At 37.4% G+C, this 144,179-nt stretch overlaps 1 protein-coding gene across 1 annotated transcript; it reads right to left on the bottom strand.

Moving 5' to 3' along the window:
• Nucleotides 1-24,950: 24,950 nt before the first annotated feature.
• CDH7 (cadherin 7) lies at nucleotides 24,951-135,142 on the bottom strand (the record flags this gene model as incomplete). The annotated part of the gene is made up of 11 exons (XM_081252485.1): nucleotides 24,951-25,444; nucleotides 41,734-41,985; nucleotides 45,976-46,093; nucleotides 47,005-47,126; nucleotides 48,387-48,523; nucleotides 60,863-61,116; nucleotides 77,943-78,130; nucleotides 80,828-80,995; nucleotides 87,532-87,651; nucleotides 91,645-91,939; nucleotides 134,933-135,142. 11 exons carry the CDS (start codon nucleotides 135,140-135,142, stop codon nucleotides 24,951-24,953), a joined length of 2,358 nt encoding a protein of 785 aa, XP_081108611.1.
• Between the last annotated feature and the right edge of the window lie 9,037 nt (nucleotides 135,143-144,179).

The raw sequence follows: 144,179 nt of genomic DNA, 5'->3' as shown, positions 1-144,179 counted from the left end.
AGGTCCACGTCTGGTGGTGTGTTTTGGGGTGCCTATGGCCTTATTATGTTTTTAGGTAGCCTCTCTGCTAATGGGTGGGGTTGTGTTCCTGCCTTGCTAGTTGCTTGGCATAGGGTGACCTGCACTGTAGCTTGCTGGTCGTTGACTGAAGCTGGGTGCTGGTGTTGGGATGGAGATCTCTGGGAGATTTTCGCTGCTTGATATTATGTGGAGCTGGGAGGTCTCTTGTGGACCCGTGTCCTGAAGTTGGCTCTCCCACTTCAGAGGCACAGCACTGGCTCCTGGCTGCAGCACCAAGAGCCTTTCATCCACCCGGCTCAGAGTAACAGGGAGAAAAAGTAGAAAGAAAGAATTAGTAGAAGAAAGAAAGAGAGAGGGAAAGAAAGGAAGAAGGGAAGAAAGGAAGGAAGGAAGGAAGGAAGAAAGGAGGGAGGGAGGGAGGAAGGATGGAAAGAAAGAAGGAAAGAAAGGAGGGAGGGAGGGAGGAAGGAAAGGAAGAAAGACAGGAGGGAGGGAGGAAGGAAAGAAAAAGAAAGTGGAAAGAAGAAGGGTGGGAGGGAGGAAAGAAAAAGAAAGAAGGAAAGGAGGAGCGGAGGGAGGGAGGGAGGAAGGGAGAGTAGGAAAAAAAGAAAGAGCAGGTAAAGTAAAATAGAATAAAGTATGAAATATAGTAGCGTTATTAAAATTAGAAAGTAATTATTGAAAAAAAAAAAAAAAAAACCGGACCGATAGAACCCTGAGACATATGGTGGAAGCAAAGCTATACAGAGAGAATCTTACACAGAAGATTACACATACACATTCACAAAAAGAGAGCAGGGGGAAAAATCAAAAATCTTGCTCTCCAAGTCCACCTCCTCAATTTGGGATAATTCGTTGTAAAAAGAGGAAAAGGGCGAGAAGTCTGAAATCTTGCTCTCTAAGTCCACCTCCTTAATTTGGAATAATTCGTTGTAAAAAGAGGAAAAGGGGGGAAAGTCTTAAATCTTGTCCTCAAAGTCCACTTCCTCAATTTGGGATGATTCGCTGTCCATTCATGCACTCCACAGACGCAGGGCACATCAAATGGACCGTGGAGCTTTAATCCGCTGCCTCCGAGGCTGCACAGAGAGATTTCCCTGCCTCTGCTCTCACAGCTCCCGGGTCTCAGCCTTGGACCTGGCCCCGCCTCTGCGCGTAGGTCGCCGGAGGGCGTCCGTTCTTCGCTCAGACAGGACGGGTTTAAAGGAGCCGCTGATTCGGGGGCTCTGGCTCACTCAGGCAGAGGGGAGGGAGGGGCGCGCAGTGTGGGGCGGGCCTGCGGCGGCAGAGGCCGGCGTGACGTTGCAGCAGCCCGTGGCGCTCCGTGCGCTTTCCCGGGAAAGCCGTCCCCGGGTCTCGGGGACCCCGGCAGTGGCGGGGTGCACAGGCCCCCCGGAAGGCGGGGCGGACAGTGACCCGCGCTCGCACACAGGCCCCGCGAGGGCGGCGGCAGCGGCGGCGGCGGGCCGCGGCGGGCGGCGGTGGCGGCGGCGGCGGCGGCGGGCGGCGGCGGCGGGCGGCGGCGGCGGCGGCCCACGCCCGTCTCCGAGGTCCGTGCCTTACCCGCGGCTCGTGCCTGTCTCCGGCGCTTCCCCAAGCAGCCCTCTTAATGCCCTCTCCTCGCGCACCAGGAAACAAAAGGGAAAAAAGTCTCTTGCCTCTTCAGCAGCTCCAGACCCTTTCCCCGGACTCCCTCCGGGCTAGCCGTGGTGCACTAACCCCTTCAGGCTCTCTTCCTGCCGCCAGCCCCAGTCCTCTCCCTGCGCTCCGACTGAAAGCCGATACCCGAGCCTCAGCTCCCAGCCCCGCCCGCCACGGCGGCCGAGCAGACAAGCCTCTCGGGCTGGTGTGTGCCTGAGGGCACCGGTCCTCTGTGCCAGAATCTCTCCGCTTTGCCCTCCGCACCCCTGTTGCTGTGCTCTCCTCCGCTACTCCGAAGCTTTCCCCCTCCGCCACCTACAGTCTCCGCCCGCGAAGGGGCTTGTAGTGTGTAGAAACCTTCCCCCCTTCACGGCTCCCTCCCACTGGTGCAGGTCCCGTCCCTATCCTATTGTCTCTGTTTATTCTTTTTTTCTTTTGCCCTACCCAGGTATGTGGGGAGCTTCTTGCCTTTTGGGGGGTCTGAGGTCTTCTGTCAGCGTTCAGTAGGTGTTCTGTAGGAGTTGTTCCACGTGTAGATGAATTTCTGATGTATCTGTGGGGAGGAAGGTGATCTCCGCGTCTTACTCTTCCGCCATCTTCCTCCGGGGTCCTATCTTGTGGCTTTGATTTGTATTTCCCTGGTAGTTAATGATGTTGAGCATTTTTTGTGCACCTGTTGACCATCTCTATATCTTCTTTGGAAAAATGTCTATTCAGATCTTCTGCCCATTTTTAATTGATCTTTTTTTTCTTTTGCTATTGAGTTGTATGAGTTCTTTATACATTTTGGATGTTATATAGGCTTTGAAAGTGTAAAAACATTCCTGGGTAAAACAGAATTGGTGACAGATTTGATAAAGAGGTAAAGTAAAATAAGGAGTTACAGGCAAAGTAAAGGATTTCGTCTTTGACTGCATGAATGGATGATATTGTTATTAAATGAGTTATGAAAAATGGGAATAACAAGTTTAGGGCATAAACTATGATGAAGGTAATATAGTTTTCAACAGACATTTTGAATCTGAGGTGTATTGAGGCATCTGGTTTTAGATGATGGGTTGGAAGAGTGGGTTAAGATCTTAAGATAGAGAATGAGATGGAGACAAATTTGAAACCTTAGTGTAAGTGTAAAAATAAGATACTCCAATGAAGAAAAAAAGTGATTGCTGAAGGAATATTGAAGAGTACATTATTTAAAGAGGCAAGGCAGAAGGAGAGAGCTAGAAACACAGTGAAGTAAAAAAAGAGGTTGAGATGGCAAATAAGTCTATGAAAAGATGCTCCAAAGCATATGTCATCAGGGAGCTGCAAATTAAAACAATGAGATACAACTACACACATATTAGAATGGGTAAAATCCAGAATAGTAACACCACCAAGTGCTGACGAGAATGTTTTTGATTGTTATGCTTTCTTGATCAGTTGATTGTTTTACTATTATGAAAAGTCTCCCTAACTCTGGTAAGACTTATTACTTTGAAGTCTGCATTTGCTGATACTGATATCAATGTACAAGCCTTGTAAGCAGAAAACTTACGTGATACATATTTTTCTATATTTTTCATCCTATATCTATTTTTATAGTGTGCATTGTTATTCACATCAAATAGTTTCTTGCTTTTTCAAAATCTGGTATGAAACCCCCTGCCTCTTATTGGATTGTTTTTGCTGTTTATATTTAATGTAATTTTTATGATATCTGGTTTGTCAACTACCTGTATACTTATTTTCCATTTATCACTTCCTTTTTCTTTTTGTTCCTCTTGTTATTCCTCTTTCACTTTTCCCTGGCTTAATTGACAGTTTTTAGCATTCTATTCCTTTCATCTTTATGCTTTTTAGTCACATCTACTATTTTACTATTAACTTTCAGTGCTTTCACTAGTTTGACAATATTCAATTTTATCAGATTTCTTAATTTCAAATTTTAATTACTTCACACTTTACTCAGTGTGGTCCTTTTCTTTCAACAGCCAAATTCTCTCTAGTTTCATTTACTTGTTTGTATCTTCAAGTGATGACTTTTCATGTATTTCTGGCCTGTGTAACTGTTATTGGCAGGAAGATTTTTTTGATATAAATTACTCCACTATTATCAGAAATGGAAGTCCTCATTTAGTGTTATACACATTATAACATGGATTAGAATCTTAAGACTACCTAACAAAACAGCATTATCAAATATTTCTAGCATGTTATTAGAACTACTCCACAGATTTCATGTGTAATTAAACGTGTGTATTTATATGTTGTTATGTTAGATCTGGAATTCCCTGCTTTGATACTCATGATTGAATGAATCTTTAATCACTCAGAATGTTTATTCAAATTATGTTAGTAGCCTTGCCTCTTTCTCTGTTGGGTTGCTTGTTCAAAACAATAAACTTCAGGTATATGTTTCATGCAGCTCAGAAGCATGTCTTCATGTTTATTTAGTGGAAGAGATTACAAAGTAGGGCATCTTCTCTTTCCTGAAGAAATTTGCCATGTAGCTGAGAACATCAAATATATTAAGCCAGTTTCAGATTTTTTAACTCAAATAAAATGTACAAGGAGAGTGCAAATTTATTTGTCATAAGGTTTAGTAAAGGGTACAATTTCTATTTTAAATATATATTCTATCTTTTTTTTTTTTTTTACTCTAAATCAAAGTAGTTTTTAAGCTAGGACTTCTGAAGATCACTCACTAGTTAGAATTTCTATAAAGTAATTTAGGATCCATGCAAGAGACATATTGAAAAAGTCTTTTTAAGTTGAAATGAGGACTTCATCTCTTTCAAATGCATTCATAGAAAATTTTCAAGACCACTGAATTGGAAGTTCATATTTTGGCATATTCTGCTGTTTCTGTGCTCCATGGGTATACGTGGATTTGTTTATATGTGTGTATTTGTGTGTGGAAAGAATGTGATATAACCTATGACCTCTATGGTTTTTTCTGTTAATCTTCCGCTACAATTATCTTGATTAAAAAAAAAACTCAGTACATTTACTATGCATTTACCTTTTGCACTATATCTAGATATTTAAACATTATTACATGGTGATTATCAGAGAGCTAAATCATTTGCATGGACAAATGCATTTTAAAGTATTCTATCCAAAATTGAAATATACTTGGTGGGTAGAGCCGTAATCTATAAAACGCAGTTTTCCACTCTAAATAATGGACTGTCTGGGTACTTCTGAACTATTCTTTGTACAGAATTTGCCATTATTCTTCAGGTTGATGTGAATTTCTTCTACATGATTATCTGATTTGTTTATAATGCTGCACCATCAAAATGCAAGCACAGTTTCAGAATACAGTTTGCCTCATGCATCAAACTCCATTGCTCTTTTACACATTTTGTAGCATGAATATCAAACTTATTTCAAATTAATTCAGCTCTTCACTGACTGGAGTGTGAAAATCTCATATAAAAGGTGAAAAAGCACAAGACAGAGCAAAAGAACGCTGGGTCATGTGAACCACCATATATTTTCCAGTTGCTAAGGGGACAGGCAGCCTTGTAAAACTAGTGATTGCCCTCGAAATTGTCTCTTTTCATCCCTCTGTGTATTTTATGCTTATTTTAGAGGCTAAAAAGAGCTGGATTTACTTGCTTGTAGAATACAATTTATATTTTAGTCTCCTGTGTTCAATTTTACATTTTCCAAAGCGTAAATTTAATAAATCTAAGTTAACACTTCTCCAATGAATACAGGCAACACAACATCCTATTTCTGAGCTGTTAAGAGGTTTTGGCACAAACTCTAGAATCATGACACTGGGGCTGTATAAACATATTATTCAAAATGTCTTTCTGTTGCTGGCAAATGATGTGCAATTAAAAATTAAATCATTTGGGCTTCCCTGGTGGTGCAGTGGTTGAGAGTCCGCCTGCCGATGCAGGGGACACGGGTTCGTGCCCCGGTCCAGGAAGATCCCACATGCCGCGGAGCGGCTGGGCCCGTGAGCCATGGCCACTGAGCCTGCGCATCTGGAGCCTGTGCTCCGCAATGGGAGAGGCCAGAGCAGTGAGAGGCCCGTGTACCAAAAAAAAAAAAAAAAAAAAAAAAAAATTAAATCATTTGATTTTTTTTGAGGTTTAAGTATAAAGCTCAAAAAAATACAAAACACATTTAGAAATTGAAGGTCAAAGACTCAGGATACCTGCAAAAGTACTCAAAGAAATACATTACTACATTTTGAGATAGCTCTATTCTATGAACCCCTGGATTACATCCTGTTTTTCTGCACAAAAATAATAGGTACTCTACTTGAAACAGTATGTACTTTATGTGGAACAGAAGTCTTTAAAAGGGACCCATAACCACAGCTTCAAAACAAACTTGAAAAACAAAAATAGAGGAGTTTCTTTTGTATTAATGTAGAGAAGTGCCTACAAAAACAAATATTCATGTAAGATCTTTTCAGTGTGGTGTGAAAGTTTATGCCTAAAAGTATCAAAATTCCATAATAAAAAAAGTTAATTTCATGAATGCCATTAGATAAATCTCTTTCCTAGGAATAAAAAATGGAAAGATATCTTTAGGGACTTTTTAACAACTATTATTTACATGGTACCCTTTATACTCATGTGACCCAATTCAGTAAGAAGGGGTGGGTTTGCTTTTTTTTTTTCTGAATTATAATTATCTTAGTAACTTGCAAAGGGGTGATAATCTTCCATCCTGTAAAATATTCCATTGCTTGCTATTCAAGACTTGACTCTTGGTCTCCAATTTGAGTATATAAGTATACATGGGCAATGTGTGCACATAAACAAGTACATACATACACATACACATACATACTAATTAGGAGATGAATATTTGGCATCTAGCTTCTCTTCTTTCACTAGTAATTCAGGCAGTGTTTAAAACCTTAAAAAAAAACTTTCTAAATCCCAGTAGTTTGCATAGTATAAGTAAAATAATGCATTGAATATTTCAGTATCTGCAGGGTGGAAAAATAAAACTAATTCTCAATATTTAATATTTGAAATAACTTCTTAAGTTTCCTTTTATTTCTTTGTTCAGGTGATATTTTCTATTTTTAATTCTTTTCTTAAAGGTAATTTCCTATAGTTCAGAAATTTTGTTTTCCTTGAAGACAATATCCCAAGCTCACATACTCTCAAAGGCTTCGAAGCAGTAAATACTTTTCTTTATCCCCACATTTCAACTTAGTTATCTAATTAATCCATATTTACTTTCCATATACAATAAAATGAATGAATGAGTATCAAGAAGTTTAAATTAATAATACCTTTACTATCATCTCTAACCTTGGCAGGGCAATAGGAAGAACAGAAATAGACATTGTTCAACCTATATTCTCAGAAGAAAAGGAATGTTTTAATTTTTATACAATTCACAAAGCCTTACAGTGTCCTTGACTCTAAAATGCAATGTAATATCACACAAAGTAACTTTTATTTCTCTGTGGGTATTGTCTGTAAAGCAAGGCAGAATTCTTTGAGAAGCAAAAGGAAAGCTTTGAATGGCACTTTTTCAAGTAAAAAGTAACTCCATCACTAATATTTCCCATCGAATGTATCTCCAAAGAGAGTAGAAGATGAGGGCAGTTAAATGCGCTGTTGTATTTTAATAAAAACTTATTTCTCTTGGGTGGATCTCAGCTCTTCCTTTGAAGCTTCCCAGCAGTTCTTAGGCTCTACTCTTTGTCTTCTGCTTTGCTTCTGAAATAGATGAACTCAGACAGCTTTAGATTATCACCATCCCTAAATACTTTATTAATAAATTTATCACACAGTGGTTTACTTCTTTCAAGAAGATGTATATATTTGGAATGTCAGGGTCAATAAAATCCCGAAGAGAAATCATTTCTTTTAGAAGTCTGATTGTTTGAGTTTTTATAGATTTGAGAAGAAAGAGTTGTCACTCAACAGATGGGGTCTTTTAAGAGTTCACAGAATCCGTGAACACAGATTTTTAAAACCTTTAGCCATACAAAACCAAATATTTAAGCACAAAAGGCATTAAATAAATATCTCAGCAATTTAAAATGTAATATTAAAACTGGAGTAGTCAGACAGTGATGAGTAGTCATTTAGGCTTTCACGCTGGGGCTGTCTTTTGATAACTCAACATAATCCTTAAAGACATGTCAGTGGACACATGCAAAATAATATATTCTCTTTGGGGCTTCGTTTTCGTGGTCGGTGTAAAGAGTTTTTGGACAGTACCATCCTAGGATCTTTGTCTCTTCCTTGCTGATAGAAATAAATGAGGCAAGAATGCAGTTTCTACTTTTATAATTGGCCAAATAAGTAATATATTAATAATTGCTTTATTATTGTCTGGAGCTGAAATTTCCTCCAGAATTTCAAAGGTGTTTCTATCAATACTTTTCTAGACATACTTTTAAAAAAATGTTGTAAGAATGCTTGGGCTAATGGAAAGAGTCTTTTCATTTGTAATGGCTTTAGAGTTAAATGATGTAGGTCACTCAAGGTGCTCACCATGATCCACCCCACAAGAACTGTCCCAAATGACCACCAGAAATAATCATGTTGTTAAATAAGCCATGAAGAGAGGTTACTTCCATTCGTTCACCCATTTGACTTCATTTTTTTCAAAGCAACTCAGGAAAAGTACGATTTCAGTTTGGTAAGATTTCTGTTTATTTAGCAAATGAAGTGCCAGCTACTGTTCTAAGTACTTTATAAGTATTAACATATTTAATTTCTTTTAGCATCCATATAAAACAGATTCTATTGTCATGCTTACTGCATAGATGAAAACCTTGAGCCATAGCAAGGCACATCTCTTGCCCAGAATCACTCAGATAATTGGCTCCCGACCCAGAAGCTGGTTCTAGTGGCTGTACCAAGCAGTACCATGCTGTCTCTCCTAAGGACTGCTTCTGAAAACTCCATCTCAAGGGGGGTGTGTGTACAGCTGGTGACCCTAGTAGATCAGGAATTAGAAGGTCGATGATACTCATCTTTTTTACAAAACTATATTGAGTGTGGTGGGATTTGGGAAGGTAGGGAAAGTTTTATTTGATTTCTGGTCATAATCAGTAAGTTCAAGGGTGCTGAGCCCTCACTGCTGCCAAAGTGCTTATTCCATTTCTCTAATCCTTCCACGTTTCCTTATCCCTAGAAATCGACTTCTTGCCTTTCTGCTCCTCAATCATCAAGATGTCTCTCCCCCTCCTCGTTTTCTGCTGATGACTTTGCTCTCTAGTTCTGCAAGAACGTCAACAATTAGATGAGAACTGCTACATGTTTCCACTAGACATCTATCAAGCTACCTCCCTTGGTAGCAATATGCCCTGTCTTCTTCCTTGTCTAAGGCCCAACCTTTATGCACTAGACCCGTTTTCCTCTCACCTCAGAGAGAGATATCACTTGAATTATCTCCCTTGCATCAGATTACAAAAATATTTCACTGTTGTCCCATCTTTGAAAAACTCTCCCTTGACCCTGCATTCTCTTCTGCTTCCTCATTTTTCCATCGCTGTCTGCAATATAACTACTGTTAAGCCCTCCAGCCAAAGACCACCAGTAATAGACCTTTAGTTCACCAAAGTTGGGTTTAATTACTCATTGCAAAGGAGAACAACCAATGCAGAGTTGTTGAGTCTCTCAGTAAGAGGATGTTAGAAAAGACATATTATTGGAGCTTGTGTGGGAAAAGTTCAAGAAACCAGGGCTTTCTATGAATTAGATGCTATCAGGAAGTGAGGATAATTCCCTGAGTGACTATCTTAATCTTATCTAAGACATAAGGAATAAAGGGAAGATAAAGCCATTGGGTACATTATGCCTACTGATAATATAATCAAGTGTTAAAGAGATAATTTAAACTTCAGGGAAAGATATTTAAACTTATTAATAGTATTAATTTCATATAAAATTATAATTACATCTTCTCTTTTGCCAGCCATTAAAACAGATAAAGTATGGGACCTCCCCCTGCCCCATATTATTGAATTTAGTTAGAGTGTACTTGTCAAATTTACCCTCTGATCATATATAATAATTTAAATTTCTTAATTATTTTAATATACAAAATGTTTCACTCACATACTCTGGCTCTATCAATTAGGAGAGTTGGTTTGTTTTTTTTTTTTACATCTTTGTTGGAGTATAATTGCTTACAATGGTGTGTTAGTTTCTGCTTTATAACAGAGTGAATCAGTTATACATATACATATGTTCCCATATCTCCTCCCTCTTGCGTCTCCCTCCCTCCCACCCTCCCTAACCCACCCCTCTAGGTGGTCACAAAGCACCGAGCTGATCTCCCTGTGCTATGTGGCTGCTTCCCACTAGCTATCTATTTTACGTTTGGTAGTATATATATGTCCATGCCACTCTCTCGCTTTGTCACAGCTTACACTTCCCCCTCCCCATATCCTCAAGTCCGTTCTCTAGTAGGTCTGTGTCTTTATTCCTGTCTGACTGCTAGGTTCTTCATGACATTTTTTTCCCCTTAAATTCCATATATATGTGTTAGCATATGGTATTTGTCTTTCTCTTTCTGACTTATTTCACTCTGTATGACAGACTCTAGGTCTATCCACCTCATTACAAATAGCTCAATTTCATTTCTTTTATGGCTGAGTAATATTCCATTGTATATATGTGCCACATCTTCTTTATCCATTCATCTGATGATGGACACTTAGGTTGTTTCCATGTCCTGGCTATTGTAAATAGAGCTGCAATTACAATGAACTTCTTGGGAGTTTCTGTGAACTGTCTCATTCACAGTGGTTTGTTCCTCTGTTTAGTGATTTTTAATCAATCATTCATATTTGATTGAAAATCATCCGGCAGCTAGGGGTACACATGGCCTCTAATGATGTTGGCCCAGCACTGGTTGACAGCTGCCCACAGGCCATCTTCAGTGTCCCTGTTTGTTTATCGATCACCTTCAAGGTATTTAGCTTTTTCTTTAAGCAATTTTTTTCTTTCTTTTTGCAAAGGTTTAGGTATTTTTGGAATTGTCCACAGTCTTGTGAGCCAACAATGCAGTAGAGGTATAGGAATCTGCAGAGTGTGACCCTCAGAAGATCTCGTCTGCCATACTGCTATGACATTGTCCATTCTTAGGACAATGAACCCCCTCAAAGAGATGATAGGCAATGGGGTGGAACATAGTGATGAAGTGCTAGATTATTGGTGATTAAAAACATTTGTTTTCTCATTACTTTGAAACAAAGAATTTAATGCCATTTTCCCAAGTAGGACTTTTTTTTTTTTAAAGAATAAAGAAGTCTCACACTCTTCGTAACTAAACTAAAGCCTAATTAAGATGAGAGAGTCTGATTGTGAAGTGAGTTTCAATTCTCTTCTTATCCTTCCAAACTAGAACACCATTTTTTTGAATGTCTTCTCTTTCATCTCTCCTACCTACTTCACGTTTCCTTTTGGATAAGTTACAGTTATTCTGGGCTTCAATTTTGCTTCATTAAATAAAAGGTATAACATTGCCTTTCTTGGGTAATTCACAGGTTTGTAAGAAACTTGAAATCACATATTGTGTTGGATTGTTCTGAAACGTAAAATGACATATCTATGGGACATTTTTATTAAGATAATGTTACATAAGAATCGGTCACTCAGAAAAAAACATCAAACTTGAATCACAGTAGGACTCATTTTCTGTACCAAGTTGTCAGAAGCTATAAATTGGAAGCCAAGTTGGCACTGACAGTCAGTTGAGAATGAAGACTATAGAAGTAGCCATTGTAGGGTCTCTCAGGTCTTTGGAGTTATCAGGATTTTGGGAAATTATTTTCTTCTATAATAACTTAATCTGCAATGTTTCTTAACTGTTTTAACACAACAAAGCACACATCAAGAAAACGTGCAACAAAGTGAGCACTTATCACTGCCTGGTCTCTCGACTTGATTCATATTCATTGTGCACTTTGTACACACATATATACCAGCATCCTTCTGAAATAGCTCTTTATTTCCTATATCAGCTGAAAAAAAATCTCAAATCCTTAATACTCTAGAAGATTGTCTGCCTGAAATGGAGTGCATGAGCTGAACAAAAACCATCTCTTCAGGTTCTGACATACATTCAAACCTCCAGTTTGTACTTAATGTCTCATTTCCAAGGCTAAGTGGAACTGGATTTTCAGGATCGATTTTGTGGTCAATCTAATTAGCCTTTTTGAAACTCTTTTATATCTGTTTATTCAAGTCACTCATATAAGCAGAAACGTTGTAGAAAAAATGGATTATTTTTAACATAATTATAATAGAACCTCAAAAATAAGCACTAATGGGCTTCCCTGGTGGCGCAGTTGTTGAGAGTCCACCTGCCGATGCAGGGGACATGGGTTCATGCCCTGGTCCAGGAAAGATTCCACATGCTGTGGAGCAGCTAGGCCCGTGAGCCATGGCTGCTGAGCCTGTGTGTCCGGAGCCTGTGCTCCGCAACAGGAGAGGCCACAACAGTGAGAGGCCTGCATACTGCAAAAAAAAAAAAAAAAAAGGCACTAATAGTTTCATTGAATTGTATTTTACTTAAGTGAATTTCTCATGTCTCTAAATTTTGAGAAAGAAATTCTGAAATCTGTGGTAGAGAACAGCTTTACAAATGTGCAGTATATTTTCAACATGCCCACATAATTTAATTGTAGATGTTGGATCTGATAGTCATAATTATCTTAAAAAATTAAAACAAAATGTTAAAAGCCATTAGCTTCACTTTTACATTTAGCTTCAAATTGTGTGTGTGTGTGTAATGTGCATGTGTGTATGCTCAGTATATATAATGCTCAATATATGTAATATATGCAATTTGAAGTCTAATATATATTAAACTTGTATAGTGAGTTCTTTTTCCTTCTTTTGGCCTTTAAAATTATTACAGGTAAAATGCAATTGCTATATAGTTATCTGATCTGTTTTAAAAAGTTGATTACTTTTGAAGTATTGGTCATATTTAACCTGCTATATACATACTCCAGATCTGGATAAACAAAAAACGTAGTGTTCATTAAAAAATACAGCAGTAAGGTAGTGAATCATATAATTTTTCCTGCTTATAAAAATATAAGCCATTAGCAGCATAATTTGATTAATTAATGCAGTGAAACTGTAAGAGTTAATTTTGTGATTGTATGTTGTATCAACATTCTCAGTAGTTACATAGCTACTAATGTATTTGTTTATAATGCTTGTTCATATGTGCTTTGAATGACCAGACAACCAATAGCTAAAGCTGAGGTATTCATTTTATGAGTAGACTATCACTGACAAATCAGTAGTAGTTGTGCATATTAATTTTTAATCTCTGACGGCTTCTTATAAAAAGCTAAGCTACTGGAAGATATTGAAAATGCTTTCGAGTCAGGAAAACAAGAGTACAGGATGGTTTTCATGTTAAGTAAATATTGTACTCTAATTCTTTTAAGTGTATAAATGGTTAATTACACATGTCATTCAGGACTGACAAAATTATTGAATTCTCTAGAACCTCACTTTATTTCTTCTGGATATCTGGAAGATCACCTAACCTACACTCATTGTTTCATTGTTGTCTTTGAATAACCTTCTCTATTCCAGTGTATCTCTGATCTGTAATAAGGCTGGGATCATGTGAAGTCATTCATCTTCCACTTAAGTCTTCCTTGTGAGTGGGAAAGAATTGTGATTTGTATTCCCTTGCCCATGCTGATATCCTTAATTCTTATTAATGATGGAATTAGTTTGATTTGGATCCCAACATTTAAAGACCTTACAAAATAACTGTTTTTGAGTAGTGGCTTCCATTAATCATACCAATTGTCTCTCTTCCCAACTTAGAATACTAATTGCATGTTTTTTCCCTTAATGCATATTTCCCAAAACAGAAATTATCCATGTTTACCATATAACAATAAATCTAATCAACCTTATTATATAATTTCCATAATAAAGCCTTACATTTTTACAGTGTTTTACAGTTTACACAGCATTTTCACTTAATCATCTCACAAGCCTCTGGAACAGACAGGATAGTAATTAACTCAATTTTAATCATGAAGATATAAAGGCTCAGGGAATTAGAATGGCATCCAGGGCACAGCAAAAATGTGCTGTAACTGGCTTCTGACCCAGATTTTATAACCACAGACTAGGGGTGCTTCCTCATACACCAGTGACACTCAAAAAGCCAAAGCCTGGTGACATTCCACAGTAAGTAATTCACACTCCATATTCTGTGCTAACAATGAGACAGCATCGGCGCAATTAAAATAACAGAGGGGGTGGAGTCAAGATGGTGGACTAGGAGGATGGTGAATTTGCGTCTCCTCACAACTAGGGCACCTACCAGGCACTGGTGGGAGATCACAGACACCTAAGGGGACGGGAGGAACCCCCAGTGACTGGGTAGGACGTGGGGCATGGGGGGAGTGAGTCGGGAGGAGAAGTGGAGGCGGAACGGGACTGGCACCCCTAAGGGGCGGCTGGGGGAGGGGAAGGGATTCCACGCCCAAAGGGGGAAATTGGGGGACCACTGGGAAGGCAGAGGATCAAAAGAGAGTGTGGCCAGGTTTCCCCTGCCCACTTGGGCCCCCAGGAACCCGCTGAGATCCAGGCCTGATCCTCTGCCCACCAGGCCCACTCCAGACACACGGGTCCTGAGGGAGTGGGAGGGAGGGAAGGGGGAGCAAAAGTAAAGGCCAGACCTCCGGGATGGCACCCCTGAGGGTCGGCTGGGGGAGGGGAGGAGTTCCTACACCCAGCGGGACCCACCCACTGTTAGGGGTCCAGCAGGGATGGGGGAGACCCCTGGAGAGATGGTAGGGGAGGGGCATGAAGGAACAGAAGGGAACGGGGCCAGTGCTTTCCCTATCCACTCAGGCACTGGGAAGCCTTTTGGGCTCCCGGGCCTAATCCTCTGCCCTCAGAATCTCCCTCCTGCTCAGAGCCCAAGCACCCCCCCTATACCCCCATCCAGGGCCTGACCTCTACACTCGGAGACCCCCTCTGAGATGCCCTCCAACCGTGCTGGGCCTAAACCCCACCTACACACCCTCACTCAGGGTCTTACCTCCAAACTCCAGAAGCCCACACTCCGGGCACTCCTTTCCACATGCTGCCTCTCCCCTTCTGGTAGGTCCTAAGCAGAGGCCCTGCCCCATGCTCAAACGTCACCACACCCCCAGCTGCTTAGGTCCTGCCCCACCCAAAACCCCACCCCTGCCTAAGTTCCACCCCCACCCCCACCTAAACTCCACCCCCATAGCCAAGGGCCTGAGCTCCTGTGGTGGAAGCTCAGAGTCCAAACTGCTGGACTAACAGAGAATCTCAGACCCCAGGGAATATTAATCAGACTGAGGCCTCCTGGAGGTCCTCATCTCACCACCAAGACCCAGCTCTATCCAAGTGCCTGCAAACTCCAGTGTTGGACGTCTCAGGCCAAACAACCAGTAAGACAGGAATACAGCACCACCCCTCAAAAAAAAAAAAGAAACAACAGAAAAATCTGTTACACACAAAGGAGCAAGGTAAAAACCTACAAGACCAGATAAATGAAGATGAAACAGGCAACCTACCTGAAAAAGAATGCAGGATAATGATAGTAAAGATGATCCAAAATCTCGGAAACAGAATGGAGAAAATACAAGAAACATTTAACAAGGATCTAGAAGAACTAAAGAGCAAACAAACAGTGATGAACAACACAATTAACTGAAATTAAAAATACTCTAAAAGGAATCAATAACAGAATAACTGAGGCAGAAGAACGGATAAGTGAGTTGGAAGATAAAATGGTGGAAATAACTGCCAGGGAGCATAATAAAGAAAAAGATTGAAAAGAATTGAGGGCAATCTCAGAGACATGTGGGACAACATTAAAAGCACCAACATTCAAATTAGAGGGGTCCCAGAAGAAGAAGAGAAAAAGAAAGTGTCTGAGAAAATATTTGAAGAGATTATAGTCGAAAACTTCCCTAACATGGGAAAAGAAATAGTCAATCAAGTCCAGGAAGCACAGAGAGTACCATACAGGATAAATCCAAAGAGAAACACGCTGTGACACATATTAATCAAACTGTCAAAAATTAAATATAAAGAAAAAGTATTAAAAGCAGCAAGGGAAAAACAACAAATATAAGGGAATCCCCATAAGGTTAACAGCTGCTCTTTCAGCAAAAACTCTGCAAGCCAGAAGGGAGTGGCAGGACATATTTAAAGTGATGAAAAGGGAAAAACCTACAATGAAGATTACTCTATCCAGCAAGGACCTCATTCAGATTCCACGGAGAAATTAAAACCTTTACAGATAAGCAAAACTAAAGCAAATCCTAAAGCACCACCAAACCAGTGTACCACTAAAGCACCACAAAACCAGCTTTACAGCAAATGCTAAAGGAACTTCTCTAGGCAGGAAACACAAGAGAAGGAAAAGACCTACAATAACAAACCCAAAACAATTAAGAAAATGGTGATAGGAACATACATATTGATAATTACCTAAAATGTAAATGGAATAAATGCTCCAACCAAAAGACATAGACTGGCTGAATGGATACAAAAACAAGACCAATACATATGCTGTCTACAAGAGATGCACTTCAAACTTAGGGACACATACAGACTGAAAGTGAGGGGATGGAAAAAGATATTCCATGCAAATGGAAATGAAAAGAAAGCGGGAGTAGCAATTCTCATATCAGACAAAATAGAGTTTAAAATAAAGACTATTACAAGAGACAAGGATACTACATAATGATCAAGGGATCAGTCCAAGAAGAATATATAACAATTGTAAATATTTATGCATCCAACATAAGAGCACCTCAATACATAAGGCAAATGCTAACAGCCATAAAAGGGGAAATTGACAGTAACACACTCATAATAGGGGACTTTAACACCCCACTTTCACCAATGGACAGATCATCCAAAATGAAAATAAATAAGGAAACATAAGCTTTAAATGACACATTAAACAAGGTGGACTTAATTGACATTTATAGGGCATTCCATCCAAAAACAACAGAATACACTTTCTTCTCAAGTGCTCATGGAAGATTCTCCAGGATAGACCATATCTTGGGTCACAAATCAAACCTTGGTAAATTTAAGAAAATTGAAATCATATCAAGTATCTTTTCTGACAGCAATGCTATGGGACTATATATCAATTACAGGAAAACTGTAAAAAAATACAAACACATGGAGGCTAAACCATACACTACTAAATAACCAAGAGATCACTGAAGAAATCAAAGAGGAAATCAAAAAATACCTAGAAACAAATGACAATGAAAACACAAAGACCCAAACCTGGGGGATGCAGCAAAAGCAGTTCTACGATGGAAGTTTATGGCAATACAATCCTACATCAAGAAACAAGAAAAATCTCAAATAAAAAACCTAACCTTACACCTAAAAGCAATTAGAGAAAGAAGAACAAACAACCCCAAAATTAGCAGAAGGAAATAAATCATAAAGATCAGATCAGAAATAAATGAAAAAGAAACAGTAGCAAAGATAAAGAAAACTAAAAGCTTGTTCTTTGAGAAGATAAACAAAATTGATAAACCACCAGCCAGACCCATCAGGAAGAAAAGGGAGAAGACTCAAATCAACAGAATTAGAAATGAAAAAGGAGAGGTAAAAACTGACACTGCAGAAATACAAAGGATCATGAGAGATTACTACAAGAAACTATATGCCAATAAAATGGACAACCTGGAAGAAAAGGACAAATTCTTAGAAAAGTACAACCTTCCAAGACTGAACCAGGAAAAAATAGAAAATATAAACAGACCAATCACAAGCACTGAAGTTGAAACTGTGATTAAAAATCTTCCAACAAAAAAAAGCCCAGGACCAGATGGCTTCACAGGTGAATTCTATCAAACATTTAGAGAAAAGCTAACACCTATCCTTCTCAAACTCTTCCAAAATATAGCAGAGGGAGGAATACTCCCAAACTCATTCTACTAGGCCACCATCACCCTGACACCATAAACCAGACAAAGATGTCACAAGAAAAAAACTTCAGGCCAGTATCTCTGATGAACATAGATGCAAAAATCCTCAACAAAATACTAGCAAACAGAAACCAACAGCACATTAAAAGGATCATACAACATAATCAAGTGGGGTTTATCCCAGGAATTCAAGGATTCCTCAATACACGCAAATCAATCAACGTGATACACCATATTAACATACTGAAGGATAAAAACCATATGATCATCTCAATAGATTCAGAAAAAGCTTTTGACAAAATTCAACACGTATTTATGATAAAAATCCTCCAGAAAGTAGGCATAGAGGGAACCTACCTCAACATAATAAAGGCCATATATGACAAACCCACAGCCAATATAGTTCTCAATGGTGAAAAACTGAAAGCATTTTTTCTAAGATCAGGAACAAGACAAGGCTGCCCACTCTCACCACTATTATTCAACATAGCTTTGGAAGTTGTAGCCACAGAAGTCAGAGATGAAAAAGAAAGAAAAGAATCCAAATCGGAAAAGAAGTAAAACTGTCACTGTTTGCAGATGACATGATGCTATACATAGAGAATCCTAAAGATACTACCAGAAAACTACTAGAGCTAATGAATGAATCTGGTAGAGTAGCAGGATACAAAATTAATGCATAGAAATCTCTTGCATTCTTATACACTAATGATGAAAAATCTGAAAGAGAAATTAAGAAACACTTCCATTTACCATTGCAACAAAAAGAATAAAATACCTAGGAATAAACCTACCCAAGGATACAAAATACCTGTATGAAGAAAACTATAAGACACTGATAAAAGAAATTAAAGATAACACAAACGGATGGAGAGATATACTATGTTTCTGGATTGGAAGAATCAAAATTGAGAAAATGACTACACTACCCAAAGCAATCTACACATTCAATGCAATCCCTATCAAACTATGAAGGGCATTTTTCACAGAACTAGAACCAAAAATTTCACAATTTGTATGGAAATACAAGACCCCGAATAGTTAAAGCAATCTTGAGAAAGAAAAACAGAGCTGGTGGAATCAGGCTCCCAGACTTCAGACTATACTACAAAGCTACAATAATCAAGACATTACGGGACTGGCACAAAAACAGAAATAAAGATTAATGGAACAGGATAGAAAGCCCAGAGAGAAACCCACACACATAAGGTCACCTTATCTTTGATAAAGGAGGCAAGAGTATACAATGGAGAAAAGACAGCCCCTTCAATAAGTGGTGCTGGGAAAACTGGACAGCTACATGTAAAAGAATGAAATTAGAACACTTCCTAACACCATACACAAAGATAAACTCAAAATGAATTAAAGACCTAAATGTAAGGCAAGACACTATCAAACTCTTAGAGGAAAACATAGGCAGAACACTGTATGACATAAATCACAGCAAGATCCTTTTTGACTAACCTCCTAGAGAAACGGAAATGAAAATAAAAATAAACTAATGGGACCTAATGAAACTTCAAAGCTTTTGCACAGCAAAGGAAACCATAAAGAAGATGAAAAGACAACCCTTAGAATGGCAGAAAATATTTGCAAATGAAGCAACTGACAAAGATTAATCTCCAAAATATACAAGCAGCTCATGCAGCTCAATATAAAAAAAACAACCCAATCCAAAAATGGGCAGAAGACCTAAATAGACATTTCTCAGAAGAAGATATACAGATGGCCAACAAACACATGAAAGGATGCTCAACATCACTAATCATTAGAGAAGTGCAAATCAAAACTACAATGAGGTATCACCTCACACCAGTCAGAATGGCCATCATCAAAATATGTACAAACAATAAATGCTGGAGAGGGTGTGGAGAAAAGGGAACCTTCTTGCACTGTTAGTGGGAATGTAAATTGTTACAACCACTATGGAGAACAGTATGGAGGTTCCTTAAAAACTAAAAATAGAACTACCGTATGACCCTGCTGTCCCACTACTGGGCATATACCCTGAGGAAACCAGAATTTAAAGAGAGTCATGTACCACAGTGTTCATTGCAGCTCTATTTACAATAGCCAGGACATGGAGGCTACCTAAGTGTCCATTGACAGATGAATGGATAAAGATGTGGTACATATATACAATGGAATATTAGCTATAAAAAGAAACAAAATTGAGTTATTTGTAGTGAGGTGGATGGACCTAGAATCTGTCATACAGAGTGAAGTAAGTCAGAGAAAAACAAATACTGTATACTAACATATATATATATGGAATCTAAAACAAAACAAAAAAATGGTTCTGAAGAATCTAGAGGCAGGCCAGATATAAAGATGCAGATGTAGAGAATGGACTTGAGGACACGGGGTGGGGGAAGGGGAAGCTGGGGCAAAGTGAGAGAGTGGCATGGACATATATACACTACCAAATGTAAAATAGATAGCTAGTGGGAAGCAGACACATAGCACAGGGAGATCAGCTCTGTGCTTTGTGACAACCTAGAGGGGTGGGATAGGGAGGGTGGGAGGGAGACGCAAGAGGGAGGGGATATGGGGATATACGTATGCATATAGCTGATTCACTTTGTTATACAGCAGAAAGTAACGCAATGCTGGAAAGCAATTATACTCCAATAAAGATGTTAAAAAAAAAAAAATGAGACAGTTATCCAGATAGCTCAGCTAAATGCTCTCCCCTTAGCACCCAAATCCTTTTCCTAATTTAGATTCTTAAAGCAAAGAAACTATTGCTCCCTTCAGTTTATCACACTTTCTAGTCTTATCGCCTAAAAGGCACTTGCCAAATAACAATACATTGGAATTAACAAGATAATATTAGACTACTTTTTAAAGGTTGCTTCAGTCATAATTTCCAATGTCCCCCCCTTCTCACACACACACACACACACACACACAGGCACCTGTTCTTTTCAGTTAAATTCTGAGCCAGTACAAGTTAGCATAACAATGAAAAAGTGTCAGAATGTCACACACACTGGCTGTCCTGTTTTTGCTTGAAAAAGTACTCCTGGAATTATACTTTACAGCGCCTGCCAAATCACAGCCTCAAATAACTTCCGTTTTTCATAAGGGCTAACCCCGTTCCTCTGAAACGATTTCAATTACACTCAAAATGTAAATGCTCTTATTCCTTTCTTGCTCTTTTGATTATGATGATGACGTGTCAGCTAACATTACTTCGTTAGCTTTTCTTGCCAAATTTGCATACACCATGGCATATACACGCAATATATATTAATAATTTAAAAATAACTGACTCTCTATTTAAGATCAAATAAACTATATAGACTAACAAAGTGAATTTCCTTATCTATTAACTGTAATATATATTTCATGTGTCCCCAGCCATCACTGACCAGAAAGAGTTAAGAGTTAAGTTGAAGCTTGCTTTTAATCAACTTTAATTAGATCAACTGTAAATAAACCTTCAAATAGTGACTTAGAAACAATTAGGGTAATTAAAAGTTTGTAAGTCAATAGATGTCAAAATAACATGGAAAATATTATGATTAATATTTATAAGTAGTGCTTAACGTCTTTAAAATATTTAAACAAGGTGCTTTTTGCCTCTTGCAATATATCTAACTTTATTTTAAGCTCTTCTAGATTTCATATTTGAATATAATGCTAACAGTCTGTTTGCATGTAAATTTCTTTGGGCCTGTGGGCCACACCACAAATACCACTCCTCCCTTGTATAACTACACCGTTTACATGAGAATTGCCAAAGACTGCTCATCATCCAGTGTAGTAAATGTAATTGTGCAAGAAGTTAAAGTAATTTAAAACATTCTCAGAGGGCAGAGTGAAAAGGCAGCTATCATTACCTAAACATTATTATTTCTTATCTGTGTCTAGTAGTTATCTAACCGCAACTGCAGTCAGCCTCAGCTGAGCTTCCTGTCAAGGGAAGAAGTTGACCAGCTTCCTCTAGGCCATTGCTTGTACAACGATCTACTCATGGCCTCCACATAGCATCTTTTCCTCTTGTCTGCTTCCTAATTTTGGTGTGCAGCTGACTTTGGAATATCGCTTTAATGTAGAGATTGTTTTGTGTATCCAGAATCATAAATTAGGCTTGATCTGCAAAAGTCCACTTTAAGATTTAGTTTTCATATTCTTTATGCTGACTTAAAATTATGCAAGGATAACAATGCAGAATAGAGGTCTGGGCGTATTTCCTTGACCTAGACAGTAACAAGTGAAATGCACATATTTTTTTAAGAAATTAAATTGTCCAAAAATGCATTACTTAATGTATACCTTGAGTTTCCAATGGTGCTCCCATAGGGACAAATGGAAAATATGTAAATTTACTGACTTCCCAAACTTGTCTGCACTTGGAATTATTAAGCTATTGCTTGCCATAACGAAGTGGGTCCCCTCCCTCTCTCCCTGTAGCTCCAAGGATCTGATACCAGGAAATCACTACCACATGAGTCTATATTTAGTAGTAGGATAGGACATAAATTCCTTTCATGTCATCATTATTTGATATTCTATTCACTCATACTATATTTACAACCATGAGGTTTCTTTTTATAAGTAAGCAGCAAAGTGTTGGTAAACATTTCACAACTAGTTCTACAGTGGAAAAAAACAAACAAAAAAACGTAGTGTTTGGTGACTTCCATGGTGGTCTAAATATTACCACCAAGGCTGACCTACCGAAATGATATCACTAGAAGAAGAGGTGGAAAGACATATGCATAATTGGTACTTAGGAGTTGGTTTGAGCTGGCTCCAGTCCACCACTGAATTTTAGTGACTAGATAATAGGTATTTATTTAAATGCTTTTGGAGAATCTTGTAACAAGCTTTAACATTGATTTTTGTTGATCAACTGTTCTAGTCTCTGGGTTTACAGCAGAGCCTATTTCTCAAGCCTTAGATTTCAAAAGGAAAAAGAAAACTAAAATAACAACAAATTCACCACCATTACAAATAAGCTTAGCTAGAGTACTTCATATAAATTCCATCTCTACTAGGGACATTCTTCCAGCCATCTCAAGATTTCTTTTAAATACCATTGAATCAAGTTCAATATTGTATTGTTATCATCTTCCACACGTAAAATAGCAACTGAATATATGCAAGAACTTCAAATCTTTATTTAAATCTGAACCTTTTTCCCCCAATCTATTACTGGCAGAAACGAAATTTAAAAATATATTTTATATATATATATATATATATATATATATATATATATATATATATAACATATATTTAAAAGGAGAGAAAGCAAGGTGAATGATGTGATGTTCCTTTTCTAAAATACATTCAAACTTACATTTATGCGACAATCAGCAGTTTTGATATCATAATCTAAAAATACTATTTTATCTTCTTGCAGACAAGGGGATTATTAAAAAACTGTATTCTCATCAGCTTGCTGATGTAACACCTATATAATTCCTGCACCACACTCTGATTTTATGAAATAGGGTAAGTGTACTATGCTTTACTTTTTTAATTTGAAAAACTTACACATGTGACTAAAAGTCATGAACAGTATCATTTACCATTATAAAATTGATTTTTCATATGTAAATACAGCAAGAAGCATATCTAGTCATGAAACAATGTCTATAAAACTTTATTCAAATGAAAGGACTGTTTGCAGATAATCATATTGATTGAATTATTTATTTTGATGGAGCTGAAGGCCACTTTCACATACTTCATTTCTAAAGATGGGCTGCAATTTTACAGAATCCTACAGAGTTTCTCCTCATGTAATCAAAAGATTGATATTCTTGTTCTAGTGTTCGTCTATTCAGAAAGAAGCACTTTTAGAAACAGTTTCCTATACAGTGTCCACTATCTGTAGATTTATTAGGAACCCAACAATAAACCCTTTTTTAAAAGGAGAAAAGAAAGAAAAAAATAAATTCATTCTTATGTGAATATATTCACATTAAACTAGTATTAATCTAGAAAATAATGTTAGGTAGAAATATTTTAGTCACAAAATTCTTCTTTCTCAAACACACGTGATCACTTAATTTCCCTCACTTTGGCACATCTAAACAGGTATAGAAAGTATACATTGCTTGGTTAATTCTTGAGGAACATATTTGCATCAGAATTTAATGGTGGGTTTTGAAATTTATAACATTACATTGTTTAAGATATATTCAAAAAATCTGTCCTTTACCCAGTATTTTTACAGCAAAAGCGGGTGGGGGGAAAAGAAATTCTTGAAAGTCTCTGAAGCATATAGAATTTGTGACCTTGAAAAATCAATCTTGCATCAAAGAAAATCTCAATTCTCTCTGAAATCTTCCTTCTATAGTACAAATACTTTCTTTCAAAAAAAGTTTTGTAAATTTTAATGGCTCTGACAAACAACTTATATGTCCTTGTAGCTCTGTTTCTCTCTGAGACGTGAACAGCATCCGGCCTCAATTGCTCTACTATTTTTTTTTTTTTCCATTTCCATGCTTCATTTCCTCCAAGTAGCTCAGACTGGAGAAAAAATCAGCATGTTCTGATGAGCTTAATATTCTGAGGCAGGAAGATGGACCTGAATTGAGTGGAGATTGGAGGTCCAAAATAAATATAACACCATGTGTCAAATAAAAAAGAAAAGATAGTCTCCTGTACAAATCAGAAGAGATAATAAAAAAATCAACGAATAGACAGCAACTTTTTTTCATACCTACACAAGCATCTCAAAACGACTGCCAACTTTAAGAATGATTTACCTTTTGCTTATTTGGAACATTTCAGAATTGATTTGCGAAACAATGGTTTATGTTGCCTTAAACCAAATTTTATTGGCTTGTATTGGAGGATTGGGGAGGATTTTCTAAGAATATTTATATTGCTAAATAAAATGTATTTGCTAACTGACAGCAATAAACTTCTGCTGGATGCTCTAATCTAGCAAGCTGAAAGCATCCCTGTAAATTAAATGTGTCCCAAGTTTTGATACGCAAGAAGTTCCAGGACTTTTCAATCCTGGTGTATCATGTTTTATTCCCCCCCCCCCGCCAGTACCGTGAAGGTATGTACAGGACACCCTGGGGACACTGACAACACAGGGCAGTACTTACAGAGGTTAGGTGCCTTTGCAGGTATCTGAGAGTTGCTATCTATTCACAAACCACCGAGCATTTCTTTTTATCAAAAAGCCTTCAAATGCTCAGAGTCTGTGGTCAGTGCAGTCCCTTGGATAAGTCTAATGAAGATATGCTTCACCAAGGCAGAACTCTAAACGGTTAAAAATGGAGAGAGATTTACAACCATTTCCTCTAGCAAGTGGAGTTCTTGTTTTCTGTATGTAGTGGTGTTTTGTTTTGTTTTTTGCTTTTACTTTTTCTTCAGTACATTTCAAACTAACGTTCCAGGGCTATGAGTACAGACTCTCCGGGCCAGTTCCGTACATGTCTGCGAGTCGTTTAAAACGCGGTCCCCAGTCACTAAGGTAGTCGTAATTCTGATCAGAGTTTGAGCTGATGGAATCTAGCGAGCTGAGCGATTCAGCCACCGAGCCATTTCCTTCGAAGGCGTATGTCTGCAAGGAATCATAAGGCGGGGCGCAGGGGTCAATGTCGGCTTCCTTCAGTCTTTCCCAAATAAATTCCCGGAAAATGACATTATCTGGGATGCTTTTAAAAGTCGGTCGACTCAAGAACTGAATTTCTGGAGTCACATCTCTCCGGGTCTTGGTGTCTCTGAGGACGTTGAGGTTTCTGAGTGCGGCCATGTCAAAGGCTTCTGTGTCTTCCTCCCCCCCACCCTCGTCATCATATCTAACGATGTTTTCTCTGATATCTCTCTCTTCGTCGAAAATAAGGGGCTCTTTTTTCCTTCTTCTCATCGTGACGATCAGGAGGATCAACACTGCAACAAAGAGACAGCAAAGGGAAAGTTTCAGTAAACTCGCCGGCCGCTCCCTCCCCCTGGTGAAATTAGGCCTCTGATGTTGATTTCAGATTTTTCTGCCCTTTAAAGGGAAATGAATGGGCCGCCTACTTCCATGGGAATTCACAGCAGTAAATGTGCTAAAATTGCTAAAACGCCTTTAAAATAGAACACTTTTTATACATCAAGAAACCCTTTTCCACACCTGTTCAGAATTGATGTCTCCCTCTTGAACGTAACCCCAAAGCATTTGACAGAGCAAATGGAAGGGCCAGGGGAGGATAAATAATTTCAAAGCCACGAAACACCAAGGGATTTTTTTTGAACTCCTTAATTGCTGGAAAGGCAAAGTGACATTCATAAATGTTTGGGGTCTAATTTAACAACTGCAATTTCAGAAGGAAATGGATTATAGCATTTGGCTGGATTCTTTGGAGAAATGCCTAGTACTTGTCTATGAAACTCAGCTGTTAAATAAAATCCAGCATGTTCAGACCATATACAAACATTAAAAGCTTCTTTATACTAGAGTCCCACTTTCAGTATGAAACACTGAACTTGGTTTTTATGTATTATACCTAGAGAGAGAGTACAGGTTGTGAGATTTTAGCAGTAGCCAAAGTTTGATTGAAGAAATCAATCATCCCTTTAACATTAGGATTTTTTTTTCCTTTTCAAAATTAATAAATGATAAAGCACATGTTTGTACTGGAAAGCAGAGAACAACTACACTGGCTACTCTTTAAACAAACTGAATACACTTTTGTGCCTTTTAATAAGTACAGTTGTCCCTCTGTATCCGCAGGTTCCACATCCAAAGATTCAAGCAACCCCAGACTGAAACTTTTTTTTTTTTTTCTAATTCCGGGAAGTTTCAAAAAGCAAAACTTGGATTTGCTTCACATAGGCTAGTATTTTATATAACATTTACATTGAAGTTACAACTATTTATATAGCATTTACATTGTACTGGGTATTATAAGTAACCTAGAGATGATTTAAAGCATAGGGGAGGATGTGCATAGGTTATATGCAAATACTATGCCACTTTATACAAAGGACTTGAGCATCCTTGGAGTTTGGTATATCGGAGTTCCTGGAACCAATGCCCTACAGATAGAGCTGGATGACTATACACTAATAAGAAGGTGACTGCTCTGCTTTATGAGTGACTGAATGCTTGCCGAATTGGGAACACATTAGATTTCATGGCCTGTTGAATCAAGTTAAAATGAAGTAGAAAGTATTCTTGAATTTTGGAATTCAAAAATATATAAATTAGTGAATTATCTTTAATGATCTGTCTACAAGTAAGTTACCTTTTTAATCATTTTTAATCACAATATTTTTTTTCCTGCAAGGTCTAAGAGGCCCAAAATATACACTAAGTGGATTATTGTTTGGGGTACGTTACTCTCAGCATAGTTTTAAAAAGGACTTTGAAATATTTATATTTAAAATACATTTTAAGGTATTTCTTTGGCATTAAGAATAATTTGAGAATAAAAATATAAAACTAAGACATCAAGGTAATTCAGAGTAATTAAATGCAATGACTAGGGGTGAAGCATATTTCAGCCTTCAACTCAATCTGCTTTAAAAAACCAAAACTCTTAAGGATTTATTTAAACAAAATGATTTTATTATCAATGAAAAGTATATGCTTTCTTAAGTATGTGTCTATTTGTTCTCTATCATCAACAGGAATATGACTGACAAAGATATTTGTATGGGAGATCTTTGGAAATACTGGGAAATCAATTGTTTACTGGGGCACTTTTTTATTTTCTTTCCTATTTGACCCTGGCCTGTTGCTCCCTGATAAGCTTTATCCACAGCCTACAATTTAGAAACTTAGATACATTTCTGAACCTTCTGGCCACCTTCTCATGTTGCTATGGCACATAAGTGCTTAATTCTCTTCTTTCTTGATATTATTTACTACATTTAAATGTTATGAACTGGCTTCATCAGAGTAGGAAACGTAGTTCAAAAGCCAATGGTTTTGAAATGAATGAAATACCATCCATTTCCTGTCTGTTCCCATAAATATTCTGCCATGCGTCTGCCCTCCCTGCTAAGTGGATTCCCAACCCTGTCCCTTTTGATCTTCTGAAAATTAGCATTTCTACCACCCCCAAAGCCTTTTAGTTTTCAAGCTCCATGCTAGAATGTTACAACAAAGACATGTTTACAAAAGATTAATATGTTTCTGTTGTAACATTCTGGTATGAAGCTTCAAAACTAATATTTAGCTTTGCTGTCAAGAAGGCCTTGGGTAAAAGTCCAGTCTTTCCAAATATTAGCTGTGTGATCTTGGGCAAGTAACTTGAACTGCACGTAGCCATATGTGACAATTATAGCCAAGTTTAGGGCTCACAGGGTGGATTAAAGAGAGAAAAGAGATTGGGGAGTAATGTCGGTAGAAGTAAACAGAATGCCAGGCACTTGCCAGTGTGCAACAGAGAGGTTTTCATTGTTATCCTCTGACCCCCCCCAAGAATGTTAACTCAAAATTCTGTGGGGCTTCCCTGGTGGCACAGTGCTTGAGAGTCCGCCTGCCGATGCAGGGGACACGGGTTCGTGCCCCAGTCCGGGAAGATCCCACATGCTGCGGAGCCGCTGGGCCCGTGAGCCATGGCCGTTGAGCCTGCGCGTCCGGAGCCTGTGCTCCGCAACGGGAGAGGCCACAACAGTGAGAGGCCCACATACCGCAAAAAAAAAAAAAAAATTTCTGTGAACACAGCAAGTGAAGACACTGTGTTTCTTCTTTGACCAAGGAAGAACAATGAACAAAGTTAGGTAACAAGCAAAGTAGAAGGTGTATGAAGTATGCATCAGGGCTCGTGCACTAAAGATTAAACTGGAGAGAGAGAGAGAAGGCAGTAAGGTGGAAAATGATGGTCTGTACACAGGACATATCATGTGACCCTCACAGCCGTTCTCTGGGGTAGGTAATATCCCATTCAATGGTTGTCTCAGACATGTGAAACAATCTGTCTGGGGTCAGTGTATTGATAGTAACTCGGGGTGAGGTGTACTGTCTGTCTTCAAAGCCTTTGCACTTTTTATCACACTGTGAGCTTAGACCTTCCACAGAAGGTAACTGAGATACAAGCTGAGAACTCAGGTGACAATTGCTAGCTTGGAGAAGGACACATCAGGAAATCTGAATAAAAGAATTTTAGATTTATATACTTTAGTTTCTGAAACTTTTTACATAGTCTCCCAGAAATAAGTGATTGCAACAGAAAGGTGGACCAAGAAAGACTTCTTGTTAAGAAATCAAACTGAGTAAGACATGGAATGGAGAGGTATCAGGGAGAATTGTGACTGGTGGGCAGGTGGAGGTAGGTGAAGATGAGAAATCTGTTACACATATTGGAGAGCAAAACTGAGGGGGAGCAAATGTCCAACTGAGTACAAAACACGGATGGAAGAAGTGAATGGGCACAAGAGTAATGAGGGTACGAAGAAGAGAAGAATTATGTAAGAATTAGATGCGCTTTTCATTTAAGTCAGTGTCTAAGAATGCAAAAATTTCCAAGTTCTCCATGTTCTTTCCTCCCTATAATTACAATGGATCTTGTCATAGATATCTGTATCTCACAATTGTTACATTCTATTGTAAGTGTATTTTCACATCACCAATAGTACATTTGCCTTTTGACCCTCAATTATAGTGTTTAGTAAAAGTGAAATGTTAGAACCCAGGGGTGCGTCATCCCATGGGTCCAATACCCATTAAGGATATTAATATCTTATGGAGTTTGTCTTATTTCCCAATCTTGCCTGAAGCTGAGAAAAAATGTGAAGTGTTTTAGAAGGTTAGACAATTTAACATTTCAATGACTTGGAAGAATATTAATTTCTAACTGCTTGAGCATGCTATAAAAATAAATTTTAACCTTTACATGGAACAAGTATTAACTTCTTCAGAGGTTATGGAGATAATCGCTGTATTAAAAGGAATATTCTGCCTAAGCAAGCACAAGATTATATATTTTAAGAGGTTTTATCATACATCTTTTCTATCATATGGACTATACTGCTCAGTGGAGACAGAAGGAAAGGTTTAGTTCTAGTTGAAGTCTAGACATGTACTTGAATCGTGCTGGTTTGTGAATTTATATATCTATTTCACCATTTTATGCATTTGGTATAGTGATACGATGGTGCACATAGCAGTAGACGTGAGACATTTCCTCATGGAACTTACAATTAAATGGGGTGGACAAATATTCATCACACAAGAGAACTGTATGTAAAAGTAGAACAGTAATAATTATTCCTAAAGAGGGAAGTATGATCTTTTAAGGCTATGTATTAGGGGAAACAGGTTAGAGGAGGCCTTAAGGCAGAGTAACCAAAGGCTGAGGGTGGAGATGTGATATGGAAGAATATTCTCAGCACAGTCAACCAGTGAGCAAAGGTGTGAGGCCAACGTGTGGGTGGAGAGCGAAGAAAGAAACAGGAGGGAAGCCAGGAGACACAGGCACCAGCCAGGCCCACGAGCCAACTAGCGTTAAGGAGGGCACAATATGATCAGGTGTATTTTTTGAAAAAAATCATTCTGATTAGACTAAGGAAGTAGGGAAGAGTAGATGTGAGAAAAGAACTTAGAATGCATAATCTTGACCTAATTTCTGATTTTAGAATCCAGTTTCCTAATATTCGATGCAACATTCTCCAAGCATTCCAGTATGTAGGAAATAAGTGCTGGGCGCTGACAAAATATAACAAGAGAGGTTCCCTGTATCCAAGTAGCTCACTGTGTAGGCTATATATACACAGATAAATAGATTGCAAGTCGTCATGCATGGGTGAAAGGAAGCATGCAGACCAGGAGAGCACCAGTCTCCCAAACCTGAGAGAAACAGAACGGAAGATGGAGAAAAATTTAGAAGTTGATACTATAAGTTAGTGAACTCCTTTATTCTAACCTTCACTGTGGTGTGTGTCAGACACATATCCAGACAGTTAACCTGGAACATGCTTTTTACTGAATCACCTTGGCAGTATTTTAGTCTTATTTTCCTAACCCACTTCCCAGCGGCTAACAGTAGAATTATTTACCCAGAACTTAATAGAATTCTGCAGATATAATCTGATCACCACAAAATGGTGCCAACTTCTAAATGAGGCTACTTACATTAAAGAACATATTTAATGTAATGTATTACATTGTATTAACGTATTTAGTACAATGTAATACATTGTATTAACATATGTATTATGTGTATTAACATATTTCAAATATTGTTAATTAATGTACTAATTAACATATTTCAAATATTGAGTCTGGGGTTCATTTTAAACCACTCAGTCATGTATACTACCATCAGGCCAGTTTTCCCCATCCTTAAAAATCTGTGAAAGGTTTTTGTTTTAATTTGCAAGACTATATGTAAACCTGTTAATCAGTTTCTTAAGATTAACCCATTGTTTATAGACTTCTTCCAAAAGGTTAGTGCCTGAATTTCATTTAATTCAACAGTATTTTTACTGAGCACAGACTTTCTAAAACTGTAAGCCCCATAAGGGCAGTGATCTTATTCTGCACAGATATATCTAGAGCACAAAAAACAGTATCTGATACTAAGATTTCAATAAATATTTGTTAAATTGACAAAGTATGGGCAAGCTACTATGGAGATATGCAGACAGCTCTTGCCACTAAGTTCAATATTTTATATAAGAAAAAAATCAATTATTATATAATGCAATTATATAGCATTATAATATACACTAAGAAAATATGTGTAGGAAGGTACAGCCAGGATGCTCAGAGAACGCAGACAAGATGACACTAAGGTAAGACTTGAAGGATGAGCCAGCCTTCACCAAGAAACACTATTTGCTCTGTGGTCTTTATAAACATTCAGAATTTCTTATTAGTCATAAACGACTTGTCTAAATCTTCACTATTCAACATGGTAGCCATGAGCCACAAGAGGCGAACAAGCATTTGAAACGTGGCTATTGCTATTTAAAATGTGAATTGAGATGTGCTCTAAGTGTAAAATGTCCATGTGATGTTGGAGACTTAATTTGTTAAGTAAAATATATTAATAATTTTATTGATACATGTTAAAACTATGATAGTTTATACTGCATTAAATTAAATATATTATTAGATTTTATTTCACATTTTAAAAATTTTTTCCTAATGAGGTTCCTTGAAAATTTTTAATTACATATGTGTTTCACACTTGTGAATCACGATGTATTTCTTTTGGACAGTTGATCTAAACAAAAGATTTGGGAATACTAGAAAACTCTTAACTGCATATGGTCTTAAGGTATACTACTCTTATAGTAGGAGATTTTATTACCAAATGACATATTGAATGGTGAAAATTATTATACTGCAATTATTATGTATTTATTAGGTGTAACTGAAAAATGACCTAAATGAAAAATTGCTAGCACAATCAGACTACAAGTTCAGTAATTTTTTATAATTATCCACATCAATGGGCAAGTAAACTTAGCTTTTAAATAACTTCTACTTCCCCCTGCCTGTTTCCTCCTCTCCAAAATGGAAATAGTACTTACTTCAAAGAAAATGTCTCATAGTAACTTTACAAAGATTAAGTGAGTTTATATTTGTATAGTACTTAAATAGTGCTACACATAGTGATTTTGTTAAAAATTTTTTCTAAATTTCTATAATAAATTCTTACACAGTTCAGTTCCTATCTTTGTAGTCTTGCTAAAATTTGAGTCATATAAGTGGTGCACAGAAAGAAACATACATTTTACCATTCACACACGTGTGATTTTGATAACCCTCAGTTAATTTAGTTAATGTGTTTGGTATCTACTCTTCCATTTATTGGGTGGTATAATAATGAATAATAGAGATACCAGGCCTATCATGAGGGGCTTAAAATATATAACAAAGGTAGTAAAATAAGCAGTAGAGTGTGATAAGTACTATTCACTGATTCCCCAAAATATTTTTCCTCCTAGGTACCCTATGCTAGGCCTTGAAAATATAATGGTTTTAGAAAGATAGTAAGGTCATTACTCTCAAGGTGCTTTTATATTTGAGCAAGGTAAACATTTACTAATTGTGATATGTGCTACAAAGGAAACACACAGGTTCATGATAAAGATTCATGGGCATGAGGAACACCTAATTTAATCGGTGGGTGAGGACGTTCCCTCTTTGAAGGTAATACTGAGCTGGGGCATAAAGAATAGTATGAGACCAACAGGTGAAGAGAAGCAGAAAGAAGGTTTCAGGAACATGGGGGCATGTTTGAATCTCATGGAAAAACAGGCCATGTGGCTCTTCCTACTGGGAGAGTGAAGGATCAGATAGCCTGATGCCATCAAGAGGTGAGCAGGTGTCAGAATGTGCCTTGCTTTGTGGGCTGTGAGGAACATTTGGATTTCATGTAAGTATATGTGACACTTCTGAAATGCTTCGAGCAAAGAAATGTTTTAAAAAGTGAAATGATAGGAAAAATACAGGGGTACTAGTGCATTTGTGCTGTGATCATAGATGGATGTCACTGGAAATGACATCTAAGCAAAAGATTTAAAGGATGAGAGAAGTCAATTTATCATTTTGTCTGGATTTATATGCTGTGTAATCAGATATATCAGATCCCCAGTAACAGAGGGCCAAACTTTGAATGTGCACTTATGAACCCACTCTATTATTTGTAGTCACAAAGAATAAAGATTTGTAAGTAATAAAACTCAAGTGTATGATTGAGATAAATTAGATATCAAATATAGCATTTTTAACTGAAATTTAAACTGAATTTTAAAGTATCCTTAGTCTCAACTGCAATAATTTTTCTCTCTTTAGACTCTAAAAATCATATATTCTTATCTTTTTTTTCTGAGCCCATGTATAACTCCAGGGCTATTAATCTGAAAATATAATCTAAATGCTTTTAACCTGTGCCGTATCAATTTTCCAGAAAAATTAGAGAAATAGGCTGGATCTCAAAGGGCCTAAAACTGTAGAATGTTATGAAATGGGAAAATTCAGGTCCAATGGAAATACTACTTATGGATAAATGACAAAATCTAATGTTCTTTTCTACTACTGAGTACATCTAAACATTCATGGATTCACTCAGTATGCATGTATCATAGGCCTTCTCTATTTCACATCAGCATTTTATGAGATGCTATGTATACAATGATGAAATAATGCTTGGTCATTGCCTCCAAAAGCAGGAGTCCACCAGAGGAGATAGACAAACCAATCAGCCCATGAAGGATGCTCTAAGACTGTTTTATACAAGGTGTTATGCAGCCCCTAGGAACAGTACCTAACTTGGACTCAGAAGCAAAGGAAGTAAGTCTTGACTACAAAAAAGGAGTTACTATTTGTGGATTCTGGGGAGAGGTGTTCCAGGAAGGAGGAGAAAGGCATATAAGAAGAGGTAAAACAAAGCAGGATGAGTCTGAGAAAGTGCAACTCTGCAATTTGACTGAAGTACACTGCGAGTGGAGAGACAAAAGGCTGAACTGGGAGGGAGTAGTTAGGTCATCGACAGAACGTAGGCTGTAGACAATGGCGAGACACAGAGAAGGTGATTCTAGTCTAGACAATGGCAAGACACAGAAATCTTATTTTAGGCTGGGCACGACGCAATCACATTTGCTTTTAAAAAGCTTACTCTCTCTGTGGTCCTGGATTGGAGCTGACAGAGACTGGGGAAGTTACCATAATTCAGGGGCGGAAAGATGGACCATGGACAAAATCAGGTGCAACATCAAGGGAGATAAAGACAGATTCAAGAACCAAAGTAAAATTAATAGCACTTAGGGACTGGTTGGCTATGGAGGATGGAACACACAGAAGAGTGAAGGCTGACTGATAACACTCAAAAAACACTTAAGTAGGCACTAAATCAAGATAAGAGATAGGAACGTAGGACGATTGTTCAGTGTATGATAATTTCAGATTTCTCGTGTCAGAACAATGACAGATCCAAACCAGAGATTTGCAAAACATCTGCATATATGAGATACTGTTTTTCATGTGTCAAGACAGGAAGAAGTTTAATTACAACTGAAATTGATCCTTCCTTTTCCCAGAACAAGTATCACAAAATTCCTCTCCATTAAATATGTGAGTTAGAATGATTTCATTTGAGGCTCATGTGAGACAGAAAAACTGACCTAAGTACAATGAATATTTTATGCCCAAAGGCAATCGGTATATTTTGGTTGTAATGAAGCATAATCTCATTATTTAACATACTCCCAACCTTGAGAGAACACGTTTAGAACTGTGTAAGTGGAGGACATTTTAAATTAGACACTCAGAGTTCACCAAAGACGTCCTAGAGCCACTATGTGAAACAAAGATGGAGTTGCCATATCCACAGATCTACAGGTGCTTCCAGAGACACACAGGTCTTTCAGATTAGAAAATACATAGGGGAGGGCTTCCCTGGTGGCGCAGTGGTTGAGAGTCCGCCTGCCGATGCAGGGGACACGGGTTCGTGCCCCTATCCCGGAAGATCCCACATGCCGCGGAGCGGCTGGGCCCGCGAGCCATGGCCGCGGAGCCTGTGTGTCCGGAGCCTGTGCTCCGCAACGGGAGAGGCCACAGCAGTGAGAGGCCCGCGTACAGCAAAAAAAAAAAAAAGAAAATACATAGGGGAAAAATACCTTATAAAGGACATCCGGAAGGCAGTCTGGGCTGTGTTTGGGTCCTGGGTCTGACACCTTATAACATTGTACATGTCTCATACAAAAAGTAGGAATAGCAATAACAATACTTAATAATACCTGCTTAGGAAATGAGAATTAAATTAGGCAACACTTGTAAAGCACTTAGTATGAACTTGTTCAGTGTAATTCATTGTTTACAATGCTTGCAGTTGTTAGTATGAACTTGTTCAGTGTAATTCATTGTTTAGAATGCTTGCACTTGTTTGAAAATAAACACATCTGCTATCATAAATTAGCAACTGTAGTCTGCCTGCTATTACCACTAGGCCCTGCTATGTCAAATATGTTCTTTCATTACAGATTATGACGGGGATTTATCTTTTACATATTGCCCTCATTTTTTCTCTGCAATTTAATATTTTTTGCTTAAGTAGCACTATCACTTAAAAAACCAGGAAAATAGTTTCCTGTTGAACCAAATCATGAATGGTCTCCACAGTTAAGAGCAGAGCAAATACCATTTAGGTCTTGGTAGATCAGGGAAGAAAAGCGAAAAGATGCATGACAGCTAAACATCCAGCTGGCTACCCTGGACACACTGGAAAAGCTTGAATTCCATGCAGTAGACAGTGGTTTCCACAAATGCCTTCTCAAACCTGGAGGTGGGCCAGTCTAAGTAATCCCCACTGTGTCTGAAGAGCTAGAGGGGATGTTACTTGGACCTAAAGGTTGAAATAGGGAGAGAACAAAACTTAATATATAGTCAATTCAGTGGCAGTTTTAGTGAACAGGAAAAAGCTCCTCTGTACAGACTAACAGAAAGAAACTAGCTGTAATATTCTCTGAATAGATGTGCAATATTTAACACCATACATTAAAACAAAACAACTGAAATAGTTTCCAGTTATTTCTGGAAAAACCACTGAAGTAATTATTTAAGGTCAGTCATCCATAGATTTTGGGTTTTATTTTTTAAGTGCTTTCAGCCTGGTAGGAAAAAAACTGGGTATATCAACAATTACAAATTTTACTATGACAGGACTTCCCTGGTGGTCCAGTGGTTATGACTCGATGTTTCCAATGCAGGAGACATGGGTTTGATCCCTGGTCAGGGAACTAAGATCCCATATGTTGTGAGGCATGGCTAAAAAACATAAATTTAAAAAATTAAAATTTAAGTATGTGAAAATGCATAATGAAATTTTTGTTGGAGTAAAATAGTTATTCAAGCCTTAGATTACTAAACTATCTTGCCATATATTGATGACATTTTTCTACATGAAAAGTAATTGAGGCACCTGCTTGATAATTTTATCATGAACTTTGAATATGAAAATAACATCTCCCATTCAAGTGTACTCAGTGTAAATAAAGGAAACCTCATGTTCTGATTTTTGGATCATCTCTGAGAGAATTCAGGTGCAAATAAATTAGAGAGGATGACAGCAGGAGTGAGAAGGAGAGAGAAATCAGAAAAGAATTCACCCATAAAGTTAGAAGAATACAAATACAGGTGAAGACCGACAAATCCAATTTCACTTCAAATCTTGAGAAAAAACAAAACTACATGTGAACAGCTTTTTAAAAAAATACTTTCAAGGTGTATTTTCTTTTAGTTTAATCCAAAAATAGTGATTGAGAAAAGGAGACCTAGAATCTGATGACTTACTTAACAGCCACTAAATTGTACCTCCTTTTCCTCCTCTGTAAAGGGCTGGAAATGATTTCTGTGATGCCTCCCAGGAATATTTTGAAACCTTCAGTACACCCCCTTCTATGTTACAAGTAGCTTTGTCACATCAGTGGAACACAAACTTGGCATGTAGTGAAGCATGCTTTTTTTAGGCGTCTAAAGTGCAGATGTGTCCCCAGTTTCACTCTTAAATTGAACTTGATCCTCAAATCTTCACCTTGCTTTTTTCTAACAATATTTGTTCGGAACCCTGAAAAGGAATGAGTTACAAACACTGATGCCTAGTGTCTAGAAATGAGGTGTTGTAAAAAATGAGTCATTTGTGCATCAGAAGTCAGGTTCATACCAGGCTGGGCATCCCATCTGCTCCCCTGAGTACTGGCTCTGGCACCTGTCATAAAAACCCAGAGGCTATAACAGAAGAGACAGAACGAAAAGACTAAAAGGTCCTGGTTATCTGCTCTGAAAAGTTAATCAGGTGCCAAGAGACTCCTTCTGAACTGAAATGCTAACATTTGAACATACAGATTACTAGGCAGAATCCTTACTGGGAAAAGGAAGCTGTAGACAGAAGCACCAGGTTCCAAACTGTATTTCAGTACAATAGGCTCTGTTTTGACTTGTTCTTGTAGACTTGCAGAAACTTTTAAAAAATGAATAAACTATGGAACATAAACATTTGATTTTTAGAAGTGCAAGAAGCATTCCTCAACTAGTGTATCTATAAGGAAAATGCTCAAATTTAACAAAAAGAGTAGTCATACTTAAAATCCCCCAAACCTAGGACTTTACCCTGAAATATATGCATGTACACACACACTCATATCTATCATATGCAAGAAGGAAGTCTATTACAACTATTTCACTTACTTTCAGTAACAGCTATGTAATTATTTTAAATGAATTAGAATCACCAAGAAATATAAATTGCAAGGAATGCCTAAATCACAGATGAAAGTATTTTCCAAAATGAAGTAGGCTTCATTAGAGAGACACCCTTTAAAAAAATGAAAAAAGTTAACTGCTGTGCATGATTAAATTCTAGGTAATACAATTTTATCTTACTCCTTTGAAGTAAGGTATAATCTAAACTGTCTGTGATAAGCTAGTCAAGTTCAAAAGGAGTCATCCACACATCATCTACCTATGTCCTCTTTGGACATAGGGCAGGTACCAGTCCCTCCCCCCAGGAAGTCTGCACAAGTCCCTGGACCACCCTCACCCACCAGGGGGCAGACACCAGAAGTAAAAGGAACTATTAATACAAACTTGCAGCCTGCGAAAAGGAGACCACAAACACATAAAACATTAAACACACCAACATTCACATTATAGAGGTCCCAGAAGTAGAAGAGGAAGGGCCTGAGAAAATATTTGAAGAGATTATAGCTGAAAACTTCCCTAATACGAGAAAGGAAACACTAAAGCTCAGGAAGCACAGAGAGTCCCATATGGGATAAACCCAAGGAGTAACATGCCAAGACACACATTAATCAAATTGACAAAAATTAAATACAAAGAAAAAATGTTAAAAGCAGCAAGGGAAAAGCAACATACAAAGGAATCCCTATAAGGTTATCAGTTGATTTCTCAGCAGAAACTCTGCAGGCCAGAAGGGAGAGGCATGATATATTTAAAGTGATGAAAGGGAAAAACCTACAATGAAGAATACTATATACCCAGCAAGGCTCTCATTCAGATGCAACAGAGAAATTGAAGTTTTTACAGACAAGCAAAAGCTAAGAGAATTCAACACCACCAAACCAGCTTTACAACAAACACTAAAAGAACTTCTCTAAGCAGGAAAGAAAAAAAAAATGTGCCCACAACTAGAAACAAGAAAATCACAAATGGGAAAGCTCACCACTAAAGGCAAATGTACAGTAAAAGTAGGAAATCATCTACACACAAATATGATACCAAGACCAGCAACCATGAGGAGAGTACAAATACAGGAAATGGGAAATGCATTTGAAATTAAGAGGCCAGAAACTTGAAACCTCCTCCCTCTCTCTCTCTATATATATATATATACACACACACAAACACACATACATATATATATATAGCTATATCAAAACCTCATAAAAACTGCAAACCAAAAAACAAGATACACATGAAAAAAAAAGGAATCCATACACAACACTAAAGATAGTCATCAAATCACAAAGAGAACAAAAGAAACAAAAAAATCCTAAAAAAAAATCCAAAACAATACATGGCAATAAGAACATACATATCAATAATTACCTTAAATGTAAATGGATTAAATATTCCAACCAAAAGACAGACTGGTTGAATGGATAGAAAAATAAGATCTGTATATATGCTGTCTACAAGAGACCCACTTCACATCTAGGAACACATACATACTGAAAATGAGGGTATGGAAAAAGGCATTTCATGCAAATGTAAATCAAAAGAAAGCTGGTATAGCAATACTCAAACAAAATAGACTTTAAAGACTGTTACAAGAGACAAGGAAGGACACTACATAATGATCAAGGGATCAATCCTAGATGAAGATATAACAATTGTAAATATATATGCACCCAACATAGGAGCACCTCAATATACAAGGCAAATTCTGACAGCCATAAAAGGGGAAACTGACAGTAACACAATAATGGTGGGGAAATTTAATACCCCACTTACACCAATGGACAGATGGTTCAGACAGAAAATCAGTAAGGAAACACAGGCCTTAAATGACACATTAGACCAGATGGACCTAATTGATATTTATAGGACATTCCATCGAAAAGCAGCAGAATACACTTTTTTCTCAAGATGGACCACATCTTGGGCCACAAATCAAGCCTCAGTAAATTTTAAGAAAACTGAAATCATATCAAGCATCTTTTCAAACAACAATGCTATGAGATTATAAATTTACAAGAAAAAAACCCTAAAAAACACAAACATGTGGAGGCTAAACAATATGTTACTAAACAACCAATGGATCACTGAAGAAATCAGGAAATAAAAAAAATACCTAGAGAGAAATGACAACAAAAACATGACGATATAAAACTTATGGAACACAGCAAAAGCAGTACTAAGAGGGAAGTTTATAGCAATAAAATCTTACCCTCAGGAAACAAGAAAAATCTCAAATCTAACCTTACACCTAAAGCAACTAGAGAAAGAACAAACAAAATCTAAAGTTAGTAGAAGGAAACAAATCATAAAGATCAGAGCAGCACAGGGAACTCAATATTCTGTAATAACCTTTATGGGAAAAGAATCAAAAAATGAAAAAAATATATATATCTCCATTCTTTTATATATATATAATAAAACAGATTCACTTTGCTGTACACCTGAAACTAACACAACATTGTAAATCAACTATATGCCAATAAAATTAAAAAACAAACAAACAGAAAAACACCACAAAGGAAAATCTCTATCTTCTCATCTAGGTTATCCAGCTACTATAAAATAAATACACAACTTACCTCTTATTCATATGTTTTGAAACCTGATAGAGAAATAATAAGCACTTTGCCATGGTTCCATATTTTTCAAAACTTACTTAGTCCCTTATACTCTAATTAGACTTTAATTGGGAATTATTTGCCATTTCTAATAAATTTCTAAAAGTTTTGGCGATCTATGTGAAGCTATATGAAAAAAAGTTTATTTCCTTCTAGATTTATTTGGTTAGCTGAAGTTTTAGAAGATAATAACTTCCATTTTTATGAGATCATTTACACAGTGTATTAGTGAGTATGTCTTAGCTTGGTTAATAGGTTGAGAACTTGCTCATTGATAACGCTTAAAATTTACTGAATGTTCACTAGATGGTTGGCACATGAATTATCTCATTTGATTTTCACAACAACATTATGAGTCTAGTTCTATTCTTTTCCCCTTTGAGATTGAGAAGCTAGCCTAAGAAGAAGTAATGTTCCCCTGGTGTACTAGTACATATTGGAGGCAGTCATAAAAGCTAGGTTTTATCGAACTCCATAAATCTTGTTTTTAAACATTATACAATTATGACTCCCATTGCTAAATTCTGCATTTACAAAAATATAAATGAATTTACAAATTATATTAAACCCCAGGAAAACACAGAGTACAGGCTCAGATGCAAAATTAAATGCTTATTGTCCTTGCTGTAGGAAGGTACACTTTGCCCTCACAGAATGTAAAGGAATAAACCCATTACCCAATGACCATGTTGGATACCTCCCAATTTTTAAAAGGATGCTGCATAATCTCTTATAAAACTGCAATTCTAATATGAGTTATAAATCTAACTTAACCACATAACAAAGTAATCATGGAAAAGTACAATTAAATGTAAATTCTTCTTGGAAAATTTTGCACTGCTGAAATTTCAAACCTTTTAAGATTCACAAATAATTATAAAACCCACCTTAAATCTTTTCTTAAGAGAGGTAGGATATAAAGCCATCATTTCTTTTTTTTTAAGCCCCCATATTCATTGCTCTTTTTTCATTATGTATTTCAAACACACAGGCAAGAATAGAGACTAATATAAAGAATGTTCATGTCTTAAGGAATTAAATATCATAGATTCTATCTAAGGCCATTATTTCTAAAATAAGCATATTATCAAAGCAACATAGAAAAAATTCTCTTTACTCTAATACAGTTCCCGGAATTCTAAAGCAAACAGCTGGGAGATATAGTAAATGTTTTAAAAATCTTGAAAAAATTCAATTTTAAACATAAGCCATTTATCTTCACTTTTTAAAAAAATGAAATTGATAATTTTTCTGAGTTATCACTGGAAAGTCTGGCCAACGATCATGGATTGCTCTGTGACCCAAATACCATGGATTAGAATATCTGCATATGTTCTCAAAAGGTATGAAGAGGAAAAGAAAAAAGTTCTGACCTATGGTGTTGTGACTGCTCTTACAAAGCAAGCACTGCAAACAGTACCTACCCAGTAACGTCAGGACACAGGCCAGTATTGCGATCAGGGCTCCGGTGCTAAGGCCAGCAGGGAGGACGTAGGCCTCGGCGTTGCAGGTCTGGGCTACCCCATCTGAATCACAGTCACAGACACGGATGGTGAGGGTGTTGGTGCTGCTAAGTGAAGGTGATCCACTGTCCACGATGAAGACTGGCAGATAATAAACAGATTGCTCCTGTCTCCGGAAGCCATTTCTCCTGGTGAGAATTGAGGCTGTGTTGTCTAGAGTAAAGAAAGCAAATGCATGGAACACAAGATTTCTGATGGGCTCTGTCCCACCAAACTTTAAGGACCTAAATGTAAGGCCAGACACTATAAAACTCTTAGAGGAAAACATAGGCAGAACACTTTGTGACATAAATCGCAGCAAGATCCTTCTTGACCCTCCTCCTAGAGAAATGGAAATAAAAACAAAAATAAACAAATGGGACCTAATGAAACTTAAAAACTTTTGCACAGCAAAGGAAACCATAAACAAGATGAAAAGACAACTCTCAGAATGGGAGAAAATATTTGCAAATGAAGCAACTGACAAAGGATTAATCTCCAAAATTTACAAGCAGCTCATGCAGCTCAGTATCAAAAAACAAACAACCCAATCCAAAAATGGGCAGAAGACCTAAATAGACATTCTCCAAAGAAGATATACAGATTGCCAACAAACACATGAAAGGATGCTCAACATCACTAATCATTAGAGAAATGCAAATCAAAACTACAATGAGATATCATCTCACACCAGTCAGAATGGCCATCATCAAAAAATCTACAAACAATGCTGGAGAGGGTGTGGAGAAAAGGGAACCCTCTTGCACTGTTGGTCGGAATGTAAACTGTTACAGCCACTATGGAGAACAGTATGGAGGTTCCTTAAAAAATAAAAATAGAACTACCATATGACCCAGCAATCCCACTACTGGGCATATACCCTGAGGAAACCAGAATTCAAAAAGAATCATGTACCAAAATGTTCATTGCAGCACTATTTACAATAGCCAGGAAATGGAAGCAACCTAAGTGTCCATTGACAGATGAATGGATAAAGATGTGGCACATATATACAATGGAATATTACTCAGCCATAAAAAGAAACGAAACTGAGTTATTTGTAGTGAGGTGGATGGACCGAGAGACTGGCATACAGACTGAAGTAAGTCAGAAAGAGAAAAACAAATACCATATGCTAACACGTATATACGGAATCTAAAAAAAAAAAAGGTACTGAAGAACCTAGGGCCAGGACAGGAATAAAGACACAGATGTAGAGATGGACTTGACACAGGGAGGGAGAAGGGTAAGTTGGGACGAAGTGAGAGTGGCATGGACATATATACACTACCAAACGTAAGGTAGATAGCTAGTGGGAAGCAGCTGCTTAGCACAGGGAGATCAGCTCGGTGCTTTGTGACCACCTAGAGGGATGGGACAGGGAGGGTGGGAGGGAGACACAAGAGGGAGGGGATATGGGGATATATGTTATGTATAGCTGATTCACTTTGTTATACAGCAGAAACTAACACACCATTGTAAAGCAATTATACTCCAATGAAGATGTTAAAAAAATAAATTAATTAATCTAAAAAATCTTTACCTGACTTAAGTCACTCTCCTTAGCTTCTTTTGACAGAGAGCCCTATTTCCAAATATCGGTTCATGTGAATACGTTTTAATATATTTATGTCATGCTATATGGTTATATCCAAAGAAACAGTTATAAAGTAAAACTGAATGGGAAAATGTTTATACATCATTTATTACATTACCTGCAACTTTGTAAAAATTACATATACCTTTTTACTAATCTTAACATTTCAAACCATATGCTTATAGAGAAGATAATAAAAATTAACAGGTTAAGTATTTTTGCATCATCATCAGATAGAATAGGTGAAATTTCCAATCCATCTTTTCTTGACAAGTTCCAAGCCCAATATAGAAAGAAGTAAAATAAGCCACTCTAGTTTTAATTAAAATGAGTATGCATAGATATTCAAAAGAGGAATTATTGTGTAATTTTTAAAAATTCATACTGGTACACAGGGTTACCAAAACACCATGTATATAAACATTTTGTCAGTGATAAAATAGGTCATTTGTGTTTAATTTATAATATATTCAATATTCTGTTTCATCTAACCTATTATGGTAATTATGAAACTTTTAATGGTGATCAGTAAGTCTGTATGACACAACTGTGATTTCTATATCAGAAATAGATTTTTTAATCTGCTAACAATTTGTTCAGTTAACTTGTCTTAATTAGTTAATAATGGAATTTATGTGATTTTAAAATTTAGAGCAACGAAAATATAATGGAAAAGAAGGAACACCAGGACCATAGTTTTACCCAGTGTGCTTTATCCAATGACATGAAAGAATGAACAATACTCTAATGAAAGAACAAGATGAAATCTGTTATGTCTCAAACAGCACAGAACAGCAAGCACACGAGACTGGAATTATAAAATGTAGTAGGAAGAAAAGTGTTTGGTTTTCAGATTCCAGCTGGTAGGTTTTTATGTAAACAAATCTTTTATTTTAAAATGTACGAATTCAAGAGTGTTCATTAAAAAACTACACATGGAGTTGTTGAAGCATATTGTCTTGAGTATGTTTCTGTACCCTTGACACACACACCCCTTGTCTTTGCCTTCCAACCATTCAGATGTTATACATATTTATGATTTGACACACAAAGTTTTCTCAGAGTTGTTGATTTGTAATCTAACATGCCTGACATCAAATCACACACACACTGACGTTCTTTCTTCCTATTCCTTATGTTTTCCTCCAAGATTCCCACAGATGAGGGAGCTCTAGGCTTGCCCTTGGGGAAATCTTTCAATTGTGTGGCTGTGTCAATGTCCTGGAAATCCAGCCATTTTAGTGCCTGTGCTGTCCTACAATCATGGTGGTACTGGATGATAACAAATGGGGGAAACGTTCAGACCCTTCTTGGAAAAATCATAAACTCCCCTCTCTGCATTTGTGCTGGATGACTGCAAATGCTGAGAATTGTCCTTTCCAACTATGATTAAGTCAGAGAGTTTGGGATTACCCACACAGAGAATGTGCTTCCTTTTATATTACTACGGGGAAAAGACAGTATTCTCCTTTAGCAGAGAGCGGGATCAGAAACATGTATTATTTTCAGATTGAATTTCTGAGGCCAAAGTTGAATTTCCTGCAGTAAAATAAGTGGTGACTTCAGGCAAAAGCACTTATAATGTCCATCTTCTGAAAGCAAATATTTTTAGATAAGCCAGACTTAACTAACAAATTTATTTCTACATTTTGTTTATCTGAAAGCTCAGTAACATATTCAAACTGGAAGAACTACATTTCCTATATTGTTGGGGTATACTCCTTTCTCTATACAGAGAGAGAGAGAGAGAGAGAGAGAGAGAGAGAGAGAGAGAGAGAGAGAGAGAGAGAAGAGTATTCAAAATTAGACAATAGATAGCAAGCTCTCATGCTTCCTTTGAAAGTTTTTACAATTGTCTATATACTATCTCTATGTCTAGAAGTATATATATATATATATATATGTATGTTTATATAATTGAGCAAAACCAGAACCTACCTATAGGTATTTGTAAAAATGACATTTATAAAACTGATTAAGAGTGTTTATCTTTGAAGCAGAGAAACGGCATTTGGGATGATAGGGAATTCTTTGTTCTTTTTTAATTTTATATTTCTCTCCATAAAGAGTATATTTGTTATTTGCAAGGATTACTTTTATTTTTATGTTAAAAATAAAACAACTGATGTTGGCATTGAAATATTAAGTCAAAGTTGATTTAGGTTGAAATGTGTTAAGTCCAATTATTTTCCTAAACTTTCAGGTTATGCCTAGGTAGTATAATCCTTGTTAAGGCATTTAGCTGGTCCTCAACTGATTAGATACTCTGGATGAAGAGTTTGGTATACAAGTAAGGAAACAAATGTCTAGAAGTAAAGATAGAGAGAGATGGATCTGGCTTCCCCCCTTCTTTGGATTTAGGCCTAAAATGATTTAAGTAGCAGTTTCTTCTTCATGACAGCAAATCCATAGATAAAAATTACTTAAGGGGCTCACTGCCCTTTAATTATGTCCTCGCTGGTATGAAGAAAAAAAAATTACATAATCAGCATTCCTGAGTGAGAAAAAGTACTTGCTTAGAAAGCTTCTACCTGTTGCCTCCTCTGACGAAAAAAATTATACCTTACCTTTGTTATCTTTCAATGAGAAGTTGTGGTTATTCGTTGCATCCACTGTTAAGCTGAAATAAAACTGGTGTCCATTGGATGGCTCATCTTTATCGACAGCACTGATTTTCTGGATGACCTAGGAATAGGGAATGTAAAACGTGAAAGCATGTTGGTGTGCTCGGCTGTTTTGTGAGGCAGGACAGAGCAACTTCACACGGATGATAAATACCATCTTCCTGACTGAGCCGTGTGAGGAGGGGGCAGGCGGCGGCGTCAGGTGTACTAATATGAACCCAATCTAAAAAGGGCTCTGGGGCTTCCCTGGTGGCGCAGTGGGCGGGAGTCCGCCTGCCGATGTGGGGGATACGGGTTCGTGCCCCGGTCCGGGAGGATCCCACATGCCGCAGAGTGGCTGGGCCCTTGAGCTATGGCCGCTGAGCCTGCGCGTCCGGAGCCTGTGCTCCGCAACGGGAGAGGCCACAACAGTGAGAGGTCCGCGTACCGCCAAAAAAAAAAAAAAAAATCAAAAAAAAAAAAGGGCTCTGAAAATCAAATCATGTCCTTTTCAAAATGCATATTTGAATTTACTTTTGTGAACCTCAGAAATAAGCTGTGCCAACTGATTATACCACGTCGGTAAACATCACAGGACACTGAGAATATGGATGAGTAGACCAAACCACAAGGAGATTACACTACACTTAATTCTTACAACTTCAAGGTACTTAAGCCCTGCAGTGTAATGTGGGAAGCGGCCCAATCGAGCTTAACATGCTATATTTCTCCTTAAAAAAGCCTAAGCCCTTAACCGTTTAGCACGGCTTTTACAACGTTTACCTTTTCTTCCAGAGGAATTTTCATCATCCCAATTAAACAGAATTTGAAAGTTCCTTTAATATTAGTTTATGCTACACATCAAAGCGTAAGTTTTGCTGAAACATGCTGATTATATTTTGTCTTAAAGCTGGCAGGATTTCAAAGGCAACCGCCGCTGGGCATCTTTAAAGGAATCACGAACAAGGAGCGTGGTATTCTGGAGACTCTCACCTGGCCTGGCTGGGCATTTTCACAAACGGTGGTCTCATAGTCCATGGCAAATTCAGGGGCATTGTCATTGATGTCAAGTATAGTGATGGCCACATAGCCTCTTCCTATTTGAGATGGATTCTCTAATAAACGGGAAAACATTTTATCATTTACAGGCACACCTCGTTCTATTGCACTTCACTTGAATGCGCTTTGCAGATACTGTGTGTTTTACAAATTGCAGGTTTTTGGCAACCCTTCATCGAGCAAGTCAATGGGTCCCATTTTTCCAATAACAGTTGCTCACCTTGTGTCTCTGTCACATTTTGGTAATTCTCATAATATTTCAGACTTTATTATTATTATTATATGTGTTACGGTGATCTGTGATCAGTGATCTTTGACGTTCCTAATGTTCCTTCTATAACTTGCTGAAGGATCACATGACAGTTAGCATTTTTTGGCAATAGAGTATTTTTTAAACAAAGTGTAACTTTTTAGACAAAATGCTATTTATTATATACTTAACCAATTACAGTATAGTATAAACACAACTTTCATATGCACTGAGAAACCAAAACATCTGTGTGACCCCTTCATTGTGATATTCACTTTACTGTGGTGCCTGGAACCGAACCCACAATATCTCCACGGTCTGCTTGTGCTCAAAGTAAAGCTATTACTCCAACCCCATCTTACGTAGGAAACTCATATTTAAAACGATTAGAATCAAGCAAAAATGTTTGCCTCTCTAAAGTACAATCTAATAAGGAAATGACTAAGACTTGAATAAAATCTAGAACCACAACACTGTAGACTTTAAAGGGAGCAACGGAAACTCTGATCCAAATGTCATACACACACACACACACACAGTGACAAATAAGCCAGGAATTTCAATATTCTTTGATGCTAGAGCCGATTTTTGTATGAATATGTGTATATACTATGTACCTATTACATATGTATATAACATGAACACAGTATAATTATGCATTGTTCTCTCAATGTTTTTCTTATCAAGGACCAAAATTAGTTCAATATGAAAATGTAGAAATCTGGGCGTCTTGGTTAGAGATCAATTTACTATTTTTTTGTAAACTACGGGACCAACCCCATGTCAACATAAAGGCAGCACAAAGTATGACCACAAAACAAGCAGAAGCCCTCTGAAGGTAACTCAGGCCCATTATTTTATGGTAACCTCTTTTCACTAACTTTGTAAGTATTAGCAAATAAAGTTAGAGAATACAAATATTTTGCAGCTTGAAATTAGAAAATTTCAAAATTTTGCTGAATTCAAACACCTAGTAAAATTCAAGTCAAAACTGTAAACTCATGCCAACCCATTCTCCACTCTCAATGTCCTCCATCCTAATTTAATGTTAAACCTTACAACTTACGGCTCTCCATTGCAAGGACTGTGATATTATGAACAGCATTTGTCTCTCGATCCAGAGATTTGGCAGTTGTAATAACTCCACTGTTGGCATCAATATTGAAGTATCTCTCCAAGTCTGTGTTTCTGTCAATTGAATACCTAATTGAATGTTAAAAAAAACAATTCAATATTTGTTTGATTATAATTTGCTGAATTTATTTCATTAATTGCACAGCCAATCACCAAATTCTGCTGACTCCACAATCTGTCATACTAACATAAAATATGTCTAGTTTAAAACTTCACCAATGTTCCAGTTGATTCATAACCTGCTTGTCAGTAATCTCTGCTTTTCTGTCCAACAGTACAAAATAAAGACAGTAGTATAATTATCTTCACAGTGGATTTGAATATGCCGTTATAAACTCCACACTGTGGCTCCTAAAAAACATTCTCATCAGATTTAGTAGCCCTGGCCACGATGAGAGGTCCCTCTAAAATGAAACATATGTAGACATCTGACCCATTCCCATATACTTAGAAACATCTTTTGTCTTCATTACATCAGGTTGGTCTTAACCTTTCTGTTTTTATATTGCTCATTTGGGGGCCTTGACCAGGGTTCCACAGACATGTTTCAAAGCAGAACCCCTCAGTGTGGAGAAAAAGGAACCCTCCTACACTGTTGGTGGGAATGTAAATTGGTACAACCATTATGGAGAACAGTATTAAGGCTCCTTAAAAAATTAAATATAGAACTATCGTGTGATCCAACAATTCCACTCCTGGGCATATATCTAGAGAAAACCATAATTCGAAAAGATACATGCACCCCAATGTGCATAGCAGCACTAGTTACAATAGCCAAGACATGGAAACAGCCTAAATGTGCATCAACACAGGAATGGATAAAGAAGATGTGGTACATATATACAATGAAATATTACTCAGCCATTAAAAAGAATGAAATAATGCCATTTGTAGCAACATGGATGGACCTAGAGATTATCATACTAAGTGAAGTAAGTCAGACAGAAAAAGACGTATATCATATGATATCACTTATATGTGGAATCTAAAAAAAGTGATACGAATGAACTTGTTTACAAAACAGAAGCAGACTCACAGACTTTGAAAACAAACTTATGGTTACCAAAGAGGAAAGGTGGGGGGAGAGATAAATTAGTAGTTTGGGATTAACATATACGATATAATCAACAAGGACCTACTGTATAGCACAGGGAACTCTACTCAATATTCTGTAATAACCTATATAGGAAAAGAATCTGAAAAAGAATGGATATATGTATATGTATAACTGAATCACTTTGCTGTACACCTGAAACTAACACATTGTAAATCAACTATAATCCAATATAAAATAAAATTTTTTTTAAAAGTAGAACGCCTCAAATTACATAAATATTTTGGTGTGTAACGGATTTTCTCAAAATATCTCTATCTAAATATTAGTAAATAACTACCACTCTACTTGTATTCTTGTTCAATTATGCTATTTTTTGATTCATATACAAAATTCACCCTTCCCTCATTAATGACTATCTTCAAATGCCCTTGTCTTTCTAGGTGGGTGAAATAAGGACTCTCATTTAAAAGCAAATAATTACACAAATGAACAAACAGATAAACACACACCTGATTTCAGAAAGTATTCTCTGTTTCCATAGTAGTTCAACTACTATTATTAAATAGAATCATCTACTACTAGTCTGCTATATAACAAGATGCAAGAAACTTAAAAAGGAAAGAGAAGGCATAGGAAAATGTTACAAAAAAACTGACCACAGATCAACAAATATTATTGTCTTTGTGAAGCAACAGGTATTTGAGAATATTACAAAGTTATTTTTGATGGCTTCTGTTTTCTTGATGGCATAGGAGACAAGGTTGTCAACTAAGACAGGAGAAGAGAGGAGGTTTGAGGAGAAGAGAAAATTCCTTTTTTTGAGAAGAGACAAAAATGCACATACTAGGGAGAATATAATAGAATAGCTGAGCATCATGGATTGCCCCTTTGAGATTTATTTCCATTGACTTAATGTAAAACCAGTCATCCCATCTGTCTGTCTTGCTTTGTTCTCATCTATGTATTTGAAGATGCATTAAAAGGAGAGGGTTGGGTTTAACCAGTGATGGACAATGAGAGGAGACGAGGGTTAGGAGGATGAGGGTACCAACATGTGAGTGATGATAATGAAGGTCCATGGTCTCTAAGTTTGTAAGAGAGAACTGAGGAAATAAGGGAAGGCAGATTGACATTGAGAAGATTCTGGTAGCACCAATCGGTGGTGGGACTTTACCAGGATGCAGAATTGCTGGAGTGGGAAGTAGCTGACAGAGAATGAGATGCCTGAAGTTGATTTTCAACAGTAGTAGTGTATCTATGAGAGTTAGCAAGCCAAGGGTATGTTCATTAGAATCTATGACAAAACTGAGGCAGAGAAACAGATCACTAAAGTCAAGACGACCAAGAAAGTGAGAAGCCAAAAGTGACGGTGGGGAGAAATAAAATAATCTGTGTACTAAAATCCTCAACAAATCAGTGTGATTACTATATATTTGATGGTTGATAGCAACGTGAAAGATTTTGAGTAAAGTATGGTGATGCATTCTACAAAAGAGTTGAGAGTTTGAAAGGGAAAAGAAAATTAAATAGTTTGAAAATGGCAAAGGCAGTACAAAACGTACTCACCCTCACCTCCAGGATCTGTGCTACATGAGATATGAGAGGAAAAATAAATCTTGAGTTTCCCCATACCCTCTACTTACTATCCTTTTATTGTAGCTAAGTGTCTTTATTCAAATCAAAATCAAACCATTCTACTTGAGCTATCCATCCTATCTGCTGACCTCAAGAATGTTTTCCTGGGATTTGGATCCTTTTCCATCTATATAGCTTTATTTGAATCAAAAACGTGTGTTTTCTATTTTAAAAAACAAATTTCTTCCATTTGTGTCAAGTTCATCGTTGGCCTCCATATTGTCAAATCCATTGTTCACTTTTCTGTTCTTTTATTACTTTTATCTCATTTAAATTTACCTCAATTGACCACTGATGACTCTTCAAAACACATTCTCCTTCTGCCTTTATTAATACCACATATTCCCTGTTGTTCTCCTACCTCACTCTCTGCTCCTTTCAGTCACCTTGGCTGGTTTACCCTCCCCTTTGTGACCTCTGACTACTCGCACTCCCCCAAAAACCTTTCCCAGGGATTCCCTTCTCTTCTTGGATAAACACTTTTCCTTGCAACTTACAGGGTCCTATCGCTTAACTCACTTCTATATTTTTGATGACACCTACATTTATATAAAATCTCCTTGGCCAACCAAACTTACATACTGAATTACTTACTTAGTAGAACCACATAAATACCCAATGTGCACTGAAATGTAACGTGCCCAGACTGATGTTGTCTCCTAGCAACCCCCAAACCTCCTCCTCCCTCACGCGTTTCCACCTCAGCAAATGACACTACCAGTCACTTGCTTACTCAAACTAAAAACCTAGATTTGTTTTTCTTTCTTGTCCCTGCATCCAAGTTGTCAATAGTACTTGACAGTAGGTATCATTCCAAGCTACCGCCTACTTTAGCCTAGACTTTGTATCATTTTACTCCTTATCAACATACTTCAATTCTTATTGTCTACAATCTACTTCCCACACAACAGCCACGCAAACAAGAAATGAGTTTATTTAATGTTAAAAATAGACTTTAAATTTCAATTACATGGAAGACCTAGATTTTCTCCTCTGAAATGTTGCTTTAGTCAAAACATTATATGCCAATATTTCATAGTATTAACGTATTCTCTATGTATGCAACGATTATACAAATATAATTATTTAATTATATGTATATATATATATTTTATATATATATATACATAATCCAATGGTAATAGAATAATTAATATTAATGTTTGACATGAAGATTATAACTCAATACCCACGCACTCATGCATCAATCGAGACAATACTAAAAGCCTGAACTGTTCATTTTTTTTCAAACTACTATGGTAATGTTTGTATATTCAGGAAAAAACAGACTTTTAGATTCTTACAAAGCAAAAAGGCCTTGAACTTGGCATATATCTGTCTTAATGAGTTCATGTAATCCCCCACTGAGCTAAAGTCAATAACTAAAACATTTGCCTCTATTATCAATAGTCTCAAAACTCCCAGCATTCGAATAAAGGATATTAAACTTGAGAATTCATTTAATATGTTAAATATCTCCAACCTGCGTTCACCTCATAGAAAAACCCCTATATCTTGTGGGGATGTAGTTATCACCTATGCTTCTATCAATTTTGAGAAGAATGGACACCAAAGTTTCTATCATCCAAATATTATTTCTAAACCATAAACTCTGTAGCTTCCACTTATAACTTGAGTGTATCTTTATTTTTTATTTCTTTTAAATTTTTTTCTTCCAGTTTCATTGGGATATAATCGACATACAGCACTATATAAGTTTAAGGTTACAGCATGATGACTTGACTTACATACAACATGAAATGCTTACCACAATTCAGTGTATTTTAAAATATTTATAACTCTTGCTTAGCTTTCACTAAATAGCCTCATATATATGTATTTGGTATTTCGTGAATTATTCTGATATTCCTATGTCTCCCTTTCACTCATTCATACATTCAGCAATTAATCTGGAGGACCTGCATGCGTTGCTCTATCTCAGGAAATACAGTATATAAACAAAATATTTTGAAAGGTAGCAATCTATAATAAGTATTTAGGAGAAAACCAACAAATTGCTATTCTCAGTGAAGGAAACTGGGACAGGTGTGGGAAGAGACTGAGGAATTATCTTGAGAAGAGGTGGAAACCTGGGCAAGGACCAGGAGTAGACAAACCATGGAAAATAGTCACAGTGGTCATCATATTTCTTAATCACAAGGACTTGAGATACCCCCAGTATTAAAGGGGTTCCCTATCTTCTACCAGCCCCTCTGGACATGGAAAAAGCGAGAATTTATGTGTGAGACATTAGCTAATGATAAAGTTACCTGAAGGGGGAAAAAAAATCCTTAACCAAGAAAAATAAAGAAAATACGGGCACTTTTTAGAGTGAGTGGGGGAAATTGTCTCTGAATTAGAACCTGGGAGGGCTGAGTGAGCCCAAAGAGAGAAAGGGTTCTGAAGAAGCCGGGAGAAGCACACTCTTTGCAGCTCTGGATCTACTGGCTTAAGGACAGAGAAATACAGTTGCCTGAATCAATTAGAGGCTGAACAGGAAAGAAAAAGACTGGTGTTTCTCTAATCATGACCCAAAGTTATCTTTAAAGCAACTTCTGCTGCAGTTAGTGGTGTGCACGCTCACAATGACCCCTCTAGTTTCTATAAATTACAACCTAAAATACTTGACCTCTTTCACTGTAATGTTGGAGTGACCAATGAAAGAGATCACTTCCATATTTTTGCAGCACTAGCAGTTAAAGCTTCTGCCCTCTCCATTTCTTATGCAGACACCTCCAAATCTCAATAACCAGCCTCAATCCTTTTTCTGAGATTTCCTAAACTACTCCAGATACCAGCAATATGTTCAACTAAAGCTCAGAATATCCAAAAGCAGATTCATCAACCTGTCCCTCCCTCTAAATATACTGAGAATGTAAAACATATACATTTTTTTCCTAATCCTCAAACAGCTATGTAAGGTCATGTGTGACAGAGACTTTTACTTGCACACCTAATATCCACTTGCCCTTAGTTCTTATTAATAGATCCCTGCTTTTGTTGGAGGTAACCATGTGTCCAGCTGAAAAACTACACTTGCTAGCCTCCCTGTAGATGCAATGTCCTTACAGCTAAGGTTTAACAAATGAGATGCAAAAGAAAGTTGTGTTGAGCATCATTGAAAAACTCCCTCAGGATAGGACAGAGTTGCTAATTCAGCTGGCATTTGATTTTTGCCCCTTCCCCTCTATCTCATGTGGGACATGAACACAGTGGAAAGCAACCCAAAAGTCACCTTGTAAATATGAGGTGATGAGTGCCTGACAGAAGAAGCCAAGCCCATGATGACATTATCCTGCCAAATTGTCAGTCTTTGACTGCCTGGCTCCAGACTTCTCATTGGTAAGTCATTAGTGTTAACCTTTGTTTCAACCAGCCAAGCACAATTTCTAACTAAGGCAAGCAGGTACCATTATTGCTGTATGTCAGTATTGGACTTTTAAAGTCTCACAGCTGGTTGTTGATGGAACCAGGATTCAGAACCGTGTCTGTCTGAACCATCTTTCCAGTATATATCACATCGCACATAGAGGAGCTTTTAGTCTCTACTACCTACAACTCTAGAATTCAGCCTATTTTCATTTTTTTCCACTGCTCTATCTAAAACTCTAAGACAGTTACACTGATGTATTAATTGATTAAATGACAATATGGTGTGTATCTCCATTTAGGTGCCTTTCCTCATGTTGGCCCTTCTTTACTCCTATGTTTCCTCCTTCCAATTACTGTAGTCCTACAACTCCTTAAAGACAATCCTCTGCCTTGGTAAGGCACCAAGCCTTCCGACTTACTTCAGAAATTGAGCCTTTTTAAGAAAGCCTGCAGTATACGGGGCCCATGGACTTCACTACAAGCTCCCTGTGCTGCACCACCACGAACCACAGACTGGGCAATATTTATAGCCACAATCTTGCAGCAAACCTACCGTACTAATTTGGGCTTTTCATTCGCCATTTGTACTCTTCTGTTTCTTTATCTGCAAAATGAGAAAATTTTACAAGATGATTTCTCATTTCCAGATTTAACATTGGATTTTTTAAATAAGTTTTCACCTAAGATCTCTCCTCCAGCTAGATAACAAGTGGGTTGGGACCACATCTTATACATCTGAATATCCTCAGTGTTCTGTGCGTCTGAAACAAAATCAATCCCCTAATAAATGCCTGTAGTTACCAGTGCTGCTGTTCAATAAGCTGCGAAGATCGACTAAAATGGCCCTCTCCATATTCACAAGTAGTATTCGTATCACCCAGCTATGGATATACATGTTGATATTCACAAATAGAGTATGAAGGTGAGTGGGCTACATTAACACAAATGCTACTCCCTATATGGAAAGGTAACATAATAAACACCGACAAATCTGATCAATAGAAATAACTGAATCATTTGAGTTGAAACCTTAATCGCTTAAGAAATTTATGCACATGTGCATGCGTGTGTGTGTGTGTGTGTGTGTGTGTGTGTGTGTGTGTTGCTATGAGCAGTGTACAGGTTTTGATACCGAACTTGCTAAAATCCTAGAACCACATTTTCTAACTAGAGTCATGTTTATTTATAACAGCGGAATGTTAACGCTTGCCTTATAGGGATTTAATGAGAAATAAATTACTTCAAATAAGCTATTGAGTTCAGTACTTAGTGGTGCCACTGTCTGCAGCCTCACCCCCTTCTTCGGATAACGGCAACTCAATTTCCCCTTGTGGATTTCAAGCTTCCCGATCTCATGCAATCTTGATGGGACTCACCATGAAAATGCCCAGAACTTCCTGGGTAAGAGATGGACACGTGTCCTAAGACAGGACTAAAAAAACTTTCCAAGAAATGTGAACCTTAAACAGAGCCATGAGGACAACGAAGTTGCCGGTGGTCCATCCACTGCCACGTTCAGGAGAGACTCACTCTTGCTACTCGTATTTAAAGAGAAACCTTCCTCCTCTCTTTTCTGAAGACTGGCTGTTCAACCTTCCCTTTAATTCTGTGAGATAGTCACATAATTTAGATTAAAATAATATGTACAAATACATGCATGTATACAAGCCACTTAAAGTACACACTGACTTATTCGAACACCCCACGTGTGCTCAGACTAGTCACACTACAGAATGTAATATCCGATACTATTTTATCCCCTTTTTTCTGAGGACATACCATACCAGGAATGCCAAAAGAGCCTGCAGGTAAATATTATTATCATCCTTGTATCCTTGAACATAAATACAACTCTAGCTCTGTATTTGGATTGTTAGAAATGCTGAAAATGATCTCCATCACTTCTTAATCACCCTTCTTCAAATCTGATCTTACTTGTAATAATACGTTTCAATTCATTGGCTGTTTTAAGCACAGGGACTTTGGGCTTGCTGTGTTGCCTACAGAATAAATGTGCTGATTTCATAAGACAGCACTAGACTCTTAGGCTAGAACTACATAAAACATAAACAGACCTTAAGTAATTCTTTGGCTTGTCCAAATCCTGCCATCCCTCAAAGTCCAGCTTATGCTTACACTCCTTCAAATGAAGTCTCATGTCCAATGACCTTGGAGTGATTAGTATTTATCTCACAATTTGCCCTCTGACAGAGCTGGCACTTTTCCCCCTTGTATTGTTTAACTATTATGGAATCTCATTTCTTCAGCCAGATTGCAAGTTCCTTGAGGTGAGGGGAAATGTTTTATTCATCTTTGTTTTTCCTGTATTTTCCCAGTGTCGTGCACAAAGCAGGTTCTTAATCAATGTATGTTGATTCACTGATCAGCCTATGGATGCTGACATGAAGAAATAACAGTCCTCTGAACACTAGGCTGTTCTTATAGTTTTTACCATCTTACTGACGAGAAACACAGAAGCAAAGCTTTTACCATTCAGAAAAATGATCAGAATCAGCAGAACACAATCTGTCCTTCCAAGTTCAATAGATAGAGCCTGATATTTGGTAGTTGGGGCCACAATTTACATGAAGTGGTAGGCAACTACATAAAAAATAAAAAGCCAGAAACATGCTGGCCCTCAATTACCCACTTTTGCTTTCAGAAAAATCTCTTTTTTTCCTACATAATCTCAAGTATTACCTAATTTCCAGCTTTGGCTTCTAGTTTTCATATCAGGAAAGATGAAGGCAAAGTGTACATGAAATGGTGGGCCAGGTAAGCCCTCTGGATAGTGGGCAAGCCATAACGAGACATACCAATTCACAAAGGTGTTATATTCTGGCCAGCCACTGGGCTCCGGGTTCATTTAACCTTTCAATCTACTTTTACTATACTTCTAAACAGTCAAATGGAACCAAATGGTAAGGTTCCAACAGTAATGTAGATGCCCTCATCTTGTTTTGAGGAAAGGGCAGATGCAAAGAGCTTTTGGTTGGTACATTAATGGAATAGGTTAAAAAAGGAAAAAAACCTAGGCAAGGCATGGGTCATATGGGAAGAAGATCTCAATTTACCTTGCTGGAGGCAAGTACATGTATTTCTTTCTAGAATTCTAATCTCTTGCCCCATATATCAGAAAATATTCCAAATGTAAATGGCATATGCTAGATTTCAGTATTACGCTACAAAGAATGTCAATGAATTCAAACACTGATTATCCACCCTCCCGTACTCTTTTACAATTCAAATACTATTGGCCTAATTTTAAACAATTACGATGAAACAAATACTGCTTTTCCATTCCTCTAAGAACTACAATATTCCTAAAGGTGCAGAAGCACAAAGCTCACAACTGTAAGAGTCCTCAGCTTCCATCTCAGCCTGGAGATTCACTTTTCCTAGGACCTCGGCAGACTGTGTGATCTACTCCTGAACTGGCCTCTGTTGAAGAAGGCTTACATTTTGATAGTTACTTGAGTGCCCAATGCCAATACATGTTTATGTCCATTAAACGACTATGTAATATTTTCTACATTTTGGAAAATATGTGAATACTAACCAACGTTCAACACAGATTGCCAATACAGTTGCTTGTAAATGTCTCTCTTCATTGACTTTATTGACCTTGAAATAAAAATGCCATGAAAACAATAAACTATAATAATAGCGATGTACAATGACAGTACATCCTAATAGTTTAGTCATTATTGACAGTTTAAAAGCATCAGTTATTTTCCCTTTCTCACCTAATCTTCAAAAACCTTGGGACAAAGCAGGGATTAAGTGTTGGTTTTCCTTTTTACTGGGTTATATGGAAACTTAGGAGGCTAAGTGACATCCCCTAGGATACTCAGAAAACAGCAGTGCTGGGAAGAGAACCAGTCTTCTAGAGAATGTTACTGCTAGGAGTACCCATCAACTCACCAAACTACACCACGAGGAGGCTGGCCTCTTATAAGAGATCATAAATGGATAGGAAGAGAGAAATATGTGAGAGACAAATTCAGAAGCAAATAAGCTATGAGTGATTGTTCTGACCTTATGAAAAATAGTGCAAGGCAAAGAAACGTTGCAAGAATACAAGCATTAAGCCTAAGTCAAGAAATTCATTTTACAAAAGCAAAAGAAATATTCACACACACACAACATAACATGTCAGTTCACTCTGAACAAAATCTCTCCCTATGTGTGCAACTTAGAGATTAGAAAAGGATGTAAGAGGTACTAACCTGAACTTTCAAGGTCACCTTGATTAGTTTTAAGAAAATAAAAATGAGGTAAAAATACAGCACTGGCCAGCTGCTTTTTCACTGATGGAAGTCACAGAGATCTTCACCTCCAAGATTAGCAGAATGAAGCCATTGGCCCTTTCTCTGTGCCTCAGGGAGCAGACACAGAACTCACTTCACCTCTAACTCAAGTCACTACCCACTTGGTCCTACTCTCCCTTCTCCTTTCCCAAGTTATTATATAACATTGCACTTTTTCCAAGTAAAATATTATTAAAAGTGAGATATTTACACTGAAAGGCTTTAACAGGATAATACACAAGGAAATGGGTAAAGAAAAAAATTTAAAAATAAGATTAAAATATCAATAGAATAAATCAAAATTTTCTTAAATCCTCTCATTCACTGAAGTACTGAATTACGATACGTATTAGTGTGTCTCTTTATTTTTCCAGATCCTCAATTTTATGAAAGCATTCTCTCTTTCTCCCCAGTAAATTAAGTGATTTAAGCAGAAGTCAGACTACCCTGAGTAGCTGATCTATTACTACGATTGTACCGTGGTTGGTTGTTCTTGGGGGAAAGGAGACAAGTATGTCACTAGAGTTGCAATGCTATAACAAAACCCAAATTCAGATTTGTGCACATCAGTGGGACTTGGTAGATGGAGCTGAGCTTAAGTCAGGGAGTTGTTTGACAATGAAGCCTGGGCTATTACAGGGAGGAGGCAAAGGCTTATTCCATCTGAGTACATCTGTGACCCACAGATATTCGAGTGCACAGAAGGCTACATTCTTAGAAGTGGTTTATGACCACTTCATTAAGAGTAAGATAGCCTCCATATAGCCTGAATTTGTTGTAAAGACAGAGAAGCAATGAGTATGACTTCATTTTTGGAATAAAAATTGGTTTATACCCATTCTTTACTAGGCTATGATATTACTGTCAAATAAAAGAGAAGGAAAGGAGAGTACTAATTACATATACACACACATATATATGATTATTATTTACATGTAAGTAATAAAATGATATTTAATATTATTAAATGTGTGTAACTATTTATATAAGTAATAAGCCTAAATCGCTTATTATTTTAGGAGGAAAAAAGATTATGAGCTCTTCTTAACTAAAAGTCATTGTCTAATGTATAGATATTTTTCTTGATACTCTGGTAAGCCATGTCCAGACTTAGTTCAGAAGTTAGCTCAAAAGCACTTAGCATCATTAAATATCAGTTAAATCTAAAAGTTAAATCTGTTGTTAGCTTTTGTAATCAAAATCCAAATCATGACTCTGAAAAATATTACTTATGAACCCAAATTAAGACAGGAAACACAATGTAATTTCTGGTATGTTCTATATACTCATTTAAATATTATTAAATATTTACTTAAAAAGACATGCTTTATCATATACACACACACAAATACATGCATATACAAAAACATGCCTGTAGCTCTCAGATTGTAAAACTATAGTAAAAAGTGTGAACTGGAATGTTGTGATATTTTGAAACACTTACATATCATCATTCTGTTAGTGCTACAGAGTTGGTTATAACAATGTGCCTACTCTCTCTACAGGACTATTGAAAGGACATTTTTAAATAGTCCTTATATATAGATACGGTATTATTTTATTTTTTATAAGTGGAATTAAGAAACTAACAAACATATACTATCCATATAGACCAATATAAAAAAGAGTTGTTGAAAAATTAACCCCTAATTTAATTGTGTATAAAATTAGTTTTCTAACATCTGCATTTATCCTACAACAAGGACATGCATCACTTTCTCTCTGAACACAGTTTGTGTTGAAAGAGCTCAGGATAACTGGCTGAAGAGGCACATCAGCTCTGCTTGTGGATGACAATGGTGCCTAAAGATACTGCCACACAATAATGGCCTTGGATAATCAGGTGACACATGTTCGAATTACTAAAATGTTGCACTGTTCTGATGTTGTTTCACTTCTGCAGCTATGGCTCAATAGTATACAAAACTGGTTTTTCTTAGCTATGACCCCAAAGCATCATAACGTAGAGACATGAGTTGTGAATAAAGGCACATTGTTGCAAAATTACAGAAGAGGAGGGCAATGAGCTCTTACCTCACAGGGCTGTTGGAAGAATCTGGGTCGTGAGCTGCTACGGTCCCAATGATATTCCCAACTTGGGTAGCTTCTGACACCTCCATGGGGTACAGCGGTGAGGAAAATACAGGGGGCTCGTCCACATCTTCCACAATGATCTTCACGGTTGTCGTGTCGCTGAACGGTCCCAAGCTTAGAAAGCGAGGGTCAGCATCTCTGTTTGCAGCTTCTATCCGTAGCGTGTAACTTGTTTTGGCTTCAAAATCCAAGTCCTATAAAGAAAGTTGTTAGGAAAATTAAATTAAGGCAAAGCAGAGCCTTTTCATTCATGCACATGAATAAGCATAGTATGGACTCAGCCAGGAAAATGCACCATCAGCATTCAAAAGTAATAAATACTAATGCCAATCAGAATCCTTGCTGTTTTCTGGCTCATAGACAATGGTAAGTACCTTTGAGCTAACTTAATCCACTCTGCCACCGTACGCTGCATGGGCAAATGCAGGTCTTTAGAACATTCTTTGAATGACAACTGATATGATTTTAGAATCTTTTCCAAGAGGACCTCAAGGTAGTATTCTTCAAGCATGTAATTTAACTGCAGTATCCAGGGGTGCACATTAAAAAGGAAGAAAAATATAACTTTCCATTGAATTTCTCATTTACAAGGTCATTTTCATTGATTTGGGGGACTCCTTTACAATCCTTAACTTTCAAGTGTTCCAAATGCAGCTGTAGCAGAAGAGGTGGCATATCGAGGTTATACAGCCTGAACACATAGTTGATTCTTCTTGATGAAGCACCCACTGTTTCTCTCTTCAGTATTCCGCCATCAGTATACACTGTATCTCTATTTGTATTAGAGGGTTGACAGTTATATTCTAGAATCACCATTCTGCAACTTTTCAACAGGATTAACATGCTAACACTTTTCTCAAAAAGAGTGACCCAAGTCAAACTATATGGTAGCTTAAAAAATTGTAAGGGCAATTAAATGTTGTACTAATGAAGCACCATCTGTGAAAAAAAGAATTCTATGCCCAACAGGTAGAACTTGTCTGTGACAATCACATGCTTCTCTTTCTTCAGGGGGTACAGAAAGTCCCAGCTTGTTGTGACTTTGAATCTCAATCTCACCACTAAAAAACTGTCCCAAAATATTTGTTACATTTAATGATATAAAAACAAAAACTTTAGAAACCAGTAGAAATACTAGCACATATAAAGCATAATTTACTTGTCATTTTTACGTGTTATTTAATAAAAAAGCATTAAGAAAAATGGGCTAAAATGTACTGCTGAGAATTGTAATCTAAATTTATCCATCGTGTGTATGGGCATATGTGTGCTATATATGCAATATATATAACAAAAGGTACATACACTTATATAAAATATAACAACACATATATATAAAATATAAAAATATATACTATATGTGTGTTGTGTGTGTTTCCACATAAATAGGACATGAAGAGATTCCATGGCTCATCTCTTTTTTTTATATGAAAAATATGTAAACCAATACTCAGAACAGTTTCACAATATCTAGGCCAGAGAGAGCTTTACTCAAATGTTTATCTGCTTAACAGCTGTCTCATCTAGTAGATTGTAACCTCCAAACTGTTTTGTTCAGTACTAGCATTCCCAGAATTGCCTGTTCTGAATTTGGTACATTGAAAGAACTCAATACATTCTTAATGAATTAGGAAAAGCTAGAATGTAGCTATCCAGGCCTCAAGAGCCTCAAAACGGAACTACACCTTTGCCCCAGAGAATCCAGAGGGCTCGAGTGGGAGGTAGAGGAAGAAAGAACCAGGTATATTGTTTTTCTTGACTATAAAAAACTTCTTATAATTACTGTGGGAAAACCAAGTTTTAATGCTTATCTGAGGTCTCACATGAAAATCCTGGGGCACGTGCTACACAGCGCCATAAACAGCACCTTATTAATAAAATCAGTGATATTTTTATGAGGCTACCTTTTTTGTCTGTCTATTATCTAAAAATATTTCTACCCCAATGGTCTTCAACCAAAGGTAAGAATCAGAACCACTAAGGGGAACTTTCTAACACATTCCTGGCTCCTTCCAAGAAGATTTTGATTCAGCAGACCCAGGATGAGTCACAAGCATATGTATTTTGAAAAGGCTCTTCAAGTAATTGTGCTGCAAATCCTCTTCTAAGAAACTTGACCTCTTTGTTATAATTTTCTGGGGCCTATACATGTAATCCGATATTGAATTTGGGTTCTGCTAAAAATAAAACAAAGCATTCTTATTTACCTAAATGCATTTACTTAAGACACTCTAAACATACTCACACATAGCATGAATGTGAACCTATTCAGTTTGTAGTCTTTTTTATTTTTATTTTTCAGCCACACCATGCATCTTGCGGGATCTTAGTTCCCCGACCAGGGATTGAACCTGCGCCCTCGGCAGTGGAAGTGTGGAGTCCTAACCACTGGACCTCCAGGGAATCCCCTCAGTTTGTTCTTATAGTATTTATAAAATGGATAAATTAGGAGAGAAATATTACTTTTATATATTGTGTCTATGTAAGATAGACTATATTAAAAAAAACACCGTTTACCATCTTCTTTTCAATTGACTCAAAGCCACAACTTTTTTAAAAAATTTAATTAATTTATTTTTGGCTGTGTTGGGTCTTCGTTGCTGCGCACAGGCTTTCTCTAGTTGCGGTGAGCGGGGGCTACTCTTTGGTGCAGTGCGCAGACTTCTCATCGCGGTGGCTTCTCTTGTTGCGGAGCACGGGCTCTAGGCGCGTGGGCTTTGGTAGCTGTGGTGCGCGGGCTCAGCAGTTGTGGCTCGCGGGCTCTGGAGCGCAGGCTCAGTAGTTGTGGTGCACGGGCTTAGTTGCTCCGCAGCATGGGGGAATCTTCCCAGGCCAGGGATCAATCCCGTGTCCCCTGCATTGGCAGGCTGATTCTCAACCACTATGCTGCCAGGGAAGTCCAAAACCACAACTTTTAAGATATTCATTCAGGTTTACCAAAGGGACAGCTAGTCCTTCTGTATTCGAGTAAAAGTTTGACTGACTTATGAAAGAATAATTTACATTTACTGCACAAACGAATGCAATTATTTTATGGCAACTTGTTTTTTTAAATGTGTCTAAAAGGCAACAACATGCAGTAAAGACATCTGGATGCTGCCAAGTCATAAAGAAACACAGGATCATGCGTGATGATTGGTTGCCTAAAAGCTATTCTGAAAATCGAGCAATAAAAGAATTCATATGAAAGCCTATGAATCAAGATTCCAGACAGAAGGAAGTGCCACACAAAATGATTTTCAGAGCAAACCAGAATAAGCCAGACTAGTTTTCAAAGAAGGGTGTGGTGTGATGGATAGGATGGTTAAGCAAATTGAAGAAAAGGCTTTTGCAATAAAATGTTAATTCCTGTTTCTCTTTCTGATTGATTTCTACAAAAGCAATACAGTCCATAACTATTAGATTTAATGAGCAAGGTTATACTCGGGGAAAGAAAGTTAAAATAATAACTGGGGAAAGACAAAGAAGAAGGAAAGGGAAGGAGATAAAGGTAATGTCTAAACAGATTCTATTCAATACTTGAAACTACAGAGCATTGGAGACTAGATATATTTGGAAATTTGACCAAAACACAGTTCAAGCTGCAGCTCACAAGAAAATAAATATGTAGGATTATTAAGAACCTGAAACCAATTATTGTCACTTTGACCCAAACTAGCGATGCCACAGAGAAGTTCCTTTTTCATCTGTCAAGTGACATCTATGTCAGAGATGCTGAAAGAGAAAGCAGCTTGTTGGACATATTCTTTCCCTAAACTATCAAATAGGGTTGTTGAAATTTATTGCCATCAAAGGATGATGAACTTTAGGATAAAAACAATAAGCATTAGAACTAAGACAGTGGTCAGCAACATTTTCCTGTAAAGACCAGATAGTAAATATGTAGGCTTTGCAGGCACCATGTCCTCGGCCACAGGTAAATGGACTAGCTTGGCTGTGTGCCAGTAACACTTCGTTTACAGACAGGAAGTTTGAATTCTATTTAACTTTCACGTATCTTTTTTTTTTTTAATTTTTTTCAGTCACTTAAAAATGTAAAACCATCGTTAGCTCTTGAGCTGTCCAGAGACAGGCAGGCAGTTGTTTGCCAATCCGTGGTCTAAGGAGCCCCAAATAATAAGCTTCTCTTTCCAGATCAGAGGTTCACCCCTCTTCTTCTCACCTTTTTTTTTTTTTTTACTACAATTAAAATGAACTATTCACTATAAACATCATACTTTGTCCCTTCTAGTGTGTATCACCTGCTGCTCCCTCCTTCTCACATAACTTTGTCTGCCATTTTTCTTACTGAACTCTTTTGGAGACCAGCTATCTTCTTCTTTATGAGTGATCTCATAATCCCCTCACCTAAAAATAAAACTTCTTTATATTTGTAGAGAGCTAACTCCAAAAAAAAGTTTTACACACATTTTTAAGGTGCATTTTAAAAGACAGAAGAAGGTTGGTATTATTGAAACTAAGTAGCAAAGAGCTCCAGTGAAAGCCCAAAATTTTATGCGAACTTAGGGGCAGACACACTATGTGAATTCCAAGCCACATCTGTCCACCACCCATGCCGTTTCTGCTAGAACAAGCAGGCATTGTTCAAACTCTAAGAGCAATTAGGGCCTCATGCTGTATGGCATTATCACATCTAGGTATCTGCCTACCTCACCAAGTAAGTAGGATTGCTGTAAATTATTTATAAATTTAAAGCATCTGGAACAGTCATGGACACAGAGTAATTACTGTATAAGCATTTGCTATTACTACTATACTATTATTAGCGCCATGATTTCCAGCAGATTATGAGCAAATCAAATGGAAAGTAAAGATTATGTCTTTCTCTTCTGTTTCCCCCATGACACCTCGGCCTATATCTTTGGCAAAGTCAGTTTATAGTATTCATCTGTTACATTCAAAACAATTAAGTATCATAAACAGGGGAGACCCATCAGTTCCCCCCTGCCATTTTTAGCTTCCTCAATAGTAAAAACCTAAGTTAAAATATCATCTTGAATTCATTTAATAAAATCATTACACTGCATTTTTCTTTCTGCATATAGCTCGCCTTCTGGTCTATAGCCAAACACGCTCTTGTTAAGCTCAATGACCTCCTTTAGATCTTGTACTTTGGGCCAATGCTGTTGTTGATGTTTCAGGGACTGATCCAAGTTACATCGTTCAGGAAATTCTTCCTTCTGTTCCTGTAACCACGGCATGGTGCCATTGGGGCTGGGGTGTGAGTGTGTGTGTATGCACGTTGACACTGTCTATGTATATAGTGTCTTATGTTTAATACTGATTTTGTACAAAAGCACTGAGACCATTCATCATCTTTAAAAGCATTTCTTTCTCTGGAGCTTCCAGCTGTCTTTGGGATCAAAGCATATACTCCGTGGCTTTCAATATCCTCCCTACTTGATCAAATCAATACAAATCATTTTTCCTACATAAATGGGCTTAAATGAAACTGTACCAATGCAAAAGAACCCACAATCATAACTTTCCCTTTATGATTAATTTATTCTAAATAAATCTACTGCCCAGAACCTTAGAAGTAATCTACAACCTTGGACAAGGTATCTCAGCAAAGAACAATTTTGTACATTTAAATACAATAAGAATTCTAAAGTTTTTCCCTAAGTACTTTCCAAAAGCAAAAAAACGTCATTATTATGTACAACTGCACTACTGCTTTTATTTCCCCCCCGTCCCTGGGTTATGCCCAAGAAGGCCTTATTATCTCTGTCAGCTTGACTAAATGTAGACAGGCTTCTTCCTGACTCTAGGGCCCTGACCTACCTTTTCTTAGAACCAATCTTCAGCAAGAGTCTTGCTCCAAGTTACAAAACTACCTGCTATCATGAAAATACAAGAAAATTTACTTTTCCTTTGGGTAAAGCAAACACAGTGTCACCTACACCCCTGCCCTCATTACACACACACACACACACACACACGCACGCACACACACACACTCCAGCTTTTACAAAATTCTCCAGGCCTTTGTTTCACCTGAGTTGAGTTTACACTGAATTCTCATCTCTCTCTCCTAACTGCAATATCCTTGAGGTCTGTCTTACTTGTTTAACTCTGTCCAGTGACATTTTTGCTTTCACAACTACAAGTGATTTTATCAGCAGCATGCAGCTTTTACCTGTCTTGAAATTTGTGTGAATCACAAAACCTATATCCAGATTTGGGCAATAAGTTATTTTTTTATAGGGAAGAGGGAAGAGAAAGATATGTTCTAAATTGTTTTATATATATATACACACACACATATATATAATTGTTATATATATATATATATATATATATATATATATGTAATAATTATGTATATAATGGTCCACGTTGAAGCCCTCAGAGAGGCTCAGGTGTGAAGGGGAGAAGACCTCTGGAAGTTTCGCCAGCTCTGTGGGTGTCCTCTACAAGGGACTGACCCTTTCATGTCTGTCTCACTGTGCTAGGCTTTGAGATCTATGAGAGAAGCCAAATGTATAATCTTACAGAGGTAGGTAGGTAGGTTACCAGTTGTTACAAGTAGGTAACAACTGTCTTAGGACAGAGATTCACTGACTGCTGAGTGAAGAAAGAAAAAAGAAAAAAAAATCTAAGAATAAATTATTTGAATGAGAGTCATTATTTTAGCTTTCAAAAAACCCATACTTTAACACTGCTGCTTCTCAGGTGCCTGATACAAACATTCACATTTTGCAAAGATCACTTCCACTACATAGAAAGTATCTGGTGCTCTACAGGTAAACTGGGACCCTGAGAAAGGGTCCAGTTTATGAGTAACTGCAGAAATGTTTAAGCCTAAGACATTAAATTATGTCAAGCTATTAGGAATAAAATAAGGATACAAATATCAGGAATTATTATTTCCATTATCTAGCTCCACGAGTGCCCTCTGAGCTCGTTAACATTTTAACCTAGATATAAAGATCACTGAATATTTTTTAAAAAGCAATTCAAGCAGGTATCCTAACACATCTCCATTTTGTAACTTTTAAAAAAAATTCTATGACCACCAACTAAATGCACACACATTTCAAATTGCTAATTGCACTTGTCTACAAAGAGGCCACCATAAACGGCTGAACGTATTTCCTGTGAACAATACACATTTATATAGTCCTTACCCTGCGCAGGTTATAGTTCTAAGAGTGAATTTAGGTAGGCTGTTTGGATTCTATAAGCAGAAGGTAGAAAACAAGCCTTGCCAATGACTATATTCCTGCCTAGCATCAAAAACCTGGTTCACAGTATAGCTCAGATTGATTCCCTTACTGTGCTGAGGCCCATATTTCCCAGCATGCACTACTGACTGGACCAGGAACTTCCATGAAAGGGTCTCGTTTTCAGGGAAGCTGAATCCAGATTATGACCCAAAGACAGTTTAGTTTATGTTTTCCTGGGGACCTTTATCAAATAGTGGCAACTATTAATTAATCTTGATCCACACAATTACTTTGTGGGTAGGATCCACTTATCACAGATAAGTGGATAATAAGATAATCCACTTATCACAGATATCCACTTATCACAGATCCAGCTGTGTTAGGATCCACTTATATATACACAGCTGACAGTGGAGAGGAGATTCAAGTGGAAGTCAGCAGATCTGAGATTCACCCTTACTTTTGCCACTTCATGTAAATGTAACCTGAAGGTTTTTTAGTTTCTCTGGAGCAGAGGTGGGACCCAAAATCTTTTTTCTTCTTTCACAGTATCCACAATATTTTATAGCTCCTCTCTTTTCATGTATTCCACGCCCCCATCACTCCTTGAATCTGGGTCACCTGGTCTTGCTTCGATCAATATAATGTGGTGGAAGTGATGTTGTGTCGGTTCCGGAAATCAGCTTCAGGAGACCATGGAGCTTTTGTTCTTGCAATTCATGGAACAAAGCCAGGTTAGCTGCTGGCTGCTGGAAGGCACACTTCCAGCCTCTCTTGTCATTCCAGCAGACAGACAGCCACCTCTACAGAGGCAGATCCACCAAGCTCACGAGTAACTGACCTCTGACCCATGTGTGAGCCCTCGTAAGACCACCCTGCTGAGGCCCCACCAAACTGCTGACCCATGAAATCATGACCTAAAGAAATAATGTGTTAAAGCACCAGCTTTGGGATGACTTGTTAGGTAGCAGCTGATACAATCACAAAGAGGAAGAGAACAAAAGTGGGTGACTTCACTTTTTGACATGTGATGGCTGCATATCCAGGGAAAATGAACCAAAACAGACTTGAAATGACTAAATGAACTAGTGGCAGAGAGATCAGATCTAGACGTGGAAATTTCCTTGAACTCCAGGCCTTTGACTCTTATCATTCCCTTATTGGTTGTGTCCTGCCTTTACTATATAACGTAGATTCCAGGATCCATCAATCCCCTCCCTCTACTGACAATATATGCAATTCTTTTTATTGATCTAAATATGAATTTTTATTTGCTTTGTTGATCAGTTATTTTTAAATTCTCTTAAAATATCTTAATCCTGGAAGAATATAATAAATTGCCTTTTCTGAATCTTTCTCTGCCCTAACTTAAATTTGTCAGTTTCACCAAGTAATGTCTAAAGCATTCTTTCCCTCATTTTATATGCATGCTAGAGCTGATGTTCTCAGTCGTCCCTTTCATTTTAATTGCCATGCATACGATATGACCCCCAAACCTAAGTTTGTACTCTAGAGCTCTCCTCTAAGCTACAAACCCTCATTCATGACCTTCTAGAAATACTTACCTAGACATCACAGGTAACGCAAATATATTGCAAACCATTTTAATCACCTCCACACTCCCATTCTAAAGGAACAGCACATTTTTCATCTAGCTACTCATACTAGAATCATTAGTTTTATCCTTAAATTCTCTCTCCAATTTTCCTTAGGTAATCACTAAATCCCCTCTTAACTACTTCTTAAATATCTCTTTCTTGGAATCCTACCCATTGAAACTAATCTAGGAAACAACACACCATGGAAAAAGACAGAAATAAGGAAAACTGTGCATTATCTGTGACTTGTACTAAGCGAAACAAAACAAAACAAAAAACCATGAAGGGCTCACTGGAATATGTCTTTGACATACACATATTCTGAGAAGATTGCTCTGATAACTGCCAAAATCAAAGAAAATGGAAAATACTCCTAAGGAACAGGGTCTTCGTCTCTTTGATCAACTTTCTTCAAAGAGTGTTGCTATCTTATTTTTTTAAGACCCTAAATTCATCTCTAATCTTGACTGTTCAAAAATAAGTAAATTTATACTCATTTATTATACTCGAAATATGTAGAGAAGAGTCTATACACATGCACCCATGTGCATGATGATTAAGATGATGTTAGGATCCACTTATATATACATAGTAACAATAGGTTGAACACATTGGAAAATATAATCTGAAATTCAGACGTTCACTAAATTAGAGTTATTATTTTAATCTAAAACAAAAATCCAAAATGTATGCTTTTTCACAGTCAAAGGAGACACATATCTTTCCTCCATTTTGAGAAATGTGCATCCACAGCAGCAGGATTACTTAAATAACATCTTTGAAAGAAAAAAAAATATAATGAAAAGAAGAAAAATAAATTGGAAATATTGTTGGTTTCATTTTCCTCTACCACACATCAACAGCATTTATGAAATACTGAAATACATACTTGACTCTGGGGATTACTGCAAGCAGCAGACAAAGGACACGTCTCAATAACAAGACAGCAAACCCAGAGCTCAGAAATCTGTGCAGCTGAGTGGAAGTTGGACAGGATGCGGCATATTCTAACCCTTCCTCTCCCACAGGGAATGGAGGCCATGTTATCAATACCTCCCCAACAATGCTCTATTATTTGATGGTTTTGACTTCATTCAACCTTATTTTAGGGTATGGAAAATGAGGAGGCTATGAAGATAGCACAGCAGAATGGGCCTGAAGAAGCTTAAATATGTTCTTTGACAGTATGATATCAGCCACCATACAAGTCATCCCTGTGCCAGAAAATGGATGTGTACTTATCCTTGAAAGGAAATGCATTTTGAAAAATGCTCATTTTTTACTGTACTGTAATCTATGTAGTAATGTATTTTATAGAAGCAAAATTCCATTAGATAATCCCAACTGAGGTCTTACATTGAAAACTGAAGTACGTTAAAGGTAAGATTGCCATACCTCAAAGGAAAAACAGAAGACTAAATTTCCTACATTGTAAATTCTGATGGGGAAATGTAAACAGAAAGAATTCTAGGTAGAAAGAAAGACACAGTTTTCACTCACGTGGGATAATACTTATGTTTATGCTTGGTGAATTTTGAGGCCCTATGTAAAACTGGTTTTAAAGGTTATCATCAAATCATTCATAAATGGCCACAGAAATAGATTGTACTTTGCTTTAATGGTTTAACACTGTGGTTTTGTTATCATTTTAAAAAATACCTAAAATATATAAGCATGTCTATTCTTAATGTATAGAAAGGATAATTGAATTCTGAAAAAATAATTCTATGGTAGCATCTATACAAATCTTTAGCCTTGTGGATTCTGCATATTTGGTCATATGCAGAATTTATATTTCTATATAAGACACTGGAGCAATAATAGCATACCTGAAGATAACTTTTTACAATTCTGTACTTCTTTTTGTTTTTCTAGCATATGTTTTAGAAAAAGATTGTTTTTCTGTTCTTCTCTCCCTGCTCCCAAGTTCACCCTATGCAAGTACAGCATATGTAGATGTTTCAAAATATGTTAATAATTTGCTCAAACTGGAATAAATCTCATTATAACCAAGACAGTGCATTGTTTATGAAAAAGCAATGGACTAAAGTTTTATTATACTATAGAGTAGAGAGAAAATAAGTTCAGATGATTATCAAGCATGGTTCACAGGTACAAAATAACTTAATTCCAATATAAATGACTAGCTAAATGGACATAGGAACTCTATTATCCAAATGTGAAGTAACACCCTGAGATACACATCATCAGAACAAATATACTTATGTCTTTAACAAAAAGCTCATCAACATCTTAGCAGTGTCTGGTTGTAAAGGTTTTCCTATAGTCAGGAGAGCCTGGAAAACCTATGAACAAATGGTTCATATTTATGGACTGTCCATAGCATTCTCTAGTTTATCTCAGTGAAAATTTTAAAATATTCTGAGAACAATGGAAGAAGGCTTCATTTGTCTTCTTTCAGAATTTCTTGGTTTTAATCAGAATGCTCTTGTGACTCAGATTCAGAAATCCATTCTAGATTTCACAAATGATTCTCCTATTATCTGGTCATGAAAAGAATACTGAATTTATGGGACTCATATATGTTTTCTCAGACTCTGCTCACTCAGAGGGGTCTCTGGAAATGTTTTAGCTGGAATGGAATATAGACCCCCATTTACTGAAATCTTGAGAAGTAGAACTGAAAATCAAAATCCTGTCCTTGAGTGTCATAAGTAGTTGTTAGTTCTTAACAGAGAGAATCAGCAAATCTTCAGAAAGGACTTCCTTCATTCTGAGAAAAACACTACAAAGAGAGTTTAGTTTAAAAAAAAATGTAAACAAAGACACACTTCTGAAATTGAGAATCAAGATACTGTTGCCTTGATGGAAAAGTGCTTGGATTTGGGAATAAAGATTGCCTTTGTGAGATCACACTGCTTTAAGATGGAAGGTTTAGAGATACAGGCAAGAGGGATGGATATTCCACATACAACTTCTAGTGGGCTGAAGCCATACAGTTGGATTGAAGACCAGAGCTCATACACATGTTCTCATGAGCTATAATGAAGCTACTGATTTGTAACTTACTTTTGTAGTTCTCATTACTGAAAGCCCTCCTTAATTCTAATAATTTTTCAATAAATTTTTAGAATTTTCTAAATCTATAACCTCATTGATGATTATTTTACCACTTCCTTTCAATTTGTTGTATCACTCTGTCTTAATCTCTTAGTATAAAGTAGCTTCTTTTCAAACTAGTTGGAATAATAAAAATAAAACAGTGTTGAGTTTTGAACAGCAAGTTTTTTTAAAAAGGATAGATTTAAAAATTAAAAAGCTCAGGAACAATGAAAATAGTTTTGGAGTGAAGCAATGATAACCAATCTTAGGGTAATGCCAAAGAGAGTAGGAAAAAACACGAAAGACAAAAAAGCAAAGAGACAAGATCTATTATGGGTCAAGAAGGGACAAGAAAAGAAAAGACTTTAAGGCTTTAAACTTAACAGTAAAAAAGGTGTGCTACTTGACTGTGGCCAGGAAAGTGATAATAGTTTAAATAAATGTTTAAATAAATATCATTAAAATTCAGTGCTTTGAAAAGAAATGCTTTGAATTAGAATTATCACAGTCCCAACAATAAGGGTTCAAGAGAAATTAGCAAACATAATTTTCTATTCCATAGCCTATTTTATTGTAGCTGAAAGTAAAATACCTTTTAATATTTATTATTTGTAATCCACTCTCATTTGCAAAGCACTGTACATATATGTAACAGTGGCCTTGCAAAAGAGGCATAAAGAGACCATTCACTTACACTGCCTCATCTCATGCCAGCATCCCCTCCTCCCACACTGTGCTCCAGTAAAATGGCCCTATTTCTAATTCTCTGAGCTTAACGTGCTATCTCACATGACAAAGCTCTGCACAGGTGGTTACTTCCATAAGAAAGTCTCCCTTCCCCTGTCTACCTGGGGAATAGCGTTATCCATCTACTATGCAACTCCTTTCTCAGGTCATGTTCAAATCTTTGAGAGACTAGGTAGGACCGACCAGTTGGCTGGCAAATGGGCCCTGGGCTCTCTTGGACACTTCTATAGAGACTTAGATATTTGCCCAAATCTTTGGGACCACAGCTAAATTTATGGAAAAAAAACCCCATGGTATTACATTTTTACTAGACCAGCTCCCAACATTGAAGGGAAACACATGCATGCACACACACCCTTCCTTGATCAAGAAAAACAAATTGTGGTACAGACAATTTTACTTCCCCTGTTTAATTATTTGGTTTAAAGAAGGAAGAATGGGAGCAACACTCCAGTCTTAAAAGATGAGCAACAGGGCTTCCCTGGTGGCGCAGTGGTTGAGAGTCCGCCTGCCGATGCAGGGGACACAGGTTCGTGCCCCGGTCCGGAAAGATCCCACATGCCGCAGAGCGGCTGGGCCCATGAGCCATGGGCACTGAGCCTGCACGTACGGAGCCTGTGCTCCGCAACGGGAGAGGCCACAACAGTAAGAGGCCCGCGTACCGGAAAAAAAAAAAAGATGAGCAACAGTAAGTGGGCACAGGAGCAGAGCATCAGTGAGTCCTCCAGGAGGGGACGTTTGAAGACCGAGAAGAAAATTTATGTTGCTTCTAGGAGTTAAAAGTGGCTTAGTGTCTACTCTAGATCTTTGAATAAAACTAGGAATAGTGGGATATGTATCTGTTAAATATGTCTAAATAATCCTAGGGGTCCAAAAATAGCTCTTAGATGTCCATGTAAGGAGTTGGAATATGAGCCTTATTTGAGGTTTTTAAACGGGAGAAGCCCTGGATTAATACAAAACTAATACTAAGGTACAGTGCTAGGTGTAGTCACTGCACATAAAATGTGAATTCCATTTTTGAATAAATTAATAAAAAACTTCTCAAAAATTAAAAAATTACAAAGTAACAGTACTTTTTCATCTAAAAACTAGATTAACCTCTAATACCATAAGCAAGTTTTTCAAGTGAAAAAAATTCACTGATCACTAAAGCTTGAACTGCAAAGTAAATATTGGGCTGGCCAAAAAGTTCACTTGGGTTTTTCCGTGAGATTTTATAGAAAAACCCAAACAAACTTTTTGGCCAACCCAATATATCATTTCCATTATTTTTAATTAACTCTTCGAGAAGCCACTTTTTATGTTTGTTTATTTCAATAGCAGTAAGAACTCTGTGTTGGGTTGGTTAGGCATTGGAATATATGAGCAGAAAATGCAGAACTATAATTTTTAAAAAGGAGTTTGTGGGTGGAGGGAGCTTTGGAAATAAAAATTAGGCCGATGTATACCATGTAATTACCTCGATATCTATTATTTATGCAGAACTGTGTGGAGAAAGAGGGTAGGAGGAAAGTGTGAAGCAACATTTGCTAACACTAAAGATTTTCAGCGTGAAGAAAACTAAGAGGTGTTAGTTCCACTTATTTCTATGTAGATATTATCCGACTTGGTTCTATGCTTTATAGAGTTCAAAGTGAACAAGATTCTCTTCATTAAATATTAAATATTTTACTGGTTATTTACGCCACAATCTTGTCTCTCAAGATTTTCCTGTACACTGAGTGTGCTTAATTATCCAAAGGCAATCACTGACATTATATAAGAAAACAGAGGAGGAGAAACAATAAAAATTAGACAGTATTCATCTATTAGAAGCCACTGGAGAAAATAAAACTTATTTTTCGTTGTCAATAATTTCAACAGAAAATAACACAATTTTGATCTCATATTTAGCATAAGAAATTATTGAAACATTTAGCTAACTTCCCATATAATGACAGATTGATAAATTTTTAATTACCAATTTTGGGGCATTTATTAGGTACACAACATCACTCACTTGGCTGTGCATGGGTAGAAATCTCTAGTATCAAAAAATTTTTTAATCCATTAATCTAAATGCTTATGGGATTTGGAATGTTCTTGAATCTTAATTCATTAGACAGAGGACAACAATGTCTTTTTCAATACCTGAGAAAGCTTCAACAACACACTAAATTTCAGTCTAGTGACTGACATCTCTGTGACATATTTCTGCATTTGGACAAGAGTTTTCATCAACTAAAAGTAGATCATACAGTGCTGTTAATGAAATATATTTTGGTTTGGTCATTGAATAATATTCTTATGAATCTAGTAACATTGTAATTAAAATAACAAATGCATATTATACATTGAAAAACAGTGAACATCCAGAAACAATTACTGTTATCATTTTAACATTTTCCTGCAATTTTTATTCTATATAAATGAAAATTTGAAACAAAGGGTCTGTAAAATTTTGGATACTGCTTTTTTTTATGTAATATTTTATACAATCATTTCCCATATTAGTTAATATGCTAAGACAACGTCACCACATCATTTTGATGATGTACAAGATTCTACAATTTGGAAATATCAAAAATTAACCATTTTTTCTTTTGTTGGACATTCTATAATGATTCCATATGTTCACTGTACTTAATAATACCTTCATGAGATTTGAGAATTAAGTAAGAAGCCTTTAAATTACTCAAGATAAGTCCTAGCAGATATTAATCACTACCTAGAACAGTAGTAATAATTATTTATGTGACTTTTATATCATTGTAAGTTATCATTAATTTTTACCTCATAGTTTTTTTAATGAGTTTTATGCTGTGAGATTAAATGCATTTATCCAGTTTTCTTAGAGCTTTTTTTTTAAAAACAATTCTCTAAAACTTCTAGAAATAATATCAAGGAATTGAGTATAAATTTTTTTTCTATTACTGAATCAAATATCTCATATCAAATACATATATATTTGTATTTATATATTTCTTCAATGATTTATGCTGTCTCATTATAATATATGAAATATATGTATGTGTTCAATAAAATAATTTCAATATATATTTAAAACTTCTGGAATATGAGCAGATTGATTTCAGATGAATCTCTGAAATCTTTGAGCAGCCTTGCATCTTAGTGCATTCCTTTTATTTTAGACAACAAAACAAAACATTTTACCAAGAGTTGGCCTAGCCTACTTTTTAAAACTTTTTTAGACAGATTGTCACCAGCTGAGCTAAAACAGCAGCTGTCCACTGGAAATAATTGCAGAAATGTTTTGCCCATTGGCCTGAAATCGAACATATGTCTTCCTATAACAACTAAAATATAACTTTCTTTATTGATGTGTTAATTATTGAGGAGTGTTAATTACAGAGTTATACACCTGGATTGTTACACTGGCATAAAATCCCAGTATCTTGAGTGTGGGCATTTTCATATATGTTTTAATTTTTAGTATTTCAAACATTTGAGAAAATAAGACTATATTCTGGAACAATTCCATTTGATTTTTTTTTTTTTAACATTTGTCAAGGATCACATCTGTACAGATCAAAGGGAGTTAACAGCTCATTTTCCCCCATATCTAATCAGTGTTGGGAGCTAATTTGGCAAATAGTCTTTATTTTGGATTATAAAGATTTTTTAAAATCTCTTTTGCACTTATTTTTTAAGGGATTATGATAGGCTTCACAACTTTCCATGCTCTGTTTATATAAATTTTTCAAATACTTCAGTTAATATAAATATTAAAAAGGAATGGCTGATAATGTAGCTAGTCTACAACATTTCAGTTTCTATTTCCAAGTTTACGTATATTATTTTCATGTATGTGGAGTGCTTGTCTAGTTGCTTACAAGGACTTTTGGATGATTTTACGGTTTCATTACTAAAATAGTCAACAAAGAAGAATATTCGGGGGGGATGAATTGGGAGATTGGGATTGACATATATACACTCTATGTATAAAACAGATAACTAATGAGAACCTATTGTATAGCACAGGGAACTCAACTCTGCTCTGTGTTGACCTAAATGGGAAGGAAATCCAAAAAAGAGGGGATATATGTATACATACAGCTGACTCACTTTGCTGTACAGCAGAAACTAACACAACACTGTAAAGCAACTATACTCCAATAAAAATTAATTAAAAAAAAAGAATATTCATCTCGCCAAGCAGGTCATTTAAAACAGCACATCTGCCAGTATGCTTTTCTGTTACAGAGCTTAGATGAGAGCTGTGGGTTTGCTCAGAGAATAGAACTGATAGAGTGTAATTACACGTTACTCAATTTTCTCTACAATCCCGACACGTAACAATAAATGCACAGCATTTTTTCCTAAAATTAAAATAACAATGGTCCCATAAAGCCATTCAATGTGTCTAACACATTCTTCCAGACAAGTTTTCTCAATAATCTCTATGATATTACCTTCACAGGAAACAAAAATAAATATTACCTTCTGTATAGTAATGATTCCTTCCTGTGAATCTTTGTCAACAGAAATCTTGAAAATCCCAAATCCATCACCATCCACAATTTTGTATTCCATTTCAGCATTAGCTCCTATATCCGCATCGGCAGCTTTAATTCTGGCCACAACGGAAGCCACCGGCAATGATTCTGGGACGTTATACTGGTACGACCCTGTGAAATTAAAAACAAGAAATGAACAAAACCTTATACCAAACTAACCAATAAAAATTTAATTATTTGGCTATTTTGCACCATCTTTGCTTAATTTGTTTTTAATTTTTTGATAAAGAAGATAACAAAGCAATAAGAGACAAATGACAAATTTCATGCAGCCTCAAGAAATTTCATGGAAATAATTAGATAATAATCAATAAGTAAGAGCAGAAACAGATGGCCTGGGGAAAGGCATGAGGAGATCCTCCATTCCGGTATTTCTAGTGCTGAGAAATATGCTACTTTTAATAGTAAAGATAAATTTCAAATAATTATAAATAGACTTAACATTGAGTATTAACTATAAAGAATTAAAATGCAATTAATATAAATATTGAATATTAAAAAATTAAAATAGTATAGCTTAGGCCTCAAATGGGCAAAAACCAAGCCTAAATAGTTCTGATTACTCAATGTTGGAATTTCCATAATAGTATCTTCTGCTGCAAAAGTTTCAGAAAACTGGACAAGGAAGCTGATGAAAGTCAATATTAGTCTTCTTTTAGCTCATAAATTTACCGAGGATAAGAATTATTTGTGAGTTGGATGTAGAACTGATTTGGGGCACAATGGTACAAGAGCAGAGGCAATGTTATTTGAACAGGAGGAAAGAGAAGCAAAAGAAGAATAGTAACTTTTTTAAACTTTCTTTTGTCAAAACTTTTCACCATCCCTCAACTCCCTACCCCCCACCTCAAAAAATAAATAAATAAATAAAAATTTTAAGAAGCCAGTTTGGGAGGCAGATGAAGTACGTCAACCATCCCTTTGAAACTAGGAAACACCCTTTCACCGTTTTCCTCTAATCATCTACTTTTTCCTGCTTCCTCCACCCTTTTCCATTTCCTTCTGGCTGCTAACAGTGGTGCATTTGCACTTTCTTTTTTTTTTTTTTTTTTTTTCCGGTACGTGGGCCTCTCACCACCGTGGCCTCTCCCATTGCGGAGCACAGGCTCCGGACACGCAGGCCCAGTGGCCACGGCCCACGGGCCTAGCCGCTCCGCGGCATGTGGGACCTTCCCGGACCGGGGCACGAACCCATGTCCCGTGCATCGGCAGGCGGACTCTCAACCGCTGCGCCACAAGGGAAGCCCTGCACTTTCTTATGAAGAGAAAAGAAAGGATTTTCTTTGAAACAGAGAAAGGAAAATGTATCCATATGAAGGGACCACATTCTAGGCTAAGAATGATTGCTTTTTCAATTTTCTACATTTTATAAGTTGTTACTGATTTTAAAAAATGATTACAACACATACTTACTATTTTTGAGCAACGCTTTCACATATCTACAAGCGTCCTTAGGAAAATCCAAAAATTTCAAGGTTAGAATAGTAACTAAATGGTAGAGAAAAATCCCAGCCAAAATGAAAAACCTAATGACATATTTTTGGCTTCCTTCACTTTAATAAGTAGGGGAGTATCTAGTAAGCTAGAAAATCCATGCTCTATCCTATCAAATCATGACAACTGAAACCACAAAAATTCTAAGTGCCAATTCTTATCACTGTAGTTAAAGAGAAACAGCTAATTCTATTATCAGCCAAATATAATCGCATTAATTGTTTTGTCTTGTTTATTCTTCAATCCTCCTCTCCTCCCCATTGTAAGCCATCAAGGACACAATTAAAGAAAGGTTCTTTTTTTTAAATGTTAAAGTTAGTGTAATTTTCTTTATTTTGCCAGGAGGTATTGAAATGTCTGCTGTACAACAATATTAAAAATATGTAAAATAAAAATAAAACAGCTAAAGAAGCAGTATTTGAAGGAAAACATGGTCGCACTCATATTTACAGAGTAAGTGTCCTTGTTTAACATTATTAGCTTTAAGATCTGTTCATAAGGGAGCTCAGTTCCCTATTTCTATCAGACAAGCATTTAAAAACATTGTAGTTTGTATGATTTCCTTATTTTCTTGAATATTCTAAAGAAATACCACACACATTTACAAAAAAGCAGAAAAAAGGCAACTAAAAGAGAGTGAGATGAAATGTTTACAATCAGGACAGCTCTACCTAAGGAAATTATTTTTTTCCTCTTACTTGTTTAAAACAAAAGCCACTTTGGTCAAAGAAACTAAATTGAGGGCATGCGGTTTTCTGGTTCTTTGGACTGATTTCTTTTGAAATGCTGAGCGTTTGTATAAAAAAGATGTGGTAGGTAGCAGAAGGAATGTTCAAGGTACATGAACTGGTTAAAAAAAAGTATGGAATGAAAAGTGAAGTTCAGGACTCATTTTTATCTTTAAAAATAAAGCAATATTTTTAGCGTAGAGAATTCACGAAGAGTATTTGAATGTTACTAATTGGCAACAACCTCATAACTTACAGAATGTAAAGAGTAGCATGTCTTTGAATAAAAAGATTAATGAATAAACAAACTTCATAACTGTCTAGTATTCAAAGTGTGAACAAAAGAAAAAGCATATTATATTTAAGATAGAAGTAATACAAAGATATAATTACTTCTATTTATTTTCATTACCCTTATTATTCCATATTACTGAATTAAAAATCATGCCTCTGATAAAACTGGGGGAGAATGTAGTTAAGATAATTATTTGTTTGAGAAGTATTTGGAAAAACTCCTTTTTAAAGACATTTTTATAATCCAGCAAGGAAAACTAATGTGCTTGCAACGTGCAACAGAACAGCTTACTTCGAGGAAAGCGAGGCGGGTTGTCGTTGACATCAGTTAGGGTCACGGTGACTGACGTGGTTCCAGAGAGTCCTCCGTTTTGACCAACCATATCCTTTGCCTGAATAACAAGCAAATACTGGTCTTTAGCCTCTCTATCCATGTTTGGAAGGGCGGTCTTGATGACTCCTGTAAAATTTCAAATCCCAGTAAAATGCATCATGAATCACTGCATTTATACTAGTAAAGAACACTGACATAGGTAGAAAATAGCTCTTGAGTTGTGGCCTTTTGCTTTGTTTTTTTCCTTTTAATAATTGCAATGCATATTAAAGGCCAAAGGGATATAATAATTATATACAATATCACAAACACAGAAAACGCTGTAATGTGGAAGAGCAGAGAGGGAGGATTATCTTTAGATTTTACAGAAATGTATGGTTCAGGAAATACCAACTTACAATAAATAAAATATACTCCTCTAGAAGAATGGGCAGTGGCCTGTACAAGTATATGACAATGAACCTCTCTCTTCTTCTCTTTCACCCTCTCCAACAACTTAATTCCCAGTGATGTGAAATCACCACAAACCTTTCAGCTATGGTCCCTAACTCTCTTCCAGCTACTACCTCTTTTCCAGCAAAATAACTATTCCATAAGTAAAAGGAATGAGAGTTATTTATGTTTAATAAACAAAACACCATTCCAAACTATGCTGCTGGATGACTTTATGCTGTATCTAAAGGTCTGAAAAAAAGGACTATAGATGAGGATGACTGTGTTAATGGAAATCAAGACACTAAAACTATTGATGTGTTGTATTGTTTCTTTTGAACCAATTGCATTTAATATGGATACCCTTTAAGACTTCAGAGGTATGAAAAATTGATTTCTGAACTTCATGTTGCTTGGTAAGAAAGCTTGACTCAATAATCATTGCTGTGCTAAATTAGTGGTTTTATATTAATAACTATATAATTATTACATAAATAGATTAGGTAATAGTATCTTTATGGGATAGAATTTAGTTTATGCTATATGTAAATATATAAAATGACATTATATACTTAATATACTTAGTATATGGACAGAGATTATGTCAAATGAAAACCTATGTATCCAATATTGCCCTATACAGATCTCGAAACTAGCAATATGAGGCCATCTTTGCTAATTAGATACCAGAAGGAGTCTAGAATCCTACTTAATCATTTCTTGTACTTCCATCATTTCCAATGAAGACGTCTTACCTACATACCTGGAACCCTTTTATCGACTTCGTTTGAAACATGTCTAATCATTTTATTTAACAGATTCTAACTTTTAGAGTTTAAGTCAGAATTTACATCCCCAATGACTCAGATGTGAGGAACAGGAACTCTGGTTTCATGGACTTCTCAGGGGCAAAACTGGGCTGTTTGATAAAGGATGATTCTTTGGGAGAACATAATTGTAAACAAGTTGGGATAAATGTTTTTTTCCCTCATGTTCAGCATAAAAATATTTTTATATCCTCCAAATTTACAAAATGTTCTTTAAAAGCTGCCAAGTTAAATTGTTTAAATGCTGATTCTTCAATGGACACATGTAAAAATGGTCTGTGTGTGTTATATTTCAGCCCAAGTATAAGTTACAAGCCTACATTATACTATATCAGGCCTGCCCTATTCTTCACAATATTCTACAGTTCCGTAAATATTCTAGGAGTGGGGAAGAGATGAGAAAATCTTTCAATAGTATAAGAATAACTTAAACAATATGTTACTGGTTCTCAAGATTCCAAGCTGAGTAACACTCACACCATCTTAAGCAACCTTATTGTTATTTAGTCCTAAGCAGTAGCTATCAAATACATACACATATATATATACACACACACACCCCAACAATATATCAGTATCTTAAGCATTTAAATTATACTTCTCTGAGTAGGCCATTTGTTGTTATTGCTGTTGTTTTAACAATCACTTATTCTAATACACTATACTGGACACTGTTGCTACAAGCAGAGCAATACAAGGTCTCTCTAAGTAACCCCTTCACTGAACTCTTTCGGTTATCTACACACTGGTTATAGTTAATCTCTGAAACATCACAATGACAATCAAAAGAAACATAGTCATATACCCATTTGGTTCACTGATAATTGTCTGAGACATAAATATTCTTCTTAGAGCCATAATGATTCTATGAACATTTCATGTCTGTTCTTCAATACTTCCCTTAACTCTAATATATAAGGCACTGAGTACTGACCTCAGTAAGACATGCTGTTACCAAGCATAACAATCTTTAAGAGTTCTGGGACTTACATCTCTTTCTTTCCTTCTTTCTTTTTCTTTCTTTCTCTCTCTCTCTCTCTCTCTCTCTCTCTCCCCCTCCCTCTCTCCCTCCTCCCCCTCCACCCCCCACCTTCCTTTTTTTCTTTGATGTTAATCATCTTTACTTGTAATACTTTTTTATACATTGAGCGTTGACAATCTTGAATATTTGACTTATGGTGCATTTCATATAGATCAAATATTAGTGAAGTTCTAGCAAAATTTCTTACTCATTCATTTTTAATTTTTAATTTCTATTCATCTCTCATTTTCCTTCCAAAATCAACATGTGTAAGTGAGTTTGTACCCTTGCACATGTATTATGATGGAGAGAGGTCCAAAGCATGTCAACTAATCAGCAAAGAAAACACAGCCGCCTCATCTTCTCATGGTTTTGCTCAGCAGCGTTATTTGAAAGAAAACAGAATTATCGGGGGACAAATGTGGTAGTCAAAGTTACTCACTTATTTTTCACACGTCTAATTGTCTCTTTACAAGTGATCCTAAATATAACACTCCTCCAAAGCAAAAATCATCACAAAGTTTGCAAAGAAATGCAGGTGGCAAAGGTAATTTCCAAATACCTCAATTATTAAACATATTTTTTACAAGAATGAAATAACTGGGAGAGAAGTGAATTTAAATAAGAACATTCAAACATAATAGATTTCTAGTTCTATGGCTTTTGCTAGTTTTTTACTTTTGAGTATCAACTGTCTACATTTGGAAAAGAATTCTCATACGTTAGATTTGATCTGCATTTTGCTGTATATTATATAGACACACACACACACAGCAAACGTCTCTGAAGTGGTAAAGGCCAGTCTTGTCTAATCATAACCTTACAGTTCTGTGAGGTTTTCATGAGAGATGATAATATTTAATTTTAATAGTCAATAATTCTAAGCCACTTATGATGAGAAGAATATATCCTGTAACTCTTTAGAAAAGAGACTGGCTCAGATTTTAGGCTTTCTGAATAATCATTTTTCTATAGATGTATATCTGACCAGTAACCCAGAACTTTTTATTTATTTATAATCCATGTCCACAAAAAAGTATTGTGTATGAAATATAAATTTATCACTAGTATTATGCAAAAACTGTCTAGTTTTTGGTCTGGGAATAAATTTTCAGATGATTTTCTAACCTCCTACCTGCCATCAATGTTTTGTTTTGCTTTTTAAAGCATATTCTGTTATCATGGAATCTCCTTAAGACTTCAGATGTGTACATTTCTGAAGTCCATTCTGAAGCTCTGGATTAGACCCAGGAGTCTAGGCAACCACATCAGTAAGGTAACACAGGTCTGGGCTAGTCATGCTATCAGGTTCAAGATCCATTAGAAGTACAGGTGAATCTCTTCCAATAAGTTTGTATTCTTTTCTAAATTTTCTGTCTAAGACTTGTATTATTTGGTTTCTCTACCTCTAAGTGAAGCATATAACAGAACCATAAAAACATGGAGAAGAGCCAAAAATAGTAGAGATGGAAGCTTCTGGATCATCAAAGGATTACAGAGCTGGCATCAAATAAAGAGTCGCTGAGGAAGGGACTGTCATTACATCCCCTCACTCTTGTGAGAGGATGTCCTGAGGAAGCCCTGACAGGAGTGAGGGTCCTCTACACCATGAGCCATGCCACAGGATGGAACGTGCATGAAGGGTGTATTAGGGACGAGGGCTTTGTTACAACTGTATTACTTACCTAAAGCTAGGATGTAACAAGTATGCATGTAATCTCTAACGCAGGCACCATAGAGTCACACCTCTATGTCTAAGAAAGAACTCCTAAATGACAAGTGATATTTGACACTCCAACCATGTTTCAAGGACAACCTCATGGCCTTGTGGTCTGTGCAGTCACACACTGTCCCCGTGTTTGGTTTCTGCTCTGCTGATGACGTCTGAAATCCTACTAATTTTAGAACAAGAAGCCTGCATTTTCATTTCAAATAGCAAATTATGTAGCCAGTCCTGCCACATATGAAATAGATTGAAAAACTGGATCTATTTGCTTGTAGGTTACGGACTAGATAAACACATTAGAATAATTCTCCATCTCCCTGTGAATTTGGGGACATTATGAAGATAGGTGATGAGAATCTTTGCAGTCCTTTTAATGCTACATTATCTTGTTTCTAGTGCCATTCTCTTTGATGGCTGAATTGTCAACATTGTTTTTTGTAGCTACTCACATCCTCGCTTTGTGGACTGAGAAATTAATGTAGAAAATACACTTACCCTCTGGTCATGTGGCCTGTAAGTGTGCCACAGGTGGAATACATGCTCAGAGATTTTAGCCAGGCTAAGATAATGATATGTGATTAACAAATAGTAATGGTTATTACTAATACTACTTCTTTTAAAAAAAGAAATTAGAAGTTAAACTTTCAGAGGTGTATTTAACAGTGATTTCCTAGGCCTATTTTATATAATCTTGATTTAACATATTTTCAGCATTTTTCCTGTCAAAAGTTTTACATTCTTCTCAAAAGGCCTTAGATTTGGAGATGTGGGAAATAATGTTATTTCTTACATAGATAAGAATCATACACCAACTAAGGAAGACTACCTCAAATTGTCTACACAGCTTTTCATGCTTGTAAGGCCTGAAAATCCTCCATCCATTTTTGTCAGAAAAATAGAATTCCATTTTTTTTGCCGGGGGGGGGGATGCATTCTCTATATTATGATAGCAGAGAGGACACAACAATTCCTAGAATACCTCTGCATGAATGATTATAAGAAAGATAAGTCCCAATGATTACCATGATTACAGCATTAAAAACTGTTAACCAAAACAAAATTAAATGAAACTTTACCTCCTGTAATACACGGTCCTTGAGACTGAAAATTAAAATTAAGTTTGAAGTACTAATCATGTGATGCCATGACACAGACTGTTGTCCAGCTGCTCAATAGGTGAGGTCTTACCTACACAGGGCCTATGAAACACCTATTATCTTACAGCAAAGCTAAAATCACAAGCCAATCATTAGTAGCAGCAAAATATTTAACCCTTTGGATTAGTACATGCTATTTTTGAGCAGGTTATATAATGCAGGAGGTATACAATTTGTGAGCAAATTGTCAGAAACTTGTCAATGTCTTTCTAGGCTGCAAAGAGTAGATTTAGAAGGGAATGGGTGGTTGTCTGAATTTAGGTTCTCAGATCTATCATTAAATCAACCACGAGCACAACTTCTACATTCCCAGGATTCAGATCATAAACCAGATACTTTCATTTACTTCTCCTTCAATACTCGCTGAATCAGAACTATTTCTCCGCTATCAGACTTTCTAGGCAGCTTCCAGACTTTATCACAACATTGGTAAAAAAATATGCCACAGCCTCTATGAAAATTCTAATGAATGATGAGCTCACAGCGAATTTACTGGTCTGTTTTTGTACAACTGTCATTCTCAAAAGACACTTAAAATGTTTATCCCCCACAGTGATTTGAGAATGATTTGATGTTGCCATTTTTTATAATATGAAAAACAGGGTACGTGGCATTAAAATATTCATTTAGGATCATAAGTACTATCAAATTTTCAAAATCACGAACCTGCTATTTGAGGAAGAATTATTCTCCACGATAAAGGCAAAATTATTAAAATATAAAGAAATTTTGGATTTTCACAGTGATGAAGAAAATCAATGGCTCACACCCACCCATCTTCGCACCTGCCCACACTTCCCTATACCCAGAGCCAGAGGAGCAGAATAGATAAAATATTATTTTATAACCAAGAAAATAGTGCTCCAAATTATAGTTTTAACAGTATATAAACTATTTCATCTTCAGAGCAAAACAGAATATCTAGCCAAACAACCACATATTGTATCCAGGCAGCTTTGCAATTAATAATTTTTTTTTCTGAAATTAAAAGTCATTTAATTTAGTTTTTGATTTAGCAGATCATCATCCTAATTGTTATGTTTCAACTAATTCCCCTGAGAAAAACCAGCCCCTGGAAGGACAAGCTGAACCTAGTACATATTCTACTGCACGGCAAGGAGATTTTGCTTAAGATTTAAATTTTACTGTGTGTAATTCCTATGTGAATTAATTAAAGAAACAAAGCAAAAAAGAATTGAGATGAATGATGAATATTTTCTTATACAGTCAAGAGGTAACAGCTGAAATAATTTTCAATATCTAATATTTTGTTTAATTTTGGTAGGAATACTGACAAATGTAATAAAATATTCTTAAAATGTGCTAATGTCTCTATAAACAATATGCTGTTTATTGCCATGGTACACATATTGAGAGAACCACAGTAAAAATAGTGTCTGTTATCAACTCCAACTATATTGAATAAAAATAACTATTATTAATTCTATGCCAAGATATAAATGATGACTTTACAAAGAGAGTTGCATGTCAATTTTTACCTGTCTTTGGCTCCACTGAGAAGTATGGCTGTCCTTGCAGGATACTGTAGACCACTCGGGCGCTGTTGCCATATGTAGGATCATCAGCATCCGTTGCTGTCACTTGTACCACTGAGGTCCCTACGTGCCAATCCCAAAACCAATGAATTAAAAACTCCCAAATGCCACAAAACATAAGAACTCACAAAACGCTAAAGAGTCTACACTAGATTTGTTTTTCATTTTTAATTTTTCTTATTCTAAGGTACATGAAAAATTGATATCATATATTTTTTTTGCCTCAGACAAACCCCAAAAGATGATAAATGATCATTCATCCTTCAGAAATATTTAAGGGACATGAAAATATATTGGCAAAAAAATAAGACTGATGATGCAAGTTAGGCAGGGATATATATTCAGAAGTGGATGGGACTCAAATTTTAGGCATCTCATCCATCAGGGTTGGGTAATAAATTTTTATCAAGAGCAATCTCTGTAAGTCTCAATCACTGTCTAGAAGGCAGCATGACAAATACTAACATCGTGACACTGAGGTAACCTCACTGCTATAAGCAAAGTAAAGCCAGACAGAAACTGAAACTTCATTAACTGCATAAAGAATATTCAGTTAATACATTTAACTGGATATTAAGTGGCTACTCTGTCTCTTCCTGTAGTAGTTTTATTTTTCATTTGTTTTCACTAATTGATTTAAAAACAAAAGCATGAAATGAAAGTTTAAACCAAACCTTCCCAAAGCAGAAAAAGCATGGCAACTTGAAAAATCACAACACTGGTTGTTTTTCTACATTTCATATGATAGAATGTCATATTGCTTCTTCCTTTTACTGTGCATTCACTTATTCCATATGGAAAGCATTTAGTGTGATCTGTTCTTTTTATTTCCATTTGGAATATCATAAAAATATTAGCTACTCACATTTGCTTAGTTTAAATATTTAAGCACATGCTATTTTATCATTTATGTCCTAGCTGATGGGGATGGGACAAATCCCTTTCTGTATTCTTTTAAGGTTCAAGCTGGTTTCTAATAAATTCTTGAAGATATGGCATTTTTAGTCTAACATCTCTTTTAGATATATTCCTATGTAGATCTCCCTCTCTAAATGCCTTAAATAAGTTACCAATGCCCATCTTATTATAAGTCTATTCTCTTTTCCAGATTATGATTTCCCTTACCAATTCTATTTTCTTTCAGATTGGGTGGAAAATTTGAATATGTATGTGTGTGTTGTGCATACACACACACACATTTTGTAAATTCTGAAGTTTTTTTTTTTTTATTTGATAGACTTAGGAGACTGTGCTCTATGGATGCTTGGTAGGACCAAACAGTGAATGATGTATATTTAAAACTCTTTTTAACAATTAGATTTTGACTATTTAAAAATGTTAGAATCAATGACTTTGATGTTCTCTATTTCCTCTATAAGGAAATAGAGAACATCTTTACAGCACCATCGTTACAGCAATATTTATTCTCGTGATATGGTTAAGTACTGATTTCCTACTTCACTGGAAAAGAAAACACCTTGAAACAAACAAAATAATGAAAACTATACTTCAGTAAATTTTGTAGTGTATAATTTTTTCTGAAGTGTTCGTTAAATAATTACTATACATACACACGCACAGGCACACAGACATATACAAACACACACGCGCACACACACACACACTTGTATTCTCATGCTTATCTATGCTCTTCTGGCAACAAATAAGAGATCCCAGGGACTTATGAGTGTGTTTCAAATCTTAGTTAGTTCTCAATGAAAAAAAAAAAAAATAGGCCTGAATAATAAATACTGAAAACTTGTGTTGTATATACCGTACTATTCAGTGGCTATTATAACTATTTGCTTAGAATTAAACACTTTGATAATCTGGCACTATAAATCCATAGGATACACTTTATGTAGACATTTATTGTTTTTAGCTCAAATTTTGATATTAACCAAGTGACCTCAATTAGTGTCAAGTAAATCCTGAAGACATTGAGAAATCATTTTCTAAAATGTTCTGAACCTGTTGGAATCAAATAACTAAAATAACTTACACATGCACATAATAATCATGCTGTTTGATATCAGAGTGGTACCACTGGAACCAAAACTACAGTGCATTATTCAGCCTCTAGAACAAAAAGCTCACAGTCATCCAATTTGCACTGCTGGGTTCTACACAGGAAAGGAAAACCTTAGCAAGCCCATGAAGAATGCCCAAAATGCCCAGGAGAATTACGGCATTGAACTGAATTGCTTCAACACACCTCAAAACCTCCTGTTTTTCTAAACCTTACTACTTTGGGGAGGACAACGTGCCTTCTCTTTTTTCTAAAACCTCCCAAATCTTGTTTTTGCTGGTGTCATCATCGTTGTTGTTTTTGTTATTAAACAAGAGCAGCAGGAAGCACTCTGAAGGAGTGGACAGCATTGAGAAAGTGTGAACAAGCCTGTTTGGTCAAAGAAATATTTACACAGAAGATAATTATAGTGAGATGCTGCCACTGCAGTTCAGAACTTTTCCTGTCCACAAGCATCGATTCCTCTGGCTTATTTTCAGTTCGTATTTCTTTAGCAGCTTGAGCCATGGTCCCAAAATAATGTTCCCTCTCCAATCTGACTGGAACAGAAATTTAGGGTCACTAAATTGGGCACATATAATACACATCTTTGCAATTCCACTCCCCTGCATAGCAGATGTGTGGATCGAAAGCTGGAATGAACGCAATGACTTTTACTTAAAGTAAAACAAATCACAATCAATCAATCAAAACAAATCAAACTGGGTAAAATTTTCAAGTAAAAGACTTGAGTTGAAATACGTGTTAAAATACAAGTTCGATTATTATTTTAAATAAACTTCCCCCTTCAATACTATAAACAACAGGAAATAAAAGAGATAAATCAACTGGTCTCTATCCCAGCCCCATAATTTTTTTTTTTTTTTTGTAAGATCATCCATACCTAAATCACATACTGGCTGAAAACTATTCCAAAGGTACCTAAATAAGTGGAATTTAAAGGATAGTTTAATAGCATTTGAAATACAGTATATGCTAAAGGTAATTTACTTTCTATTTTTCCAGTAATGGAGCAACGTCAAAAGGCCTTTGAGTAAAACAGCCTTCATTATTTTATTTTATCTTATTATTTATTTGTTTGTTTGTTTGTTTATGGCTGTGTTGGCTCTTTGTTTCTGTGCAAGGGCTTTCTCTAGTTGCGGCAAATGGGGGCCACTCTTCATCACGATGCGCAGGCCTCTCACTATCGCGGCCTCTCTTGTTGCAGGGCACAGGCTCCAGACGCGCTCAGTAATTGTGGCTCACGGACCTAGTTGCTCCGTGGCATGTGGGATCTTCCCAGACCAGGGCTCGAACCCATGTCCCCTGCGTTGGCAGGAAGACTCTCAACCACTGCGCCACCAGGGAAGCCCTATTATTCTTTTATATAGCTCACACTGAGTATCACTTTACCATTATTATAAATTCAGTATAAATTGTCATGCATTTAAATTTCTGGAGACATCACAAAAAGATTAGTGGTGGCAGGTGGATGGACATTTACAGGTTCAAGCACACTCTATAAGCAAATAGACCAGCTCATCCTAATATTAGCCTAGCTACACTGCTGGCCTTGCCTGATACCCTGGCCCCAGAGAGATGCTTAGAATAGTGAATTCTTATTTTAACATGGGGAGAAAGAAAAAGAAAAGTAGTAGATCATCACAGGGCTGTGTCTAGAATGATTTTTTTTTTGGTTTGATAGTAATTTTATTGTTTTTTTTAACTTCTTAGGCATAATTTGAATCATGTTTTAATTTGAAATATTAAATTGAAAAGGGATTGTAAGACCTATGTAATTTCTTGAAGACACTGAGACAGGTGTGTAAAAGGAAGAATTTCCTAATTTTCCGTATACATAAAATAATGTGTCAGAAAATAGAATTTGGATACTGGCTACTAACACATCTCAAACATTCCCCTCACACTAAATGGCAATGTCTACACAAATGCGAATGTGATTTCTTCCCCAGTATTTATGGTGATTTAATTTTAAATACAAACCTCCTCAAATCAGATGGTACAAGACCAACTTGCTCTTTACTTACCCACAGGAGACATTTCGGGAACTCCGGCCGTGTACGGGCCATCCAGGAATTTAGGTTCGTTGTCATTGATGTCCTGAATCTTGATGACGAACTCCGACTCGGGCTCCACGGGCTTGTTGGTGAGCCGGTCCAGCGCCTGGGCGCGGAGGGTATAGTAGGCCTGCTCCTCGCGGTCCAGCCTCTTGGTGGCATGAATATCCCCAGTGTTCTCATCAATAATGAAAATGGAACTTGCCCCTTCGCCTGACAAGATGTATTTGATGGAACCATCTCCTTTATCAACATCAGAGTGAAGCTGGTGAAAAATTCATGTGAGATGAGATTAACTTACAAGCGAGTCAGCGATATGGAGATATGTCAAAATAATTCTTATGTCAGGCAGCAGCATATGAAATTTTACTGTTCTTGGAAAGATAAGCTGACGCATTTTGTGCACAACGGAAACGGCTATAAGAATGTGTCAGCTTGCACTTGTGAGCAAGACAATTTCATTTCTTCCTGTAAACAGTCTCATTTCCAAAGGCATTTTATACCATTCCCAAAGTTAGGCACTCGTTGTAGTGTTATTTTTGATTTGGTCTGTCCTTGCTAGCTTTAGCCATCTTCTTTGACCAGAGCACACATTCAGTAACCATGCATAATTGGTTGATTTGATCGTACTCCAAGCAAAGGGACTTGCTATAGAACATTTGTAAGTTTAGATCTAATATATTTTTTAATCTGCTTAGAAATCACCACATCCTTTAAGGGTGCCCGTCCCTCCCAACTCCCACAACTTTGCAGGATTATTAAGGATGGATGGATGTCCAGTCACTAAATTGGTCTCCAAATCCTGTTCTATATTTTAAAATTTGAAGCTGTAAAAGAAAAATTACACTGCTCTCTGAAGTAGGAATTTTAAATCAATATGTGCCTGAGACTTCAACTGAAACCTTTCTTGAAATACCAAGAACAGCATTAGATTTGCATGATTAACCCCGGCTACGGCTCAGGGGCAGCCCCTACTGATTTGCATTTCACACCTGGAACTGTCCCTTCTGTATGTCAGAACATTATGTTGAACAGAGGAACCTGAGGAAACTCAGAAATAATTACATATTTCCCTGAACTTCATAACCTGAGAAATACATTGCTCAATCTGTAATTTCAACCATCTTTCATCCTCTATAACTGCCGTGATTCTGGACTGCAATTAATACAAACGCAAAAAACCAATTTACCAAATAACAAAGCTGTTCACTGCCCTGCAGAACTACATTTGCATTCTTTGAAATCAGACAAGGTTCAAAAAATATAAGATATGGGAAACTTAGGCAAGTGGATGCCCAGTCCATTTCCATCCTTAGCTGTTGAGGATACTGCTTTTGTACCACAAATTCCTCTAAATGATTCTTCCATCGCACTGTAACAGCTGTGTTTATACTCGGCTTCAGAATACTTAAATACCTGATTTATCCTTTAGTTTCTGTAGTTTTCAGTTAGGACGAAATGATACAAAAAATTAATTTCTGGCACAAGTTTTACTTTAGCTTTGTTCAGTGTGGAATTAACTAGTGAATCACTCTGCAGCATGATTATCCAGCATACGGAGAAGTTGTATTCTTGAAAGGTAATGAATTATTTAATTTTCTTAAGTCATTCTCAGGGTGACTATTACATACATATCTCCCTGTAATTTAAGACGAAGCAAGCTAAGAATTACTATAGTTTGAATTACTGAGCACTCCCTATGTGCCGGGAACTACTACTAATGTTCTCTACACAGTAACTCATTCCACGCTCACACTGACTGACTTTATTATCCCTTTAACAGATGAGGAAACTGAGGCAGAGAAAGTACTTTGCTGGTCATGCTGCCAGCTCTCCATGGCAGAGCTAGGAGTATGAAAACCATTACGCTGGTGGAAAGCCCATCCTCCACTCCCTACAATGGGGATCCTGCCTCTGGGTGGGGGAAGCTGTGTCCTGTGAGGTGAGGACATTAAAGTTGCCACAAAGGAGAACTCAGGGCAGAAGCGTACAGACAACCACTCCCACCTGATCACTCCCTAAATCTCAAAGCCGCTCAGTGTTTCCAGGGGTTTCCATCAACACGTTTTACGATGTACCAGAAGGGACCTTTCTTGACGTTACAGAACAGCAATAAACCACACTCAACAACACAGAGCAAAAACTTGAGTCCGGAGACAAATGCAGATGCTAGGTGAAAGTAAGTTGCTTTTAAGCAGCTGATACCTCAAGTAGTCCCCCCTACACACACTTCTCACAGTCATTCTCCCAACCCGTCCTCGCCCTTGATGACCACAGACACACAGAAGTTATACACAGGCTGCGTCTTTAATCAAAGGTTTGCTCTCTCTAAAAATATCACGAGGAGCTCCAATTTATAGGACCAGCCCTTATGATTCATTTAACTAATTCCTATCAACTGACTGCTGTCTTCACAGCGTGGGGACACCGTGTGTTCCTGGGGTATTCAGGTAAGGGAGAGAGGATGCATTCCTTTCAATACAGAACACACACGAAATCCTGACTCATCTCCAGCCTGAGCTCTGAGGCCATATCTGACGTTACGCACTATTGCTAGTTGTGCTCCACTGCTGACAGCATAAGAACTTAAAGGTAAAAAAGGTTCATACTGCTTGTTTTTCTGCTCCTTCAAGGATCAGAATTCTTCTCTTCTACCTCTAGCTGCCACCACCATCACTGCCCGCCCCCAACCTACACAGACACACCAACACATCTACTGCAGGAGCCCTGCAATCTACCACACTCCCCATCGCTGACACTTTTCTCCCAGCTGGAACCATCACTAGGCTTGTAACCACTGCCAAAATTCACGAGCATAAAACTACTATGAGTCTCGCCTCGGTGTCCTTGCAAAGTTAGTGGAAGCATCTGCAGTTGAAAGTGGAGGACCAACTCTGGAATGTTAAGATGGATACATAATTATCAGATGGTGCAGACACTGAATCTGTGAGGCTACACCCACGATACTAACCTTAATACATGGGGTGAAACCCCAGGCTGTTAGGAAAAACTATTATCCTTCTGTGTTGAAAAAGCATGCACAGAAAAGAAAAATGCTGGAAGTGTAGAAGGACTGAATGGCATTCATAAGTTAAGACACGTGTCTCTGTAGCCCCACACTTACCCCCGTCAAATGCACACACACAAGCACACATACACTTGTGCACAGTCTTTGTCAATGATGATTATGGAATAGAGTAGGAAGTCCCCACAGTGAAAACCTCTGGCCAGGAAAAAAAAAAATTCTGCAGTCCCACAATATGGTAAGTGAGCAAATAAGCAATAAATGAAAAACACAATAAAAAACAACGATTTGCACTCTATTTGGGGCAGAGTAGAATTCATGTTGTTATGTCTATTTCACTTGCCAATATCGTTGTAAACATGATCTTGTAATTCATCTAAACAATAACAACAAAATCTTGATTAATCACCAGACAAAACTCACTTGTACTGTGTCCCTAAATCCTTTTCCAAATATTTGTTGTGACTCCAAAGTAAATATTTACATTAAATATTTAAATTTTTTGTTGTTGTTGGCAAATGAGCACAAACAGTAAGGAGCACAGCCCTCTTAGCTGAGTCCAGCTTGTGATAAGGCAAAAGAATAAGCAGGGAGGAGATCCAAGTATTATGCGAATCCAATGTCACTATGCCAGCACTGTGTACGGTAACAATGTAAGAAACATGAAACTGTTGGACTGAGTTATAACCTACACAGGCCAGGATGCAAAGCATACTTCACATACACCTAAAGTATATTCTGTTTAGTCATCTGTTATGGCTCCACCATCCCCCGCTCGAAGGAATACGCACTCATTACCTCTAACGTTATCAACCCATTCTCCAGTCCCTCTGAACAATCATCCTAACTTGGAATCTTCAAATCTTTCACTTGGGCTATCACAAAACTCCCCAGTTATTTTCCACTTTTAATAACTCACATCATCAAGGCTGTTATAGTGCACGTCAGAAATGATCTCACTAAACATGCACTGAATTGTGTCACACCCCTCACCAAATAATTGCTCCCCATGGGCTCTGGGTTTAACTCCAAATCCTAAGCACTCGGCTCCATGTGGCCATGTGCCATCTCCCCAGTCTCTTTCCTACCACATCCCAGAGGGCCCTCTATGTCCCAGGCAGGTGGGTCTAGTTACCACTACCTGAGCAGAGCAAGCATCTCCATCTTTTCCAGACACGTCCTCCATCACCTTACTCACCAACTGACAACCAACTCTACTTAATCCAAGTTCCCTCTTACTGAAGCCTTAACAATCCTAATTTTCCCACATGGCATGTTGTTTGAATTTCTATGACAAAATGCTTTTAATTCTGCTTTATAATGAAAATCTGGTTTAGTTGTTTTCCTACCCAATCCCAATCCTGTCTTTAATGTATAAACTCCTTAAGAGCTGACTTCTTTTTATCACCATATTCCACATTCTCAATAAATTTGTTCCAGTGAATTTAGTAAATTTTTAATCCACATTGTAAAACAGGAGTGCTTGTTTTATTTCAATTTCTATCCTTTTCAGTTTTAATAGCATTAAGTGAAAAGAAAACAAACTAAACAAAAAAACATACTGTATCTCTGGTTTGTCCTCCCCAATCCTCTGAACCGCCGAGATGGAGTTCAGATACCTCGTTTTCTATGCCCAGGGTAACTTGCGAATTGGTACCTTTGTGCTCCCCAAGAGACAGAGCCCTGGAGAGACAGACATGCTTTCTTATTCTTGTTTTCCTAGGTCTTATACAGTACTTCTCTCCCTCACACTCACACACACACGTGATTAAGGAGGGTTTGATAGACCCTTGGATGTCCTCAGATGCAAGAACCTCATGTCCTTGATTAATTTTTTTATCCACCATTTATTTTTTAAATTTAAGATCGTAAAGAGCAAGACTAAAAACAGATCAATGCACTGCAGTTCTGACAATTTTCTTACATTTATTTAATCAACTAGGGCCTGATATGAACTACCTGATCTAGCACTTGCGAGCCACCTGCTTAAAAAGTCTGAAGATGGAGAATATTCCTCAAGTTAGCAAAGAAGGAGGTAAAAAAAAAAAATCAATTCAATATATTGACCAACTTTTCTTCCCTCTATGAATGTCTTCAACTCTGCTTGTTATCTGATCTTCCTGCTGATCCTGTCTTTACTCTCCTAGTTCCCCTCCTCTATAGAATGGAGATAGAAACGCCTGTACTTGGACTTCACTGAACAATTGTGACAACTACTTGAGATATTGCAGTTGGATGTGATTCGTAAAGATAACTTACTATAATGTCAGGATTGTACTTTGTAAAGCAATTATACTCCAATGAAGATGTTAAAAAATTTTTTTAAATAGTTATTCATTAAAAAAAGAACAAATACAGACATTAAGATGAAACTACTGGGACAGAGATAACGTTTATCATGAAAGTCTTGACACTAAAAATATAAAACTAAACAAAAGCCTCTGTGATCCTCACTGAATATATATGATGGAAATAATTAGTGTTATATTCAATTTTTCTATAACGAACATTTGAATGAGAAAAATGCAAAATGCATTATTATATAAATAAAGGTTTACACTGCTACTACATTTGTGTACAGAAATGGAGCAATGAAGGCTGAACAAAAAATACGCATATGTTCCTTTGAACACCATGTTAATCCATCTGAGAATGATTTATACTGAATATTAGGCAAAAGATTTCTAAGGTAAATTTTCTACCCCTGATTTACTTATTATAGATTCTTGATTTTTTTAAGTTTAAAAATATATTACAGATTGTTAGAACGCATGCATTTTACTTTTGCTAAACTTGTACAAGGTTAAAATTATAAGTATAGAGGGCAGATTTAAACAATAAATAGCAGAAATAAAACTGCTTGAATATACACATTACATGCAAGTTTTCTTTTCTCATTATGCTTTTTAATAGATATTTTCCACATGCCACTGGATACCATGTAATTATCAAGCTGCTGAAGAAATATTACAGATGAAAACAAGTGTATGAGTAACTTTTTTTTTCTGGTTGAAGTATTCCTAATTTATAATTATCATTGTGGTCCAGGGTAATGGAACACAATTTACTTGTGAAGCATCTTTGAGGAAGATGCGTGGTTTAAGAAGTATAGGTATTAATTATTACACACAGAATAATAAAGGAAAGGGAAACAATTCAGGAAGTATTTAGGTAAGGTTAAAACTGCCAAGAAAATCTCATTTCTTTCCTTTTTTTTTTTTAACCAATAGTAAATTTTAAAAAGGAGGGACTACTATGATTATTTTTATCCTCAGGAAAACTTCACGTTAACTCAATGGCAATAAACCTTCATTCTGGGGTCTCAGTACATACTGAGTAGCAGTGGTACAGATGCTAGGCCCATGCAAAGGAACCAGAAGCATGGCTACTGAATCTCCACTCCGCTCCTTATCCTGCTGCCTTGATCACACTTAAATCCCAGTTTATACCTGGTTATAGATCAGCATCCTAAATGTCCACCTAGCCTTGAACCTTGAAGTGAGGATAAAATGAAGTAATGCATTTGGAAGTATTTTGTAAAATGTCACTTTCTATCCATACGTAAGTCCACATAGAGTTAGCTGTACAATGGAAGTACCTGCCCCTCCTTAGTGGGGGAAATCTTGTTTTGTTTGAAAAAGTTCTACATTTCTGGCTAAGGCATGGTTACTCGGAGCTTCACGTGAAGAGCCATGTCTTTTTCAACAGGGACTGACTGATAAGAGCTCAGAGAAGCATTTTCCATTCCACACAGCTACGTGCAACTCCCTAAAGGCGGCTCCACAGCACTCATCTTGTCCTCTCTCAGGTTGCTGCCTCCAGGCCACATCCAAACCTTTCAGCCTACTTAAAAAATCTGCGTGGAGTCAAATTCTTACTGATCAAAACTCCCCGTGGGCTAATTTTTTTTTTTTTTTTTTTTTTTTGCGGTAGGCGGGCCTCTCACTGTTGTGGCCTCTCCCCTTGCGGAGCACAGGCTCCGGACGCACAGGCTCAGCGGCCATGGCTCACGGGCCTAGCCGCTCCGCGGCATGTGGGATCCTCCCAGACCGGGGCACGAACCCGTGTCCCCTGCATCGGCAGGCGGACTCTCAACCACTGCGCCACCAGGGAAGCCCCCCGTGGGCTAATTTAATCGTGAGAACATCGTGTCTCCGACTCACGGCTCCCATCTACTGCCTCGCTCACTTCCTTCCAAACACCAAGTCGTAAACCAGAAGCAGTTAGAAAGCAAACCCCTGGAAAGCTTCAGCTTTCTTCGCAGGAGGAAGAAAATTTTGCTTTTTCTGCAAATGTATGTCACAGGAGGCCAGAGCGGTGCTATGGAAAGAGCAGTCCCGGGACTGGGTGCTTCAGTCCAAGTCACGGTGAGTGTGGAAACTGAGAAGAAGGGCTTAGCAACTCTCATAGTCATTTTACAGCATAATTTAATGTCTCTTGAGCCCAATAATAATAATGGAAAAAGGGGGATTTAATTTTTTAATCTAAGTAATTCATTTTTAATGTAGCAGCAAAATTATTAGGAGGTCAAAACGAAGTATGTCCTGAGTTCTTAAAAACCAAGAAGCTTGCACACAAACAGCAACAATATAAAACTTGGTCCTTCACCACAGATCAGTTGAGAAGAACTGGATCAGTGGAGAAAACCCTACGTGGAAGCTCTTTTGAATGCCTGTAGGCAGTCACCAGTCTAAAACTCTTTTCCTGTCCTAATATCAGGGAAGACTAGAAGACACTGGCCTCCATGGAGGCACAGGCCATTCTGAAGAGGCCATCCTTAAGATGGGCACAGATGTTTTGCACGTGGCATTCTGGAGAAGGCATTCACGTATATGTCACAGAGGATAATAGCATCATGTAGTTGCAAAGTATTTCCTGAAGTCTTTTGCACTGCATGGCCTTGTGCGTTCAAAAATAGAAACAGTAACAGTTAAAACAATGGAAATATAATAATGAAGTCTACTTCTGGGGGAGAAAACTTCAACACTCATCTGATTTAAGAAGAGAATATTCTATTTGCAAACAAAGCAACTGACAACGGATTAATCTCCAAAACATACAAATAGCCCACACAGCTCAATATCAAAAAAAAAAAAAACAAAAAACAACTCAATCAAAAAATGCTTGGAAGATCTAAATAGACATTTCTCTAAAGACAACATACAGATGGCCAACAAACACATGAAAAGATGTTCAACATCACTAATTACTAGAAAAATGCAAATCAAAACTACAATGAGGTATCACCTCACACCAGTCAGAATGGCCATCATCAAAAAAATCTACAAACAATAAATGCTGAAGAGGGTGTGGAGAAAAGGGAACCCCCTTGCACTGTTGGTGGGAATGTAAATTGATACAGCCACTATGGAGAACAGTATGGAGGTTCCTTAAAAAACTACAAATAGAACTACCATATGACCCAGCAATCCCACTCCTGGGCATATACTGTATCTGGAGAAAACCAAAATTTGAAAGGTTGCATGAACCCTGATGTTCATTGCAGCATTGTTTACAATATCCAGGACATGGATGCAACCTAAATGTCCATAGACAGGATAAAGAAGATGTGGTACATATATACAATGAATATTACTCAACCATAAAAAGGAACAAAATAATGCCATCTGCAGTGACATGGATGGACTTAGAGATCATCATACAGAGTGAGGTAAGTCAGAAAGAGGAAGACAAATATTGTATAATATCACTTATATGTGGAATCTAGAAAAATGGTACAGATGAATTTATTTGCAAAGCAGCAATAGAGTCACAGATGTAGAAAACAAACTTATGGTTACCAAGGGGGGAAGGGAGGGTGGGATGAATTGGGAGATTGGGATTGACATATATACACTACTATATATTGAATGGATAAATAATGAGAACCTACTGTATAGCACAGGGGACTCTATTCAGTACTCTGTGGTGGTCTAAGTGGGATGGGAATCTAAAAAAGACTGGAGATACACACACACACACACACACACACATATATATATATGTATACGTATAACTGATTCACTGTGCTGTACAGAAGAAACTAACACAACACTGTAAAGCAACTATACTCCAATAAAAATTAATTAAAAAAAAGAAGAGAGGGCTTCCCTGGTGGCGCAGTGGTTGGGAGTCTGCCTGCTAATGCAGGGGACACGAGTTCGAGCCCTGGGCTGGGAGGATCCCACATGCCGCAGAGCGGCTAGGCCCGTGAGCCACAACTACTGAGCCTGCGCGTCTGGAGCCTGTGCTCCGCAACGAGAGGCCGCGATAGTGAGAGGCCCGCGCGCTGCGATGAAGAGTGGCCCCCGCTTGCCGCAGCTAGAGAAGGCCCTCGCACAGAAACGAAGACCCAACACAGCAAAAATAAATAAATTAATAAACTCCTACCCCCAACATCATCTTTAAAAAAAAAAGAAAGAGAGAAGAAGAGAATAGTCTACCCTAACTTATCAATTCTGATACAAGGATAATATACATCCAATGTGGCCTGATGGACCGGTGTAGACAAAGATATGGAGATACAAAGAACATCACAGATAACACAGACTAGGATGGGGAACAGAGAACAACAGCTCATCCAAGAGGAGAACAGACAGTGTCAAGGCCATTCAACACTTACAACTTACAGGTCAGATCTTGAGGGCTGACAGTTAACTCTAAATTCACAATAACTATGTACATGTATTTGTAAGTTGTGATATCTACTTGGTAAACTTGGTTTCAGATATTCTTCACTGGGTGTTTAGTGTTTGTCTAGTTAATGCCTTCTGACATCTTTTTTAAAGTTACAAGTTAAAAGTATCCCTTTGGCAGGTATTAAAAGTACCAGGTTGAAAGCACCACTTCAGCTCTGACCTGGACTACAGGGATACAACTGAGATTACTCTTGGTGCCCAAACTAGACTGTCCTGGTAAAATAAAGTTTGAATCAGGCCTGTTTCTGTCTTCTTCTAGACACTCAACATCTGTTAATCATCTATTCAAAATAAGTACGGAGTATACCCTACAGGTCAGGTGTACAGGTGTGTATGGATGAAGACAGAAAAGGACAGGGTGGCAGAGACAAGCCCAAGGTATTGAATTAAATAATCCCCATGTTCATGAGACCATCTACAGAGGCACAAACAGTCAGAGCACCAGGTTGAACAAACAACTGCAATTCTGATGGCCGCAGAAAAGCACGCACAGAAGGCTAAGAAATCACATGACAGGGAAACCAAACCAACTTCAGGGGTTCAGAAAAGTGCTTTTTAAATAAAAGATATTTAAGTGGAGACAAGAAGGCTAGTAATTAGTAGGATTAGTCTAGTCATGAAGGGCAGAACTTGATGTCCAGGAAGAAACTTTGCTGAACGACGGAATACATTCCTTTCTATGGATAGTCAGAGTGAGTAACACACAGGATCCACTGGTTTATAATGCAGAATAATTTTTCCATATTAAAATGTTTATAATGCAGAATAAGTTTTCCATATTAAAAGAGGCCTCACAGTATAAATATATTTTACAATCTACATTCTGTCATCTGCTTAATTAAAACATTTTAAAAGACTGCAGAACAGTTCACTGATCTTAACCTGTTGTTTGGCTAACGTACTTATTATCTTTTGTAGTATGTAGGTCTCTTGCATCAGAATTACCTGGGACATTGGTTAAAAATGCCAATTTAGGGGCTCTATCTTAAGTCTACTGAATCAGAATCTCTTTGAGTTGGAAATAGGAATCAAAATTTTCAACCAGCATCCCAGATCGAAAATTTTTGGTCGAACAGATAATACCCCTCACACACAAACCTGCTTATGTCAGTAATATCACGGTTGAATATATAATGGTTAATCACTTTTAATTCATTTGTATTTATAACTTCTCCTATATAAGATTATTGAGTAACATTTTCTCTGCGTTTTGATTTATTTATATATTTTACTTAAAAGGGAACTGTCCCTCCTCTAACTACCAATGATACAGGGAGAAAAGTACACAGTGTATAATTTACGTATCCACCAAATAGGATGTGGTACTTTAAACAACAGCTATATTTAACTTTTAAACCATTTTAAAATTATATCAATTTTCCATGGAGGGGGCCAACAATTTTATTTTTCACAAAATTCATGTTTCAGGAAACCTAAGAAGAGTGAGAAGCAAATTTGTGAACTGTTAGGTGGAAGTTATGTTTTGATGATGCAAAATTACAAGGTATTATGAATGTAAACTGCATTTTCTGTACATAACCAGTTCATATTATCAAGATGCAGGGATGCTCTTAGGTTCTAGGCATCCCTCTGGGACCAGAAGGATAAAAGAAGAAAAACAAAATGCTCTGCTTATATTTTACAGGAAGTTAGTACTGGTCAGAGGCAGAGAGGCAGAGAGAACATTAAGGTGATGCAAGAACTATAAGCAGCAGAATCCGTGACACTGTGTTTGTTTACTATATTTTCCCCACAGAAACGATGCGTGTCTACTCAAAAAATTAACATTTTCATCTATCACATGCTTATGATAAAAAGATTGGGAATATAAAGCAAACAAAGAAAGCGGAAGCGGAAAGAAGATATTTATGATCTCAAACCTCAGAGGTTATTCTCACACCGGAGACCCCCCTCTAGGGGATTCACAGTGGGTCACCCAACCCACCCCCCTTCACCCCAAGGGCTGCAACACTCACTTCAACTGCTGGAAGTGCTAGAGTCGGTCTGCTCGCAACCCTTTACCACTTGCTGTAGGAAAACACCCACTATTTGGAGAGAGATGCCTCCTCTAATATCATACAGCTTCCTGGGGCAGGTAGAATACACAGGACCAGGGACTAGAGTTACAGTGGGAATGTCCACGTTATCTTCACTCCTACTTACTGACCTGCTTGGAGACATGTGCTTCCATTCCAAGAGCGAGGTGATTCCTCCAAGTTCATGGTATCCTCTGCCTTGTCTCTGGACTCTCCGCACCAAGGGACCAATGCACAAGGAGAAGCATTGCCATCCTGGTAGGTGTAATTGACCTTGCTCACCAGGAGAGGGCGGGCTTCCATTACACCATGGAGGCAGGAAGAACAGGCTTAACATCTGGGCACTTGGCTGTCTCCTGACACCCTCTTGCCCCATTCTGATGTTAAAAGGACAAGTGCAAAAGAACCTCAGCCTGAAGCAGGCTGGGTGATGAGAGGAAAATGATGAGTGCTGGCTGTAACCTGGAGACGGGCTACAACACCAGGGGCTGTGGGTCATCCTACTGACCTACTTGTAAATGCCACCAAGAAAAGAGGTCAAACATGTTGTGGTGGAGCTGCCCCCTGAACTGATTACCTGAAGCAAATGGATGTGAGTGGGGCAAGGGGGGCCTCTAGGGGAAGTCATGGCAGCCACCCGGGTCAACTTCCTACCTGACCCCATGAAACACCGGGACTGCTAGGTGCTGATGCTTCTCAGCTAAGTTCTTCCTAAACACTGTCACTCACTTTGGGGATATTTACAAAGTTGGCAAATTGCAAAAACAACAAAGAGAGCCACTTTGCCAAAGGTACTATTGCTTTCTCGGGGGCACCCCACAGCCAATGAGTGGCTGATTTAAAACTTCTCCCGCTCCCCTGATCCAGGACAACTCTGAAGAGCCTTCCCAGCCCCACAGATCTTCAAAGGTTAGCCCCCTTCTAGGTTGCCACTGAACTGCAGTTCAACTCCTCCCCCTGCCCAGCCCTACTGCTCTCCCTCCCTCACAAGTATTGATTCTGAGAACCACGCTAAGAAATCCCCTACAGGCAAATCCCCATCTCAGAGTCTGTTCCCCGGATGCAGGTAACTCACTCAGTGACTAAAGAGTGGCGGAGCTTGGATCTCCGAGGACATCTGTCCTCATGCACACCACGCCTCCTCCTGTAGGGGCACAGGAGGGTGAGAAGCACATTTGCACAATTTGGTGAGAGATGTATATGTATAGACCAGAAGCAGAAGCCACCGAGGAAGAAGCTTCAGGGCAGAAGCTTCACCCCAGGCAGAATGCCGCTTGTTTCTTTCAGTCCACACCTGATACACTCTTATTTTTCCCATGCTCCCAAAAGCTTTGATTTTTACAAACTTCACACTGTGCATGAACCAGTCACAGGGGTAGGGAGGACCCTCTGTGGGGTTTTTCATTTGGAAAGAGGAAGAAGCAAAATGGCCTTAACTCACTGAGCCCAGGAGCCAAATCTCAAGGCATTTCTCCTTATACAACCCCCTCAAGTTCTCCACACAAGTGTCTTCTGTTCACCCAAGTGGGGCGACGCCCAGACCTACTACAGAATAGTTCAGTTAGAATATGTGTCCATGGGCACAGGCTTTATTATTATTATTATTATTATTATGTTTAAAAGCTCTCCAGGCCGCGCTATTACATACCCAACCTAAGGACTACAGACCTAAAGGAAGAAAGGAATCCAGAAGGAGCTGAGAGGGAAACAGTCTTCCATTTTACTGATAATAGCATTTTGAAAAGCAGAGGAAAACAGGTTTATTAACTAGAAAAAGAAGTGAAAATAAGCATGTCTGCAGAGCTTAGGCAGTAATTTGCCTTAAAAAAAATCTCTGGCGTAACTGCAATAAACACGAAAGCTTCCTAAATGAAAAATAAACCTGTTTCCCATGTCAGGACCTTCCATGGGATGTGTAATTGTATCATCTAACATATAGCAGGTATAAGAAATAAGAAGGCTATATTTTGGCTCAGGTGACCTAAGAAGAACTAAGACACATTTTCTCTTCTCTAAAGAACAGTATCATTTAAAAATAAATCAGAAAAGCCAAGTCCCTGCTGAGCCTTCTCAGCACCCAAGGCAACCACAGAGGTGTCAACACCCTGCCTTCCTGCTGCTGACAGTCTGGATTTTCGTGTTTAAAGCCCTAAAGATAAAAGTTTCTATAAAGAAATGTAATAAAGTTAGTAAAGCTATAGGAACGTAGGGGAGTTTGATTTTCTCCTGTTAATCTGTCTCATATCAATTTAATTCTTAGACCAGCCAGAAGAACCTAGAAGGATAGATGAAAATTTCTTCCTCCTGACACCAGCTCACAATTTGGTTAAAATAATTCAACAGAAGTAATTAGTTTTTGATTTAAAAATCTATGTCAAGAGCATACATAAAGTAACTTTAAAGGGTACCGCAAAATAGTCTGCTACCTAAACACATCGGGCAGGACAAGGGTACTTATTTTCAAGAAAATGTTATTAATGATACTTATAACGTCTGATACCTTAGGCACAAATTCAACTAGCGTCGCTTACAAATACACACACTAAGAAAACCCATTGTTCTCTCTTTGAGATTTACAACATTATACATTTTCTCTGCTCTTCATCCCATCACATTACAGATACATGGTTTAGATGTACTATTCTGTTTCAATCTGAACCACCCAAAACTCCTTGCAGCAGTGCTGAGATGATAATGATTTCCTGGTAGAAGCCTGCTACTGAGGGATATTAATACAAGGAAACATTCCTGGAGGGCATCATTTTGGGTGGGTATTTTCTATTTTGCTTCTATTAATTAAAACTTCCTTTGCTGCAGACCCCCCCAAAAAATAAAAATAAATTTAAAAGTGCCAGCTGAATCTCCCTTCTTTTACATTGTCTGTGGTTTAAAAAAAAAAAAAAAAAAGTCCATACCAGAATAAACATGTATGGTTACGTGTCAAATATAAAACAATTAGTAATCACTGCCACTAGCCGATTCTGGATTGCAATAGTATGTGAACCGGGACCACTTTAACCATGATGAAGTGATGACAGAAAATTTTCCTGCTGGTGATCAGATCCAGTCTAACTCAAGATCCTGTCACTCTCGTTAAAGAATGTAGCTCCTGTATTCCTTTCTGTACCCTTGCACTTCTTCGCTTTATATTTGCAATCCTGACTTTTAGCCACCTCACTTCACATATTGTTTTATAGCTCTTATTCAAATAGCTAATAGTGAGAGCTAATATTTGTTGAGTGTAATTAGGTGCCAGACGCTGTGGTAAAAGGGCTTTTAACTCTCCTAACAAACTTCTGCAGCGGGCATTATTGGCCTAATTTTATACACGAGGAAGGGGTTATTTAACAGGATTAAGTGCTCTGTCTAAACTTACATAAAAAGGTCAGACTTGAATCTACATCTTGCCAACAACAGAGTGTATGCTACCCAGTCTCATCTGTACCATGCTGCCCCCAGCCTGTCTCCCACCATAAGCGATGAATGACCTGAAAGGTCTTAGATTCTTGCATTCCCCGATACGAAAAACCCAACCATTAGTAAGGCAAAATGTCAGCTTATAGCTCCTGAACTTCTGAGTCCCTCCCCGCCATGCCTCCTGGTCCTCTGAGCCTTGCCCCTACACAGCTGTCAATCCCCAATGTTCTGCCTCGATAGCCCACCACCTGTCATTTTGTCTCCACCTCCACCCATCTCGGCCCTGAGTCGGGATTTCATTATTTCTCACATGATTTAACAGCAAAACAAATCATACTGTCCAAAAACACTCACAGACTCTCGACAGGTCTCCCCTCCTCTAACACAGAGCGTTAGGTGACTGTCACAAGCATCTCACTGAAATACAACAGTTGCGTCACTCTCCAGCTCAAGATCATGGATGGCTCCCTACAGCTTTGCACAGTAAAGATCAGCTTAGCATTCAAGGTCTACAATGGCATGAGCTCAGTGACTGTAAAGTGCACCATAATCATTTTTCTACCACAAACGAAAAAGAAACCTGTATGTTATCATTTTAAGATGTCATTATTTGTACCAGACATCCCAATTTCTGAAGGTAAAATGTGGCAGGGGGGGAATGCATCTTATAATTGCTAGAATGTGCTGTTCTTTGGTTCTTATCTCCTATTTCCTACTTGTCATTCTCCCATAGTCTTCCTACACACCCCCTTCTGCCCTGGAATGCGACAGGCTTTGCAAAGCGAGACACATTGCCTAAGGCTTTCTACACCAAATCCATCCGATTTCATACCAAAATTATTCCCATTTTGCATTTATCTAACATGAAAATCAAGGAAAGTCAAGTAAAAGTGAAAAGAGCACATGAAACATTGAACATTATATGTTACTCAAGAAAACATGATGACACCAGCTTCAATAAGTGACAGGATTTTGTTTAGTACTGCCACGGCATGCATTTTCTCCAGAACATCTTTCAAGATGATCTTATTTTTATTTTTATTTTTTCAAAATCAAGTCTGCATTGCAATCACACTGAGTGACAGTCTCCTCTGGTGACAAGTACAGTGTGATGAATGAGTTGTTGTGAGCAAGTTATAGTTACCACCACTAACGAAAAACCTCAGCTAATTCTTGGAGTGCCCATCTATAGACTGGACTGTGCCAAGACTGTAATACAAGTTTTTAACACAGTGAAAACTGTTTCTGTTTTGTAATGAAATGGAAATAAGTGTATTCGCTGTAATTTCTCCTATGTATGCATATTGATAAAGGAAAAAAAGTCTCAAACTTTGTGGGATGGAAAAGGAGGCCCCCACCCCTTCCTCACAAACACTCAAGTTATGAAGGATAATTGTTAAATCCCTCAGCACAAATAAAAGAGAAAGAGAAATTAGAAGCTGGATGATTCATGGAAGAAGGGGAAAGGAAAAACTATTAAACCCTTGAAGCAGGGTCTCAGAGGTGGGATAGCCAAGGACGGAGCTTCGGAGGAGGACTGGTTAAGTGCAGGACTGGGTAAGTGCAGTGCTGAACGGCACTCCCCATGGCTTCACATAAATGTAATAGCGATATATTGTTTTTAATGTTGCAAAATGCTAGGTGTAATTTTTTATGGCAATCAGTAAAGAGCTGAGTTTTGGTACAGGCCAAACAGAATCGGCCTACATGGATGAGAGGGCCTCTGGAAACTGGTTAACAATGAAAGTAGTGAAAAATGCTCTTATCTGCAGCTCTAGAGGGCTCATAGCTACAAGACTACAATGCAACTCTGCTGCCATGTAAGGGGATAAAAAGCTGAAAAAGGTATTATTCTAGAATACAGTATCATTCCTATACTTATCACCTTAGGAAGAAGAAACACATATTCTCCCATCTGCATTGTATTTGTTTGTTTGTTTGCTTTTTAATATAAGGTGAGAAAACTAAAACATAAATCACACACCGCCCTAGGGTGAAATACCGCCTACTGTTTTTACCTATGACCTTCTCTGAGGGGATAACACCAGAGCTTTTTCCAGGTTGAGGTATCTGATTCCTTACACTTGTACTCTATAGACACTGACTTCCTCTTGAGCCCCAGAGGGCACATCAGTTCAGTCCTCCAGGGTACAGAAACCAGAACACCCTGCCTTTTCCTTTCCTGCTTCTTTTTTTCCAGTTCTCTAAGATGTCTTCCATATGTTTTGCCACCACTCTTGAGAAAAGACTGGCTGCAGCAGACATTCTGGTACTCTGTGGAATGCAGCTAGAGCTTCTAAGAGCCATTTTTTTTTTTTTTTTTTTTTTTTTTTTTTTTTTTTTTTTTCTTTTTGCGGTATGCGGGCCTCTCACTGTTGTGGCCTCTCCCGTTGCGGAGCACAGGCTCCGGATGCGCAGGCCCAGCGGCCATGGCTCACGGGCCCAGCCGCTCCGCGGCATATGGGATCCTCCCAGACCGGGGCACGAACCCGTATCCCCTGCAACGGCAGGCGGACTCTCAACCACTGCGCCACCAGGGAGGCCCTAAGAGCCATTTTTTAACACACAGAATGTCAGCCTCAGGGGCACTTAAGAAACATAGCTAATACACCACTGCAAAACAAACAGTTAATGTCATTTTCAAAACTCAGTATCCAAGTACCATATAAACAAATTAGCATACTAAACAGAAAAAGGTTAGTCAAATGCCATTTAATTAAAAGCCAGAGATATCAATTTAAATAAAGGCCAAAGAGAAACAGACAAGGATTAGGAGAACTGGAGAATATATACAACTATGAGGGCAGAAGGAATCCAAACTCGTCAAGTTGTGTCTGTTTTCTCAATAGTTCTCTCATATTCTAAACAAATTATAAAACTAGTGACAAGAGTTTTGGGACAGAATCCTAGAGTAAGCATTCAATTATTATTATTATATATTTGATCACTTAACATGGCCCCTAAGAATTCCAGTGGAATGTCTGGCATCAGTCTAAATAGACAGTGTCTGTGACCAGAACATTTGGGGCCAGGGTTTGGTCCCTCTGCTTAGTAGCTATGTATATAACTTTCTTTCAGCTTTAATTTCTTCATATATAGACGTTAACTAATGATAATGTTTCCCCCAACCTCAAAGAGGATCTGTGAGACTCAAGTGAGATAATTAAAAAAAAAAAAGTGGCTTACAAACTACAAAACACTAAATAAAGAGCAGTGTTTATTATGTTAGTGCTATCTGATTAAGAACACCACATATAGAGTCTCAGATGAAACTATTTTACTTATCTGTATGTATATATGTATGCCAAGAGCAAACTGATTAGAAGTGTAACACTGAAACATACACATAAGCATGTATACACATATGTGTGTATATATACACACATACACATACATACACATACATACACTCATACCTGTTTTATGTTTCAAACGGAGAAGATAAGCAAAGGGACCAAAAGACAGAAGTGTCCTTTCTAGTCTACAGATTAGATCCTCCTTAAAGCATTGTACACATTTATAAGGATTGTTGCTTCAAAAGCAAGAAATTAATGAAATCTTCAAACATTTTTTCTTATTTCTGAAAGCCCTTTTAAAAAGAGTTGTTTTTTTCCTGTTCCATGTCTCTACATAATGTACTATTACATATACCTACAGTGACGCATTAAAGTATATGATGCTTTGTCATTTAGTGGGTGCATTTTGAGCTAATGACCTTTCATAAATAGCCCACAACAACGGCTTTTCTACAAAAGGCACTAAGATCATTTAGAGCAAGATTTTAAAAACGATTTCTGACTAGCTGGGTGAAGAGGAAAAAAGCAGTTAGAAGTGGGAGAGAAGCTAAAAATGAGTGTATTGTACCTTTCTTTGCCCTTTACTCCCAAAGGGCCCTGTTAATGACTAAGCTTAAAAGTCAGCTGCTTCCTCATTGAGTCGTCAATCCTACGTGCTTGTGCTTCACCATCAACCAGGTTCAATGAGTTGTTTTTCTCACCCACCTCCCATGTTTAGGGATTTGAATGATTCATTAACGAACGTCTCCAGGTGGATATCCCTCAGGCAACTTCAAATTCAACACCGGCAAATTGCATCTTAATCTGCTATTTCCCATCCTGAGCCAGAAACACTGGATTTCTCATCCAGGGTACAGCACTTACTATATGGAAGCACCTTTGCTGATGCTGTAGAGGAAGCAGTGAAAAAGTAAACCTCTCTTCCCTTCTCTGCACCCCTCCCAACCCTCTCAACCCCACATTTAATTGGAAACATAATGACTTCACCTTCCAAAGAAATGTTATTCATTTTATCTTTCTTATCCTCCTCCCCAAGACCTTATTTCAGTCCCCACCACCTCTTACCTGACATACTTAACCATCACTGAACTGACCTTCTGCCACGAGTCTTGACCCCTTCAATCTAAAACCCTGTGACACAAGCAGAGTTAGCCTTTCTGAAGCTCAAATAGGCTCGAAGCCATCCCCCAAAGTACCAAAAGACAGACAAACAAAAACTTCCTTAGCAAGTATATTAAAATTTCATGATATGGCTCTTGATTCAGCGCTGCCTCTCTTCTCCTTTTTGCCCTATTCTTTGGCCATCTGAATCCCTTACAGACCCTTTAACAAACTGTATTTTCTCACATCTCCATGCCTTTGTATTGGCTACTCCTTTGGGACAAGGAATCTTTTCCTCTTGTCCCATTTATTTAGGGACTGCTTTCTCATCCTTCAAGGCTCAGCTGAAATATTACCTCCTCTTTAAAGACTTGTCTGATCTCCCCAGGCTTCTTTTAGTGCACTTATTTGTCTACTGCACATTTATAAAACCCCCTATCAGACAACACTTAGATTATCTTTAAGTTTCCTCACTGTGTTGTGACTTACAGAAAGGCCAAGAATCGTTTTCTGCATTTATATCCTCAGTACATAGCCCCATGGGTGTGCAGCCCATGTACTTCATAAATACTTAATCAGAGAGTAAATGAATGCATGTCCTGAAAAATATTCATGATGACATGACTTCTTATAGGACCATTACAGAGCCACGAATTTCTCCTTTTTTATAGCTCCTTAACCCCCAAATTTGGTTTTCAACCAGGCCCATTTTCTTAGCTACATGGAAAATCTGAACTTGGATAGGGTGGATCTGTCTAGAGTCTTATTAGAAACTTTGACTCTCATGAACTGACTAACCATCCGGGGATGGTTTCCATCTTAAGAAAAGCCGGTATAACTCTGCTTCTCCTTCTTCCCTAAGGACACACAGAAATAGCACTATGTTATTCTCTAGATTACACAGATGTCTAGCAAATGGCATCGTGAGAAAGGTCTGTCTGGTCAGTGAAGTGGTGACTTCCAGGAAGCTGTGAACCACTAGAAACTCAAGCATTTGTACTAGTTGAGCAGAGCAGCAGATGGCCCCGATGAGCTCTGAACCGGATGGATTATCTCTAAATATACCTGCTCATACCACTCAGCATGGCTTCTAGCTGCCAAAGTGAACTCTACACATAACGTGGCAAATAGGGTTCCTTCCTTCCTTCTTGCTTCCCTTCTTCCTTCCCTCCCTCCCTCTTTCCTTCCCTCTCCTCTCCCCCACCCCACCACCACTTTCTCTTTCTTAATTTCAGATTTTGTGTGTGCGTTATTCAGGATGAACAGCTTGATAAAGCCAGCGTAAATTTAGTGATGATGACCCCAAGTGCTTTCCTGTTTTAAAACTGTTTGGTAGGGCGTCCCTGGTGGCACAGTGGTTAAGAATCCACCTGCCAATGCAGGGGACACGGGTTCAAGCCCTGGTCCGGGAAGATCCCACATGCCGTGGAGCAACTAAGCCCGTGTGCCACAACTACTGAGCCTGTGAGCCACAAGTACTGAAGCCCGTGTGCCTAGAGCCCGTGCTCCGCAACGAGAAGCCACCACAATGAGAAGCCTGAGCACCACAACGAGTAGCCCCCACTCGCCACAACTAGAGAAAGCCCAAGCGCAGCAACGAAGACCCAACATAGCCAAAAATAAATAAAATAAATATTTTTTTTAAAAAGCCTGTTTGGTATTTAAACCTCTTTGATGATTTGAGCCAATAATGTAGAAGTTGGTATACAGTCCAGCAGAAATAGCTCTAAGTAATGAAAATTCCACTGCGCTTGAAGGTTTTTGAGGAGTGAGAGTCACATGCATTAGTGGTACTTAATAAATGTTCATTGAAATAACCATCTATTATTTCAGGTGCCCATTTTATACCCAACTCTGCACCAAACCAGCCACAGTCCCGACAGTTTAACTTTAATACGTTGTTCACTTGATGAATCTGGATCGATTCCTGATTTATACAAACTTGTTTTGTGTGTGTTCAAACGAAAGACAGAGTAAGGAAAAATACTGAAAAACCAAAAATCTTTAGAGCTAATATCTACCTTTCTTCTTGCTTAAGATTTTAAGGCAAGATTTCAGTGCTTTCATTTCACTAAGATCTATCCCACTAAAGAGTAAAGGTGATTTACGCTTCTCCATTCTTCACACTAACTGGTTACTTCCTCTGCCTTGAGTTTCACTAACTTATTCAGGAAATACATCACCCATACATCTACTGAGTGCAAGAGTCCTATTAGTCTCAGTCGACTCAGAAACTGTAGTTTCTTAGCTATATTCATCTGTGGAATATATTTTAAAAATACTTATATCAGACCATCTGCTCAGTGCTGAGAATGCAAAAATGAAAGACAAAGATCCTCCCTTAAAGAGTTCACCCAAGAGAAGAGCCAATCCCTCAAGCAGGGAATTATAGCTCTGCCTTTTTACACTACTGTCCTTGCCTTTATGTATCTGGACAGCCCATCCACTCTTTTATAGTGTAGAAATCAAAATTAAAGCAGCTCTACTTTTGTTTTTCTTCTATCTATACCCTTATCACTTAGTCCCAATCTGAAATTTAGACTAAAAGTTCTTGAAAATGTGTGACTTGTATTTGATAACCACTCTACATCCTCATGCTTGTAAGAAAGTTTCTGTCATATCTTGTGGAATGAATGGCAAATACTAAGTAAATTTTTGTTAAATTACATTGAACTTATACCAAAACAACCTCTACCAGTGAAACAGAGCAGGACCCTATGGTCCTTCCCCACCATGTCCTCCACCTGCCTTTTGTCTATAGAAAAACTTTAGCCAAAGAATAAATTTAATCAGAAAAGTGAGAAAAATGCAGAAGCAAAGCAGAGCAGTTAAACAGGACAAAATAATAATAGTTTAGTCATCCAGTAAAGTCAAAGACCTTTATTTCCTCCTCAAGGGCTAGCCATAGGCCATATCCTTTGAGTCATTTTGTACATACTGAAACTCCCACCAGGTGGAAGAAGTTAACTACATGATGACCAGAGTGTAGCCATGACATAAGCCACAATTCCACGAACTGGACTCAAAGAAATGGAAACAAATCCACTCTGGAACTGAAGATTAACTATACTCAAAACAATCAAGATGACTCTGATCATACCACTGCATGACCAATTTCCAGATAACTGTCAGAGCTGACTGTGCCCTTTCTGCATGTAGCCCCCTCCCTCCGCCTATACACCCCTGAAACTCCCCTTTAAAAGCTCTTACCTACTGACTGTCAGAGGAGCGTCAGCCTTTGGACACGAGTCCACCCTCTCCCCTCCCGGTGCTGGCCTCCAGAATAAAGCAACCTTTCCTTTCCACCAACCTTGCCTCTCGAGTATTGGCTTTTGAGCAGTGAGCAGCCTGACCCCACTTTTGATAACACCAGCAGCAACAGAAACAACGCAGAAGTTAATAACCACCTCCCTCAAATCAAAGTTTCAGTAATCTTCCTTAGACCACTGAGCGCCTAAATATATGTTGCATAATTCAATGAATTTAAAACATTAATTAAATGAAATGTTTTGCAAGAAAAGCCCTTTCTATTCATATAAACATGCATACACACACATACATATCAAATTTCTACTAAAATTAAAAAGACATACTTTTTGGTAAAAATTTCCTAAGTGTTTCATGCATGACTTTCAACCTGCATATGTCAATAAATGTTGCTAATGATAATGATCCTTAATTTGTTTTGATAAAAACACTTAAAATGTAACAGTCTTTTGGCAGAAATAATGAGTTTTCATTGATGGGCATGAAACCAAGGAAATTATTTGACCCAGAGAGCTATCAACGCTTAAAGCTATCCTTGTACAACATGATTTTGAACAAGAACCCAATCCCTTCGGAGACATTATGTTAATATATTCAATTAAACATTTTTCAGTAAAGATTTCTTGTTTGCTATGCAGAGGTGGGTTTACTCTGAAGCTAATGCACCTTAAGATTTTAGGCTCCACAATTGCATAGGCTATTTCTAAGACCCAAGGGACTGGGGGGAAATGGTTGGCTTAGCAATGTAATTACAATTTTGTAAAACATCCAAAAGCAATTGTTACATTTTTTTCTTGTGAAGCTTTAGGACCCACAAAACGTGTACCTTTTTCTGGTTATCACCTTTTTCAATGTTAGGTATGCTCCTGAAACATCATATATCATATCAAAATGTTGAGCTTGAAAAATACTTCCTCATCCCTCCCTATTATACAGTCAGGTACATTCACTGTAGAAACACAAGCCTGAATCTGTGTTAAATGCCACGGTGAAAATTTCATCATTACCAATTCACGTTATAACCATGTTAATGGGAAGCATTAGCTCAGATTTACTACCACCATTTACTTCATATCAGGTAATATCTCTGGGCCTAGGGAACCAGACTCTACATGCCAATACATGAGAATCATGTAGCTGCAGTGAACACCACAGTTATTTATAACACATTTTAAAGTGAATGTTCAGTATAATATGTTACTTTAAAAAATTATTTTGCTCTTTATAATCAAACATTTGTTTCTTCTATTTAAAAGTTTAATTTTTTTGTAATCTTTGTTTTATTTCCTTGCATGGAAAATAACTCTCCTTCTAAATCAAAGTACTTTACAGTCACAACGTTCATGCTTTTTCTTAGACTATCAAAATCAGAGTAAAATACTCCCTTCATAATATATACAATGAACTCTAAAACCAATGACCCTAGGAAAATTATATATATTTGGTTCCCTAAACACTATTAGACATTTTTCTATTAAGTCTTGTTACTTGAGTTTCTTTCCAAGGATTTTAGATGTTCTCCTACATATTATATAACATCTACTACACTGGGAAGAGCTGTCTTGGAACAATGGCTAAGAATATATTGTTAATGTATTCTCTAAAAGCATTGAGTTTAAGAATGAAGTTCTTAAATGACCAGAATTTGCCTCAACAATGACGCAATGAATTCCATGTTATCACTTTAGCCAGACATATTTTTACTAAATTACACTGAACACAGTATATAATCTCTACCAGATTGCTGGCATATTTTAAGGAAATGATCCAGTTTTCATGCTGTCTCTATAGATAACTATATGTTATATTTGTCCCTTTCATCTGAGAATTATCCAATACAAATATGTATATTTTTACATGACATATTAATATGGCACATATGCTTGTTTTGTGTACATCATGGTTCTCTAATAAATAGTATCATAAAAATTATGTTACACGCAACGTATTGGATTTGGTCAAATCATAGTTTAAATGCATTGCATTGTAAGCGGATCACTGCAATAAATTAACCAACTTCTAGTTAACTGAGGATCAATCCAAAAGCCATTCATTGAACTGTAGTTACTGCAAACATCATAAAAGAATACAAGTTCAATTTCCTAATTGTTTCTCCGCCTGTCTGTCTAGTGAATAGGTTGCTCCAGAAGGGACTTAAGATGGCTTATAAGGATGCTAAGTACAACAAGATACTAAATAAATGAAGCAAGGCAACACTAGAATAATAAATGTGGCAATACAAAAAAAGGTTCAGTAATAAGAGGGAGTCAAAAGATGCTACCAGAACTTCTTGTCATGTTGTTCTTTTTGGACGATCAATTAAACTCTAAGCATCCAGAGAGGTCATGGGCATAACCTCTCCAACAGTCGTGAGGACGTGTTTCTAAGGACATTTTTTCTTTTAATATATTTCAACTGCATTGTCATTATATCAAAGAACACTTTACTAAAAGCAATTACACAGGGGCCAGGTGGGCTGACCCCCTCCCCCTTCCTCCCTGCGCTCATATGCTACTCACTCCAAACCAGCCACAGCAGCCCTTTCTAGTTCCTCAGACAGATCAAGCCACCCTCCACTGCTTGGATTTACTTTCCCCAGGTGTCCACTTGGCTCATCCTGCACCTCCCTTTGGGCTCTGAAGAAATACCATGTTCAGTGAAGCTGACCACTCTTTAAACAAATTACAACCTCGCCATGGACACTCTTTATACCCATTCCCTTATGCATTTTTCTCTAGATGATTTGTCAGCATCTGTCACGCTCTATTTTTATTCACTTGATCTTGCCAGGGTTCCCCGCTAGGATATAAGCTCCACTCTACTCTTGGTCCCTTACTCCATCTTCAGTTTCAGCCATTATCACTACGTCCTAATAGTCTCTGCTCAGAATTTCCACCAAGAAAGCCTGATAAAATGTGGCATTGCACAATTGTGAACACTTTGCAAAGTCTAAGTCAGCGATCCTCAAGATGTTTGCTTCAACCCACCAAGGTCCTCTTGAGGGGCCATGAAGAGATGGGTTAGAATTTCCATCTGTACCACTACATTTTCCATAGAAACCCTTTGCACCACAAAGGGCTTAGTTAGTGCTAGAGTTAGTGCTAGTACCTGACTAAATTTGGTATTCATAAGCTAAAGCTAGGATGCAATTATCATTTATAGACTCTAACTCAACATTCTACAAGAAATCTGGTTGCCATGATACAGTGCAGTGTTTTTGCCAACCTCCTATATCATATATGCACATGCAATGAACTGAAAATTCTGCTTTCAGGAAGGATGCTGTATTATCTCCTACATTTTGAGCTTTTCAGAATTTTCAACTATTGATGTTCTTGCTTTGTCATTATCTCACTATTAATTTATCTTCATCGACATCAATTTACTTTTCCTCTGGTTTATTTATTTAGGGGGATTAGTTACCTAATCATTGGATGTTAGAGTGTCCATGCATTATGGTCCAAAATATGACTCATACATATCCTCTTTGCTAAAGTAGATACAGCTTAACTTTGTTATTCCTAGATTCTGTATTCATGAATTCACCTACTCGTTGTCATTTATTTGTTTGTAGTCATTTGTGGACATGTGCAAAGCAGCAAAAAATTTGAGTCTCCTGGTTTGCCCATTCCTAACCAAGGTTAAACACTCTGGCTTTCCTGTTTCAGCTCTCAAATTGTAAATAAGTGCTTATTTTGCAGTCTATTTAGTGCCACTTTTTTGTGTATTTGTGTGCTTTTTATTGGTGCTTTTGCTATTTAAAGTGGTCCCCAAGTGTAGTGCTGAAGCGTTCGCAGGCACAAGAAGGCTGTGATATGCCCCAGGGGGAAAAATACGTGTGTTGGCTAAGCTCCGTTAGGACACGAGTTATAGTGCTGTTGGCTGTGAGTTCAATGTTAATGATCAACCACATATATATCAATATATATATCACATATAAGTTATATGTTATATATAAAATAAGGTGTCTTTAAACAGAAACACACGTAAAACAAGGTTATGTGTTTATCAGTTGATGGAAACGTTGTGACCAGAGGCTCACAAGAACCTAACCTCTAGTGTCCCCCAGGATCAATGGCTCAGTATTTGCTCATTCAGTGTTCATGGCAACTTTATAGAACATCATTACCATAAATAGTGAGAATCAACTGTACAAACATAACCACCCATCCAAAGGAAAATTTTGCTCCATTTTAACACTTTTGTTATCCTTATATTTCATTTCTACCTACAAGTAGAAATCAACCAATAGGATACTTAGAGACCAAGGACATTTGCCCTATTTAAGGTAGGACCTCTCCCTCTTAAGTGGCAGACAGATATTAAAATGTGGCAGAGGAATGATAAGGAAAAGAGGGAGAGAGGGAAGAGAGGAAAGGAAAAGGGAAAGGTGAAAATGAAAAGGATTTGAATTGCACATATGCTGTTATGTATTTCCTTCCGATAACATCATCTTTTAAAATACCTAAAAGGTTGACTTGTAAACACAAAATTATTTTTTTGTAAGTGAAATAGCTCTAAATTTGTACCAAAAAACCACATTCAAGTATATAAAATGCTCAAGGTAAAAACAGTTATCGTATGTACATTTGCATATATTTGCATGAAATTTATATGCATGGTCAGATTATATTCATGATATTTTAGAGAAAAATATAAATGTTGTTAACCTGATTTCTTATTTAAATTGAAGTTTCTCTTCTCAATTACATTTTATCATCTAGTAACTGTGGTTGACATAAAACTTAGTACATGTATATAAAATGAAAGGTTGAACAGGGCCAATCTAAGTAAAGGGCACTAAGCACCACCATCACATCTTTCTGAGCATTCAGTGTCAATTCTCTGATAAAATGGCAATGGTATAGCCATAAAACGGAATTAAATTAGAGTTTGGCAGATGTTCCTCTAAAACACTACAGAGACTGTCAGCTCCTCCCATTCTATCTCCATCTTGGGCAGTTACTTATCTATATTTTATAGCTCCACAGACTTCCAAAAAGTATTGGTGAGGACCATATGTGACTCAAGTGGAGACCACAAGTAGTACAACTGAATCAGTGTCAGAGATTTGGGGAGGAAAATCCTCTTATTGGCTTCTCTGCCGAAAGGCCAAGACTAGAAGCAAGACAACTGAGGATGCAAAATCTAAAGACGAATGCATTCTCAGTTTTAGGCAAGTGCTAACCTTGACCTTGTGTTTCCCTGAGCAAGAGCCTTCATAAGGGTGAGGGGCATAGGGCACAAAACTTAAAGCGGTGCTCATTCTCATTCGTGTAAGTTCTGATGGTAGAGAAATATGAAGGATGGCATGTACCCCTGGGAAAAAGAACACACCAGTTTCTCTATGCAGTTTTTTCCCATTTGGGTTTTGTAACTTAGCCCATCATGTTCATGTGATACTGTATGAGTTCAGGGTAATGAACTTTTGAATCAGCATGGCACCAGCTCTTGATAAAAATAATAATGCTAGACACTTAGGTAAGCTTAGCATTTTGTTGTAGATCAGCCAGCATGAAGTAAATACAAAGGAAAAGTCATTGACTCCCTGAAAAATACAGATTAAAATCACTAAATGGCTGATGACACTAAATGGCTGTTGATCAAAGCAGAAACAAATATGAGTGAATTTAGCTTCTCTATGCAGACATTGTTACAAAACCAACAAAAGGGGCACTCATAATATTCTTAGGTACACTTATTTTTTAATATAAGAATATGGTACACTTATGTACCATATTTTTATACATGTGTTTTAAGTTGAATAATAGTTATACTTTGGTGGTCTGTGGGAGCAGGGTATGAATTATTAGAATTCTCATATCATAATGTAAGGGATAAAGGAGAAAGATTACCCCCAAGTTATGGGCTCAAACTGTAGTGAAGAGTTTGTGAAGCAAGAATATGTATTCTCTCCACTCAACTAGATACTTCTATTTAGATGGATAGATTTGCTCCAAGCTGAAGAGTTTTTCTTTTCACCTAAAGGCAAGGCTTACCGTAGAGATCATATAATAAGCCTCCTATGAGCTTTTGGGTGGGTTTAGCATTCATTTTATTTAGAAACCTTGAGGATTTTCATGTTCAAATGTATAGAATTTGCCCTTAAACTCATGGGGCTTTCATTTGGATATAGTCAACTGACCTGATTATTTTTATACATGAAGAAATACTTAGCTACAGAAACATTTCTTCAGCTTTATAATGTAGAACTGCATTTTAGGAAGCCCACCTCCCTTTGTACCATACATCCTTTGGATGATTTATTTCAGCATCCTGTCTTTCATTTTATTTATTTTTTAAAAAAGGGAAAATCATCTCCGGCCTTCTTTTTCCCTCTGGCTTTTCTTTAATTATACTGTAGAACACCTGCCTACCTGAACGAATTCCTCTGCAATGACAATTCCTAGAAGACTAGCAATATTTCCCAATATGGACCCTCTGTGTCCCTCATTCTGTGTGTAAGTAAGGCTATCAAAATTACAAAATATTTGGTTTCCCCTTATTTATCTTTCCAATGACACACATATACCAAAAATACCTGTTTCTACAAATATTAAATTATATCAAGATGTTCAATCCCCTTTCTTCCCTCAAAATGTCAGAATTCCACTACTCCAAAAATGTTAGGCAAACAGTATTAATTCTCAACAGATGTTTAAATGCTACCATATTTGGAACAAAACTGAATTAATCAAACTCAGTTTCTGAATTCAGAACTTTATGGCATATAGGATGGGTAAAACTTAGCAAGAGGTTTGAGCCAAACTTCAGACTAAAGGAAGTTCTGACCTCAGGCATAATCTTTAAAAAAGAAAAAAAAGGAAAGAAAGAAAGAAAATTAACTGAGAGATTAACAAGCAATCCCATTTCTCTAGCTCCATTAAGCATCACTTTTCTTCAGCAGAATCCTAATGGCACTGGAATCTCTTGCCTCCTGGGAAACTCTCAAAGATGTCATTAGCTTTCTAGATTTGGAAAGTATCTGAGAATAAAACAATCCTCTGTGTGTGTGTCCTGCCCTTTCTTCAAATCTGTGGTTTGAAAAGCTGTCCTATGGAATTTTAAATCTGATTTGATTCTGAATATGTAAAATTTAAAACAGCAGCCAAATCCTTAAAGTGTTTTTAGGGTATGTATCAAATATTACTCATCAATAATGACCAAGAGAAAGAGATTGTCCAAGTGTACTTCATCACTAATTACCAAAAAAGAGTATATGTGGTGTAAATTCTGTTCCTAACCTAATATTGTATAAACATAACTAGTAACTGCTTTTCCCATCAGAAGTAACTGTTATTTAAGGTTTAGTATTTTACACATTTCAAAGTATTTTAACAGACATTGTCTGTTGGAGGTTCTGAGTCCAACTCTGTGGTGATGGGAGATTCAGCACCACCGTCCCTTCATAGTAGATGAGCATACAAGGAAAGGAAATGTAAAGGACTTGTCTGTGGTCATGAAATGTGTCAACGTGAGGGACGTTGCTTGGGTTTCTCCTTGTTTTCTCCTTAGACTATAGGTTGTTTTGAAACTATGCTTTAAAAAGAAAACACCTGACTCAGGTCAACTATAGAAAGTAGTGATGGAAAGCAAAGTAAAAATATGTATCACTATTAACAATAACAGCTAACCCTTCATGAATGTTTCCTATGTGTCAGAGATGAAGTACTTTACATATCATGTTATTTAGTTCTAACAACTGTATTACATAAGACCTATTATTAAACCCATTTTACAGAGATTAAGTTGACAGAAGCTGAGTACAGTTAACCCTCCGTATCCACAGATAATGCATTCTTGGGGATTCAGCCAACTTCGAAACCCACAGATAAGGAGGGCCAACTGTACTAGGCCATTTTATATAAGGGACTTGAGCATCCTCAGATTTGAGTATCCTTGGGATGGGGACAGCTGATGCAACAGGCTGTCTCTCGACCTGCAAACCTGTCTATGCCAAAGTATTCAGAGCTCTTAAAATTGCCCTAAATGTACTCTCGAACTTCTTACCAGAACAGTGTTTGATACTCTAGTTATATAGGCTGTATTTATGCAATGTTTAGAATGACATATTAATAAATAAAGCAACCTATTAAAAAACAAACAAAAAATCTATGGAAAATGCTACTTTAACTTTTAAAACCAAAGCAGAATGCTGAGACACCTGAAGGAACGAGTAAGAGAGAGCAAATACCAGCAGTGTGTGCAGGAAGCTTTCAGAATGCGCTGAGGAAGAAGAGAGACTAAGCTCCTCGTTTACCTTTTTTTTTTTCTGAGGAAAACAATATTTGGAGAAATTGGTTTTGGCTTTCCTAGTTAACATTCAATTTTACTATAGCTTCCTCTTAGCATATTCACTAGTTATTTTATGATCATATCTATTTAGTCCAAACCCTAATTTTTTCCTACATTGTTTTCTTCAAGAGATAATAATAATGTTAATAACAACAATAACAGGTAATGCAATCCTGTCTTGTGTTAATGGCACAGTTCACATTAAGGGAAACAAAAGTCATGATTTTTCTCTTTTGAACTGATTGGATTGGTTATAAATTATCGAGGTTGAATCTTGATCATCATATTTCAGGATGTTGAGAAACATCACTGAGTCTGAGGATTGTTCTGGAAACCATGTCATAAATGAAATACCTGAGTTAAAGAGTTCTTTAGTCTTTTCAAGCACTCAGTTTAAATGGGGAGAGGGGATTACCAAGCAGCTGCCCTCAAATATTTTAACAGCTAAATATAATTCAAGTTCCTAAAAGCAAGAGTTGTCCCAAAGCTTAATATCATCTCACACCACCACTCATGGCATCCCATGATTTCGTGCTTCCCATGCAATCAACAGCCATCCGTCCTGAACGTCCAGGCACGATGCTTGGTCCAGGCGTGATGCTTGGGAGTGTACGTAACCCCGTTCCTCACCAAGCTGACTCACTTTTGGAGATACACTCCCTCCCTTTTACACTTTGTTTTATGCTTTCATATTTACCCTATCTTTCTCTTTATGCTCACCACGGCCTTGTGAGGTTACTGTCGTTCCTATTTTATAAGTGAATGACATGAGAAAAGGAAGTATCTGCTTGAAGTCACACCATTGTTAAATGGCAGCCAGTACGCAAACCCAACTCACGTGACTGTGAATTGTGTGTTTCCACCACACTTCCTGTCTCGACTAAGAAACAGACCTGAGGCTGCCTGATCAACCATCGGGGTACTGTACAAAGAATTCCTGAATTTAGAAAGAGACCAGAGCAAATGAGCTTTAAAGTTCCAAGCAGATCTACTCTGAAAAAGAATTAAACTTAAAATAAGAATATATTATTTTTCTTTTTGATGAAAATATTTGATTTTGGGTTGGCCAAAAAGTTCGTTCAGGTTTCCCTTAAGATCTTAGGGAAAAACCTAAACGAACTTTTTGGCCAACACAATATTATAACATTTTGAATTCAATATTAAGGACACATGATTTGAAAAAAAAAAATCATTATATGTGAAACCGAGCAGGACCCTGTAGGGCTCCTGGGCACAGAAGCCTTTCTGTGTCCCCTGTTTCTTGTTTGTAGGGAATAGGCTTCAGCCTCCATGACGTTCCCTGAGTTCCAAAGGGCAGTTTCAAACAGTTGCTAATCGGGGAAGTGAGGGGATGCAGAGACAAGGGAGGAGCAGTCAAGAAACAATAGTGCAGCCTTGGGGCAGGGTCCTGGTTCCATCTCAAGGGATACACATAACAATATCTTTGAGCTCTTCTGTAGAAACAAAACCCCCAACAAATGCAAGAAGTTAACTACTTGATGAAGCATTCTTCATTCCAGAGATGTCACAGTTTGATAACCTTGAGAACCACAGAAGTTCATCAGGAGACCACCTGAGGCCAGATTAAAGGAATGCAGGCCCTGCAGACACCCTGATCCTTTTCAGCAACCCCACCCTTGAACCAATGCCATAAAACACCTCACCAAATCCACCCCCATATTGGGACACACAGTTTTGAGGGCATTAGCCCACTGTGTCCCCCTTTGCCTGGCAAAGCAATAAAGCTATTCTTTTCTACATCACCCAAAACTCTGGCTCCAAGATTCTATCTGGCACTGGTGCACAGAGGCCAAGTTTCAGCATCATATGTGATATTGTGTATCTCATGACCAAAATTACACAAAATACTTTTTCTTTTTTTTTTTTGCTAAATTCCAAGAGAGGTCATTGCTTGAAAAAATAATAAAAAGAGCTACTGCATGACTGTTGAAGCCTCTGAAGTAGCTTAAACTCCTCCCCCCACAAAGCTTCCATTTCTCCTGCACATTCTCTAGCTCTGGATAGAAAGTTAAAACTAGAGGGCTGTGGAAAACTGGACTTGATCAGTGTGCCCAGAGTTTACAGAAAAATCAAACTTAGACATAAGTCAGAAGGCATAGACAGTGTGAAGAAAGTAACACTGAAAAAAATATATATATATAAAACATGATATTAATCATGTGAATATTAGTTCCCTTTTGTTTCTCATCATAAATCCCACTGTGAAATCTTAATTGGATCTGAAACAGAATACACTTCTTCCTCTGACCCTAACCCTGACTCCTCACTCATCTGTATATATTTTCCATCATCAATTGTATTCACATTTCCAACAAATGATCTAATCAATGGGAAAAACCAGTCTTGTTTCAGATCATTACACTCCACAACTGCTCTCCCAAATTCACTGAACACGGCGTTGTGTCATAGCCAGAAGTCTATTTGCAGGTGTTACAATGATTAACCAAAAAGATACCTTATCCTTTGAAATAAGGCTTGTATTTTTACTTTCAACATCAAGCTGTGCAATACTATCCCATCATTCGACACGAATCTTTGTAAAAAGCACTTTTCCAAGGTTGTGTATCTACTCGACAATTCAAGTTACTTTTATTTTAGACATGGCTCTGTGTTTCTTTATATAGTCCATGTATGATTTTAGCGTTACAAATAAGCTCTCTCCATGTGCTACAGTCATGTGATTATTTCTCATCTGTTTCTCCAGTAATCATCTTTAACTATTGATGGCTTGACTTTTCTTAGATAGAATTACATTGAATCCCAATGACTAGAGCTCACCAGTATCTGCTTCTCCTGAATAAGCAACATGAGTTAGCCACCTAAATTCAGCTGTTATGATTCAGCTGAGAAAATTATACAAACTGTTAAGGAGAGAGTGTATGAAATACAGAACTGAGTTTCTCAGATACATTATGAAAAAGAAAATGTCAACTTTTACTTTTTCATTTCAAAGAACCAAGTGCAGAATGTGTAATCTCTTACTCTCCACACAGATTCTGCTCCAGTGTGGACCCTTAAATGACTCACAAATCAGAAAAATCAAATTTAAGTATGGTTTGACTAATTTCACTAGTGATCATCACAAATCTTTCAAACTCACATCTGTTGAACATTATGTATGTGTTGTCCAAATCTTGACTGTGTGTTTTCAGTTAAATACCTTAAAACATGTCAGCATTTTAACTAAGAAGACAAGTAAATACCCTAAGGGAAGCATTCTTATCAGATAATTGTGCACTGTTTACACACAAAACTTGCTGGAATGATGTTGATCATTTTGGTTCTTGTAATTACCATTCCTGTAACACAGCCCCATTTTGAGAAATTACTCTTCTGCATTTATCTCACAGAAGACAAGGATTCTAGCTTAACTAGAAATGTAGATGGCCTCCCCATACTATCTTGGTTTTCTCCCCCCAGATCATTTGGGCACTCTGTTATTTGTTGGTGTGGTGACAGGAGAGACAATAATCCTCAGGCTTTTGGTCTGAGAAGACCAAAGGCTGGCTGAGGCCAACATGAGTATTTTCCTGACCATTTCCTTTTCTCTAGCTATTATTTACTGGAATGTGTTCAGACCTTCTCTTACACTGAAGTGTTAAGCCATGAGGTACAAAAGTAAGCTAAGCGGGCTTCCCTGTGACACAGTGGTTGAGAGTCCGCCTGCCGATGCAGGGGACACGGGTTCGTGCCCCGGTCCGGGAAGATCCCACATGCCACGGAGCGGCTGGGCCCATGAGCCATGGCCGCTGAGCCTGTGGTCCGGAGCCTGTGCTCCGCAACAGGAGAGGCCACAACAGTGAGAGGCCCGTGTACAGCAAAAAAAAAAAAAAAAAAAGTAAGCTAAGTTGATGCTTGAGCCTATCTTGCTCCATCTTTCCACACCAGCTCACTAGAGTACTACACTGCAGTGTAGGGCCAACCAGCTACCAATGCTCCTAATCTCTTTATAACCCCTTCAGGGATGGGCTAATGGTCTTCCCATTTGTTTGAAGGTGTACTTTTATCAGTGAAAACTCCTTAAGTGTATTATATATTTCATATACCAAAAACTAGACTTTTTTAAAGATGAGATTATTTTTAATTGAAGTCCTAAGTATTTTCTTTCTAGAGTCTCAACAGTTTATTTTTCCATACCCTATTCTGGAAATTTCTGTTCTAGGGTTCATTTCAAATATTTCTGTGTCCTGGCTTAAATACCATTTTAATCTCTCCATTATCATGCCCTATTATTCTAACTATGTTCAGTTTCCAGATTTACTAAATTTTAGGAAGTAGTATGCAATAATTTGAGAGCCCTTGTAAATGTATCTATCCTCTCTTGAACATATGCCATTTTAAAGGTAAAGGTTTCAAAAACATATGTTAAGAGGCCTTGATAATAATGCAACTAAATGACACTTTGAAGAAAAAATTATTTTTATAGACGTAAAACATCTTATTAACATTTTTCCAGAAATTTAGTTTCCAGATTTGCCATCTAACTCTTCTGAATTATTTCTCTAATGACTGTCCCATTACTCTACTTATTGTACTTCCAAATGTATCTTTTACCTCATCTCCAATATAAGAACTCCTCCTTCCTAAATCACAAGGCTTTTCTGAAGATTAAACAGTACTGACTGTGAATCAGAAATGTTATAGGCTCTACCAAGAATCATTAAGAGAAATTCTCATTACTAAATCTTTCAAACATTAAATAGAATATTATTATTTAGACTTCAACTCTCTTATGAATATACTAAAATGTAAGACATTCTATTGCATTCTCTTGAGCTACTTCTTTCACCTTAGCTGACTGTACCTATTATTTTCCAAAGCAATGTTTTATTTACAATCATGAGGGTTAAATATTTGTGGCACACTGTACAGTATAAAACAGTTCTTTATATTTTGTAAGCAGCGGGGGAGAAAGCACTTATTTAAGTATAGATCAGTAGACATCCTGGAATCCTAGACTACAGAGAGTAGTCTTGCATGGTTCAGAGGAAAAAAAAAATCAATTTCTCTGAGACATCCTAAATTGATGTGCTTTTGAGAAACAAGATCAATTACTACATAAAATTATGGATATTACCTGACAGCATTTTAGATTTAAATTCCATCCACGTTTCAGACAAACCCACAACCTCATCCTAAAAATGGACAGTGGACCTTAATGAATCATTCAATACACATCCCTCAAACCAGCAGTAATATTTATTCGAATCTATAATGACAGCTTAGATAATTTTATACCTCCCTTCAGGATTTTGAAACTTTTAGATGTTTTTTCAGCAGAACATGGCAGATACCCCCTTGACCAAGTGATCAAAGACAATATCAGCATGAATGAGTCCTATCAACATCCTGTGCCTCCTGACAAGATGCAGTGAGGAAGGTACACCACCACTTCTGTGGAATTCTTGCCCAAACTATTGACACATCACCTGACACGTCTCCAATAGAAAGAAGCATGAAATTAACCCAGATTGTGAGAGACTCTACCAAATTACTAGTCAAGAAGGACAAGAGATGACTTGAGGAGACAAGACAAATGCAAGACACCGTACTGGATTGGCTTCTGCCAGAAAAGCCACTTTACTGTAACAACTGGAAAATTCTGAGTACAACCTGTTGATGAGTAAAGAGTACTATACCAATGTTAATTTCCTAGTTTAAACAATAGGTACAGTCATGTACGACACTAGCATTCGGAGAAGCTGGGTCCTGGCATGATACGTCCCAACCTATATGTAAGTCTGAAATGATTTCAAAATATTTTAAAATTTTACCTATGTGATCTCTATTTTATAGGTGAGAAGATTGTAATTTACTGCTCAAAATAATGAGGAACTTGCCAGTATAACCCAGAGTTTCTGCTTACTGATCTCACTATATAAAGCTTTCCACTATATAAAGCACCCAATATAGTTTTAGAAGACTCTGTCCTACTGGGGTTTTTTGGGGTTTTTTGTTTGTTTCATTTTGGTTTTTTTTAGCCACGCTGCACAGCATGCGGGATCCCAGTTCCCCCTGCAGTGGAAGGGTGGAGTCTTAGAACACTGGACCACCAGAGAAGTCCCCTGTCCTACTTTCTAAGAAGATAATCAACCCCCCCATTTTTTTTTTTTTTGGCTCTGATAAGGAGACTGGATAAAAGGATCATGAAATCACAGAGGTTTTCCAGGTATCCTCATGGAAGCGTTTGTTCACAGATCCATGAATGAGTGCCTCTGGTTTACCCACCTCCACAGCTGTAGATCAGCTGCAGGACTGACTGTTCTACATTGCCATCTGGTTACCTGCTTGGCTTATCAACCAGACTGAATGTTATGAAAGAGGAGAGTTTATTTCTTTAGACTCTTTTATCTAGCACAGTCCCTAACACAGAGTAGGTATTTAATAAGGATTTGAAGAAGAAGAGAAGGAAGGGGAAGAAAGGAAACACAGGATAGGCTGCACAGCATGCAAAAGATTTTAAGCATATTTATACAAACTACTGTTTCTCTCCAGTGATCACAATCACTATGACAGATAATCAATATAAATCAGACAAAATGATTAGGATGAAATTTCTCCCACTCTAGTACTCAACTATGTATGCTGAAGCCAGCAAGGGCTCAGTGACTGTCCTGCTCCTTATCTAATTCTGTCATTTATCTTGGTGACTTACAGACACCGCTGCAGATTCTGTGACTCCATATCAATGAGCACAGCACAGAAAGCTGACCAAACAATTATAGTGCACTTACTATAGAAAGGCCCCATATCATCCTTTTAGTTGGTTATCTTGTCTTTGCACTTAAAAACTCAACATAAATACAATGTAAAAACACAATGGGTATAGACTGAATTTTTCTTTTATGATTTTTGCTTCTACCATCACCAAATGGGTAACAAGTGTGTATAAACACACACATTAAAGAAGACAGCATTTTTAAACGATTTTGGTCAACACAGACAAACAATCAGAAAATAGAGCCAATCTAGGTTATCTAGTTTGACTATAATTAGGTTTATAACCATAAGTCCCTATCCTCCAACTTTTAGTTGTGTAGTAGCACATGTAAAGTACTTGGTAGCTAACTACAACCTTCATTTCTAACCTAAGATAACTTTGAAGAGAAAATAAGCAATATTAAACTGAATTAATGGTAGGTGTCTGCATTTTAGTGGCAAAGCCTGATATATTTTATTTTCATTATGGTTTTGAAAGAACATACAAAGACTTGGGGCTGTTGATTTTATGTGGAGAAAATGCATTTACTACCTTATAGTTATACCGGAGTTTTATAAGAGCTAAAATTAGCTGCCAAAAAAATATTTCTAAGGGTCTGAACTTATTTGCATCCCACAGAGCTTATCCATGTCCAAATTCCCTTTGAAGCCACCAGGAGTTCCACATTTCTACCAGCAAAGTAACAAGAAGATAAAAACAAGGGTCTTCACAATTCACTCTGGTTATAAAAATGTTATGAAAATGGGTTTCCTATGCATACGCAAGGAAAACAAACTATTTGCTTTCTTCTAAGACTGGAATCAATTTCAGGTAATCTACATATTTAAGAGGATGCTTTTGCTGTTTTTTTTTCCCTCTAAAATCTATAAAATGTAAATTTTACCATGATATAAATGCTCTTCCCTAAGTACTTAATATTTGGGATTATTTTCTTTTTGTGTATCTAATATGAATTAGCCCCATTAAGGAATCTCATTTGTAACCCAATTCTTTTAAGGCAACCTCTTTTCAAGATGAAAATTTCTTTTCTGGAACACTGAACAGAGCTTTGGTGATCAGGAAACAGAGAATCTCTTGGTGAGAGATACGGCTGAGGTTTAATTAAATGCATCAAAGATGCTCACCGACACTTTCAAGCCAGGTGAAACTGAGAGCAGAGTGAATCCTGTACTGCATTCCTCTGTCTTTGATTTTGACTAGGGCAATAGGCATAAATTCTCCCTGAATGAGGAGGGAAGAAAGGGGAGTAGCAGGAAAGGCAAGGATGTTAACAGTCAGAGAAGCAGACTGTGGAAGAGGAATGAGACACATTTCAGTGAAAGTGATGGCCTGGAGCACAGCAAACAGCTGGCAGCCCATTACAGGGAGCAGAAATGAAAAACACTTACTACCTGGAACTGAGGCTGGGTGGTTTTGTAGAGAAAATTTTTTGTCAGACGGTTAGGGGACATTAAGGGAGAAATGCCAAGGTGAGGAAAAGACTGGACTACAAAAGTACAGTGTGATGCAATCAGATGGCTAGAAACTGCTATTTCCTATGCACTTGGAGAGCCAAGTCAGGGTGATACAAAGTCACAGGGAGAAAAGGATGGCCCCTCCACTTCATTGCCCCTGTAAAGGGACAAGAAAACAGGTACGGCAGCAATTAAGAAATACTTTTAAGGAAAGGTGCACTATTATTCTTTAAAACAGAGCTCCATACAGCACGGTGACTCTAGTTAAATCTATCATACTGCACATTTGAGAAAGTTGCTAGGAGGGTGGTTCTTAAAAGTTCTCAACACAAGAAAAAAATTTGTAACTATGTAGTGACAGATGTAAATTAAGACTTATTGTGGTCATCATTTCTCAATTTATACAAATATCAAATCATTATGTTGTACACCTGAAAATAATATGTCAATTATGCCTCAATTAAAACAAAAAGAGCTCCATCAGAGTAATGACTGATGACACCTTCCTTACATCAACACATTTAGACTCAGCAGTTTATCAACTCCTATCACAAGAAAACGATGGGATGCTAATGATAAAGCTCAGATCCTAACCTAGACCAGAAGTCTGTGCCCTGGAGGCATCTTGGTGAGGGTTCTAGAAGCACTCCTGGCCCTTTCCACCAGACTGTTCTACTTTGGTCTTGAGTTATCATGTTAAACAAACTCAGTAAATTGGCTAAAATAATAAGGTCATAAGCCATCTTGTGACCTCTATATCTCCAATGTCTAAAACACCAAATTTTATTTAAGTGTAGAATAATTTAACTGATCTTGTTGGGCATCAGCCGTTAATATGGTCTCCAAATTTGAAGGCTAAAAAAAAACCGTTTAGACATGATTTCTCTGACATTTAAGTCCTTGTGTTTAAGGACTGAATCATTTACCCACTAATCATATTTTTGCCATAGTTTTATCCTGTACAAATATAAAGACAAGCTGTATTTCCATTCACATCCAACACAGACCACTCCTCTAAAATAATGTCTACTTCCAACTGAAGGATCAAAAATATAACACTGGACACAACACAATAGATTATTCACAACCCAGTTAATTTATAATTAAAAGGTAGTGAAATAAATATCATGATGTCTAGATTAACGTATGTTCCAAATATTTTTATCTCATTATTTCTCAGTAAAAAAAACGAATTACGGACATCATTATTCCCATTTTAAAGATGAGGAAGCTACAGTTTAGTAATTTTAGGCAACTTAACCAAAATCATACAACTAGTAGGAAATACCTGAGTCAGCAATAAAACTGAAGTCAATTTGATGCACACTATATGTATCCATTATGTGATTAAATAAAGCCACCAAGTTTACCAAGGTCATCATTTATATTTTCCAAATTACCCAAATAGCTATGTTTTGTCAGGAAGACTCAGAGTGTAGCCATCTAACCAGCATAAGTTAAATATGCATCTGTGAAAAGTAATGATTAGGTTCCTTCTTTTCTTCCCTTGCTTATCTGCTTATCCATTCTTCCACTCTTCATCTAAAATTTTCTGTTCTCTCAGTCCTGTAAAAAACTTCTGGTCATAGCCATTACCTCCCCCAAAGTAAAAAAAAAAAAAAAAGGAAGATATATCTATTGTACATACCCAAGTGATCAAAACTGTACTGAAGTCAAAATTATTCCTATAACTCGGCCTATTCAGACCACCAACCTAAAAAAGACTCATCATCTCAAACAACTTAAAGGATTCACGTTCTCAGCCACCTTTTCTCAAGCGAATGTAAATTGCTCCTTTTAAAGCCTTTCGTTTGTCTCCTCTATAAATTCTGTTTCCATCTCAAATTATTGTATTGCCCCCTTTCTGTACTTTAATCAATTAAGAGTTTTTTAAAACCTATTTCCATCCTGAACATTTTACTGTGAAGGGTAGTATTGAACTCCTCATACACGGCGTTCAAGAGATAAGCACAAACTTGTTTCCTGCCACATAAAATCTGCTAAACGATTGTCTCTGATTAATTGAAAAGGAGGCACAGAATAGGTGCTACCTAATCAAGGAACCACACAACTTCTCTTAGAAAAATAAAAACAGCACATAGCCCAGTACCTTCACAGGCATTTGGAATTTAAGTAACCTAGAGACATGCATTCATAACTTTAAACTGACTTATAGGGATTATTTCGATATAAGCATTTTAAATTGTTATGGTGAAGGGTACAAAATTTAAAATAAGGGTTTTTTTAAAAATTTTAAATTACAACTGATTTCAAAATGTCAACCTCACCCAAGCAACTCCATTTAAAACCAAATTAATGGAAGTATTTTAGTCGTGTTTAGAAAATTTGACACTTGTGCAAAAGCGTGATTTCACCTAATAACTACAGACCCTTTATGAAGCAGTTGAATTATTATAGACCTGTCCACTGAAAAAAGTTTGATGAATTTCTCAAATTTTCATTAAAAATGAATGAAATTCTGAGCTAGATTCTTAGTCACTAACATTGCATAAGGTTACTGCTTTCACTTGATTTACAAGAAAACAAGAGAGATGGAGAGATTTAATACATGTAAAGTGTAAATGATGGTGCTACTGATAACAGTAGAATGGCTATGAAAAGAAATATATTCATGCACCAAAAAAACAATTGTGTACATCCTTTCTTAGGGCAGAAAAATGCTATGACCAGGCTAAAAGAATTCCTAACCCACATCCCCAGAAAACTTTAATGTATTCAGATCCTTTGGTTTACAATATAGTATCAGTATTTGTACAATATAGAGGCTTTCAAAGGAAAACAAGAATATATATAATAAAGATTACCTTGACTTATGTAGATACCTATCAAGAAAAATAGATTTTTCACCCTTACCTAAGGTCTATTCAAATGAAATGATGACCCATGGAATAAATTGCAAAGATTCTTCCTCAATCATTCACAGTTGAAAATATACTGAGGGAAAAAATCCTCAGTTTGCTGTGCTTCACTTTATCAGGAATAGATGCATAAAACTGACAGTGAAAAGCATAAATGCAGATGTATAGACATCTCGCCAACACACTCCACTTAGAAACCCTCTACCAGTGCGCAGCATCAAGTTGAAAAAGCTCAGGAAATCTTCACAGACATGAAAATAATCAAACCTGCAACAGACTAGAAAGTGGGAACACGGTACCAGGATGGTCGGGGAAAGGCCACGCCCCCTGAAGCACCCTTCAGTTCAAAAGGAAGCCCCTGCCCAGATACACAACCAGAAAGAAGCTGTGAAAAAAAAAAAATCTCCATCTGGCTACCACTTGGCCGCCAAATAAATACACCCCAAACTGCCCACTGTTGGTCTAATATCACTTTTCACGGACTTCTGTTCATGTTCATTTTTAACCAAAATGTAATTTTAAAAAGCAAATCTTAAAAATCCATTAAAACAAGACTACCACTAAGAAATGTAGGTTTGAACTGCTCGTGATTTAGAAGCAATAGGCACAATAATTACACTTCGCAATTTTTAACTGCAAGTACCAGAAAAGGATATATAAGCATAAAGTTAGTATGAGCATTATTCAACCAGTAGCCCCCAGAAAGAAGCTCAAAAAGCAACTGGCTGTAAGAACCCACGACTCTTCATTTATCAGTGAACATTCTTGCTCTAATCTTGGAAATAACAGCTTTACTAACACGCCACAATCATGGTAAACTCGGCCTCTGTAGGATGCTCACCTGTGCCTAGGAATAAAGCAGCACTCCCTAAATTGTGGCTACACGGGATGAATAACACCTGGATTACAGTTTCAGCGTGGCTAATGAATGCCAAAAACCTCGCAACAGTTCGTGTTTTCCATCCCCAAAGCAAAAATTAGCAGTTCTCCATTCAACCACAGACATTCACAACAATCATTTGTGACTTCGAAAGGCCAAACGCCCTACCTTTCCTACATAGAGGGGGTCTGAACCCATGTACTCCTCCAGCACAAAGAACTGATTCCACACCCAGCTGCGCTTGGTCCGGGACCTCCCTGATTGGAAATAGGGCTTTGATCTGGACCTGGAGAGTTCTGCTCGACTCATCCCAGAAAAACACGGGACAAGAGCTATTAGCTGCAGAAAATGGCAGAACTCCACTTTGCCCAACTTCATCTTTTTTTTTTCTTTCTTTTTCCTGTGTAAGAAAAAAACCTTGACAAGAGAAAAGGCACAGTTCCAGTTGGCTTAGTAGCTCTTGCCTTCGGCAGGGTGTCAGCTGGGAGTCCAGAGATAATAATTTGTAGAGTGTTCGGTTGGGAGAGGTCACAACTGCTGAATAACCTTCGCCAAAGAATGGTGTAATAGGTACCTATCAGAACAAAGAGAAGAGCTGGTGTCAGAAGCCGAAACACACAGTAACTTTTAATTTCCTTGCACTTACTAACTGACTCTTGATCTTCCCAATATATCATTATTGGTATCATCATTAAAATATGAATCATAAACATAGATATAAAATTGCACAAACTGTTGCCATATTCATAAATGATATAAATACTGCTGATGCAGAATTATCCTGATTCCATAATGCAATCGTAAAATTTCGTGGCTCTTCTAGTGCATCCTAATTTTGAGCGTATGATTTAATACAAATGGAGCAACACATCAGTTAAAAAATCATTTTAATGCTGGCAGTTAGTTTTCTTTTCTATTATAGTCAGTTTCATTCGTTGGTATTAGAATATGAAAGCCAAGCAGCTCAAAGCAGGGATTTAACCAAATGGAAAGGACATATGCTGGCTTAAATCTCTTCTGTGAAACTGTAAAGAGAAATAAAGAGGTATGAGGTGCTTCAAAACCGGTTGATTGATTCTGAGTCACAGAACACCAGCTGTTTTGACATGTTCTGATTTGATTGTGATCAGCTGAAAAGCTCAGTGGTTTCCAATCTCTACCCTTCAAACTTATTGTCATGTGTGCTGTGTAGCATGTTCGGTTATTCTATTGAGCTGCAGTTATTTGCTACTTTACAAATATTTATTGAACCTCTTGCAGCATGGCTTGTACATAGTAGGGTCTTTCTCCATCAACATTGATGGGGTTGAATTATATTGATCATCAGAGGGCTGAGAAGACTCTATTTGTAAGCCTGATTCATAGTCCTATGCACCCAGGAGGTGCCTTAGCAGCAGCACAGAGAAAATCTTTTACCCTAAAGTCTAGTTATTTGAGTTACAGAATTCTGATTATGCAAGAGATATACAATCAGTTTACAAAACCAACTTCCCAATACACCCCAAAACACAGAGGAATGAAAATGTATGACAGTGTTCACTTAAATCACTGCACTGCACGTTGGTTTATGAATTCATTTGACAACCTATAAATAAATCAACAATGAGATAATTAAGGCGAAGGGTTAACACTTTTTTTTGAGGAAGAGGAGAAAAATAGTTTTAAGAATATGAAGCCACACGATAGCTCCCGATCATGCAGAAAATACACTATCTTTATGCTAACTTTTCCACCCTTCTACCTTCTCTCCTGTAACAGCAACGTCTGCTACTCGTGAAATGATTTCTGATGGTCAAATTGCTTATGGAAAATGCCCTATAGAGTACAAGAAAGGTGGAATGTACTAAACATGTTAAAATAGTCCACACAACTGGAAGAAACAGGTTGCATGTACTGAGCTCTATTCAAATGAACATATTCCTGTTAAAGATACCTCTGTAAAGCTGTGAAATTCCAAAGGACATTCCAGAATAACCCACGTAAAGCTATGATGTGCTCTGAGAACCCCCAGAAAGGATAAACTATTATTGGAGCATATTAACTGCAGTCTGTGCACTGAACACCGTCTCCCAGAATCCAGATCTCTCCTCTGATGATCAAAAATGAATTTGGTCCATTTAGAAATCACTCTAGAAGGGCGAGCTGTTCTACCCTTAGAATTATAAGCAAGATGTAACTTGGGGTCATTGACTGATATTCCATTGGAGGCCCCTCAGTTAGGTTGGAAGTTCATTGTAGGTTGGTCTGAGCTAACCCACCTAAGAGACAAGTTACCTGTTTCAGTTTACCTGTAGTTAAAGAAGTCAAGTAAATACTTAAACTAGGAAATGTGCACTGGTGTAGGGATTCGTCTGTGATGACTGGGAATCAGGACCAAGGTACTCGTGGTGAGTGGCCTTTAGTAGGAAGCACAGGGATGGGCACGGGGCCCCCTTCACAAACCAGGTTCCTGGGGATGGGGGATGGGTCGGTTAGGGTTGTGGTGACCGGACTGAGACCAGCACAAGAACCCTTCAGCCAAAGAACATTTCCAGTTTCACCACTCTCCTTCCTCAAGAGACAATGAATTTTCTCATAAAAACAAGGCCATAAATGCTTTGGTCCCTAAGACAAAATGTTTTAAAATGTGATATGGCCAAATGATGTTATTTAGCTTACTCTATGGATTAAGGGAAATTGATAACATTGTTTCAGTGTGAAAATGTACCCAACCTCTAAAAAACTAAATAGCAAATGAACTTTTTGGAATTCTCGATTTGGTGAGTTGTTATAATTAAACACTGGTAAAGTCTGTGGGCATATGCCTCAGACAAAGATTCAAATTCTGAGACTGTCATGTCTTAGCTATGTGATCTTGGACAAGATTTTTAAATTCTAAGAAGTTCCAGAGATGAATCCTCAAGTCTCCCAGTTATAAAATGAAAATGTTAATAATTTGATCTAATTCATAGGATTAAATAAGCAGATCATAAAAAGCTAAGGATGGTGCCTGGCACAACTAAAAGCACTATATATATATACATATATATATATATGCATATATATATGGTGGTTTTTTGGTTTTTTTTGGGGGGGAGGGGGCCGCACCCCGCAGCATGCAGGATCTTAGTTCCCTGACCAGAGATCAAACCTGTGCCACCTTCAGTGGAAGTGCAGAGTCTTAACCACTGGACCACCAGGGAAGTCTGTGATTTTTTAAGTTTGAAACTAGTTATGTTAAAATTAAAGTTAGTCTGTGAAGTGATGTTAGTTTTCATTTTAATGTAATCTATAGCAAAATGTTTCAAAAAATTCTTAACACTGAATGAAAACATTCTTGATAGTTCTGCTCGGTGCCAGAGAACTAGGCAGACCATAAAACAAAGCATCTAGATGGATACAAACAATGGCAACAAAAAACTTTCTTAAAACAAGAATGCAATATTTTCTTTCCTTAAGCCATGTCCTCTGTTATTATTATAAATCAAAGATTGGTATCAGTATTGGAGAAATCTATTTGAGCTCACTCAGGATGTTCACTGATAAGAAATATAATCTGGACTGGGAAGAGGGTCACCAGACCCTCCATCACTTGCTGTAATGATCTTGGATCCCTCCGGGATTTCATGTTCCACATTTGCAAAATGTGGGAGCTCAACTATATTATCTTATAAAGTCTGTTTGTTACAGGTCTTAATTATATAGAATTGCTTTTGTTGCCTTTTCTTTTTCAGTTGTGAAAAAGTACACATTGTTAATAATTAAAGGGTAGAGAGATTAAAGAAAGTCATAGGAATGTAAAAGAAGCATTTTGTGTATTTATGAAACTTAGCATGAATTTTAATGTGAGATGCTTTAAGTTACTCTTCTTGCCTCCTGATTATTTCTCTTCCATACAAGATTGTGGAGTTACAGAACTAGCTAGAACATATAAAAGAACGGAGTGATAGAAAATGCAGGGGACACAGGCTCAAGCCCTGGTCGGGGAAGATCCCACATGCCGCGGAGCAACTAAGCCTGTGGGCCACAGCTACTGAGCCTGCACTCTAGAGTCCACGAGCCACAGCTACTGAGCCCACGTGCCACAACTACTGAAGCCCGTGCACCTAGAGCCCGTGCTCTGCAACAAGAGAAGCCACCCAATGAGAAGCCTGCTCACCGCAAGGAAGAGTAGCCCCCGCTCGCCGCAACTAGAGAAAAGCCTGCGCACAGCAACAAAGACCCAACACAGCCAAAAATAAAAATAAATAAAATAAATAAATTTAAAAAAAAAAAGAAAGAAAGAAAATGCCATGGGTTACTTGAGTCGCTGAGATGATAATATCTGCAAAGAAAAGATGCCTGAGACTTCTGTACCTTCTTACTTAAATCAGGGCCTTCAAAAGCAGTTAGAATTAATATAAACCTTGATGAACAGGGATGTTTGCCCCATCTTTGGATCCTAGTATCTCGAACAGAAGTCGGCATTGTAATTGACATTCAGAAAATATTTACAGAATGTTTCTTTTCATTATAATCACCCTCATTTTTTTTTTTTTTTTTTGTGGTAACGCGGGCCTCTCACTGTTGTGGCCCCTCCCGTTGCGGAGCACAGGCTCCGGACGTGCAGGCTCAGCGGCCATGGCTCACGGGCCCAGCCGCTCCGTGGCATGTGGGATCTTCCCGGACCGGGGCACGAACCCGTGTCCCCTGCATCGGCAGGCGGATTCTCAACCACCGCGCCACCACACCCTCATTTTTTAATATGAAAACTTAACCATATAATAAGTCAAAATATAAAGTCCTTGGTTACCCTACCATGTAGAGTAACCACTTTGAGAACACAATCACTTTGAGAACAATTCCATTATATTTCTCTGCAAGATTTGAAGTATTTGCCAGGCTCTTGAGGCAAATTTCCTTTACCTTTCTGGAAGGTCTACACGAGCGTACAAGGATACTTTAACTGGCTTTGTGGATGAAATTCTCTTTCATAAGGCAGATAAATGCCTCTAGAATACCCTTTGTGCAGTGTGCTTGTAAAATCAGAAAATCATGCGTGAATGAGTGTGATCTGAGTAGCGAGTTTCATAAGACACACATCAACATTTTTGGTAGCTACAAACTCTGCCAGGAATATACACCTGATAACAGCAGGGGGAAGCTGTGTGGTCAAGGGTCAGGTGTCCCCAAATCCTTGCCTTGCTTTCCGGTCAGATCTAGTTTTCAAGGTAAAGGCCAGTACAGCAGTTCAACCCAGCTCATCCTGTCCAGGTTAGGATGTCATGAAAGAAATGAAGGGCCCTGAAGCATCATGGAAAACCTTCAGTTATTTGTGGTCATCAACAAAATAATCAAGACTTGAACTTGAGATTTCCTGTCGCGTAACCTCACCAAATAGGCTTCCCATCTTCACACAAATGTCAACATGTCTAAAGGCACCACAATAACATTTTTTCCACATAAATGAAAAAAGCACCCAACCAATCACAACTGTTGACTTTTTTCGCAATGGGTTAAACATTGCCTCACGAATCTGTGCCCCAAAGCAGAAACCTGCACCCTTCCTTCTCAGACTTCCACACTGTTCATCTTCTCCCTTTCTTCCGCCTCCTCTCCTGAGTTTCATATATAGGCGTTAACCAGGGGAAAGTCACATCAGAAGCCAGCAGAGACCTCTGCGCCCAAGCTGTGTCTTGTGTCATGTCTCCTGTGGGAAAGCTTAGGAGAGTGGCCCTCTGGAGGTCACAACTGCTGACCTGGTAACTATTACCAGCTCAGAAGAAAAAGACGGCGCAGAAAAATAATGTGTTGGTGTACAGTTAAGTAACTTCTACAGATCTGTGTCAACTTCTGGACAGTTACAAATGGGTACCATTATAACTCTGAGGACAAAAACAATAGGAATAGGTTATATCTGAGGAGAGAAGAACTGAACAGAGGCCAACCACAGATGTTTGAAAGAACACCAGTGACTGCTTCGGGTCTGGTAATTAATCTAAAATCTAAAAAAATCTGGGTTAGATTTAAAACTTTTTTTTTGCTCTATTTTTTTTTGCTAAAATTTATAACTTTAAAAATTTAAAACATTAGTTAGGTTTTTGTTTTTTTGCCAAACCAAAAATAAATGAAAATCACCAAAAGTAATAATGTGATCAAGGCGCAAAAGGGAGGGGATATGGGGATATATGTATGTGTGTAGCTGATTCACTTTGTTATACGGCAGAAACTAACAAACCACTGTAAAGCAATTATACTCCAATAAAGACGTTAAAAAACCCAGGCGATAATACTACTACATATACATAATGGGATTGGTTGTGACAAATAAAAGAGTTAATAAACATTAAAAAAAATACTGTGATCAGCACAAAACACCTTAGTCGGAAGAATGCAAAAGGAAACCTCACAAAGGAAATCTTCAATAAATTGGAGCAAAAAGGAAAAAAAAAAAGAGAGGGGTGAGAATCAATCAAGCAGTATTTACTAAATCAACATAATTTGTTGACCTGAAATCACTTTATCATGCTACCTTTTTGTTCCAATTATTTTTGTTCAACTAAGTGGCAAAGAATTATTTCCAAGTAGATAGTTTATTATTCATTTAACCTTAGTAGCTAATACCATTTTACCCAAACGGATTCATTACTATAAAATTTTCTTGGATTTTCTGCTCCACTTGACACCTCTGGGAAACTACTTTAAAAAATCAGATCAAGTGACCATCATGCTCTTAATCAAATACTTGTTCAGAGTGAAAAACAGTGACTAAAAATCCCTTAATAACAAAAAATGTGTTTTTATGCATCAGCATACCAACTGTTAATCAGCAAAAGGGCAAATCTTCCAGAGCCTGTTCCATCTAAATTAAAGGCAACATGCTAAAAACATGACAAGTAGCCTAAAATGTATCCTGTTCAGCCACTCACATTAATATATAACCATAAGAGTAGCATAAGCACATGCCTAATTACCAACTAATTTATACTTGCTAAACTGCTTTTTTAAAAGGCACACAGAGCTATCTGCCTTCTAGAATTAATTTGAGCCATAAAATATGACTATCAATTATATTAAAAGGAAACATATTACTACTTTAGGTTTTGCAGCACTTAGTCAAACTGGAAGTGTTCTTTGCAGTCCAATATAAATAAACAGTGGCTTACCTAAGTTAAAGACTTTATACCATCAATTTCTCTAAATTACAGGCAAGGAACAGATGCTCAAGCTCTGCGTGTCTGGAGTTGCATCAGACACAAGTCTTCTGAAACCATTTTGAAATATACTTAACTGCATACCACACTAACACATAGTTTATTATCTACTGGTAACCTAAAGACGATTGGAAGACATCCTACCTCTCGGTTAAAAATGGGTCTAGTTCACAATTATGTGGAACACGACAGTCTCAAAATAAATTCAGTAATTTGCACTTGCTATGAAAACAATTGTAAGAATGACATTTGAGGACTGCCAGTGAAACAATCCATGAAAATCAGAAAAATCCACAATGGATAACTGCCAAACATCTCTAGAACATAACTGTTATTCCCCTAGATGTTTTGCTCGCTGGTCTATAAAACATAGTAGTACAAGACATCACAGTGGTTAGCAATAACGAAATGGAAAACAAAATCTTTCTGTGGGCCTGTTGGGAGGAAACCGTCATTTCCAAGTCTGCTTCAAAGTTGAACTACATTTTGACAAGCAACATATTTTTAATGAATCCTTACGAAAAGTGAACAACATGCATGTTTAAAAGTGGAAATGATACCACTTCACAGCAGTGGTCAGAGGGCACTATGACGACATCACCACGGCTTTAAGAACAACCTTCTATAAACTAGTTCTTTTGTATAGTCTGGCAAAAGCAGCCTGTTCTTTTGGGGATACTCCTTGGGTATTTAATGGCATTATTTAAATTCAACAGAGAGACTGCCTCCTGATTTAATGTCTTCATTAAAGACCTTCATTTGCCCTTAACCTTCCCCAGGACAGCAGCCACCTGTCACCACCGAGGTCCTCACTGTGATTTATCTCTATACACAAAGTTAGAGTAGTCTGCTTTGTAAAAAGGATAATACTTGTTCATTGTTGTTTTTACTTATTTTTAAAGCAGACCCACTTAACACATTTGGGGGGATGCAAAGGGGAAAAATGATCTGTTCTAATCTCCCATTCATGAATGAGCAGGTGCCATGAGGTTACAACAGAGAGAAAGGAATCCAAGACAAGGAGTATTTCAAGAGCTATGGCCACACTTTAGTTGCAACTGTCACACACAAACAGAGAGCTTTTAGAGATGATGTCTATGGAATGGAGAGAGAGCGCATCACTTTAGTGCTGAAGAATAGTAATCGTTTGGTCCTTCTGAGTGTTTATGTTGCGGGGGGGGGAAGGAAGGAAGGAAGGAAGGAAGGGAGGGAGGGAGGGAGGGAGGGAGGGAGGGAAGGAGGAAGGAGGAAGGAGGAAGGAGGAAGGAGGAAGGAGGAAGGAGGAAGGAGGAAGGAGGAAGGAGGAAGGGAGGGAGGGAGGGAGGGAGGGAGGGAGGAAGAAAGAAGTCCCCAAACCCACTGCTCCTGATATTTGAACATTCCTCAAGGACCACAAAACTGGAATGGGCATTAGAAAAACCTAAGACAGTCTTTTCTTTCTTGACTAACAAAACCAAAGTCTACAGAGTCCTAGTGAAATGGCCAAGGTCACACAGCTAGTTACTGATAGGACTGGGCATGACTGGGATTGCAAAGATCATTTAAGGTGTTTGTTAAATATTTCTCATTCTGATAATGAAAATCTTTCTAATTTATTACCTTTAGAATTTGTCATCTTCTCCAAAAGCCAAGAAAGGTAGATTTGATCTTCCTCACATTTCTGAAATAACCATGAGTTTGAATTTTCAAAGTAGGAGACCATCAGGTTCCGTCCAAAAGGGTCAGGACGGAGTAAGAACAAGAGGGGTAAAGGAATCTCTTGCTCAGGATTGTATGTTTATATGTTACAGAAAATGGAGAGTGACCAGTATCCAACTTTAAACGTGACTTTTCCCTTCTAAAAATCTCTGGCGATCAATAATAACAACTTCCTACTACGCTGTAACACTATGGGACTTAAGTATCTCCGGTGAAATGTGAATAATAGTCCATTGACTGTTTTAGAAACAGTGTACCAACTCAGGAAAATATCTTAGGATATAAGAATGCATATTGTACGGTAATTTAGTTGTTGCTATAATCCAGTATTTTGAGATGCTTCTCTGTTCCTGATGTACCCGTTAGAATCATTCTAGATTTAATATTGCCATCTCCGGCTTTTACTATAGAAATATACTATCATTTGTTTCATCTCTGTACCATTTAAAGTTTAGCATTAACTTCAATAATTTTAATGCTGATGAAACAGCCCTCTTCTTTTGTACTTAAAAGGTATAATTCTTTACATTTTAATTAGTGAGGCT

Source organism: Mesoplodon bidens (assembly GCF_964165515.1).
Source record: "Mesoplodon bidens genome assembly, chromosome: 13".
Lineage (NCBI taxonomy): Eukaryota > Metazoa > Chordata > Mammalia > Artiodactyla > Ziphiidae > Mesoplodon > Mesoplodon bidens.
Note: the sequence above shows the minus strand (reverse complement) of the source record. Positions and strands in the feature narration are given on the sequence as shown.